The 121,896-nt window shown below is 44.0% G+C and overlaps 3 protein-coding genes, 1 long non-coding RNA gene and 1 pseudogene across 6 annotated transcripts; 3 read left to right on the forward strand and 2 right to left on the reverse strand.

Annotated features, from left to right (window-relative positions):
* The first annotated feature begins 19,930 nt into the window (after window positions 1–19,930).
* Window positions 19,931–21,968, forward strand: COMTD1 (catechol-O-methyltransferase domain containing 1). The gene is made up of 7 exons (XM_008145341.3): window positions 19,931–20,129; window positions 20,276–20,403; window positions 20,645–20,750; window positions 20,846–20,964; window positions 21,043–21,097; window positions 21,366–21,499; window positions 21,718–21,968. Exons 1-7 carry the CDS (start codon window positions 20,036–20,038, stop codon window positions 21,868–21,870), a joined length of 789 nt encoding a protein of 262 aa, XP_008143563.1. The 5' UTR covers window positions 19,931–20,035; the 3' UTR covers window positions 21,871–21,968.
* Window positions 21,969–24,415: 2,447 nt separating this feature from the next.
* Window positions 24,416–38,456, reverse strand: VDAC2 (voltage dependent anion channel 2). Its single transcript, XM_054728765.1, is given in 11 exon segments — window positions 24,416–24,906; window positions 24,908–24,972; window positions 26,258–26,315; window positions 28,862–29,012; window positions 29,753–29,980; window positions 31,136–31,188; window positions 31,284–31,436; window positions 35,705–35,754; window positions 36,516–36,584; window positions 37,857–37,911; window positions 38,326–38,456. Coding segments are annotated over 10 exon segments (981 nt in total). The 5' UTR covers window positions 37,888–37,911; window positions 38,326–38,456; the 3' UTR covers window positions 24,416–24,783.
* LOC129151996 (uncharacterized) lies at window positions 37,832–39,262 on the forward strand. The gene is made up of 2 exons (XR_008558705.1): window positions 37,832–37,943; window positions 38,256–39,262. It is a non-coding gene; the product is annotated as an uncharacterized LOC129151996 (long non-coding RNA).
* Window positions 39,263–57,742: 18,480 nt separating this feature from the next.
* Window positions 57,743–121,424, reverse strand: SAMD8 (sterile alpha motif domain containing 8). Of its 3 annotated transcripts, XM_054728758.1 has the most exons (7): window positions 120,936–120,996; window positions 111,762–111,889; window positions 81,836–82,428; window positions 69,534–69,629; window positions 67,273–67,390; window positions 62,471–62,621; window positions 57,743–62,313 (listed from the first exon to the last, which is right to left on the reverse strand). In XM_054728758.1, exons 3-7 carry the CDS (start codon window positions 82,411–82,413, stop codon window positions 62,009–62,011), a joined length of 1,248 nt encoding a protein of 415 aa, XP_054584733.1. In that variant the 5' UTR covers window positions 82,414–82,428; window positions 111,762–111,889; window positions 120,936–120,996; the 3' UTR covers window positions 57,743–62,008. The 3 variants fall into 3 exon arrangements, with proteins under 3 accessions (XP_054584733.1, XP_008143566.2, XP_028007048.2); XM_008145344.3 differs by lacking the exon at window positions 111,762–111,889 and having other exon boundaries at window positions 120,936–121,424; XM_028151247.2 differs by lacking the exons at window positions 111,762–111,889; window positions 120,936–120,996 and adding an exon at window positions 87,413–87,629.
* On the forward strand, window positions 108,220–108,533 carry LOC129151993 (non-histone chromosomal protein HMG-17-like; annotated as a pseudogene).
* Window positions 121,425–121,896: the final 472 nt, after the last annotated feature.

Below are 121,896 nucleotides of genomic sequence, written 5' to 3' on the forward strand. Positions count from 1 at the left end.
GAGCCAGTTTCAGCCCAATCCCGTTCAACGCAGGAGCTGCCCCCTGGTGGTCAGTGCACTCCCACAGGGGGAGCGTCACTCAGCCAGAAGCCGGGCTCATGGCTGGTGAGCAGAGGTGGTGGCGGGAGCCTATCCTGCCTCCATGGCAGTGCTAAGGATGTCCAACTGATGGACATCCTCCAAGGGCTCCCAGACTGCGAGAGGGTGCAGGCCGGGCTGAGGGACACCCCCACCCCCAGTGCACAAATTTCATGTACCAGGCCTCTAGTTTCATATAAATGAAATCATGTAATTTGTGGCCTTTTGTCTGGCTTCTTTTGCTTAGCATAATGTTTTCAATGTTTAACCATGTTGTAGCATATGTCAAAATTTCATCCCTTTTTATGTCAAGTAATACTCTATTGTATGGATATACCACATTTTTATTCAGTCATAAGTTAATGGTAATTTATCTTTTAATAAATTATTTCAGTCTTATTAGGGACTGAGGTATAGTCCTTAGTTGGTGTGACTTTTCAAAAACCCTTTAAAATTATTATTATTATGTCTTTTATTGTTACTACTAGTGGCCCAGTGCACGAAATTTGTGCACATTAAAAGGAGATTAATTAGAGGAAATATTTTAATATTGTTATTTACCCTTTCTCTACAATAGAAGTGTCAGAGATGAAAGAAAATTAGTAAAATGTATATGAAAATCTTCCTCCTGTCAGAATCTGGGGCACACCATGGGACCCAGAGTCAAGTCCCCACCCACCCACATGCGCTTCAAAATCACACGAGACTCAGACCCGGCCACCCCCATCCCCCATTGGGCTAGATCCAGACCCGGCCAGTCTCACCCTTGTCAAGCTCCACCGGGCGGACGGTGCAGCCTCAGGTCCCCTGGCCTGGTGCTGGGGTGGGGTGTGTGGCCTGAGGTCCCCCGTCAAGCCCCGCTGGGTGGGGGGTGCAGCCTCAGGTCCCCTGGCCTGGTGCTGGGGAGGGGGGCACGGCCTGAGGTCCCCTGTCAAGCCACGCCAGGTGGGGGGCAGGGCCCCAGGTCCCCCATCCTGGCGCCAGGGTGGGGGGTGCAGCCTGAGGTCCCCCGGCCCAGCACCAGGGCCAGGGGGCTCACCTTGAGGTCCCCCATCAAGCCCCGCCGGGCAAGGGGCGCGGCCTCAGGTCCCCTGGCCCAGTGCCGGGGCACACGGCCTCAGGTCCCCCGTCAAGCCCCACAGGGGTGGGAGGTGGGGGGTGCGTAGCCTCAGATCCCTGCTGATTGCTCATTAAGGCTCATTATGGGAACTCGGCCTCCACTGTAGGTGCAGCCATCTTGTGTTAAGGAAACCCTGCCTCTGTTGTGGGCACAGCCATCTTTGTGGTGGAGTGACGGTCAATTTGCATATTCCCTCTTTATTATATAGGATTGTAGTTAGTCTAATTTCTTATAATTGTAGAAGTTGAAAAAAACAATTTTTCTTTCTGTTACTTTTAAAATCTTCTCCTTGTCTTTGGTATTCTTCAGTTTGCATATAATGAATCTATGTATAGACTTCTTTTTATTTATCTTGTTTGGGATTCATTAGAATTCTTTTAAAAAAAATTTTTAATTACAGTTGGCATTCAATATTATATTATATTAGTTTCAGGTGTTAGTGATTAGACATTTATATAACTTACAAGGTGATCCTCCCCTCTCCCCCAGAGAAGTCTAGTACCCACCTGGCACCATACAGTTATTACAGTATTATTTACTACTAGAGGCCCAGTGCATGAAATTCATGCACTGGTGGGGGGTGTCCCTCAGCTCAACCTGCACCCTCTCCAATCTGGGACCCCTCGGGGGATGTCCGACTGCCTGTTTAAAAACAGGCAGTCAGACATCCCTTTCACAATCCGGGACTGCTGGCTCCCAACTGCTCGCCTGCCTGCCTGATTACCCCTAACCGCTTCTGCCTGCCAGCCTGATCACCCCCTAACCACTCCCCTGCCAGCCTGATCTATGCCTAACTGTTTCCCTGCCAGCCTGATCATCCCCAACTGCCCTCCCCTGAAAGCCTGGTCACCCCCAAATGCGCTCCCCTGCTCCCAGCCATGACCTGGGCAGTGGCCTGGGAGACTGTGTGCACCTCCCCCGACCCCCACGATCTGCTCCCAGCTGGGACCTGGTTCTCAACTGGGAGCAGATCATGTGGGGGTGTGTGCCATCTCCCAGGCCACTGCCCGGGTCTCAGCTGGAAGCAGATCCGCCCCGGGGTGCATGCCATATCCCAGGCCACTGTCCGGTTTGCGGCTGGGAGATCATGCGGGGGAGTGTGTGCCTTCTCCCAGGCCCCTGCCCGGGAGCAGCTTGGGAGAAGATCACGCCAGGGATGTGTGCCTTCTCCCAAGCCACTACCTGGGTCTCAGCTGGGAGCAGATCACGCCTGGGGTGCACGCCATCTCCCAGGCCACTGCCCGGGTCTTGGCTGGGAGATCATGCCAGGGGGGGTGTGCCTTCTCCCAGGCCACTGCCCTGGTCTCAGCTGGGAGCAGATCACACAGGGGGTGTGCGCTGTCTCCCAGGCCACTGCCCAGGTCGCGTCTGGGAGCAGATTGGGGGGAGGGGGGGCAGGTGCGTGCAGCCTCCCAAGCCAATGCCCCGGTGGCAGCTGGGTGCAGATTGTGCGGGCGGGGGGAGGTGGGGGGAGGTACGCGTGGCCTCCCAGGCCACTACCCAGGTCGCAGCTGGGAGAACGCGCGGGGCGGGGGTGTCCGTCTCCCAGGCCACTGCCTGGGTCTCGGCTGGGACATCGCGTGGGTAGGGGTGTCCGTCTCCCAGGCCACTGCCCTGGTCTCGGCTGGGAGATCACGCGGGGCGGGGGTGTCCGTCTCCCAGGCCACTGCCCGGGTCTTGGCTGGGAGATTGCACGGGGGAGGGGGTGTGTGCGCCGTCTCCCAGGCCACTGCCGGGGTTGCGGCTGGGAGCAGATTGGGGGGTGGGGTGGGGTGGTGCGCGCAGCCTCCCAAGCCAATGCCCTGGTCGCAGCTGGGTGCAGATTGTGTGGGGGGAGGTAGGCGTGGCCTCCCAGGCCACTACCCAGGTCGAAGATCACAGGGGGGGCGGTTCCTTCCCCCAGGCCACTGCCCGGTCCCGGCTGGGAGCAGATCACACGGGGGTTGTTCGCAGTCTCCCAGGCTACGGCCAGGTCGTGGCTGGGAGCGATGTGGGGGGGGGGGGGAGGAAGCGGCGGCAGCCCTCCAGGCCAACAGCCAGGGCCGAGGCTGGGAGCAGATCAGCCAGGGGTATTCGGGACCCTCCCAGGCCAACAGCCCAGGTCGCATGCTGCCTGCTCTCAGCAGTAGCCCTCTCTGGGACTGGGGGACTTCAGTGGGCCTGAGAGGACTGGGCGCTGCCATCTTGTGGCCATGGGCGCCACCATTTTGTCGTGGAGTGATGGTTAATTTGCATATTACTCTATTATTAGATAGATATTCCATATACTGTACTTTACATCCCCATGAAGGAATTCTCAAATTTGAAGATTCATGTTTTTTAATAATCATGGGACATTCTCAGCTACTTATTTCTTTGAATATTGTCTCTCTCCCATTATTCCCATAATCGCTTTCCAAAAATCTGATTAGAAATATGTTAGAACTTTTCATTCCATTCTCTATACCCCCTTTTCATTTTCTTTCTGTGCTGGATTTTGTGTAATTCTTTCAAATCTATCTTCCAGTTTATAAATTCCCTCTCCAGCTGTGTCTGCTCTATTTAACTGTTCCATTGAATTTCTCATTTCATAGGTGATATATTTACATTTCTAGAATCTCTGTCTGGTTCTTTTTCAAATCTGCCTGGTCATTTTTATAATGCCTTGCTTCTTTCTTTTGCCACAGAAGCTCACGTTGTGGAAGCTGTAGGCTGCCCAACGACGTGGGGGTCCTCAGGTGTGCAGTAGTTTCAGTAATCACTTACTTCCCTGGACTAGAATTTCCCGTTTGTTCCTGGCTTCCTGTAATTCACTTGTGTTCTCATAGGCTCTTCCATTAACTGCAGAGAACTTAAAAAATATTTTCTAGCATTACTATATGACTAGAGGCCTGGTGCACGAAATTCATGCACTCGGAGGGGGGGGGTCCCTCAGCCCAGACTGCACCCTCTCGTAGTCCGGCAAGCCCTCAGGGGATGTCCAACTGATGGCTTAGGCCCGTTCCCTATGGGAGCAGGCCTAAGCCATCAGTCAGACATCCTTTGCGCTGCTGCGGAGGCGGGAGAGGCTCCCACCACTGCTGCTGCGCTAGCCAGCCATGAGCCCGGCTTCTGGCTGAGCAGCACTCCCCCTGTGGGAGCACACTGACCACCAGGGGACAGCTCCTGCATTGAACATCTGCCCCCTGGTAGTCAGTGCGTGTCATAGCAACCGGTCGTTCCACTGTTAGGTCGATTTGCATATTAGCCTTTTATTATATAGGATTTTTTTAGCTGATTTATTTATAAACCTTTAGTCATATAGATTTCAAATCCCTTTTCCAACGTCCATGTTTTCAGAAAATAACTACTAACCACCTACCATATGCCAATAACTGTGCTGGGGACTTGGATGAGAACAAAAGAGAGTCTGCCCCTGCCCTCAGGGTTACTTATGGTCTCTGGAGAAGCCAGGAACCCCACAGCTAATCAGTATGCTCTGAAGGGGTAAGCGTTGGTCAGCACGTACATGCTGAGCTATGTGGAGACCAAAACCATTCTAATAATTAAGTTGATTCTCTTTTTAGGTAAATATCCAACATTTATTTAAGGGGGAAAATACCTTATAAAGCAAAAAATCCAAGCTCTTTTCCTGCATCAGAAGCATTAGGGAAGCTCTCTGTTATTTGAGCACAGGTTATAATTGCAACATACATCTTTTCAGGGAAGGACCTAACCCCCACCCCAAACCCAACCTACTTAGAAAATCAATTATTCCAACCACATACAGTAGCCTCCTGGAGGGATGTTCTGGTAAATGTTTCTAACTCCTTACATTCCCACTCATGTCTTAGCTGCTCCCCTAGCCATCCCTTAATTCCAGTGTTCTGAGTAGCTATTGCTGCATAACAAATCACTCCAAAACAGTGGCTAGAATGATAACTATATGTTTTGGGTTAAATTATGCCCCCCCCCCCCAAATGAGATGTTGAAGTCCTCACCCTCAGTACTTCAGAAGGTGAAGAGAACTAGGGCCATTGCAGATGTAATTAGTTAAGATGAGGTCATACTGGAGTAGGGTGGGCCCCTATTCAAACATGACTGGCGTCCTTATCAGAAGAAGGAAATTTGAACGCAGAGACCCAGGGAGCACACAATGCAAAGATGGAGTCAGAGATTGGAATGATGCGCCTACAAGCCAAGGCACACCGAGCATTGCTACGAGAAGCTAGGAGAGAGCACCGGCCAGGCCAGCTTCTCTCCCAGCCCTCAGAACGAGCCAGCACCTTGATGACACTGTAGCCTCCAGAACTACGAGAGAACAGGTTTGTTGTTTTGCCCAGTTTGTGGTCATTTGTTACCTAGGCCGCCCTAGGAAACTCACACCTGATCATTTCTTTTGCTCCTGATTCTAGAGGGCCTGGAGTCCCCGCAGTTCTCTCTCTGGGGCTGTCATGCATTGCAGGCCTTCGGTGGCTGGGGTTGTGCTCATCTCAAAGGCTTCCGCACCGCACGCCTGCCATCTGGTGCGCCTGGAGGAGTGGGCCCTTCGGGCATCTCGCTCCATGTGGTCTCTGCACGTGGCGGCCTCAGGGGAGATGGCCTTCCTACAGGGCGGCTGACAGCTCCCAGAGCCAGGGCCCAAGAGAATCTGGGAGGAACGATTTGGCCTTTTCTAATCAACCTCAGCAATCACAGACCATTCCTTTCACGACATTCTGTTCCCAGGGGCCCACCCAGGTTCAAGGTGAGGAGACAGAGACTCCACCTCCTGATGAGAGGAATGCTAAGAATTCATGGACATGTGCTAAAACCACCCACTAGCTGGGTCGGGGGAACACCTGGCGGGGGAGGGGGGGTGGCGGAGGCTCCCTAGAGACAGCATGTCTGCCCCGTGAACAGGGCGTATGCCAAGGAGCAGAGCCACTCCCTGCCACTCCCAGCTGAGGCTGGACACACCCCCTTCAGGCCTCACCCCCCAGGACTGCTGGGGCCCCGGGCTCACTCCCTCTGCTGAGACTCTGGGCCAGGCCCTGGAGACCCAGACTCTGCCCGAAGTCACCCCTAGGGGCTCCTCCCTGCCCATCACCCCAAAAGGGTGGAGAAGCTTTGTGTTCCTGACAGAGACCCATCTTTGCCCCCTTAGTCTGAGGCCTTTTCTGACCCTGCCTTCCCCACTAACCTGAGCAAAAAAGAGGCCCTCAGAGAAGGTTCCACAGGTCGGATAACCCCCTGAGGTTGGGGGCTCAGTCCCAGGGTCTGCAGCAGTTACTCCCCCAGCTAACCAACTCTGCCTTCTCATGAGTCTTTAGAAACCACATGGGAAACAGAGGGCAAGGGGGTGGGGAGGTAGGAGAGGGTAAAGGGGGGATAAATGGTGATGGAAGGAGACTTGACTTGGGGTGGTGAACACACAATACAATATACAGATGATGTATTATAGAACTGTACCCCTGAAACCTATATAATTTTATTAACCAGTCACCCCAATAAATTAAATTAAATTAAGATAGATAGACAGACAGACAGAATCTTCTCCTCACCCCCACCCCACCCCACCCCACCCTGTTGATAAGGAGACATGCATTTCTAGTTATGCTGAGAGTCTGGAGGCCGCTTTTCTGTCAAGGGAAATAGCCAGTGGTCTGATCGCTGGAAGTATCTAACCCAAGACACTGGGGGGCGTATACACACACACACACACACACACACACACACACACACACACACACACTGCCCGAGTCACATCACCCTTTCCTCCGGTCCCGCCTCCACCCTCAGAGCAGCAGCCAAGACCATCAGACAGGGTGTCTGTTGGTGGCAGTTCAGCACGGAGCCGTCTGCCTTGTCCTTGCAAAGGAGGCGCTCTAGTGTGCCAGGTCACACGCCGGAGGAGTGGGGGGGGGGGGGCGGGGGAGGACCAGCTTGTGTCTGAGCCGAGACTCAGTGTCAGTTTGTCTCAGCATTTCTCTCTAACACCTGAGATCCTTCTCTTCTCCCTTTCTCTCACCCTCCTGCGCCTCTATCTGCCTCGTCTTCCCCTCCTTCCCTCCATCTATCTATTTTTGTGTCTCTAAACGCTCTCTGGCTTGCACTGTAACACACACACACACACACACACACACACACACACACACACACACGGGTCTAGGGATGATTAGAGGCCAGACTTCTTGGCCTTCCCCTCTGTCTTTAGTACTGCTGGCGGCGGCGAAAATGGAGCCAGGTGTTAGACCGGTGGGGTCAGATGGGACCTGTTTCAGCAACCTCACTACTTCAGTTCTGCGAGGAAAGAATTCAGAGCCAAGACTCAAACTTAAGCAAACGTTTACTTAGCCCTGGCCAGTGTGGCTCAGTTGGTTAGAACACTGTCCTATACACCAAAAGGTGGCAGGTTGGATTCCCAGTCAGGGAACATACCTAAGTTGCGGGTTCAATCCCCAGTTGAGGCATTAACCGATAGATGTTTCTCTCTCACAGTCTCTCTCTCTCTCTCTCTCTCTCTCTCTCTCAAATCAATGGAAAAGTCCTCTAAATATAATTTTTATTTTTTAAAACTCCTCTTGGTGAGGAGTTTTAAAAAATAAAAAGTATATTTAGAAAGTCACAGAGGTAAAAGTGAGCCATAGAAGAAATGGGTTCAGGAAACAAGTCACAGAGGCAAAAGAAGGGGTCCCAGGAGCTTAGGAGACAGAGGGGTAAAGGTAACACCCCTTAAGGGGGGTGGAGGGAGATGGGAAAGGCAGGGGGCGTGCTCCCAAGAGGGAGAGTGTGCTGAGTCCTCCATCCGAGGAGCTTGTAAGGGTGGGGATTTCAGGGGAGGTCCCAGGGAAGGATCTCAATAGAATATTCATCAGCTTCCCAGGTGTGTCCATTCAGGGTCCTGGTCTCCACTGATTGGTCAGCACCAGGACAGGGGTCATTAGTCAGTGCAGCTGGCCCTGATGGCATCGCTTGTCTGGTTTTGCTGCTTTTCCGGGCTTGGCGCTGAAACACAATTGAGGCCTGGATGTTATCCCCGGGAGCTCATGCTTAAGGGTGTGGTCGTGCAAGGGCCCAGGTGGGAGTCACCTGAGGCCACTCTTCGGCCCCTTGTTCCTCCCCTAAGGGGGGCTCCCACATGACATGCCAGGGAGCAATAAAGATACTTAAGAAGGAGTAGGAGGTTGGGGTTTGGTGCAGTGATTCAGAAATGCCATTGAAAACCAGTTTCCTTCTATGTGAGTACTCACCATCCTTAGTTTGTTATTTACATGTCCTGCTGCTCCCTCGTGGTTGAGAGATAGCTGCTGCAGCTCCAGATACCATGTACCACGTTCAAAAGAAGGGCCTAGCTGGTTTGGCTCAATGGATAGAGCGTCGGCCTGCAGACCAAAGGGTTCCAGGTTCGATTCTGGTCAAGGGCACGTAACTCGGTTGCAGGCTCCTCCCCAGCCAGGCCCTGGTTGGGTGCGTGCAGGAGGCAACCAATCGATGTGTTTCTCTCACATGACGGTTTTCTCTGTCTCTCTCTCTCTCTCTGTCTTCCGCTATCCCTAAAAATCAATGGAAAAATATCCTCAGGTGAGGGTTAACAAAAGAAGAGGGGAGCCCTGGTCGGTGTGGCTCAGTGGAATAGCATCGGCCCGAGCACCAAACGGTCTCAGGTTCGATTCCCAGTCAAGGGCACCTACCTGGGTTGCAGGTTTGTTCCCCTGCCCGTGTCGGGTGCATGTGGGCGGCAACCCATCTATGTCTCTCTCCCATCAATGTTTCTCTCTCTCTCTCTCTCTCTCTCTTTCCCACTCCCTCCTTTCTCCACCCCTTCCTCCCTCCCTTCCACTTTCTGTAAAAATCAATGGGGGGAAAATCATGGAAAAAATATCCTCAGCTGAGGATTAACAACAAAAGAAAAAAGAAGGGATATATTCATAATAAACCCCCTCAGGTGGGGGATCCAAGGCTCCCACCTTGGCAGATTCTGCCCTGCGGCATGATTGCCCAACAGGACACCATTTCCACCTCAGAGGCCTTGATCAGATGCCTGTACATTTAAAAAGCCTTCACAGAACAGGTGGCGCCCCACTGGTAGGCGTCCCCGCCCCCCGCCCATGTGGGGCTGGGTAGGCAGAAGGCTTCCTGGTACCTCAGGCCACATCCTTCCAGCTCGGAAGGAACCTGAGAGAGCCTTCCCCCCACCAACGGCCTGTGGGGGACACGGAGGCCCAGGGAAGCGACGTGGTTTCCTCACAGTCCACACAGCAGGGCCGGGGCTGGGGATCCCTGGCTCTGAGCCCCGCCTAGCGCTCTGGGGGAGTCCTCAGAAAGGAGGGCTTGGACCAGGAAACACAGGTGTCTCCGGTGGGTTCCCCAGAAGCAGAGGCTGCGTTGGGGGTTCCTATTCAGATGGTGGACCGGGGAGGCTCTGAGGAAGAGGGAGGTGAGGGTGCAGGAGAGGAAAGGGGTGTGAGCTCCATCAGCATGTCGCCCCAGCGGGGGGCCAGCTGACCCACTGAGAGCAGGAGACTGCACGTGGGCTGGTGAACACACAACATCACAGACGGGTGGAGGCTTACAGACTGGCACACCTGAAACCTATATAAGTTTATTAACCAATGTCATCCCAATTGAATTTACAATTTAAATAAATCTTGGGGTGGGGGGGGAGCCCTGACCGTTTGGCTCAGTGGATAGAGCGTTGGCCTGCGGACTGAAGGGTCCCAGGTTCGATTCCGGTCAAGGGCATGTACGTTGGTTGTGGGCACATCCCCAGTAGGAGGTGTGCAGGAGGCAGCTGATCGATGATTCTCTCTCATCGATGTTTCTAACTCTCTCTCCCTTCCTCTCTGTAAAAAATCAATAAAAAAATATTTTTAAAAAAAATCTTGTGGGTGGGGGAAAAGAACCACGGAGAACAAAGTGGGGTCTCCACTCAACAGCCCTGAACACCACCAGGTGGGCAGAAGCAAGTTTCCTGGTTTGTGTACGTCCCCAGCCTGCTGAGCGGGCCCGGGGAGTCAGTATTTCTTGAAATGTAAGTACTGAGACCACAGTGGGTTGTCAGGGAATTCATTATCCCATTACACAGGCCTGAATTATTCAGCGCTCGGCGGCGCCTCAGGAATGTGCCCGAGCACAGTCGATGCGGGCATTAGTGGGATGGATGGAGTCAGGCCCCGGGCAGGGCCGGTGCCGGGATGACGGATCTGGGCCCAGAGAGGCTGCCAGGGCTTGAGGCACAGGAGGGTCCAGCTGGCAGGACCTGGGACCTCGGGGAAGGCTTGTGTACATATGCACAGACCCCCGAGCCCTCCCTCCCCCCAGGAAATCGGTAGAGTGTGTTTCTGGAGCCCACCTGCTCCAAACAGCCCAGGGACAGAGGCCCGGCCTCCACCTCCCGGCTGTGACGCCAGCAAGCCATTCGCCTCTCTGAGCCTCAGTGTCTTTATCTGTCAAGAGCAGCAACGATGCCAAGTGCGCCCCCGATCCATTCTCCCCTTGAGTCTAAGGACAGAACTGGTTTTCACTGAGCCCGTAATCCTCTGGAATCAAGACCATTTCTAGGCTGAAGCGTGCTGTGTGATTAAGTGCCAGTCAAAGGAATGCGAGGAGAAGTATCCTGTGAAACTTAGGACACGTGTCCTTAAAGGAAGGGGGTGAGTCCGATCTTCCCTCTTCCTTTTCCCTGAAAGCTGGGGTACAGGTGTGATGGCTGGAGCTCAAGCAGCCATCCTGCTCCGTGAGGAGAAGCCACAGGACCAGGACGGCAGCACAACGGGTAGAAGGCCGAGGCACCCTGTTGGCCCTGGAGCCCCCTTCCATCTCCAGGTTGTATCTACATAAAATAGAAATTACCTTCTCTCTGGGGTCAGTCTGGTCTTCTGGGGTTTTCTGTCACAGCCAAACCCTACCCGACGTGGCTGAGCAAGTCTGAGAATGAAATGCGACCTTACAGGAAAAGCGGCCGTCTCGATAGGCACTTCCTAGGATACTTCAGGGGTTAAGAACTGTAAGCCCGGAAATCAGAGGATCTGAGTTCAAATCCCAACGCTACCGTTTTATACACTGTGCGACTCCGGGCCAGTTGCTTAGTCGCTCTGTGCTTCCCCTGCCTCACCTGTAACCTGGGGATCGATATGGGGATTGAGCGAGTTCCTGTGAAGTTACAAGAAGCGGCTGGCACGCAGCACGCGTTGTGTGAGCATCCGCAGTTAGTATCCCGTTTTCACACATTTAGGGGGCGTCCCAATGTCGCTCGAGGACCTGGGTCTCCATACATCTCCCGCAGCTTCCATCCGGTTCAGCTCGGATTTTCCCCTCAGGGCGGCGATTCTGAACTTGTCAGGACGTGAACAGCTCGGCCTCGAGGGAGAGGACCCCAATCTGAACCCAGGGGAAGGGGCGGCAGAGACTGGGCTCCCGGGGTGGGGCCAGGAGGACTGCTCTCTGGGGTCCAGATGAAGTTCTGACTCAGGAAGGGAAAAGGGGAATAAAATCCCTGACCGTGCCCCGGGCTGGTATCGCTCCACGCTGGGCCTCTCCCTCGCCGGGAGTGGGTTAAATCAGAGGTTACAGCTCATGTGCCGGCAGCACAAAGACCAATGAGGAATATGAGTGAAATCTGTGGTTTGAGGCAGCAGGGAGTGGGGGGGGCTGTGGCATGAGCCCACGACCCATGTGGGGGTGGGGATGGGGGCAGGACCAAGCAGTCAGTCCTAGCAATGCAGCAAAATGGGTCCAGTTTTGTCAAATATCCCACGTTTTCAACGGAAATGGAAATCAAATCTCAATTCTTTGTGAAATTTTCCGAATGTTGAGCGTTGGCTCCAGCAAACAAACAAAACACTGATCAAGAAGAACAAAATGCGTCCCCAGGCCAGCCTGGGGCTGCGGCTGTAAACAAGCGCTGAGAGGTCCCCCTGCAGGCAGCCTGCGCCCCCAGACCTGAGTCCCAGGCTAGTTTCCTGGCGTCTTGGGGAACAGACCCGTGCTGAGGTGGGGGTGGCAGGAGAGAGAAAGGCCGGGAGCTTCTCCTTTGCCGGGAGGCAGGTGCTCCGGGCTGGACCCAGGGCCGCGGAGCCTGACCCCTCAGCTCCCTCTCCGCCTGGTTTCGCGCGGGGGCAGGGAGGTGGGTGGAGGCAGGGGCGCCTGGCAACCCCGGGCAACACTCCCGAGCATCAGGTTCTTCCTCTGAGGCTGAACTGCTTGGAAAATCTTCAGCTCCTGCATACAGCAGCTGCCCTGGCCGGCCTGCCCCTGCAGAGGCCGTGCCCGGTGGGGGATCTCTGCACCCGAGCTTTGGGGACCCCCTGGGCTGGGGTCCTCGGGATCTGTGTGTAGACTGGACTGCTGCTCCTGGCTGCGCTCCACCACCAGTCACAGGGTTCCGCGTCCATACCCTTTGCCATGCGACCTCAGGGCCTGCCCACGGGGGGTGGGGGGTGGGGGGGGCACACCCTGGCTCCGTACCTGGGGCTTGGCCAGATGGTGCGTGGCCGCTGGCTCACCGGCGCGGAGGCAGAGGCCTTAGGAGCACGTGTGGTGGGCCCCTGGCACCTGCACTGTCCGCTGGGCAAGAGCTTCCCGGTTGAAAGATCTGAACCCACCCCCTGAAGCAGCAGCACCCCAGCTGACCTCTGAACCACGAGCGAGAAAATGAGGTGCTTATTCTAGAAGCCAAACATGGGCTGTTAGCAGCACGGCCACAGCCCGGCCCCGACTCGGATGCCAGGAGGACCTGGGCTCCCCAGCCCTGTCCCCAGCAGGCTGCCCAGGAGCGCCCACCCATCTGGCCGTCCACTGTCCCCTGGCTCTGAGGCAGAGACTCCCCCGGAGTGGGGAGGGACCCCAGGCTGAGGGCCACAGACCTGGAGCCGACCCCACGTCCTGGCTGCGGGGCCTTGGAGGCGTCCCTTCCCCTGAGAGCCCCCTGCGGAGTGTGGGCGCGCCCCTCCTCATCAGGGGTGGGGCTTGATGAGGGTCCCCAGCAGGACAGGGTGGGTGCCCAGCGCCGGCATTTGGATGCGCCGGGTGGGGAGGGGCTGGCCTTCCTGAGTCTTTGGCTGGGGCACCTCCTGCGAGGAAGCCGCTCCCAGGGAAACGAAGCCTCGCTTTGGAGGGCGTGAGTCCACGCTCAGGCAGGAGTCGGTCCCTGTGGCCTGAAGAAAAGCAAGAGGTTTACCTCAGCACCAGCTCTACGCCTCCCCACGGCTCCCCACGGCTCCCCACAGCTCCCCATGCCTCCCCACGGCTCCCCACGGATCCCACGGCTCCCCACGGCTCCCCACGGCTCCCCACGGCTCCCCACAGCTCCCCACGGCACGGGCCGGGCTTGCTCGGGGCCTGTCTCAGTCAGGAACGCGTTGAGCGTCAAGTAAAACATTCTGCAGCTGATCGGGTTGCTCAGTGGTTAGAGCGTCGGCTCGAGGACCAGAAGGTCTTGGGTTCGATTCCCGGTCAAGACCACGTACCTTGGTTGCAGGTTCAATCCCTGGCCCTGGTCAGGGCAGGAGCAGGAGGCAACCAATTGATGTCGCTCTAACATGGATGTTTCTCTCTCGCTACCCCCTCCTCCCTCCCTTCCACTCTCTCTAAAAAAACAATCTATGGAAAAATGCTGAAACCAAAGGCTCCGTTCTCCATGTGACCAGCAGTCTGGAGGTAGACAGTTGCTCGTGGCTGCTCAATGGTTAGTGATGTCTTCAAGGACCAACACTCCGTCCTTCCTCTTGCCATCCTCACTTTGGGGGGCACGGTTTGGGGGGTTTGTGTGTGTTTGTTTTAATCCTCACCCGAGGGTATGCTTATTGACTTTAAAGAGAGGAGAGAGAGAAAGAGAGAGAGAGAGAAACATCGATGTGAGAGAGGACATCAACTGATTGCCTTTCGTACACCCCCCAACCAGGGATTGAACCCACAACCTTTCAGTATGGGATGACATTCCAGCTGAGCCACGCCAGCCAGGGCTGGTGTTTTAAGCCTTAACCGTGTTGCCTCGTGGCCACAGAGGGCTGCTATGGCCCCAGCCATTTCATCTTTACATAACCCCTTTCAAGGTGAGAAGCAAGAACAGGGGGTTTCTTGTTATCAGGGAGGAAAATGTCCTGAGAGGCACCCCGCCATCTCTGGCCAGAAATGAACTGCAGGAGAGGCTGAGCAGACACCTTGGAGAGAGGCCTGGTGTCTGACAGCCGGAGACGGAGCACACTTCCCCCCGGGGCTGGGCACGCAGTGGCCTGGGCAGTAAGTACCAGGCTCCGATTGGCACCGCAAGGGGAGGGAGGGGCGCTGCAGGGACAGACAGACAGCGGCAGTGCCGGTGCAGGAGGGGAAACGGGTCCCACCGGGGAGCAGTGCCAGGCAGGGCCCTTCATGGCAGACCATGGGAGCTGCTCCCTGCAAACAGCAGACGTTACTTTGTGGCAGAAATAGATCCGCCTGTTGTACGCAGCGGCCTCTGCCAGGCCCAGAGTCAGGCCGGGGCGCCGCGAGCAGGAGCTGCGCAGCTGGAGGCCCACCAACCGCATCCGACTGTCCTGGTGAGAACACAGCACCGCACAGCCCACCGCTGGCCAGAGGCCCCACCAACCTCCGCACCGGACTGTCCTGGTGAGAACACAGCACCGCACGGCCCTCCGCTGGCCAGAGGCCCCACCAACCACACCTGACTGTCCTGGTGAGAACACAGCACCGCACGGCCCTCCGCTGGCCAGAGGCCCCACCAACCACACCTGACTGTCCTGGTGAGAACACAGCACCGCACAGCCCACCGCTGGCCAGAGGCCCCACCAACCACCGCATCGGACTGTCCTGGTGAGAACACAGCACCGCACAGCCCTCCGCCGGCAGAAACGGGCGCCACGCACTCGCTGGCTTGCTGAGCACCGTCCCCACACACAGCGCTGCCCACAGCCCGCGTTCGGTTGTCCTGAGCCCCATCTGACGGCGGAGGAGGCCCGGGCCTCCCGGGAAGCACGGAGCTCGGTCTCCGGGGGAGGAAGGACTCAGCACGAGGCCAGTGTCCCCGCGGGAAGAGACGCTGCAGGGACACGTGCTGAGCCAGCTCCCAAAGGGCCGTGAAGGTGGGCCGAGGGGTCCGCCAGGAGCACCCCGGCCGCCCTGACGAGAAAGGAGAGAAACACCCCCGTTCCTCACCGGGGCCCCCCAGGAGCACCTGGGTTGAGCCGGATGAGCTGATCCCAGGCCAGTTGTTGGCGCGTGGTGGGTGCCTCCCCAAGAACTGAAGGAATGTCCAGGGGACCCGGGAGCCCTGGGCGTGGCCCAGGGGTGGAAGCCGAGCCAGAGACAAGGTCACAGCCCGGCTCTGCCGCTTACATGTCCCCTGACACCGGGGGCCTGGGTTCGAACATCTGGGAAATGGAGACAGTGCTCGCTGCTGGGAGGGGTGCATGGGGAAGGCTCTCCCCGCCCATTCTGTGGGTGCCACAGCAGGGAGTCCTAGCATTTACATATCTAACCCCGTGGTTGGGGGGGGGGGACCCGGAGCCAGGAGGGGTATCAATCCACACGACCATTCTGAGAGGTTGGAGGTTGTGCAGGCAGAACTCTGCCCTCGTCTCAGGATGTCCCCCGCCAATGTTGCTGCCAAGGGGGGACTTTGCAGGCGTAACTAAGGTTACGAACTGGTCGCCTGAAAACAGGGAGGTGACCCCGGATTGTCTGGGAGGGCCCAGTGCAACCACATGAGCTCTTACCCGCAGAGGGAAGGCAGAGCGATCTGGAGCCTCAGGAAGGCTCAGGCGCCTTTGCTGGCCTTGAACCCGGAGGAGCTCCGTGAGGACCTGAATCTGCCACAGCCAGAGAGCGGGGAAGAGGGCCCGGCGCCCCAGACCTCACCTTGACTTGAGCCTGGGGAGACCCCGAGCGGAGAACCCGGCCTCGCCTTGCCAGACTGGGGCCTACAGAACCAGGGGCCGTGAGTGGGTGTTTAAAGCCACCAAGTGTGTGGCAGCTGTTGCCCAGCCACAGGGCACCAGCACAGAAGGGTCAGCCCGTTTTCCGGTTGAGGAACTCTGCGCTCACGGAGCCACAAAGCGAGTGGCGGGACCAATGTCCATGCGAGCCCTGAGCCCTAAGCACTGTGCTGTCCCTTCCCATTCGGCCCGTCCAGATGCGGAAACCGAGGCAGCCGAGGCTGGGTATGCCTGCGCCAGCTGTGCAGCATCTCAGCACACAGGAGGGGGAGCAGGCGGTGGCCCTCCCCTCCTCTCAGGAGCCCCAGGAGCCCGCCTCTAGGTCCTTCTGCATCGGCTCAGCTCGAACCGGCGCCCTGGAGCCCTGGAGCCTTAGGCGAAAGGATGCCGTCCCCCCAGGGGGAAGGGGGGCGCAGCAGACTTCACCCAGATGTGTTCAGACTCCAGGCTACAGCCTCTCTGAGGCGGGAAGAGGCTAAAGAAGGCAAGCGCTGGGGAGAGACCCAGAGGCACCTCAGCTGCTGGGGAGGCGCCCACTGAGTGTGAGAGGGACTGAGGGCCCAGAGGTAGGAAGGGGATTCCTGGGGCAGGGACGGGGCGGGGCTGGCCACTGAGGCCCTCCTGGCCCTAAGGAACATCGCTTCCTTGTCCTAAGTTCTCACATCCAGGCTCTAAATAGGAGGAAACAGTTGTTCCATGAGTCAGATCAAAGATGTATTCAGCCCTGCCGGCGTGGTTGAGCGACCTATGAACCAGGAGGTCACGGTTTGATTCCAGGTCAGGGCACATGCCCAGGTTGCAGGCTCGATCCCCAGTGGGGGCCGTGCAGTAGGCAGCAAATCAATAATTCTCTCTCATCATTGATGTTTCTTCTCTCTCTCTCTCCCTTCAATAAAAATATATATTTTTAAAAAGATGTATTCAATTCGACTGACACAGTGCTTAAAAATTTCTCATTAAAAGCCAGATTTCCAACCTCCCCTGAGAAATCGTAAATTCTGGCCCCCCTGCGGCCGTCTTTCCACAGGGCGGCGTGGGCTGCAGCCACGTGGCCGCCATGCCTTCTGATGGGGCCTGAGCTCTGGAGCTCCACAGTCCCCACTGCTCCCTATCGCCCTCCCCACTCCCGCCTGCCTCATCCCTGAAGACATGAGTTCCAGTCCCTGAGGCAAACGTGGTCTCTGACCTTACTCTGCTGCCCCTGCTCCTCCCAGTCCCGGGGGACCTTCGGGGATGGGACCCAGCCTCTGTGAAGTCAGCAGGGCTGGGAGGAGTAAAAGTTGGGGGCATTAGGGTAGAAATTCAGGTGCCTCTTCCAGACCCATTTTTGTGGACAGCTGTTCCCAGTGATCTGGTTTGGCTAAGAGCTGGCCAGGGTCATACCCCTGACTTCCTGATATGAACCTACGGGAAGCACCCCATTTCCTCTGCCTTCATGAGCCTGTGGGCTCACTTGGCCAAAGAAGCAGCTGAGAAAGGCAGAAACGGTCCCCCTCCTCCCTGGGGCAGCTGCCCACATCCACATGGCCCTTAGGGGAGGCCCAGCTCCCCCACCTCTGGGGGCCACCTCTCAGGTAAGAAACCAAAGCCCACTTTGTCTTCAGGCCCCTGGCCTTTAGGGAAAGGCCCTGTAGCAGATTCGGAGGCGACACTCTGCTGCCCTCGCTGTGAGCTGAGCTGCCGGCGCTGCAATGGAAGAGACAGGAAAAGAGGAGTAGATGGGGGAGGGAGGTGGAAAAATTAAATTTTGCATGATCAGCAAGGTTTCAAACAATCGCTCGCCAACTGAAGTGGGTGCCACGTCTATAAGTCATTCTGTTTTATAGACCATTAGGATCTCCAGAGAGAACCTGCATGGAGACCACTGCTTTTTGTTGAAATTAAAATGTCAGGGAAAAAGAAATAGAACAAAACAGGGAATCTGCAATTAATTACCAGGCCATAAAAATTCAATAATCAGGAGGCAGCGCGGCCGCGGGCCCAGAGGTATCAGAGCCAGCGTAACAAGAATGGAATACATTAATCTTTTCAAATTAGTTTTTTAATCTGACGGGGATATATGGTGACATGCCTCCCCTCCCCGCCAGCCCCCCTGCCCCCGCCCCCGCCCCCTTCCCAGGCTCCAGACTGAGGCCAGGCCAGAGAGGGAGGTTCTGGTTTGAGAAGGGGACCTGCCACACCTGGACCCCAGACAGGGGAGAGAATGGGGTCTGCGGCCCCAGCTGAGCCCAGTGCCCGCTTGCCGGCTGGCCTGGGAGGGTCCCCGGCCGTGGTGCCAGGGAGGCTGGCTCCAGCTGAGGCCCACTGAGCCAGAGCAGCTCATCTGTGTGTCCCGGCTCTGGATGGGGGTCGGAGGGCCTGGGGAGCAAGCCTGGAGAGGTGGTCTCTGAACTTTGGTTTCCTCTTCTGGGAAATGGAACAGGGTCACAGCCTCACAGGGACGCCTGGTGCTCAATAAAAGCCCCCCCCCCCCCCCCACTGCTTCTATGCTTACTGTCTAGACTGGCATCTCAGACTGCAAGGAGCCCAAGGCACCACCAGCACACAATCCAGAGCATTTATTTAGCACCGGCTGTGTGCTCAGCTCCGGGAAAGGAGACCAGCAGCCTCAGGCCTGACCCTGGGGACAGAGGAACATTTATAGGGCCAAGCAGGATGCAGAGGGTCGATGGGGAAGCGGCTCTGAGCAGGACGCTTGACTGGTGACAGGGAACTGGGAGGAGCTGGACGGACCCACATGGGCCACCAGCACCCAGGTCCAGCCACGGAAAGCAGGTCCTCCCAGCACCTCTGGCCGGGTCTAATTGGAGCCACGCCCCAGAACTGGGCCCCTGTATGGTTCCCACCGCTATGGTCCGTCCAGCGTTCCGAGTTTGTCTCCAGCTGAGCCTGGTCTTCAGCCTCAGCCAAGTCTCTCTCACTAACTGCTCCTCTCCCCCCACAAGCCTGCCTCTGGGCCTTGCTGGTGCTGAGCCCCGCCCAGCAAGCCCCCGGGGGCGCTCTAGCCTGTGGAGTAACCCCTTTCACAGAAGAGGAAATTGTGAAGCTGGGGTGCTCACGGGTAGTGTGTGTCCTATAGTCTCCGAACCCAGCTTCACTAATACAAGCCAGGGCAGTTTCTCCCACCTCGCCCAGTTTGGCACACAGTAGGTGTTCAACCAATGCTAACTAGACAGTGTCCCTGTAGAACAGGCTGGAAAGGGGCCTCACCTGCCCTCCAACCTCTTTCCTCCCCAAGATGTCACCACTCCAACCTATAATCGCAACAGCAGCTGTCATTTATTGAGCACCTACTGTGTGACAGGCTGTGGGATCTGGTGCCATTTGCAATAAGACGGTGGTCCCTGTTTTCACAAAGGAAACTGAGACTTAGAGAGACTGATGGGCCCCAAGATCCCACACTCATGTCTCCTTGGCACCCAGGATTCTAAATAAGGACATCTCAACGCCCCATCAACCCGACCTGCCGCAGAGCTCTCCAATCGGCCTCTCGTTGTGTACCCCCAAACCCAGTCCTTCACTCCTTCAACCTGATACCCTTGGTCATCTCTCCCAAAGGCCTCCTCTGATCCTCTCAGGAGCTTTAATTTCTATCAGTTTGTACTCCTTACTATCCTGCTACACCGACGGCCCACTCACCCTCCCACATGTGCTCCAAGGGTCTCAGCGGAAACGGTAGCGATGAGGGAGAAGCGTACCAGGATTTTCCTCCCTGACCCAGGCTCCCACACCCTACAAGCAGGTCTTGCTCCCCGCCGGGCGAAGTTCCGAGCGCAGCCACCAGATGGCGACCGGCTCTCTCGGGCAGGGCTTGCAGTAAGGCTGTGCGGCCGCCAGATGGTGCTCGAGGCCGCGGTCGGCGGGCAGTGCGGGGGAACAAGGCAGAACAGGAAGGCCCGAGGGTCCGAGCGCGGCCCCGGTAGCCAGAGCACAAGTGACTTTGCCACCACCGCGCCCTGCCCGCGCCATGATCCAGCCCATGCCTCGGCTCTCTGTGCCCGCCGCGCTGGCCCTGGGATCGGCTGCTCTGGGCGCTGCCTTCGCTACCGGCCTTTTCCTGGGTGAGTAGAAACGAGCTAGCGGCTCCCTCTGCAGAGGTCCCGCGGGCGGGGCGGGAGCAAAGCCCGGAGTCCCCGGGGCTGCAGCGGCTAAGGCTCACGCCGGGCGCTCTGGAGTCCAGGCCCTGACCCAGCACCCCTCCCGGCAGGGAGACGGTGCTCTTCGCGGCGATTCCGGCGAGAGAAGCGCCTGCTGCCCCCCGAGGACAGCCCCCTATGGCAGTATCTGCTGAGCCGCTCCTTGCGGGAGCACCCAGCGCTGCGGAGCCTGCGGCTGGTCAGCGGGGCCGAGGGCGGGAACGGGCGCCCACCCCAGCCCTGCGGATCCCACGTGGTTGCGTGACCTTGGGCTGGGCGGGGACCCACTCGGCTTCCGCGCTCCTCGGCCGGTGCGCGGCGGGCGTTCCCTGGGTAGGGCGCTCCCCTGGGCGGGGCCCACAGCCACCCCCGCGGAGGGGGGGCCTCCATCTGGGGAGACTAGCAGAGCGGGTGCGACCCTCTCCCCACCACACACACAGCTGACTCTGGAGCAGCCGCGGGGAGAGTCCATGATGACCTGCGAGCAGGCCCAGCTTCTGGCCAACCTGGCGCGGCTCATTAAGGCCAAGAAGGCGCTGGACCTGGGTAGGGCGCGCGGCCGCGACCACTGGGTGTCTAAGCCACCGGCCGCCTCCCCACTGTGGCCTGAGCCTATCCATGTCCCATGTCCCCGTCCCCAGGCACTTTCACAGGCTACTCGGCCCTAGCATTGGCCCTAGCCCTGCCCCCGGCCGGGCGCGTGGTGACCTGCGAGGTGAACCCGGGGCCCCCGGAGCTGGGGCGGCCCCTATGGCGAAAGGTGAGTGTCCCTCTCAGGTCCCCGGAGCCCAGCACCGGCAGAAGGGACATGCTGGCCCTGACCCCACTCCATCCGCAGGCTGAAGAGGAACACAAGATTGACCTTCGGTTGAAGCCCGCCCTGGAAACCCTGGGTGAGCACCGGTGTGGAAAGGGCCTGGCGCCGTTTCCCAAAGGGGGCCATCGGGTGCAAGCTAGTGACCAGGTCCTCCGGACGGGCGTGGGGCGGTGACAGCCCCCGCTGCCCGGCCTCACGGTATGCGGCCACATGCAGGGTGGCATGCTGGCGTCCTCGAGGCCGGAGTCCCCGAGTGGTCACAGCAGCAGAACTGGCCGGGGCAGGGCTCTGGCCACTGGGACTGCGGACTCAGCCACATCTGCCCTCCCCTCCTCCCCCGCAAGATGAGCTCCTGGACGCGGGCGAAGCTGGCACCTTCGACATAGCCGTGGTGGACGCCGACAAGGAGAACTGCACCCTCTACTATGAGCGGTGCCTGCAGCTGCTGCGCCCGGGAGGCATCCTCGCTGTCCTCAGGGTAAGGATTAGACTCGGGAGGAGAAACACTTGGGCTGGGAGTCTCTTTCCTCTGGCCCCGCCCTGCGCCCCGCCCAGTACTCAGGTAAGCTCCTCCCTCGAGGTATTCAAGCCGAGTCCCCAGGGCTTACCAGGCTCTTCAGTCTCCAGTTCGAGCCCCGCCCCCTGTTCGGGTACCGCCCTTGGAGGCCCCGCCCCGTGATGCCCGCCCTTCCGCAGGTCCTGTGGCGGGGAGAAGTGTTGCAACCCCAACCACAAGACTTGGAAACCCAGTGCGTCCGAAACCTGAACGAGCGCATCCTGCGCGACGCCCGGGTGCACATCAGCCTCCTGCCCCTGGGCGACGGCCTCACCTTAGCCTTCAAAATCTAAGGCTGGCCCCTGGCGATGGCCTCGATGGAGGGGACCTGGGAATCCCAGCCATCCAACCGGAGTTTTAAATCTGCCAATAAAGTGGGTCCTAGACACAACCTTCTGAGCTTCCACTGAAGTGGGGTAGGAAGGGGAGCCCCAGCACAGACGGCTTCTAGAGCCAGAGGGAGCCTTCAGGTGAGAAGTTCACCCTCCCTGGCAGTCCTGCCGGCCCTGGCACCAGGCCCAGCCACAGGAGCCTCCAGCTGACGAGAGGCTGGGCGGATACAAGTTTTAATTGACCTGCCCACATGTAATTAGACAGAGGACCCAGCTCCTCAGGTCTGCCTCTACTTCCCGGCTCAGGGCTAGATGCTGGGTACAGCCACCTCGGTCTCCCTGACATCTTTCTAGGAAGGATACCTGAATGAAGTTCAGTCCCAGTGCAGCTGGGACCAGTGGGGAACCATATCTGGGCCTTGCAGGGGAGGTGAGACCAGTTCAGCCAGCCACTTGCCCATGTTTTCACATGTCAGCTCGGCCTCACCTCTGCAAACCAGGCCATTTGGCTTAGACAAGAGGACTTAAGAGGTTGACTTAAGTATATATCCTGTCCTCCCCATGAAGTCCTGAAGGTGAGGGACTGGGTGGGATCACTGGCCAGAGAGGTGTGAAGCAGACCAGCCTATATGTATGGCAACTGTTAACAAGTGCCCAGAGGAAGAGTTAGGCTTTCCAACACCAGTACCTATGAGCAAGAGGTGGCAAGGGAGCCCGGTGATTTTCTTGTTTAAACCTTCCCAAATCCTGTAGGATGTCCAGCCACAGATGAAGGTGGTCACGTTCAGCTAGTAAGTGTTCTTTTCACTAACACTGCCTCAGCCTAGAATACAATTAGGTTTTGCTACAACCTGGTTAGGCCTGGATGGTGGAAGTGCACTGGAGGAGGCTGTAAGCAAAGCCACAGGAGCCCACAGGTGGCAACTTTCATAATCCTACACGTCCTGCAATATACCTTGTGTTTCAGACTACTCTCAGCCCCCTGGCTATAAACCCATCCTCTCTCCCACTCATAAATGCACATTAAGGTGCACATAGGTGGATAGGTCTAATTTTGTCTCATTTGTGCCACACTTCACAACGTATGGTTACACCCAGTCGAGTACTGGACCAGGTGAGCAGCCTCAGCATGAGGGAGGGCCACCAGTCAGCTAAGGGGCAACAGGCCATCCAGGGGGCCGCAGGTGTTGCCAGGCCCAGGAACCCGGTTTCTCCCCGCCCACCCAAACACCACCAGCAGTTTGAGACTTTCCTGGTCTACTTCATACCTTTCTTTAAAATATATATATTTTTATTGATTTCAGAGAGGAAGGGAGAGGGAAACATCGATGAAAGAGAATCATTAATTGGCTGCCTCCTACACACCCCCTACTAAGGATCAAGTCTGCAATCTAGGCTTATGCCCTGACCAGGAATCAAACTGTAACCTCCTTGGTTCATAGGTCAACGCTCAACCAGAGCCACACTGGCCGGGCTACTTCATACTTATGTCCCAAAAGCACAAGAGGTGCTTTCAGTTTTCCTTACCTAGCAATAGGTCGTGACTCAAATAAATTGGTTCAAATTCCAGCTTTCTGCCATTAAGTCATGTGTGTCTGACTCGTGTGGGCCATTCTAGTCAATCCCTTAGGACAAACAGTGAGACCAGAAGGAGTCTTTGTGCCCCCAGCACACCTGTGAGGGGAGTTTAACTTAGGCTTCTAATTCCTCATCACATTGTTCTTAACCAGGAAATTTTCAGCAACAATCACTTTTTGGGTAATGAGTCTCAAAGCACTCTATTCTACCTTTCTTTATCTGTACTTCAGGTCTGTATAATGAATTTGTTGAACAAATCTTCCCCTTCTCTAACCTTTGTTCCCATCCTTCAAACTAATCCTCCCATCAAAAAACTTGTTTTTACCTACTTTTCCAACCAAAATTACCTATTAATTTCTATTATGCAGCCACATAGTCCAGATGAAGGCCATGGGCCACATAGACTGAAGATGTTGCCTCTGGTCACAAATTCAGGCCCAAGCTTTACAGTCAGGAAAATGAGTAATTGCCTCTCACTGAGCCTGTATACTCCTCTCTCAGTCCCTCTGGATCCGGATACTGTCTACACCTTATTTCATTTCCCTACACCTAGTCTCATCCCACCTAACTAGGGCCTAGTTCATTATCCAGAGCAATAGCGCACAGGGGTATGGTGTGAGTATAAAACTTCTAGCACTACCCTTCATCACTTACTCTCCAACATCACTTACTCTGCCCTCCTGGGGTTAACAATGATCCAATGTAATTCTGCACAAACTTACAAGCTGAAGATGTAAAGGCATATATATATCCTCTTACTTTATTGTGATCTAAAAAGCTCAGAGTTACTCTAGGGACACACAGTGTGGCACAGGTTTTGGTAAAGAGCAAAATGCTCACTGGAAAAAATTTATTATTAGCTAGATAACCAGGGAGATTTGACCCTAGCTAGCAAATTTTTAACTCTGCAAATACTTGGAGTCATTAATTACGTATAGTTATTTTATTCATAATTTGTCATGTTTTAGGATACCAAAAGTTATTCTAATAGTTTAATTTAACAAGAAAAATTTAACCTCATCTTAAATCCGCTGATCCATTTCATTCAATGGCAATATTCAATGTTAAAAGGAACATAAAAACAACATGCACACAATTGTACAGTTTTCATAAAGGTCTATTTCATTATTGGTGGGTAGCGCATTTTTAACAGTTAAATACATTAAATAATGTATAGGTGACTGCAGGACTGCCGCATTGGTAACTAGATAACCAATTCAACTAGAAACCAGCTAACAAGTAACTGTCTACATACATATTTAAAACACAGCTCTTGTTTAGCTCATCCTGTTTTGATCACCTTCTTGGAGGGAGAAAAGCCTGCTGGTCACACTGGAAATATATTAAGGCCAAATCTTCTGATATCCATTCCCAGAGGTTGCTTTCAGCTGGATTAAGCCTCCAACTCCAGGGCAAGCCCCAGTTTGTGGCCACCAGCATTAATGCTCTTCCCATCTACCAGAGCAGACAGTGTAAGCTTCACACCTGTAAACAAAAGCAGACAACCAGGATGTGCATGAAACACCTCATATGAACCTAGTCTTCTTTACTATGCCACAGCCTGCCTATCACTTTTCCTCAGCCTGTCAGATGACCTGTTAGTGCCAGCCACCAGAGGGCACTTGCGAATATCTGAGCTAGCAGAGAGAATTCTGTTGGCACCATCCCGGGTAAGGTATCAAGTCACAGAACATAAAAATGTTAATTATAAAGTACAAAGTGCTCTAGAAAATGCAATAATGTTCAACAGACTATCAGACTAAAGAAAATCATAATTGAATCCTAGAAAGGAAAAACTACAATAAAGAAACATTTTGAGAACAAGTGGGGAAATCTGAATAGACTACAGTACATACCAAATATTACTGTTAATTTTCTTAGCTGTGAGAATGGTATTGTACTTATAAAGAAAAACGTCTTACACAGGATATGCACCCTAGGGCTGACGGGTCTACATTATCTATAAAATATACATTTAAATAATTCATAAGGGCATGTGAAAAAAAGGATTATGTATACAGACATGGAAAGATAAAATAAATGTGGTGAATATGAATATGAGCATTTGGGTATTCATGGTACCATTCTTTTAGGTTTCAAAATTGTCAAAATAATGGTGAGTTGAAAGCCCTATTTGGAGGAGGCAGAAGTTCCTAATGCCTTAGAACCTTACTACCCAAATGGTGGTTCACGAACCAGGGACACTGGCATCACCTAAAAGCTTGTTAGAAAGACAGAACTCCTCATCCCAGACTGAAAGAACAGCATTTGCATTTTAATAAGATCCCCCAGGTGATTCATGCAGACACTGAAGTTTGAGAATTAATGCTTGAGAGAACACAGCAAGGCTCAAAATACTATGTAAAATATATTTGATTACAGAGACCGAACAACCAAAGCTATGAGTGAATTTGACTGAAGAAATAAAAATTACTATAAGACATTTCAGGTACAAGTGAGGAAAATGATTAGAGAATGGATATTAAATAATATGGCATCACTGATAACTGTATTGAATTATGCAAACAGGAGGATGCTCTTATTCTGAGGAGACATGCTGAAGCATTTAGGGAAGTGTCATGATAGTTGCAACTTGCAAACAGCCCAGCCAAAAAAAAAAAAAAGAAATACAAAATTTTGGCCAAAAGTAAACATGCTCATTCATTGTACTCTTGTCAATTTTGTATGATTGAAAGGTTTGTAAAATAAGAAATGAAAACTAATTTTTATAACACTATCAGAAAAACCCTACTTTATCAAGAATACTTACCAGGCCTCAGAGTCTGAGTGTAGCCCACTCCAATTAAACTAGAGTTGTTGACTTTTGCCTAAAATAAAATGCAAAAACTATTAAGAAAAGCTTCTGAAAGGATACAAATCCCGTACATGTTTCCCTATCATGCAATTATAGTATGTTCAGCCTTTTTATTCACATAATAAAATGTACTTAGTTATTAAGCCAAACAAAAACCAGGTACCACTTAATTCTTGTCTATTAAACTCAAAGTCAAATTGCCAGTCGGACACAACACTCACCACACCTACTGGAATGTGTCTACAGACCCCAAATTGTCCACATAGCACAAGAGCCTAAGCATTCTCATAAGAATCATCCTTGTTGAGTCTAATCTAGCAAAATTAAAACACATCAAAATGTGGTAAATGGAAGTCCACTGGGCTCACTAGCTATGACACACATAGTCTCAAAGTGTGGGGTGTGAAGTTTAAATTTATAACTTTAACACAGCACTTTCAAAAGTCGTCCTAAAGAATCAAAACCATCAATGTTCAAAATCTCCAAATGCTAAGTACTTCCTCTAAGATATGATTGACTAAACCCTTTACCTCACATTCTCATACCTCTCATTAACACCTGAGTCTTGGTTGTATGTAACTAGACTGTGTGAAAAGATGTACCAATGAAGCATCATTACCAATCCAGAACCCTGCCCACCTTGCACAATTCTATTATTTTAGGATTTAGTCACAGACCTTCAAGGGCTGAAAGGAACCCTGGAGAACAAGACACACTAAGAAGTAGCTGCATTCTCTCCCACTAATATCAGTAAGCCATTTCTAGGGCCTAGGAATGCTATGGTAAAAGGTAACAAACTCTGAGTTCAAAACAGATTTAGAAATGATTTGATGTCTACACTCTTTTACAAAGTGTATCATCAAAATAGCCCAATCCAAGCCCAGCTGGTGTGGCTCAGTGGTTGAGTGTTGACCTATGAACCAGGAAGTCATGGTTCAATTCCTGGTCAGGGCACAAGCCAGGGTTACAGAATCGATCCCCAGTAAGGGGCATGCAGGAGCCATCTAATCAATTATTCTCTCATCATTGATATTTCTCTCTCTCTCCCTCTCCCTTCCTCTCTGAAATCAATAAAACTAAAAAATAACACACACCCCCACCAAAAAAAACAAAACACAGCCCAATCAGGAGACAGAAATGATGTAACTATACAGGCAGAGGTCACATAAACTGCACTTATATTCTGTTGACACAACAGCCAAGTTCTCATGAGCCACCAAAAACCATGTGAGTTATCTCAGAAAGCAATGGGCCACCAGTGACCATCTTGTGCCCAACAAATGTAAGAGCCTCAGTAATTGGATCCAAGTTCCTACTACTTTATAGTCAACCATGAAACTGTGATGCAGCATTAAGCAATACCCGAAGGTGATGCCTGACTGGGGCAACAGCACTACTTAGGTGGGAAATGGTAGATACATTTCCAAATAACCCCCAGGAATCACTCAATGGCACACAGGCCCCAGATTCCCTTCCCATTTCAGACTATAGGAGAGCTGCATCTTTTGCTGGCATTAAATCTGCTGTGGTGGTGCCATAGGCATCTACCTGAAGAGAGTAAGTAACAAGGTAGCTATCACAGAGTAGTGTGCTATGTGGATCCTGCCAGAGAAGGGAAAAGAAATGAACCACTTCCTTGCCAATGGGAAAAGCATTCTGGGTCCTTCTGATTTCAACTGTGCTAAAATAAAACAAGAATGGGGCTAAAACTTAACTGCCTAAATTATCAAAACATTGTCTTCAGAAATGAAGATTATTTTATGTAACAAATAATTCTCATGAAAGGTTTAACTTTCTTTCATTCCCAGTACATTGGGTACAGGCAGTCCCTGACCTGTAAACAACTGATAGAGGAGCAGCTGCTGATCTGCCTGAAATTGGAGCCAGCCCCTCTACACCCACTCCAACCCACTATAACTGAAGGAAGAAAGGGCCTAAGGACAGGATTAGGGTGGCCATCCGACCCAGTTAACCTGGGATGAGGGGTGAGTCCTTGGGATGCAGAACTTTCAGTGATAAAGCTAGGATAGGCCCAGGCAAAGCAGGATGACCTAGCTGGTCACCCTAGACAGGAAGAAAATCAAAAGACATGCAGTCCTATCCTGGCTCTAATTCCTCCCTTCCATCCCTTCTTAGTACTGGTTTAAGTCCTTTCTTCAACTAGAAAGTGGCATATATACTACTGAACACTGAGATCAAATCTGAAGATATTTTGCAAAGCATAAAAAGATAAAGTCAAAGTATCAATTGAAGTATATACTCCCCAGCAGGAAAGAGAACTACCCAGGACCCAAAACACTGGCTTCCTTGGGCTTAGGCAACCTTGGGACTCAGGGTTACTAGTTATATGGTTTTGAGGATTACTATGGCCTAGATTATCAAATTTCTAACACTGTCTCCATAAAAAAAACAGGATGCAAAGTTCTAATCCCAATCTGTGTGTAAACTGGAGATTCTGTGAACCACAGTTCACACTGTCAACATAGTAATTCAATAGACCCAAAGATTTATTTCCATAACCAAAAAACCCATATATTCTAAGCCCATACTAATACTTACAGAAATGGAAGCAGTGGGATCCAACTGATATTTAGCTGCAATACCAAAGCGAGTGCAGTTGGTACCCGAAGTCCAAGCAAGGTTTACTGAAGTGTCAAGATCTTCACATACTTTCTGATAAATTGATCCTCCAAATTCTGTCCCATCATTGCTATAAGATATTTTAAATTAATAAATCCAGAACAGACAATGTAATGTCTAAGACACTAGGTTGATATTGTAGTAGCATTACATTTAAATAAAAGCCATTGCTCACATGGGTCTCTAGTGTTCCACTGAAAATTTTCATTTTAAAAGGTCTTTTCCCAACCTATATTCCAAAAACAAGGATTGGTCAAATAAATCCAGTGGAATTACCAGCCACTAACAATCATGTTGCAGAATACATAATGCTATCGGAACATGATCAAGCCTTTCCAGTATGTATTTTATGTATATACATATAAAAAGGTAAAACATTAACAACAAAGATTATACACCTAAATGATAGGATTATGGGAAATTTTGGTTTTCTTCTTTGTATTATTATTTACCAATGCATTATTTTGTTATAAGGGAGAAAATTCTTTTTCAGTCCTTTTGACATACACATCTAATGTGGGTTAGGTAAAAACACCATACATTTCAGACAATCCTATCAAATCAGCACCTCACACATCACGGACAAATAAGCCAAATAAATGCACTAGTAGAATCTGGCAATGTCTTAGCCTCTTCTAACATTTTTAACTATTCACTTTTGATGGGCACCCTAGAAATGCCCATATGGATGATCTCTTTATATGCTAAAAGAAATCCTTTAGGTTTGACCTAGATTAATAAGAAATGACAGAAGATATCAATGTCATCCTGAGATCTTACATCATAAAATCCCACAAAAGAAATACTCACACATTAGTGTGTAGCTGGAAGTCCCCAGTCCTATAGCCCACTGCAAAGTTATTCCTTGTAAGCTTTGATTTGGCACTGTCAAAGGTCATCTGGTATCCAGCAAGCCAGCCTTCGTAACCAAAGACAGCTGAACCATGGATTGCAGGTCCAGCAAAATCAAAGTCAACATCACATCCAAGGTTTATACATTCCCTCTTGTAAGAAGACTTGATTTTACCACTTTTCTTTCTGGAAAAAGAACAAATTGACTTAAAATGGATGCCAGTGGGAAAGATTTACATAACTTCTGCATAGAGAGGTTAAGACAGACTTAGGTAAACTGCAGTATAACTGGAGTAAAAAAGTAGCAGGATAGTCATATGAGGCAATATATATATGGTGTCTTGAAGGGTGTTTGCTGGTTTCTGTCCTGAAAGCGTTGCATTTAATACTAGTCTCTGCAGATGACACCCATCAGGATCTCCAATACTCAAATTGGTAATCATTGGAACTGGTTTAGAAGAATGATGCAGAAAGGATATTCAAGTACAATCTGCCATGTCTTTCGTGATTATTTCTGTATTATATTTTTCATTGTTCATGAGCTGATGACCACTTTATGAAAGATGCGAGGAGTCAGAGGAAATCACCACCACCCAACTAGAATTATCAAGGTTTCATTAGCAAGGATCAAATGGATGCCTTAGTAATGGAAAAACCAACGGACACCACCTTTGTATAATCTTCTATTAAAACTGGACATCCAGCCCGACCACTGTGGCTCAGTCAGTGGTTGAGCATCAACCTATGAACCAGGAGATCATGGTTCAATTCCTAGTCAGGGCACATGCCTGGGTTGCGGACTCCATCCCCAGTAGGGGGTGTGCAGGAGGCAGCCAATCCATGATTCTCTCTCATCACTGATATTTCTATCACTCTCTCCCCTCCTCTCTGAAAAAAATTAAAACACAAGAAAAAAAAAACTGGACATCTTTGGGCCTTTCTAAAGTCTCTTGAGCATTTTTTAATAAAAGCAAATTCTGCCTTTAAAAAATAATAAAATAAAAATTAAACATATATATAACTCACAAATTAAAAGACAAAGGCAAACATGGGGTAACTAGACTGCCACCAGCACAAGAAGGCTGCTTTGCATAACTGACAATCCATCACAAAAGTATATTCAAAACACATGAATTACCTAAGTTACTACCACAATGAAAACAGGCAGATAGTTGAAGGCAAGCCAATGACGGCAACCATAGTGTTCATGCTCCAAAGGCAGGAACAGAAATTTGCCACAAGGGGTCTAGATAAGCTTTCAAACAGTAAATATGCATCTTTCCTAAATATACAGAAGAGGAATACTTTTGAATTTAAAGCAGATAAAATGTCCATGCTTACCCTGTGTTTGGTGAAAAGGTGGTATCAAATGTCAGTTTCAAACCTTGACAAATCTATGTTGAAAGAAAAAGAATGTTTGCAGCTTTATTTCCTTTTTGAAATACAAAAATAAAATAATTAATACTAAAACACATTTTCAAAATGTTACCTGGTCTTCAATTGCGATTTCTGTTCCCAGGGTGTTATCAGTGTTCCATTTCTCTGTGAAAGTCAGACCATACTCACACCATTTATATTTGGTCTCCAAGGTCCCAGTAACTTTACCAGTGTCCGTATTAGATGAACCAGATGTTGAGAATTCCTATTAAGACAATAAATAACGTCATGAACTTTCTCATAAGCATTTTAAGAATCCACTGATTACCTTACTTACACACACACACACACACACACACACACACACAGAAACCACTGACACACTTAGTAGCTTCACTAATCCTTTTTTACTAGCTTGCCAAATATTCCTACCCTCTACTACTCAGTATACACAAGAGTGAAAAATCAGCCTGTAAATTACTAACTGCTACCTTACTTACAGCTGACATTTCCAACCAATTATAAGTTAACCTGTATCTAATTCTCAAATGAACAAACTGTACAACTTTCAAGGAAACTTCTACTAAGGTGTTTATTTGGGATTCAAAAATCAGTGCGGGAGGTGTGTGGGGGAGGAAAGATAATGTCTTGGCACTATATCCAATATATTTTGATATTGAATAAAACACTAAATAAGCCACTATGGTTATCATAGATCCCATCATTACAATAAAAGTTTATAGTAACAGATATTGTATTTACTACAAATTGTTTCCTGGAAGTCCTTAAAATGAAAGTATCCCACTGTAGGAATTCACACACTGAACAAATGATTTTTTTCTAAATTCTTAGTAATTCCAATATTGTTTCTGTGAGATAAAAAGGATCTTCACCAGGTTTCATGCCTTTCCAACCATCTTTCATATTCTCATTAAAAAGGGAGCCCCAGCCAGTTTAGCTCAGTGGACAGAGCGTCAGCCTACGGACTGAAAGGTCCTGGGGTTCGATTCCAGTCAAGGGCATATACCTCAGATGCAGGCTCAATCCCCTGCCCTGCTCAGGCTCGTGTGGAAGGCAACCAGTTGATATGTCTCACACCAGTTGATGTTTCTCTCTGCCTCTTCCCCTCCCTTCCACTGTCTCTAAAAGTCGATGGAAAGCCCTAGCCGGTTCGGCTCAGTGTATAGATCATCGGCTTGTGGATCGATGGGTCCTGGGTTCAATTCCGACCAAAAGCATGTACCTTGGTCACAGGCTCCTCCCCAGCCCATGCCCTGGTCAGGGAGCATGCATGAGGCAACCAATCGATGTGCTTCTCTCACACTGATATTTCTTTCTGTCTTTCCCTCTCTCTTCCACTCTCTAAAAATCAATAGAAAAATATCTTCGGGTGAGGATTAACAAAACACACACACATACACACACACACACACACACACACACACACACACACCAAAAAAAAAAAAAGGAAAAAAAACAAGCAGGGGAAAGGAATTATAGATTTGCTCTACAACTGGTTTATATCATGCATAGTATAAACTATATTATGGACAACAGATGATATCAGCTAATACAGGGATCAATTTGAAGTACATTATATAATCTTATACAGGGATCTAATACAGGGATCAATTTGAAGTACATTATATAACCTTATGTTTATAGCAAATGTAAATAACTTGCAAATCCCTAACTGCACACCAACTAAAAAGGAAGGCATAATATGGAGGAGGGTTTATCTGAGATTTTAAATCTGCCACAGATAACCCAGAAATCTAGTAATCTTTCAGAGCTCAGTATACAGGCAGGCAAGTGAAATCTTCCAAGATGAAATATTAAAAAGCCCTCTGAGGATACTGACTCACAATTTGTCTAATAATGGCTCTGGCCACTGGAAAGCCACTTCTAAAAAAGACAGCTCATCTGAACTAAGAAGAGAAGCTCAACCTGAAACTGTGATACCTGCAGGGGAAACATAAAAAACTGTGCAGTGGGAGAAAAGGCCAATCACTCTTTGTTTAGAAAACAGAACATTTGCCTAAATTGCTCGGCAATAAAACAGACTCAAAAAGCATTAGGTTTTGTACACAATCTCCTGAAATTAAATGTCTTCAGAAACAAGAATTTCAAGTCAAACCTTGGTACTCAATGTTCATACTAAAAAACACTGGTAAGTTAGGAAAGAACACTGGCTGTAAAATTAGGAGGCCCGCATGCATTTGTGTTCACTAAATGAAACACTGAGGAAGACATTTAACTTTTCTGGGACTCAGCTTCCTCAATCCTATATAATAAAGAGCTAATATGCTAATTAGACCAAACAGCCGGACGACCTTCCAGATGAAGCCGGACTGCGAGGGCGGAGCCCCTTGCACCAATTTCATGCATCAGGCCTCTAGTTACAATATAATCCTCTAGAGCAGTGGTCGGCAAACTCATTAGTCAACAGAGCCAAATATCAACAGTACAACAATTGAAATTTCTTTTGAGAGCCAAATTTTTTAAACTTAAACTTCTTCTAACACCACTTCTTCAAAATAGACTCGCCCAGGCCGTGGTATTTTGTGGAAGAGCCACACTCTGCCGACCACGGCTCTAGAGCAGTGGTTCTCAACCTTTCTAATGCCGCGACCCTTTAATACAGTTCCTCATGTTGTGGTGACCCCCAACCATAAAATTATTTTCGCTGCTACTTCATAACTGTAATTTTGCTACTGTTATGAATCGTAATGTAAATATCTGTGTTTTCCGATGGGCTTAGGCTCTACAGCAGCTCTACAGTCACGACCCACAGGTTGAGAACCACTAGCAGGGTCGCCTAAGACCATCGGAAAACACAGATATTTACATTACGATTCATAACAGTAGGCCCCACCCAATACCATCCATCAATCCATAGATTAAAAGCTCAAGACACAAAACCAAGATCACACCATGGAACCAAAACTGGGCCAGATGTGACACCACTGGCAGAGCTTAGACCCTTCTCTTCATCACCAGATATTTAGGCTTCTATGTTCTGGGGTGGCCTGGACATTTCTGCAGTTAAGGTGAGAAAACAGAACCAGCCATTAATGGGACTTGTTTGGGGCCAAGTACATAGTACAAAATCAGTACCATACTTGTTGAATTATATACAGTAAATAGAAACAAAAACATGCTACAGTATATATAATCCAGCTCCTTTACATCCTTCATGATCTTAAACCTAATTTCATAAAACTTTCCTTAACCCTGTCGACAGTAAGCCCGTCCTTTCCAACCAAGAGTTTTGTAGCTCAAACAAGCTAGTACTAGATAAACTTCTCTAATTGTTCCCAGTTTAAAGTTTATTGTCTCTTTAAAAAGCAAATAGGCTTTTTAAACACAAAGACGTCTTTACTTTTTTTTTTGAGGAGGCCTTTTGTGTCTCAACAAATACTCAGCAAGTGTTTACAGAGGTTAAGAGTGGAAACACAAGAAAATAAACCCTAAGTCATTGCTCTGAAACAGGTTATCTTAAACAAAAAGTCACTGATCCACACTGAATACTCAGGCTTCCTTTCATACCAAAGAAACCAATTGACAGACATGACAAATATAAAACTCCAGAAACTCAAGTCTAGGCATTAACAAACTACAACACAGTTCATTTGAAAACCAGTTACATGCACTAAGATAATTAATACTTACACCAAGAACTCATCAAAATGACCAATAATATTCAATATGCACACACTATACCCTATCCCCCAAACAATCTCAAAACCATTTTAGAGGGAGAAAAAAATACACAAAATTTTACCTTTCTCCTTTTGAGGGGATTTGTTGGGCAGAATCAAGACATCAAGTACCAAAATATTAACCTCTTTAAAAATATTCAAATCAAGCCTGGCCAGTGTGTTTCAGTGGGTAAACATCAAGGTCACTGTTAGATTCCCGGTCAGGGTACATGCCTGGGTTGGGGGCTGGATCTCCAGGTAGGGGGTATGCAGGAGGCAGCCGATCAATGATTCTCTCTCATCATTGATGTTTCTCTCTCTCCCTCTCCCTTACTCTCTGAAATCAATAAAAATATGCATATTTTTAAAATATTCAAATCAAGATTCTCTAAATTCACAAAATACATGTGAAAATCTCCCCAAAGGAAGGCTGCTAGAATATGACCATTATATAAATGATTAGTACACTCAATTTAAATCACTAAATACTTTTATGCCCAGAATTCTTAATGCTCTTAATAGGCATTGAAAGAAAGGGTTATGAAAATGCGTAACAGGTTCCCTGTCTTCAAGCTTGTAATCTTACTGCATAGAGTCCCACATGGTCAGTATTTACTGAATTCCTTGTGCATACAAAGTAGTATCGCAAAAGACCACACGAAAAAAGGCCAAAGTAAAAATAAATAAAGTTACATGCAAATCCCTTTAAATAAAATTAACTTCTGCCTTTCCTTTACAATAAAATGGGTAGACATTTTTGTTTTGAATATTTTATGGGTACAAAATTATATAAAGGCTCATCAGAACTTAGATTTAAATATCTAACACTCACCACGCCACTGCATGACTTTGTTTTCACGTCCAGTTTCACCAACCCAAAACCTTAAAGTAGAGAGCAAATTATAACAACAGTTGACTATACATTAAAAAAAAGAATCAAGAATTCACATATTGGGAGGGATAAAAATGTACGATGAAACACAACACTTAAGGAAAATTTTTAAATTATTCTATGTAAACTGGCATGTAAAGAACGGAACATCTCTGCATCTTTGCCTAGTGTTCTGGTGTATTATCTGGCACCAAAAGAAGCACTTTCAAACCATTTTAAAACCTAAAATGAGAATCAATTCAAATCTCATAATAGCCAATAGTTTACAATAAACATTTAGAACTTTTATCAAAAAGGGGTTATCTCTCTCTTGGGATTAATAACCTAAATAACTGGGGGAATAATCTAAAGTAGAAAGGGGGGAGGAGGGTTGTGGACCCAAATCTTTGAGAGAAAAAACACACACACAAATTCACTTAATAAATTCCCTTGAAAAAGTCCAAAACAGTAATACATAATAACAGGAATAATTCTAAGGTCTAAACTACATCTGAAAGAAATGAAAACACAGCTGTTTTTTTCTTAAAGGTAAAATCCTTGAACTACAGTTTGAGAATATTGGAGGAAATTGGGGTGGAGGGGGATGTGGACTGTTACAGAACTATTTTAACAGAAACTTTACCTAAAATGTATCCAAAGAATAATTAATGCAGCAAGATATTTACAATTTGTAGAAACTAACTTCACTAAGCAATCCAAACACACATTTTCACCTCCAATTAAAAAAAAATTTTTTTTTTTAAGTTCTTACCAAATCCTTTGTTGAAAATATCTCTGGCAGCTTTGCCAAGGTCAGCATATGATGGAGGAATACACATTGCTGGTGAAAGAAAACATTACAGTGTTAATGTTTCTGTTCTCCACTTCTGTCCAAGAACTAGATTATGACCCACTGCTATCTTCGCTATCTTTGAATTCAAACAGTCCAATCTGTTGATGTGGTGTGTTTTTTTGTTGTTTTTTTAGTAAGACGAACAGCTTTATTAAAAAATTAAGACAATGAAGTAGCTAAATAAAAAAGAGGACAGTGAAGTCTCCCTACTCCCACGATCTTAGTGGCATGGGCCTCAGGCTTGGGGCATCCGGGAGTCCAGCAGCCCGAGTGTTGATGTGTTTTTGACACCACCACAAGTTACACGAAAACTACCCGATAGCTCTATTAAAGTGTTATCTCCAACAAAGGCTTACTTCTAAAATGGATAACCACAGTAAGTGACTATACAAAGTTGGGAAATTCCTTCCAAAAGAAAAACAAGTCTTTCTATTCCTAAATTTGCAGTGCCTACAGCCTCACCTCCTAGGACAGAACTAGTACAAAGACGCACACACACAAATACATATATATCTATCCTTATAGATGTATCTTCCAAAACTCACTGCAGTGGGCTGATTTATTTAACCAAATGAGATAAAATGAAAACCTAAGGCAAGGTCCTCTCCTCCACATATCCCTTAGTATCCTCACCGAGATCAAAACATTCTGGAGAGAAAGGTACCTAATACTTTGGGAATTTAAAAACTGAACTTAAGAAATAATACAGCCATCTATGTGCCAGTCAAAAACGCCTACAACTAAATATTAAATGGCATTTTAAACGTATTAAAATGATTCTCTCCTCAGCCAATGCCATTCGATTGAAGGGCAAGCAATGTGAGCTAACACCAGCTCATTCATTCTGCGAAGTGTGCCCACGCCCCGAGGAGCACGTGTAATGACCTTGCGCTCCCGCAGCGGAGTTACTACTTCCTCTAGAAAAGTGACTGACCCAGTCCCCCCCAAAAACCGAACCCCACAACTAGTAACTTTTTGCTTTTGAGCTCGTCCAAGACACACCCAAAAACTGAAGGTGAATGCAGCCGCACACCAGCTCCCCTGGCCTAGTCCCTTTATCCGGAATCCAGCAGCCCTGCCCCTCCGCCGCAGAGCCTGGGGGTCTAGACCCGTGGAGTGGCTGCCGAAAAGGGTGACTTCCCCAGTCCCCGGAGAAACGGGGTTGGGAGAGGGGGGAGGGGGGAGTTGCGGTTATCTGGCCCACAGGCTTCGGCTCCCAGAACCCACCGCCCCAGCCCGCGGAGAGCCCGCTCTACGTACGCCGCGCGCAGCTCTGTCCGTAGGTCGCCATGGCGAGGCCGCGGGAAGAGGTGGTCTGCGGAAGGACAAGAAGCGCAGTCAGCGGGAGTAAGGAGGAGGCAGAGGGGCCGGAGGGGCTGGGGCAGAGAGGGGCGAGGGGCCGCGGGGCCGCGCGGCCATCTTAGGGAGCCGGGCCGACCCCGGCCCCGCTCGGGCCTCCCGTTTGGCCGCCGAGGCCCCCGGTCCGAGTGAGGCGGACGCCGCGATACCTAGTGATCTCCTGGGGGGGGGGCCGTCCCGCCGCTCCGCTCGCAGCTGAGGCCGCTTGGCTCGCTCGGTGTCGGGCTGCGGCTGCCGCGGTGGAGGGCGAAGTGAAGGAGACACCGTTCCGCCCGCCGCAACCCAGTCCTCCCCCTCCAGGCCCCCGCCGCCAGCCCCGGGCTGTCTGCCGCGCCTGTTCCCCACAGCGCCGCCCGCCGCCCGCTCCAACCTGCTCCGCAACGGCCACGGCCACCAACGGCACCCCCGCCCCCTAGGTGGGCCGCCTCGGTCCGTCGGCGGGGGCCGGAGAGGCAGACGCCGCGGGCCCTCCGGTCAGGCAGCTGCGCGGGCAGCCCCCGACGCGAGGGGGCGGGGAACGGCGGGTGTAACGCGGTGGGCGCCGCGCGGGGGGGGGAGGGGCGGAGGCCCCGCGCGCGCTCGTCACGGGGGGCGGGGCGCCTGGCGCGTGTGCGCGCGCGGGAGCGACTGGGCGCGGCCGCACACCCTGCGGGTCACGTACGCTCTCCGACTCCCTTTCCGGGCTGTGGCTCCCAGACCCTGCAGACCGCCCCGGGGTAGGGCATCTGCAAGGGGTCCGTGAGCGTTACTCCCATTGCCCTGAGCGAGGGCGACGTGCGCTTCTAAAGCAGCCGCTCTCTCCAGACCCGGGAGAAACGAGTGGGCACCGGGACATCCTTCCAGCCCCTGGCGCCCGCCATCCCTTCATCCGCCTCCTAAGGCGCTGTAATTGCCTGCGCCGGGCGGGACTCCGCCCGAGAGGCTCTCCGGGGCTGCCCCTCCCTGAACAAACTGGGGTGCGTCTCTGGGTGCCCCGCCCCCTTCTCGGGCTCACGCCGCTGGGCTCCTCTTCCGCCGCCGCCTCTCGGTCCAGCGATGGGACTGCCCTACACAGGGACGAAGCCAGAGCTGTCCTGGGGAGCCACGCCGGCTACCAAACAGGAATCCTGCCGACCCGGCCTGAGAACGCTGCATCGGCTGCCTGGGTGTGCAGAAGAGTGAAGGAGCCGAGGGAACGAGAACAAATGAGCCTTCTAATGAGACAGAAATGGAGTCAACTGGGCCTCCCAAGTCAATCTCCAATCTCAGCAGCTTATCCACTCCGGACCCCAGTTTTCTCATCTATAAAATGACAACTTTAAATGAGATGAAGTGGTTTTTGTTTTGTTGTTGTTGACAGTATTACAGGTGTCTCCCTTTGCCCCCGAGGTGAAGGGGTTTTTAATAGCCATTCTGCCGTGGCCCATGAAAGATTCCCCCGCCCCCATTTCCTCTGGCCCCGAAAGCCACCGCTGCTCAGATGCTGCCGGGGTCCCACCCTCCTCCTAAACCACGAAGAGGGGGGCTGGATGGGCTTCCACAATCCAAACCCGATGACAGCTGCCCTGGTGGATTCCCTCCCTGGGCGAGCCCAGCCAGCAATCTTGCCTGGTCATGGTAGGGATTGCTGTATCCAGGAAAAGGGTTAGAGCAGAGGCTGCTCCTCAGAGTTCAGGCACCAGAAGTCCTAATTCTCATTCAAGCTCAGACAGGTTGGGCTGAATCAGCCTGGCTGGGCTGGGAGCAGGTGTGCTCTGGCCTGTGTTTGATGCTATTGTGAGGCTAGTAGCAGAGATTAACATCCCATCCCAACCGCAGCATAAACACCACCACCCAGAAAAACCTAGTGTCCCCTCAGCCACCCCACCACCTGCAGGAGGACTTATTCACACTGAACTGCAGTTGTTCCCCTTATCCGCGGCTTCGCTCTCTGGGGTTTCAGTTACCCGTGGTCCAATGTGGTCCGAAAATATTAAATGGGAAGCCCCAGGAATAAACAGTTCGTGTTTTAAATTGTGTGCTGTTCTAAGTAATATGATGAAATCTGGCTCCTTTCTCACTCACTCCCACCCTGGGTGTGGGTCATCTATTCCTGCCTGTCCATGCTTAGTAGCTATCTTGGTTACCAGATAGACTGTCAGGGCATAGCAGTGCTGGTATTCAAGTCACCCTTATTTTACTTAATAATGACCCCAAAGCACAAGAGTAGTGATGCTGGCAACTCGGTTATGCCAAAGAGAAGCTGTAAAATGGGTGTCCGTATAGGATAAAACTATCGATGGGCCCAGTGCTTTCTGTGGCTTCAGGCATCCACTGGGGGCCTTGGAACATATCCCCTGTGGATACGGGGTGTGGAGGAAAAAGGGGTTCTCTGGAAAGTAACCTCACAGGGTGATCTGATCATAAATTCCCTAGGAAAAGGTTTATCTTTGCCTCGGCAAGCCTTGTCCATTGTTCTTACACATCTAGGTTACCACACCTGTGTAATACTCAGAGAAGTAACCACCTTCAAGAGATTAACTCGCCTGTAACCCAGTCCCCGCCTTACTTTCTCCCATGTTCATGTAATCTTTCTTAAATTCTATCCTTGAGTGTCACCCTGCAGACTGAAGGGTTCCAGGTTCAATTCCAGTCAAGGACACATGCCTGGATTGTGGGCCCGATCCCCAGTAGGGGGCGTGCAGGAGGCAGCCAAGCAATTATTCTCATCATTGATGTTTCTGTCTCTCCCTTCCATCTCTGAAATCAATAAAAATGTATATTTAAAAATTTATTAAATTCTCCTTAACTTCAAATCCCTAAAAGAAACTGCAAAACTGTTATTCTCCAGAGCATTTGAGGTCTTGCTTCCTAGTCATTGTCATCAGTTTTTGCTCAAATAAATTCATAAAAATTCACTACAGGTTTGGAAGTTCTTACTCAACAGGGGGGACTAGTGTATCTGTAGCATTTTGTAATATATATTTTTTATTCATTTCAGAGAGGAAGGGAGAGGAAAGAGAGATAGAAACATCAATGATGAGAGAGAATCATTGATTTACTGCCTCCTGCACAGATCGAGCCTGCAACCTGGGCATGTGCCCTGACCAGAAATCGAACCATGACCTCCTGGTTCATAGGTTGATGCTCAATCAGAGCCATGCCGGCTGGGCTATCTGTAGCATTTTTAAACCCCAGAGAAGTTCACTTTGCCGCAGAACACTGATCTGAGGCTTCACCCTCTACAAACCCAAGGAATGTACATAATTACATAATTCCTAATAATCAGGAAAAGAATCATGGCGATTTATTTCAATATCTCCAAAGCCCTTAGGCCAATGCAGCATTATCTGCATCACCCACAGGGGAAGCAAAGTCCATTCAGATGCAGTTCCTGCTCTCAAGGCACTTAGAGTGTGTAGTGTCAAGAACTTGGAAGGGCCTAAGATTTTACTCTACTTGCATGCCAGCAAGGAAGCCTGCCATGGTTTCACAGGCTCATAGATTCCGGCAGGAGACGTGAGACTGGAAGGTCAGAGACAAAGGACTGCATTACTAGTGGCACAGCAGAGAGCATAAGCTTCCTGTTCAAATCAGCTCCCCTTGTCCTCTGTGTCCCACAGGGTGATGCAGGCCAGCCTGTGACTCAGAGGGAGGCAGTCGTATATTCGTCAGGAAATAAAATCTGCCCTTTCTCCAGAAGAGACCTTGGCCCTAGCTCCTAAGACAGTTTGAGATCAAAACTGTCACAAGACCTGCAGAAACACCATGGAGAACTGTCCAACAGCAAAGGGTGAGGAATTCAGGAGTTGCCAGTGCAACGCTAAATGTAAGCACACAGAACTGTGGGCACCATCAGAATGAGGAAACACTCGCGCTGCCGTTTGAAAGTAGGACTTGTCAAAATGAAAAAGGCAATAGGTCAAGGATGGAAAGGCAACATTCTAGAAAAAGGCATGTGCAGCGCTTGAAGTGGCAAGAATCATTTGGAAACCACAAGTGATTAAGATGGAAAAACCTATAGAAAAAGTTGGGAGATTCGTCTAACGATGTTGACTGGAGTCAAATCCTGAAGGTCCTGAAAATAGCAAGTGAGGAGGAGTCTGGGATGGCTGGGAGCAACATTTTCTCTCTTGTTTTTGGTTTGTTTATTTGTTTTTCTTTCTTTTTTTTGTTTTTGTTTTTTACAACATTTTTAACTTGAGCAACTGGGAGGACAAAGGTTCCACTCATTGTGGGAAGGGCCACCAGAAGAGGAACAGGTGTGGGGGGCAAGAGGATGATTCAATTTCAGATAAGTATGAGGAGCCAGGACCAAATCTAAATGGAGTTGTCCAATAGGCAGTTACAAAGCCTAAGAGAAAGGTCTGGGTAGGAGACAGTGCCATAAAAATTTTAGTTTTAATTATGACGAATGGGTCTGATTAAAGGCGATGGAGATGGGGTAGGAAAACAATAGTAGAAGCCTTAGGAGCATTGGTGTCTTGGGGGCAAGCAGCAGAGGCGCTAATGAAGAAAACTGACGGACGGGTCCCAGGCTGAAAGAAAGCTCAGGAGGAAGTGCTTTCCTGGAAGCCAAAGGGGCAGCGCAGTGGGTGGAGGAGGGTGTCAACAGCGTCACATCCTGAGGAGCGGTCAAGTGAGGTCATGACAGTGTATTAGTCACTATTACTTAATAGCTTAAAACAACAAATATTTTATTATCTGAAAGTTCCAGTGGGTCAAAAAATTAGGGAGTGGCTTAGCTGGGTACCTCTGGCCCAGGGCCTCCCATGAGGCTGCAGTCCAGATGTTGGCCGAGGTTGTAGTCTTCTGAAGGGTCACCTGTGCTAAAGGGTCCACTTCCAAGGTGGCTCCCCCACGTGGCTCCTGGCAAGGAGCTGCAGTTCCTCACCGCGTGGCTCTCCCCAAAGGGCTGGCTGCTTGAGGGTCCTCAGGACATGGCAGCTGGCTTCTCCCAGACAGGTGACCCAGGAGAGAGACTGAAGCCATAATGTCTCCTATGTTCCAGCCTCAGAAAGCATTTCTGCCGCATTCTACAGGTAAGAAGTGAGTTGCTAAAACCAGTCCACATTCAAGAGGAGAGGAATTAGGCTCTGCCTTTTGAAAGGAGTGTCAAAGAATTTGTGGATATATTTTAAATCACCACAGTCGGTGCTCTCTAGTCACATTATTTACATTTCTCCATAAATACACTAACTCTCTCCCAAAACCTACGGCATTTATAGCATCAGCAAGAGGCTTCTCAGGTGTAGTTCCTTTAAAAAAAAAATTGATCTCAGAGATGAAGGGAGAGGGGGAGAGAGAGAAACATCAATGAGGAGAGAGAATCATCAATTGGCTGCCTCCTGCACAACATATATATAAAAGCCTAAGGACAGTAGCTATGACGCGCACTGACAACCAGGGGGCAGACGCTCAATACAAAGGTATGGAAACATGGAACAGACTGATGAATCTCAGAGGGAAGTGGGGAGGGCAGGAAGAGATTAACCAAAGATCTTATATGCATACTAGAGGCCCGGTGCACGGATTCGTGCACCAGTGGGGTCCCTTGGCCTGGTCTGCGGGGATCAGGCTGAAACCAACTCTCAGACATCCCCCAAGGGGTCCTGGATTATGAGAGGGTGCAGGCTAGGCCAAGGGACCCCACCGGTGCACGAATCCATGCACCGGCCCTCTAGTATATATATAAGAACTGCTTCAAAAGAAAAGACAGATCTTCTGTATCCAGATATGGAGAGGTGGGCATGGGCTTTGGAGTGTAGGTTCCCTTGGCCCTGCAGACTCCTCACCCTGTAGGAATAGGCATAGTCTGAGAAGAGTGGGGCCCTCCAACTCTCCTGCCCAGGTCTAAGGGCAATACTGGATCTAGGGCCTGGGAATCTTCACGCAAATGAAACAAACATTCAGATGAGATGAGAGCGAGGGGAATGTAAGCCATGGTTATGGTTAGAATGTGGGATGCTAGGATGTAAGATTTAGCAGTGGAGCATTCTGGGTGGTGAGTAACCATGGAAGGGTGGAGGTGAAGTGAAGTTCACTGGAGTTGAAATGGTCAAGGACGACAGGTGAGGCTAGGTGCTGGTGGGCTAGGCCCTGGTTGTTTCCAGGGATACTGAAGTCACTAGGATAACAGGTAGACAGGAAAACTGTGAGTCAGGTGCCAAAGTCCTCAGGGAATGGGAGTGACCAGGAAGCTAGTCATAAAGGAGGACAACAAGGAATGAGGAACCTTTTTTCTGCCAAGGGCCATTTGGATATTTATAACATCATTCGGGGGCCACACAAAATAATCAACTTAAAAATTAGCCTGCTATATGTGGTCAAACATTTAACAAATACACCCCTAATGCCTGGGCAGGCCCAGACCAAATGATTTAGTGGGCTTTATACAGCCCGTGGGCCAGACATTCCCCACCCCTGAAATAGAGGATGGTAGAACGGATGGCATGAACCTCAGAGGAAGTGATTTTCTAGGAGCATGGAGGAGTGAAGAAAGTGGCCCCCCTTCCCATCCCCAGGTCCAGCCTTGGTGTTGGGGAGGCCGTGGAGAATGACCAGTCTTCCCTGGGATCCCATAGCCACAGGAGAAGGTAGTTTTTGCTAAGGTGAGGAGAGTGGAAGAACGTTCAGTGGTGAAACTCGGGGTAGTTTGTTTACAATAGAACGAGGTTCTAGAGCAGGGGTCCTCAAACTTTTTAAACAGGGGGCCAGTTCACTGTCCCTCAGACCGTTGGAGGACCAGACTATAGTTTAAAAAACTATGAACAAATTTCTATGCACACTACACATATCTTATTTTGAACTAAAAAAAAAAAAAAACCGGCAAAAACACCCACATGTGGCCCGCGGGCCGTAGTTTGAGGACGCCTGTTCTAGAGGCACCGTAGGACGGGGTGGCAGGTAGGGCGGCAGGGAGGACAATCCAGGGAGAAAGAAGCACAGACTATATAGGGGTGAAAGCTAAGAAGTGCACAGATGAATACAGGGACTTAAAATGTATTTTGGGGAGTTAGGACCCATGGCTGGGGGTGAGAGGCATCCTAGGATTAACTGGATTCAAAAGTCAAGCCAGTACCAGGGGAAAATCCCTGAAATTATGCATAAAGGACAATGCGCCTGGCTCTGTGCATGCAACTTTGAGCTGGCGTTCTTCGGAACAGGAAGCATAAAGACCGCGGCTCTAGCCTGTCCAACCCCAGCGGGGTTTGACTAGGGAAAAGGAGGAGCATTTAAAGCTCTCCAGATCACATGCAGGGTGGACGCCGTTCTGATTTAGTATTTAATACAGGGTGTCCCCCAAAATGTATTAACACTTATTAATTCCAATGGGTTAAATCTGAAAAGGAAGAAACACCACTGGAGCGATCGGCTGTTAAAGTGTGTCTGCATTTTTGGGGGGACACCCTGTATGTGGTGATTAAAGCCTACAGTGGAGTTAGACTTTAACAGGACACAAATTACGTGCAAGCTCCATGCAGTTCCTTTCGATTGCTATTCCAGTGGAGCGATTCTGGGCTGATGCAGATTGAGATAAAGCTATTTATCATCTAGTCACCCATGACAACACTGGTGAAACGTGGTTTTGTTCCTCGAAGAAGCTCAGACCTCCCCCTATGGGAAAGCTTAGCCCAAAGTGATGGGGAGAATGCAGAGAAGCTCCTGCTCAAGAAACTTCAGTGGCTCCCATTTGCTCACAGGATAAGGTCCCTGATAAAAGGAAGATGGACCATGACCCTACTCTGCCTGCCATCTCAGCCATGTTTCCCCCGTGCCACCTGTGCTAAGTCAGCTCCCAGACTAGTCCCAAACCACAGGCAGTTAGTGTCACTGCACCCACCTAGAATGCCCCCACTCCATCGTTTTGAGCTAAGCCCTCTGAATCCTTTTAAATCCCATCTGAAAGGTACTCCCACCACAGTTAGTTCTGACTTACCAGCTACACAGTCATTCTACTGCCTCTGAACTTCTATGGCATTTGTTACTTTATGGTGTGTTTTTCATGTTTTCCCAATATTTTATTACAAAAATTTTCAAATATACAGAAAAGTTGAAAGATTTGTGTAATGAGCACTCATATACCTACTATCTAGATTCAACAATTACCATTTTGCTATATTTGCTTTATCCCATATTTATCTATGTATCCATTCATCAATCCATCTTACTTTTTTGATGCATTTCAAAGCTAGTCACAGATATCAGTACACTTCACCCATAAATACTTCAGCATGGTGATCATTAACTAAAGTTCAATATTTATCTATTTTAAAGTAAAATTTACATGCATGTCATGTTTTTGTTTCTTACTGATTTGAGAGAGGGAGAAAGAGAAACATGTTTTTAAAAAAAGCTTTCTACCTTCCCTATCAAACTTTCCTTTCTTCTCTCTTTTTTTAAAGATTTTTTTCATTGATTTTGAGAGAGAGAGAGGAAGGGAGAGGGAGAAACACCCACGTGAAAACAAAACACTGCATGCCCCCCACCAGGAATCCAGCCTGAAACCCAGGCATGTGCCCTGATGGGGCATTGAACTGGCAACCTCTCAGTGCACGGGACGATGCCCAACCAACTGAGCTACACCACAAATGCTTAATTGTGAGAACCATTTCTACCCCCATCCACCTACCCACACAGTGTCTAACAACGATGCCACTAGTAATGACAAACACAATAAAAATAACCCTGGCTAACATACACCAGGCCCTGCTCTACACGCTTCATCTGCTTTATTGAATCCTTATAACAACCCTATGAAACAGTTACTATAAAGACACCTGTTTTACCTGTTAGATAAGAAATCCGAGCCTACGAAGATTAGGTGACTGGCCCAGGATGCACAGCTAGTTCTGGGTGGAGAAAAAATTGAAACCCAGCTTTGTCTGAGCCTAGGGCCCATGCTCTTCCCCACATTCACATTGCCGCCCCATTGTCTGAGCCTTACCACTGAGGGTGACTCATCAGATTTATGGACCATTCAAAGAGCCTACTGCTTTGAACCATTCTTGTCATGGCCCATTAACAGAGAACTTCAGAACTTCTCCCGGTGAGCTTGTGGTGAGGGCCGGAGCCTCCACAATGCAGGTGAGTGAGGGGAGGGAAGCTGGCTTCTCCAGACTTGTCACCGGGTCACAGCGGAGAATGTCTCATGACGCACATCCCACGGCTGCCTGCGTCTGCTGTGTGGCCGCCCTGTCTCTGGGCTGGCGTGGGAGTCCGGGGGAGGAGGGTGCGGGAGAGTTCTGAGGCCTGGGAAATCACAAGGGCAGCTTGGCCGGCGGCCGCCTGGACACTCAGTACGGAGGGAAGCTGATGAGGAAGCCGGAGGGACAACGGGCCATTGTTTCTGGCCGTAGGAGGTTGGTCAGTTTGATACGGGGTGACCCACCGTCGCTCCCCGCAAGTTAAGTTCTCCTGGACCTTAGTTGGAAGTAAAGCAGTTGGATTTCAAATGATTCATATGCAATATCTGGAGCTTGGGGGCAATCCGAGGGGTGATTATGGCTGCAAGTAATTAGTGATTAACTTTGAGGGACACACTCTTGCTCCAATCTCCACGACGCATCACTGCCAGAGAGCACAACTCTGGGTGCATGGCTCCCCTCTTCAGCACCTCCATAAAGCAACCCCCGCCCCGGGTTAAATACAGGTTAAAGCCCCCACAATAGGGCCTAAACCCAACTTTCCAAGCACAATGTTCTACCGAATACTGATTGCACAGGGCATTAATAGAATTTACACGTATAGAAGGAGCTCTATAATCAAACGGGTCTGGGAACTGTTGGGTTAAACCCAGGCTAACCCGTTTCTTTAAGGGGAACTTCTCAGAGCTTTGAATTATTGTGAGGATTCATCTCTGAGAGGAGAATGCACTATGTCCATTTTTTTCAAGATGGCTCTTGAGACTAGTGCTCCATAGAAAGTGTGCTGGCTCAGACGTCAGTCTCAATAGGGCCACCCTGAAATTTAACCAGTCCTTCTAAGCCCATTGTGGCAGCCAGGAAAATGCAATGCTCACGTCCGCTGCTGTGCGGAGCACACCACACTCACCGCTCCGGCTGCTGCCCCTGGACCCAGGAAAGCCACAAGGGCTGCTCCCAGCAGATGCTGAGCAAGGCGGGGGGCCTCCTGCAGGCCCATCCCTGCAAAACGTGGGCTCCTTCAACAGGTGCCCTTGGCTTGAGGAAGCCCCTTCCACCTGGCTGACACTTTCTTAAACTGCATCTCATCTGAGACTCTCTGTACCCAATCTTGCCTCCTTCCTGTATCAAAATCTGAAGCTTCTCCTGCCTTTTCTCCTTTGCCCACCACAGGCATATCCTCAGTCTCTCTTGCACATTTAAGTCCATCTTGGCTTCCGCTGCTCAGAGGACGTACACACACCAGTGCCCCTATCTCAAAGCCTTTCCTGATCCAGTGCCTCTAGGAGCCGCACGTCACTTCGATGGCATCTCCTTTCTGGTCTGCACTGGGAAGCCTCCGGGTACTGTAGGGAGGCTCATGGATTCTGGAAGAATCCCAAAGCTTGAAGCCCAACTCTGTCATAGTGTATAACCCTAAGGAGGTTTCTCAACAAGCTATAAAATGGGGGATGATGCCACCATCTTGCAAGGCTTGTAAGAATTAAATGAAATAGTACGTGTAAAGCACAGAGCATGTAATAGGTGCTCAATAAACATAATGACTATGAACATTTATAGTCATTTGTGTTCTTCTACTCCCCTATCATTATACACTCTTGAGGGTGGACAGTGTCATGGCCATTTGCAGAAGGAAAGGGGCATCTCAGAGAAGAGGGGCAGAAGAGCCAATCAGGAGAGTCAGCCAGTGGTGCAGGAAGTGTAAGTATTTAAAATAGATATGCATAAAATAGAAAATGTTTATAATATATGTTATATGTGTGTGTGTGTGTGTGTGTGTGTATCCTATATAATAAAAGCCTAATATGCAAATAGACTGAACAGCAGAATAACAGGTTATATATTAACAGGTTATTATAACAGGTTATAATAAAAGCCTAATATGCAAATAGACTGAACAGCAGTGTCCTCCCAGGTAACACCCTTTCTTTCTACCAGGATGACCCTCCATGACCAGTCTGTGTTTTTCTTCATTTAAGGCCCTTATGCCACAGGAAAACTCCATGGGATATGATATGTGCGTAGAAGCGGGCTTTTTTTTTGGGGGGGGAGGGGATGTTTGGGAGGGGTGCCTGTTAAGAGTCAGGGCTGTTGCTACACACACTCCCCATCCCCCCATCCCTCACCCCAACCCTAACAAGTAGAGAGAAAGCTACTAAGCTGATGAGGTTCAAATCTAAAGGCTAAACTGCACCGGGAACACCTCCTTCCTCTCCTCCAAAACAGCATCCGTTTTCTGTGAGTTTCCAGCGCTTTTATGAGACAAGCTACAAAGACACACCATTTGAATGAATCAGTTTGCTCTCTGCACTGCCGACGACTTCGAGTTAATGCAGATGAACTAGATCCAACTGGCAAGAATTGGTTTGACCGAATCATAAAGCACATGAAAAGAAATCCAGCTTTATTACCTTCAGGAGTCTTGTGGAACTTACTAATAAATTGCTCCTCGGCAGAGGTCTTAAGGGAAATTTGCTTTAATGAGCAGATGAGAATATTTTCAAATTCAGTCCATCAGTTGGTTATATGGGAAGGGTTGCTGGTCAGGTGCTTAGTTACTTGAAATGCTTACTCTTGTTTATATCACAGTATCTTCGTTGGACAAACCCTGTATTTATAAATGGCATTAAAAACCATCCAACTTGCCATTCCTTCAGAATGAGCGAAGTCCCAACGAATGCTGCAATAGCTCTGTTAGCGTGAGATCCAGTCCCTGAACTCATCACCCAGAAGGAGCAATCAGGTTCCGCGTGGACTGTTCTTCCCGCCAGGGGCAATCCCATTCTTTCAGATTTTGTGACACACGTTGCTTCCGCTCTCACTTTCTTCAACAAATGTTTATTAAGCAGCTAGTATGTGTCAGACACTGACCTGGAGGCTAATCACTATCAACAATCGCCCTGTCTAGAAAGGGACACAAACACAAACAGGTGTCGTAAAGTGCTGTTGGTGCAAGGATTGCTAAACCAGCAAACGACGGTGGAGTTACGAGGAGTCAGTTCAACCTGAGAGCATCAGAAAGGCCTCAGAGTTCAACAGATTTTTAAAAACGGAGGAGGTGTTTGTGCAGCAGACAAGGAGGGCAAGGGCGAGGGCAGCACATAGGAAAGATGCCAGGCATCCTACAGCATGGCATGTTGAGCAAACGGCAAAGATGGCAAGAATGGAAATTACAACAGATGGATGTTAGGGGAGGAGGTAGCGGGGACAGGGTTACCCAGCAATGCCAGGCTGGAGAGGTCACCTGAGGCCAGGTCACAACCTATCACAGACTGTACCTGCTCAGGTTCTACCTCCTTGAAACTCCAAGCATGAAATGATAAACATATAGAGTCCAGGTCAAGGGGACCATGGACTGCCTGTCCTCAGTACTGGGCCCACACCTGGAGTATAGTAGGATGATGGTGGCAAACTAGGGGGCATCAATGAAGTGGATGGGGGTGAGGTAAATTTGGTCCCTATTACTTCATTTTGGCCACAGGCACAAGGATAACTTTATGATCACTTAAAAAAATTGCTCATTTTTTAAAACTGATTTTAGAGAGAGAGGAAGAGAGAGAAACATCAATTTGTTGTTCCACTTATGTATGCATTCACTGACCAGGGATTGAACCCACAACCTTGGTGTATTGGGACGACGCTCTAATCAACAGAGCCACCCAGCCAGGGCAGGTTGTGATTTCTTAACTGAAAAATGTTGAAAGCCTACGTGTTGGTCCATTTGATTTTAGGCAAAGCCAAGTGAGAATGCTCCAGTGATTCACCAGTGAGACTGCATGTAAAATACAATAACCTCAGAGCCAAGACCAGCCTCATGGAAACAGACTTCAGGACAGTATGGAGCTGGATATTAGCCAAGAAGGCTGGAAAAACACACTCTGACCTCTTAAAGAAGTACAGCCAGGCCTTTCAAGATATATAGACCAATGGGAAGGGGTTTTAGAAATAAAAATGTTAGGTATATCAGTTACCTATTGCCACCTAACAAACCACACCAAAACTTAGTGGCTTAAAACAATTTATGTCTATGATTCTGCACATTGACCGGCCAGTTCTTTTCCTGGTCTTCCTTGGGCTTCTTCACACAGCTCTATCTGCTGGTGGAGCAGCTGGGGATCGGGCTCAGCTGGGATACCTTGATCAATGAGAACAAACTATTTCATCAGGGTAGCTAGGTCTCTCTCATCTTAGGACCAATGGTCACTTAGGATTCAGAATATTGTCAATTGCTTTGTGAATTGGTGCGTTATCTAGATATTCTGGCCACCACAGAAGCAAGTGTTCAAGACGGAGTCGGGGAAGGGTAAAGCTGTCCCTATTCACAGATGATGAGATTATCTACAGCAATGTAAAAAATCCTGGGGTTGTCTACAACTATGCAGAAAATCCCAAGGAATCTACAAAAGAATTTCTAGAACTAATACATGAGTTTGGCAATGTCACAGGATAAAAGCTCGACGTCCAACTGTATTTCTGTATACTAGCTATGTACAATTGGAAACCAAAATTAAAAGATGAAATGGGGGGTATAAAAAAGCTAAGCAGGATACTTGGGTAATTATTTGTGTAAAGCTTCACTTTACAGAGTACTTCCCCAACCCCCTGCAGAAGCCAGGAGGGAACCAGGAAGCTTTCTCACTCCACCCCTTTCTGAAATGCCCTTCAGGGAGGTGCCTCAGACACGTTGAAAGGTTCTTCGGGTGGTTCTGATCACCTCCGGATAGAGAAGCAATCTGACGGGGTATCAGCATCACCCGGGAACCTGTTATAAATGAAAATTCCTCCTATCCGCAGACTCAAACGCAGGAGGTAGGGTCAGAGCTATGCTGGAACAGGCCAGGTGATGCTGATGTGCACACTATACTTTTTTCCTACAGGCAACTTGTGTAGTGCCCAAGTGCCCAAGGCGTGCGGGCTGCTGGAGGCTTATAGCACCCTCTGCTGGTGCCCATCTACAAAGGCCAACTTCGACCAAAAAAGCTCATCTATAACTCTGGATTCCCAGCCTGTAGGATTTCTTATTCAAGTGAATTAAAGTTAAGAAAAAAATCCCGTTTCCTATTACATCCACTGCTGCCTCCCTCCACCACAGCATTTCTGAGATCATGGTGTTTTCTCTTTGGCTCTGAGGCAGCTGTCATTTCCTTGTGCATCCTCCATTCCTCCAAGCTCCTAAATAAAGAACCCAGAAGAGCTTGATGAAGCGTTCAGGGATAACAGTCTCTAAGGCCAGGCCAGGTGCCCCACACAGGAGGTGAGTGGATAAGGCCTTCTCTGCCTTAGCCTAACCATAATGTTACTCTGGCTACAGTGGAGAGTCACAAAACCAAAGTCTCTCACTGGCTTCCTATGACAATTAAAGCAAAATCTCGTCCTTATCAGGACCTTTGAGGCCTGCATGATCGGAGGCTTGGCTACTTCTCTTTCACTTTCCAATCACACTTTCCCTTGCTCACTTAAGCCAAAGTGGCTTCTTGTCTGTGGAACTTGCCAAACCGGTCCCAAAGGCCCGTGCCCTTGCTATTCCCTCCATCCCTAGATATCCACATGGTTTCTCCCTCATTTCATTCAGGCTCCTGTTCAAATGTCACTTCTGCAGAAGGCCTTTTAGTATTGTCAGGTAGCAAGTGCTCCCTGTCACTCTCTATCCGTGTGTGTGTGTGTGTGTGTGTGTGAGAGAGAGAGAGAGAGAGAGAGTGAGAGAGAGAGAGAGAGAGAGAGAGAGAGAGAGAGAGAGAGAACACTTATGATTACCTAAAGCAGGCGTCCTCAAACTACGGGTGTTTTTGCCGTTTTGTTTTTTTACTTCAAAATAAGATATGTGCAGTGTGCATAGGAATTTGTTCATAGTTTTTTTTTTTTTTTAAACTATAGTCCGGCCCTCCAACGGTCTGAGGGACAGTGAACTGGCCCCCTGTTTAAAAAGTTTGAGGACCCCTGACCTAAAGAGTCAATTCCCACCAGCCAAAGATCACCAGGAGACATGGTTGCTGTGGCTCAGGTGGTTGGACATCATCCTGTGCACCAAAGGGTTGTGGTGCTATTCCAGTCAGGGCACATGCCCAGGTTGTTGGCTCAATCCCCGGTAGAGGGCATGCAGGAGGCATCAGATGGATGTTCTGCTCTCACGTTGATGTTTCTCTCTCTCTCTCCCTTCCTCTCTAAATATCAATTTTAAAAAGTATTTTTAAAAGAAACACAAAGGAGCACACAGTAAGTTTTTTAAATTAAACTTTCTGCAGCAAGGAAAACTGAACACCAAGGAGAAGAGTGGGGAATCTCAGTATGAGGGTATTAGCATGGGCTTGTATAGGTCTCGGGCTTGTGTTAGGTGATTTTTACAGAGGGTTCAAGAAAACAAAGAAGTGGGTGCTATTTTGATTGGGTGTTTTCAGAAAGCTGTGGCAATTCAGTGTCTTAGTTCCGTGTATTAATTGGTAGAGAGGGGTGTATGCTTATTTTTGTGTTGCAGTATCTGATTAGGCTGATTACACATGCAGATGGTCCCTCACAGTCATGTAGTCTTCTTCAGCTGATGTTGACATTCTAGAACAGTTTATGTTCAGTAGGGGAACACCACTGTAATGAGGTCAACTACTCGACGCCTGTAAGGAATGCTTTTCCTTTCTTATGTTTATTGTCTAGAAAGTAAGCTTTCTCAGGGCAGGGACTTTGTTTTGCTTACCACTGATGCACCAATAGTGGCCTGGCATATAGTAGGTGCTCAATCAATGTTTGCTAAACCTTCTTTCAAAACACCTTCCAACTCAAGTCCTACACGTCTACAATGGAGCCCTATATCTGCGACAGGTGAATTAGGTCCTTGCACTGTTTCAGAGGTGATGGCAGAGCCAAGAGTGCTGGTGGGCAGACCTTGCATAGAACTTTAAAAAGTGGGAGCAACTGAGTCCTCCAGACTCTCCCTTAGACTCGACAGGACTTAGCTTCCTTCAAATGCCAGGGAAGACAATTAGAAAAAAAACATAATCCACTACTCTCCTGTGGCAAGGAATGGCCAAGTTAAAGATTATGCCACAAGTCAAATGGGAGAAACATTCTTGATCTGTTAAATTATCTTCCTTTTCCCATTCGACATCTTAGTCAGATGTGTTTTTAACAAAATGTATGACATACTAGTAGTCCACTATTCAGTTAAATCTCCCGAAACATTTGCATACCAATAAAGTTGTAAATATTCCACTCACTTATATAGAAAGGGAATTAAGATACAATTTAAAAACCTATCAGATTGGTCAAAATAAGAAAATTCAGTAATACATTATTTTGACAGTGGTGTGGATTAACAGGAAAACTCATACATTACTAGTGGAAAAATAAATTGGTACAACTTCTATTGAAGTCAATCTGACAAAAAATTCTTTATTTTGTTTTAAATGTTATTGATTTGAGAGAGAGAGGGTAAGGGAGAGAAACATCAATTTGTTGTTCCACTTATTTATGCATTCTTTGGTTGATTCTTGTATGTGCCTTGACCAGGGATCGAACCCACAATTTTGGTGTATCAGGACAATGCTCTAACCAACTGAGCTATCCAGCCAGGGCTCTAACATAATTTTAAATGCACAAAGCCTTGGACCTAACAGCTTCACCTTTAACAATTTATTCTACAGATAAGCTTGCACACATACAAAGTAACATGTTATTTAATTTATTGAAGCATTGTTTGAATAGTAAACAATCTAAATGTCCAAATTTCAGGGAATGATTAACAATGGAATATCATATTGTCATTAGCAAGAATGAAGCAGCCCAACATGGCTCAGTGGTTGAGCATCAACCTATGAACCTGGAGGTCACGGTTCAATTCTGGTCAGGGTACATGCCTGGGTTGCAGGCTCAATCCCCAGAGGGGGTGTGCAGGAGGCAGCCGATGAATGATTCTCTCTTCATTGATGTTTCTATCTCTCTCTTCCTCTCTGAAATCAATAAAAAAATATTTTAAAGAAATTAACAATTTTTTAAAAAGAGTAATTATCATAGGCACCACTGTGGAATCAATAGAGAAGAAAATCCAGAATCCTGCCTGGACACTTAGGCTTATCAAATTTCTGCGTGTGAGATTTCAACCGTGTTGAAGTCCCTCAAATTTCATCACCACTGCCAGATGCTCTCCAGCTAAGCCTCCAAAATCAGTCTTTGTGGAAAAATAGAATCAAATTTCATGCACTATGACGTCTTATTGATGAAGGCTGCTGATTAGTCTGTATCAAAAAGCCATTAGGTACAGCTATTCTCCTTAGAGTGGGATCCAGGGCTCTTCAGGCTGGAAAATGAACAGGTCATGGTGGTTTGTATTTCTGGCTCTCACAGGGAGCTCTGTGAGCTGAGAGCACACAGCATTTAAATAGCACGCTACTCTAGCAGAGGCTTTCGGCTAGCATCTGGTCTTCTTCAAAATTAGAGCTGAGGGTGATAACTGAGCTCCTCTGAGGCATGATATTACCCCAACATCCTCCTCAAGTCTCCACCAGGGCCGGCTCCCACCCCACTGCATGCCTGGCAGCCCAGCACTCCAACTGGTGGGCGAGGTGCACAACCACAGAGACAGTGCTGGACACAAGGTATGCTATCTGTCCTAGATTCATGTCACATCACCCAGTAGCAGGTGGCAGCTCATTTATGTTTTGATCTTCCTTGACTCGGGGCAAAGGCCTCCTATAAGCTACTCCTAGTCCTGGTTCCTCGACCTACTAGCTTGGGGTCTCTAGTCTTCCCTTCATCTCCAGTGATCTTTTGTGTACTTTCCACTATCTTATCACTCTCTCTGACTTACGCGTCTGCCCTTTACCAATTCCTGTTTTATAGAACTGCTTATACTTGTCTCTACAATTTAGATCCTGGCAACTGGCATTCCCAATGCTTCCATTTATAATATAATCAAACACATACCCCATCAACAATTCCTTAATACATACACAAACCAAATTTTTGCATGAGAGTTAGAGCTCTCTACTCTTTTCAGTGTCCTCAGGAATTATCCTTCAGGGAGGGATCAGCTTAAGTTTCACGAGTTTAGTGAATTCTCCCTGGACCATCAGTCCTCAGTGAGCCTCCCTTACTCTCTCCAGCTACCATGAAGACAATAAATTTGTCTATTGTCTCAGTTGTTTCCAAACATTTCCTTCCCCTACCCTCAATCTCCCCCCACCCCCCCCGCCCCCACCCCAGCTCCAAAGGGAAAGCCTATTAGGAAAGACAAATATGTCAAACACCAACTCTGGAAGCTCCACTTCCCTTCCCTTACCCCTGAAGATGTTCAACCAAGGAGTTTAAAAACTACTGGTCTAGCTCTAGCTGGTTTGGCTCAGTGGATAGAGCGGCAGCCTGTGGACTGAGGGTCCCAGGTTTGATTCCTGTTAAGGGCACATGCCCAAGTAGCAGGCTCTATCCCCAGTAGGGGGCGTGCAGGAGGTAGCCAATCAATGATTCTCTGTCATCATTGATATTTCTCTCTCTCTCTCCCCCTCTCTGAAATTAATAAAAAACAAACAAACAAAAAAACTACTGGTCTATTCCACCAATGAATGGTGTTAGCTACCTTTTTATGTCATCTTCCTGGTTAGATCATTAATTCCCTGGGGGCATAGGCACTATTTTATTGACCTAAATTTAACTACGATTTCAGCAACATGCACCAGGTACTGGGCCAGCAAGGCTACATACTTTCATAATTTGGCCCTTAATACAACCTCTGAGGTAGGCATCTCCGCTCCCCACCATTCCACACATAAGGCTAAGTGAGGCTGGAAGAAATGGCCCAATTTGCTCAGTGGCAGAGATGTAACTCATACCCAGGTCCTCCTGAGTCGAAATCCAGTGCATTTTTTTGTTGTTGTTAATCCTCACCCAAGCATATTTTTCCATTGATTTTTAGAGAGAGTGGGAGGGAGGGGAAGAGACAGAGGGGAAGAAACATTGATGTGAGAGAGACACATCGATTGGTTGCCTCCTGCATGCACCCTGACCACAAAGGCATGTGCCCTTGACTGGAATCGAACTCGGGACCCTTCAGTCTGAGGGCCGATGCTCTACCCACTGAGCCAAACCGGCTAAAGACTCCAGTGCATTTTCTATTCCACCAAACAGCTTCTAGGTCTGTTCTGGACTATTCTTTTCTAGGGTTCCTGAGAGAAGACCAGCTGGGGCCAGCACCAGAGAGGCTACAGTTAGTAGTAATCATGAAGACAAGTTCAATTGTGGATTAAGCTCAGATGGTCCTGCACCTGAAACAATGCTTAGCGTTCCAACCACTCCATGATTCTGGGCACGGGGCTATCCCTAACAACTTTTCCCCTTGTCTTTCTAATGCTGACCTGAGGGGATGATGGTGTCCTCCTATACAATCTCATTTAAATCAAATACAAAACCAAAAACTTTAATGTGTCCAGGAATAAGTAGTATTTGCTTCCCTTCCCTCCCTCTCAACTTAATCTACAATTTTTCTAATACCCTTAGGATGATCACTTTTCTTTCCTAGTGTACAGAAAAGAAAGGGGAAAGGGAAAACAGCTTATCTAATGAACAACTAAGAATTAGAAAATGCCAGGGACTAGATACATTAGGATTTAAAGTTGCAGGGCCCAATCATTTGCAAAAATAAAAATTCATTGTATAAAAATATAGGCCAGCTGCATTAACAGTGCAAAGACAAATAAGAGACTGTAATCCAACTTTCAAATGTTTTATTTTTAGTGTTTTAAAACTTTTTAATAGAACAAAGATATAAAATAATATATATTAGTTATATCTGGATTTAATTTAGAATCAAGATATTTACTTATATACAATACTGTGCTTCAAGGTATGGCTACCACAGGAACTTTCACATCTTCAAGTAATACTAGTTTCTCTGTGGATAGGGTGACATTTAGGTAGAATTCTTGAAACAAAACATGCTAACTTCAATTCAAGCTAATTTTGTTCCCCCCATTATGTACCAGTTTCTACTTCCTTTTTTTCACATTAGAAATACTTTAATTGTCCTAACAATCCATAGATTCTCTGAATAAAAAATTATTAAAATTAAGCATTTTTAAAATGACATTACTGATAACATTGCTTGGTTATGTTCAGACAACTCAGTAGTTCAGCTTGAAACAGACCTGAAATAACAATGAAATTAACAGAGTCCTCCTTCTCTCTCCATATGCTTAAACATGGAGTACACGGAATAAAAAAGTCCTTTGGTTAATTTAGGGTGGAACATACTCTAACAATCAACTTTTTTGGTAGCTGAATTATGGCTTATAAATTTCACTGATATTGAACTTGATGCAAAGTAACGGCCATGTTTTAGTTACTTGAAATTAGCGGCATTTGCTGGGGGTGAGGGGTAGGCAAGAAGGGGACCAAAACCAATTTCCATAGTAATGTCAGCCATTCAAAGTCTGAAAGACAGAGAGGGGGAAAAGAATCTCAACCTCTTTCCTTTTTCATTGGTCACCTGTAGCAGCCTGACCTTGATGTTACCAACAATTCTCCTCTATAGAAGTACAGGGGAAATCTGGGCTAACCTGTGTACAACTGCAAGCTGTCTTAACTGCCAAGGAAAGATGGCATTAAAACTGGCATTCCTTGTTAGCCTTGCAGCTATCTAAATGAAACAAACACTGTTTCAGAACGCTATTGAAGTGTTCTAAAAGAGAGCTTTCATGTCTCAAATGCCTGAATACCTTAAAGAACTATTACTACAATTACCTTTGGCAAGGGATAACTTAAGTCTACAAAAAGACTATCAAAGAATTAAATTTATTAGATCAGAGTGTTTAAAACAAGAATATAGTTAATTTCCCCAAGCATGTTGGAATTAGAATCCTTAAAAAAAAGTTTACTCTGCAACTAATGATGAAACTGCCTTTTGCTGAATCCAGTCGACGCAGGTTAGTGTTATGAATATGACTTTGAATACATAAACACTTTCCAAACAGATGTTCCTAAAACAGACTGTTTCCTATCAGCTATTAAAGCATTTGGCTCCTCTGCTCTCCATTTACAAATTACAGGATTTTGGAATTCTAACAACAACCAGACAGGTACAGGGTAGAGAAGAATGCCACTTGCCGTGTTAGTTACACTACCAACAGGGCTCTTAGTCAATGGCTTCTTTCATGTGAGCAGTTCACATTTATCACCTGACTGGTTCTAAGGCTAAACTCAATGCTTTCTGGTTTAAAAGGGTACTACTAATAAACCGGCCCAGCATATGAAAGTGTTTTTCTTACCCTAGCAATTCTGGCCACAGAGAACTATGGAGAGGATAGGCATATTGAGAGTTCTGCAGCATAGCAACAAAGGTTCCTCCCAAATTATTTGGTGATAACAGTAAACTTGCCTTCTTCAAAATATCCTACTCCCTATGAACTTCAATTACCTTTTCAGTAACACTGCCCAGTATAGACTTTTAAAAAAAGAAAGGTAGATCATGCTGTCCCAGGAACATAGAAAATGCATCAAAGACTTTGCATATACCTCCAGTTTGCACCCCAAACCAAAACTTTCTTGGTTCCTTCTACACTGAGGTCTCAAGTGTTTAATGATGTAAACCTCTCACTAGTCTAAAACTGAAGAACCTAGTACAAGGTCAAAAAATATGTAGATCTAAAGCTTGTAGCTTCTCTACCTAGCCACATTCACAACTAACATGTAAATGTAAATACCACCTCAACTATAGTTTAGATTTTACCAAGAGAAAAAAAAAAAAAGACAAAAATCTGGAAATTTTTCGACAAACAAAAGTGACAAAAATATAGGTTTCATATTAAGAGGAAAACAACACGGAAAAGAATTTTGTCTCAAAGTTTTCCAAGAAAGAGAACTGGAGATGACTGATTTATGTAAACATTGCCTTGTAATAATTATAGAAATAAATTATAAGTCTAGCTTACCTTTTCCTCAAAACAGATTTGATAAACACAAGGTCTAAAGTTATTTTACAATCCTTACTGCCGTCTGCTGTTAGGCACTCTCAATGTCTAGAGCTCTGCAAATTAGTTGCAATTTATTCTTTCTATTTTGTTCTAGAATAGAATCCCTATGAAGGAAATAAGACTGATGGTAGAAAATTTACCATTAAGTAGCTGCTTAACATTCTTGACTTAAGGTTGCCACAGATTTTTTCCAAAGCCAACATCAGTCCCTCCAAAGCTAAAGAAAAAATGACACTACATCTTTTGACATGAAGGGTCAAATTCCCCTGACTGGAAAAGGACGCATCCTTCACCCTTCATAATTATGCAATTTCCTTAGATGAAGTATTGGCATTTTTGTCCCTAGCATGTAATAGAATCAACAGTTTAAGATATTATAAGACTCTCTTGTATGGGATTTAAAAGCATAATAAAATAAATTGCCTTGTGCCATTTCTCAAGTGAGAATAAAAAATAATGTTCAGAGCAGACTCAAACTGGGATCATGCAGCACTGGCTAAAACTTGTTCACTTAATATTCCTTTCCCGCCCAATCCATTTAGGATCCTCTGTAGCTTATACAATCCATTTAGGATCCTCTGTAGCTTATACAAGGTGGGAATATAACTCAAAGTGCAAAAATAAAACATTTCAACCAATAAGAACCAGGCTCCTGCTAAGTAGCCTAATTTTAGACCTCAATATGCCAGCACCTTTTCTAACTCCTTGTTTTAAAATGGAATGTAAAAACTACACAATTAATATTCTAAGTGGCTAAGCTCATCAGTTGGGGTTCAAATTCCAATCTCACAACCATCCTACTGTCATAACTACTCTATAAAATCATTAAAAGTGAAGTGACAGATGTTATTTGAGGTCAAATTATATAAGGTACTAAATTTCTAGTGTTGTAAATAGCAACTAAGTTATATCTCTTCCTAATTGCCAAATTAAGACTAAATAGAAAGAATGTATATACACAATTGTATTTAAAATATAAAAAAAACAATAAAACCTTTCATATCCAAATATGTCTGTGGCCAAGAATGAGAAATTTCAAAGCCCAAAAAGTTATACTATGCTCACAACCTGTTATAAATTTCTTTTCAGAAAGAGAAAAAATATTTTTTGCATGCATATCTCCATACTCAAGGACATAAGAACTTTATCTAATGTCTGGTAAACAATCCACTGTTTTGCTCATTAAATAACATCATTAAAAAGCATAAAACTGGACTGCCATCTTACTAACTGCTATAACACAAAGTTATTCCAGGTACCTGCATCACTAAAATTCAGCCAATTCCATTTTTATGGATGCAGCTATTTTTCCTCATGCGTTTATGGTCATACTGAACCCTCAGAACAAAACAGGAACTGCATCTTTCATAGCATCTTTGGTGAAAAATGCCTGTATTATACTGTATTCTGTCATCTCATGTATGGCCCCTTTCTCTTCTTGTTTCAGGCATCCCGGTATGTTCAATATACTTTCCTTAAAGGCAAAAATTATGTCAGTAAAACCGATTACTTTCCAGAGTTGCATTTTTAAAAAGACACAGAAATTAATTCAGAGAACAAGTACTGTTCATTTGGTAGGGGATTTTCCTTGGAAAATAATAAGAAACTTCAAAAAATATTATTTCTTGACTAGAATCCAACTTGAACTTAAAAAAATAAAATCTTTCAACCAGCAAATTGCTTAAGTTGATTTGCTTAAGTTCAAAATGCAAATACTCAACAGGTAAGGGCAACACTTTGACTTCAATCACATTACTTCTGCCTAAAGAGAAAAGGCAAAAAACATCTACTTAAGCTTTCCATTCAAACAGATATGTAAAGACTCTTAATTGTTCCTTCATGCTTTTTATAATCACAGCCTTGCTCAGAACAGGAAACTTTACTTTGTCAACATAAAAGCAAAAAAAAGCAAGGCATCCAGGAACAACCTAGGGGGAGAAAGCAAAGTTACTCACTTTCAAGAACTACTGTATATTTAATCACAAACCCATAACATAGATAGTCTTCATCCAATTAGTCTTTTCATTATTGCTGGCTTTGAAAACGGCCAACAATATTCATTAGGTACTGTACCATTAACATTACACTCAAAAAAAGAAAACATGGGAAACCAAATTCTTGCTCTCCTACTCTGCTGATATGCTCTGGTATTAGCTAGAGTATGGTAGTACAAAAAGAGTCTTGTTGTGATATAAAAGGCAATAAACACATCAATGGAATAGTGTTCATGGGCAGCCAAAATGAAGAAGATTCCAAAGAGGTTGAGAACCCAGGACAAAGTGTGCAAGAAATTCCAGCTTCTTGGTGTATCTGGGAAAAGGACAGAAAGATCATTTTAAAACCACATTCCTTCCAATGCTTCTTAGACATGTTTCTTAGGACAGTCTCCCATTCTTCATAGAACTTGACACCCTCCCCACTGCCTCCTCTGCAGTTAGTCATCTAATATGCATAACCAGATACTTACACTCAGTGACAAAGAAGTTCAGCATAGTTAGGACGACTGTGTGGCCACTGAACATGTAATCTCCACAAGTGTGAACACCGGTTAGGGTCATACCAAAGCCACTCCAAATGGCAAAGGCCCGGTGTAGTTTCTCCCATACACTGCCATATATCTATAAAGAAAACTATGAATTAGTGCTTCAAATGCTTAAGGAGGTAAGAGATCTGAACATCCATTCCCATTGAAATTCAAATGCTGCCTGGCTGGGTAACTCAGTTGGTTAGAGCGTGGTTCTGATACACCAAGGTTGCAGGTTTGATCTCCAGTCAGGGCACATACAAGAATCAACCAATGAATGCCTAATATGTGGACAATAAATCAATGTCTCTCTTTATTCCTCTCTCTTTCTAAAATCAATAAATTAAAAAAAAAAAGAAATTCAAATGCTGAATGACTTAGAAATAAGATCTAAGCAAAAGCAACCAGAAGACTCCAAGTCTAATGAACTCCAGATATCAAGAATGGGTGGTCAAAGCTTGGCAGTACTCAGAAATATTTTGGTAATTAAATAAATAAAATCAATATAATTTAAACTTTTCTACTAGGAGTTTCTTTATAAGAAAAAAGGTGATCACAATACAAAAGTTATTCTTAAATTTTTAATCCAATAATAAAGTAGTATTTATTTGGCTGTCCTTGCCAATAAGAAATAGGCTGTGACAAAGACAATGGCTACCAATCAATATCCATTCTCCCCTTCTTCACTGGTAACAAAATCTCAAATGTATTTGAAGTGGCAATGAACTCAACCGAACGAAACATTACATTTTCTAGCCTCCCTTGCAGCTAGGTTAGGCTATGTGACTAAATTCTGTAAAAAAACATTAAGAAAGTGTAAAAGGTTTCTTGGATAGCTATTCCCTCTCTCTTTGGTTGTCACATAGCTTTTAGTCAAAGATTAAGAAAATACGTTATCACTTATAGTCAAAGATTATAAAGTATGTTAGTCATGGCCTGAAGGCCTGCCTGAAAAGCAAGTTCCAGGAAAAAATGTTTAAAAGTACATTTTGCCTGAGATAATGGAAAAATGTTGCTAATTAAGCACAAAATAATGATAGCTTAAACAACAAAGGTCATGAGATGTTTAGTTTCTGCTTTTGCTCTAAAGATGTCACTGACATGCAATTTTACCAGATATTTTGCAGAATCTTGGTTCCTTAACCAGATAGATCACCCAATCACAGTGACAAAGGCACCAAATAAGATGTCAGGAACTGAATTAATCAGACTAAGGAAAACCACAAAATCTTGCACAAGAGCTAACCGATGTGCTTCATCCTCAGACCCTAACTCCCAACCTTCAATCTTTGCCTTTAAAAACTCTTGCTCAAAAGCCATCGGGGAGTTTCGGGAATAGCTTCCCATTCTCCTGCTTTGGCACCATGGCAATAAATGGCTTCAATTTCTCCACTGCAAAACTTAGTGTTCAGTGTTTGGCTTTGCTGCATGTAGAGTGAGTGGTCTGACCCCCTGGTTTGGTAACAAAACATCTTCAATAGAAATCACAATTTCATTACAAAGCTCATCTGCTGATTATACACTACCCAGCTTTCCCTGCCTTAGTTGAGGGCAAGAGAGGAAGAAGAATTTATTAATAGAGAAAATAAAAGAGAAGATACTAAAGTACAAATTTGGTTCTTCCATGACTTCTAATGAGAATAGGGTTAGAGACGTTACTCTCATGAAAGTAAAAAATCAGGCAGCCCTAACCAGTTTGGCACAGTGGATAGAGCGTCAGCCTGTGGACTCAAGGATCCCAGGTTCGATTCTGGTCATGGGCATGTACCTTGGTTGCAGGCACATCCCCAGGAGGGGGTGTGCAGGAGGCAGCTGATTGATGTTTCTCTCTCATTGATGTTTCTAACTCTCTATCCCTCTCTCTTCCTCTCTGTAAAAAATCAATAAAATATATTTTAAAAATCAGGCAGTGAAGGACTCGGAAAAAGTCTCAGCCATGGATAGAAAACAAGTAATGCCTGTCAAAAATTAAAAAAGAAAAGAAAGAAGGAAAGAAGGGAAGGAAGGAAGGAAGGAAGGAAGGAAGGAAGGAAGGAAGGAAGGAAGGAAGGAAAGAATTATTGCTCAATTACTCAAGTCTCCCTATCCTTTCCAATCTGAAATATCAGAAAAATTAAGTTGTAACATCACAATAGAATGAGTAAGATGATTTGATGAGACAAGGTGTAAAAATTTGCTTTAAGAATTCCATTGATTAATTTAAAAACAGGCATCTTCTTGGTTCTGTCCCCAAACCTCTTACTTTTGAGAATGAGATTTTAAGCAATTAATTTATTATAATGAAAATGCCCTAAAGAGTTCACTGTAAAGGATTTGATTGCTAGTTAATATCACCTTAACTTTCTATTTTTAATGACTGTTGCAAATAATATAGGTCAATAAGTAGGTTATCTTATAATTCCAAGCAATTAACAGCATTTAGGACACAATTTGAATAGAAAGCTCCATATATAACTAACTGATCATGAAAAACAGTAATTATAGACAGTAAAAGAGCTGTCTAATACTGTAGAGGGATGGGGTCTAATTTATTTTTATAGCATACTAGAGGCCCAGTGCACAAAATTCGTGCACTGGTAGGGTCCCTAGCAGGTGCCGGCTGCTGCTCCCTCCCTTCCCCTGGCTGCCTGCTGTAGCTGCCCCCTGGTCAAACTCCTGGAAGAACTCCAGTCCAGGGGACAATTTGCATACTACATTTTTATTATATAGGATGTTGCAGTCCAATGCACATATATTTAGTGGCTGATGCATAATTAAATCCTTTTGGCTACAGGAAATTATCTTTTCAGTATAATAAGTTTCCTTTAGATCTCTTTTAATCATTAGCATACTATTTGAGGAAAGTATTCTACCCCTACTTCATTACATGTACAGAAATAAGTTCAATAGATTAAAGATTTCAATATAAAACAAGACCACAAAAGTTTCAGATATCATCTTTCATTAATCAGAATGGCAGTGACTCAAAAGATTAACAACAAATGGTGCTGGCACACAGTGGTGGGAAAACTGACATGCATACATTGTTGGTAATAGTGAAAACTTGTTTTTTCTAGCAGACATTTGAACAATACATTACAATTTTTAATGTGTGTGTTCTTTGATTTTATAATTCCACTTTCAAAAACTTGTCTTAAGGAGGTGATTAAATAGTGAAAAAGCATAAACGTATATGTATGACAGCACTGATTATAAAGCATAGATTTGGAAACCACCTAAATGTGCACCACTTGGGAGACTGGTAAATCATGCAATGGAATACTCTGCAGCTATTGAAAAGATGAAGTATGGCTATTAGTATTTCTTCAGAAAAATAGTAAACATAATATTAAATAAAACATAAGGTAAAAAAACTATGCCTGTAATATAATCCTATCTTTTGTTTTTTAAAAAGTATCTATCCAGATAAACTTATTTGAATGTATAAGCATGCTTAAAAATAGCCTATGTGACTACCCATGATGGTTAATAGCATCATTTATGGTGTAGGGTGAGAGGAATTGTGCACTTTTACTTTTTAACTTGTACATTTCTATAAAATTTGAATTTTTAAAATAAAGCATTTTATTATTTTTTAAATTTTATTGATTTTAGAGAGGAAGGGAGAGAGAAAAACACAGGTTTGTTCTTCCACTTATTTATGCATTCATTGGTTGATTCTTGTACATATCCTGACTGCAGATGGAACTCGCAACCTTGGTGTATTGGGATGACGCTCTAACCAACTGAGCTACCTGGCAAGGACTAAAATTTGAATTTTTATAATAAACTTATGTCACTCTGTAATTAGAAAATATTACTCTCCCTTTCTGGGACAACAACAGCTTTTACCTTAAAAATGAGACATTTCCTTTACACTGACTCCTAACTGTCATACAACCCTTCCACCTTTCTTACTGGCCAGTCTCCTAATACCTGGAGAAAGTTTGCCACCCTTCAGCTCAGGGCTTTACTTTTAGCTCTTGATCGCCTTTGGCTGCCTAATCTTCCCTTGTCAGCATTTCAGCTATTTATATTGTAGCAGAAGAAGTCACATTTAATTTGGTTTTACACTTTACAAACATGAAAATAAAAAAGGTGTTAATATATTCATTTGAATATTTTGGAACACAACTAAAGCATGGAGGCTTAGGGTAATAAATTCTTTTGGCCAAATTTAATGAGTCACAACAGCCAATTTTGTATATAAAGTACAGGTGCTTTTCAGGATATTTTTATTTTTTAAAGCTATTCATTACCCAGGTTTTTTGTTCCCAGCTGCATAATCTCCTCTCTCTCAATTTAAGCAGAAAAGATGTCTACAGTTTACCAAAAAAGCTACGAAGTATAAAACAAAAACAAAAAATCAGCCATTATTTAGTATATCCCAGAAAGAGTAAAGTTTATAGCAGTGGGTACTATTTTAAATGGAATATAATCAAACTGCAACTTTTAAAAAAGGAGAGATAAGAACAGTGAAGGGATCGTCATGTAATATGAAGAACTAAAGATGCTGAGGATAGTGGGGAAGGGAACATGATTAATCCAAAGAAACTTTCTATAGATCGATGGATAGAAGTGACAGAGAGGCAGATTCTGGCTTAAAATTTTTACCAAATCATTTCTAGAGGTTTATTACAGATACTGGAAATACTAAAAAGCACATTTTAATAGTAAAAGCAAAGCCTTAGCCCTACTGTATAAATGGTGCCATCAACCCGCCAACAAGAGGAGGAGAAAGAATGATAAAGAAGGTAGCAGGCTACCTTTCCAGTACACTGCAGGTGCTGTCCTGGCACGGAGAGGGAGGTCACAAACATGGTAAAGCAGCGAAGCAAGAATACAGTGCCCATCAGACTACAGAGCCTTCGCAGAAGTATTGACCTGTGGACAGAGCGACCAAAAAGGGAGAAAGATCAGAAGAAAACAAACCAAAATAACCCAGACATCAAATGTTCATTTAAAGGGAAAGTAAGCAGGAATACCGCTAGACTCTTGGGAGAGGACAGAGATCTTAGAGACTATCATTGTCCAGTAGAACTTTCTGCAATGATGATAATGTTATACAACTGCACTGTTTAACATCTGAAATGTAATTAGTACAACTGAGGAACTGAATATTAATTTTATTTCATTTTCACTAATTTTAACTTAAATGGTCACACGTGGCTACCACCTGCCATGTTGGACAGTGTAGACCTAAGAGCATCATTTTATTGATAAGAAAATATGACTAAGAGAAAGCAAAAGAGTTATATAAAAGAAAAAACTAGTATCTAGCCTGACTCTTAGCTTGGTGTTAGTCCTATTACTCATATATTGCTCATAAATTATTTACTTAATGAGAGGTAAAGTTGAATATGTGGTTCTAGGGAAATTCTTTGCTCATTAATAGCATTGTAAATTTGTTAATGATAGTAGCTATCTACTAAACGTTATCTTCCCTAACTTAAACTTAGCTATCGGCTGACTCAGTGGTTGAGCATTGACCTATGAACCAGGAGATCACGGTTCAATTCCCAGTAGGGGCACATGCCTGGGTTGCGAGTTCGGTCCCCTGTGTGGGGTGTGCAGGAGGCAGCCAATAAATGATTCTCTCTCATCATTGATATTTCTATCTCTCTCTCCCTCTCCCATTCTTCTCTGAAATCAATAAAGACATATTTGAAAAAAAATACTGTATTTTTTAAATACTAAGTTTTACATATATCTCTAACAAAAAATTTAAAGTGCATTGTGACACCACTTCTACTGTTATATTACTTTTTTAAATGTCTTAAAACCAAATCAGAGTATAAGATACTTAAATTCAGGGACTATGCTGTACAAATGGTACTCCCATCCTAAAAAAAAAGCACTGAACACAAGGTTGAGTATGTTTTAAACTTCAGTGTGTACACCTGGGATGGAGCCCAGGATTCTGCATTTTACCAAGAGCTCAGGTGATTCTAGTGAAAGTGGCACAAAATCCACCTTTGAGAAACATTTTCTTTGATTTTGAAACATCAAAATTTGCATTTAACTGTCCATTGCTATGCTTTGTTAAGTCTACAAAGGTTTCTTAGAAAGAAAACTCTCTCTTGTTTTGAAGAGTTGATAAAATTAAAATCTACAGTGTCTTAGAAGACAAAGCTAAACCAGAGAGCAGTAGGGATACATATGTTTTTAAACCACCTCTGGTTTTAAGCAATATTGCTACAAACCAGGAGAAAATGAGGCACAATATGGCCTAAAAGTGTCACATAATTAGCAATCATCAACCTGTCTTTTCACCTTCAAAGCACTGAAATAATTGCTGCTTAGGAGCACTCCCCGGTGAGAAGGAGCAGACATTCAAGAAAGTGTTGCTATTCCTCTTCAGTGTCCAAAGACAATGGATAGGAGATCCACAACTTCCTGGTTCTTTAATTTTTTTCTTCACTATGCCTTATTTTTTACTTAAACCAAGTAATTTCCCCTTCTAAGGTATGATAGGGGTCTCCCTTTACCCTTCTCTTCCTTTTCTAACGAGAAAAATTTTTTTTCACTTTATATTTCTTGGTGAAAGTGCCAAAGAAGCACTTTCCCTATTCAGCAATCTCCTCTGCCATCTAAAGTAAACCACACTGACTAGGCATGCACGGTATGTGCAAAACAATCTCTTTTTCCATAGGCCTCCTCCAAACAGAGAACCATTTCTTCCACTCAAACGCCTTAGAGGAGTTTCTATCCTTCTACAGAAAGTGACATTGTTTATGTTTCCAAAGAAAGATAACGGCTAGATTGTCAATGGTTGGCCCGTGTCTGAACATCACTATTTCTGTTCTTTCCCTATAAAATACACTCAGAATATTACTAAATATGTAGGTATTGCCTCTGGCGGACTCTTTTGTTGATCAAAACCACAACATTTTCCTATGCCAATAACTATAATGTCACAATGACTAGAGAAGGAAATTAATAAGGAAACTGCAAAGGGAGAAACAGGTTTGGTGATTTTTACACAAGACAGACAGAACACTTTTGGTGTTTTAATGAAGTGAAGTACCTGTGTTTGTGAAGAAGAAGAACCAGGATCCAAATATAGCACAGAATCATGCCACATACTTCTGTCATAGCAAAGGCCCATGGGATTCTAGGAACGCTAGAACAGAAAAAATTAATTTTGGGCTGAAGTATATGCACATAAATGACACCACTCTTTTCAATAAGATACTCTTCTAATAATGACCTTAAAATTGCTTTCTATTAGTATAACTTTTATCTCTTTCAGGAGATGATATTTGGAGAACCTGGATGGGAAAATTATTTCATAAAGTACCCCACTTACCAGAATCTCTTTTTTGTCTGTGATTCCCAGGCATGTTTCCCTGTTAAGAAGTAACAACCCTGCCCTAGCTGGTTTGGCTCAGCGGATAGAGTGCTGGCCTGCGGACTGGAGGGTCCCAGGTTCGATTACCAGGCAGGGGCACATGCCCGGGTTACAGGCTCAATCCCCAGTAGGGAGCGTGCAGGGGATCTCTCCTAGAGCTCTTAACCTTCTTGTTCCATTCTAGAATGATTGCCATTTTCTAGTTCTCCTGCATAGCTTTGGTTGGAATAAAACTTAACCTTCATCTTGGGAATGCCTCTTTCCTAAGATGGATTCTCTGTTTCGTAGATCCCATGTCCTCTTCCTCCCCAGTTTACTTAGCTTTGATGGTGTGTATCCTCCAGTTGAGAAAGAGGGGCTAGAGGATAAACTTCTTTTAATGTTAGATTTATTTGAGGTTTAACTTACAAACTAAAAAACTTGCCCTTTTCAGCTCTACAGTTCAATGAGTTTTGACAAATATTCAGTCGTATAACCACCACTACAATAAAGGTATAGGACATTTCCATCAGTCTCTTGGGTAAATACCTAGGAGTGAAACTGTTAAGTGTATGTTTAACTTCTTAAGAAACTATCAGACTGTTTTCAAAGCAGTTGCATCATTTTGCATTTCTACCAGCAACGTATGACAGTATCAGTTGCTTTGAATTCTCACTAGGCCTTTTTTTTAATCAATTTTTTTTTTCATTTTAGCAATTCTAGTAGGTGTGGGGTTGGAGAGTAAATATATTGAGGCTTGCAAATTTAAAAATATCCTTGGGTCTAGACTTATATCTAATTGGTAGTTTGCCTGGACCAAGAATTCTAGGTTAGATATTATTTTCCCTCAGAATGTTAAAGGCATTGCTCCATTGTCTTCTAGTTTCTACTGTTGCTAAGAAGTTTGATGCTATTTGGATTTCCAATCTTTGCATGTGACCTGTTTTGTCTCTTAAGAAGCTTTTTAGGATCTTCTTGCTATATTCAGTATTTTGAAATTTTTCATTTCTTATATTGGGTGCTCAGTGGGCACTTTTAATCTAGAAAGTCATGTCCTTTGGCTCTGGGAAATTTCCTTGTATTATATCTCCCCCTTCACTTTTTTTTTTTTTTATATAAGAAATCCTACTTGTTCACTGTGGGGCCACCTGGATTGATCTTACTTTTTTTCCTCTACTAAAAAAATTTTTTTTGTGTTAATCATTACCTGAGGACATTTTTTTCCCCATTGATTTTTTTTTTAGAGAGTGGAAGGGAGTGGGGGAGAGAGAAAGAAACATCAATGTGAGATACATCAATTGGTTGCCTCTTGCACGTGCCCTGACCAGGGCTGGGGATTGAACCTGCAACACAGGTATGTGCCCTTCGGGAATCAAACCCAAGACCTTCGGTGCGTGGGCTAACACTCTAACCACTAAACAACACTAGCCAGGGCTCTGCTACTTTTCATCTCTGTTCTATATGCTGGGCAATTTCAGCAAATCTATGTTCCAATTATCTTGCTAGGTTTTAAATTTCTACTTTTTTTTCTTCTTTTTTATTTTTATTTTTTGGTTGATCCTCACCCAAGGATACTTTTTCCATTGATTTTTTTTTTTTTTAAGAGAGAGGAGGAGGAGGAGGGAGAGAGTCAGAGAAAGAAAAACATCAATGAGCGAGGGACACATCAACTGGTTGCCTCCTGCACATGCCCCGATGGGGCCAGGGATAGAGCCTGCAACGGAGGTATGTGCCCTTGACCAGAATAGAACTCATGACCCTTGGGTGTGTGAGCCAATGCTCTAAGCACGGAGCCAAACCAGCTAGGGCTACTTCCATTTTTTATTTTCCACAAACTTTTTATCTGAATTTTCCTTTTTTTTATAGGCTACTGTTACTATCTCATAGAATGCGACAACTCTTATCTGTGAGAACATGATTGTTTTGAAGTGTTCTTCTGTTCCCTATTTGCGTTCCCAGTTTGCTTTTTCTGTTTGCATTGGTCTGTTTTCCTCAAATAATTGGTGATTCTTGACTGACCATTTACATTTGATAGTGAAGTACTAAAAAACAACAACAAAAACCTGACGCTCTGTGTGCATGGACAGAGCTTGTCAAGCTGTAGATTTCACTGTAGAGTAATTGAGCAGAGGTCTGGTAAATGAGATAGGGGTATCTTCCTACCACCGTATCTACAGTTCTTTTCTCTCGCGTAGGTTTTCCAAGGAGAGGACTGTTCTCCTGCTTGGAGGACTGGGACTGGGTGGGAGCGGAGATGGGAAATAAGTCTGGCTACTTAAGGAAGTTAGAAGTCTCAGTGATCATTACATAGATTTACAGTTAACTCTCTTGAAAACATACTGAAAAATATGCACCTTTGTTCTCATGTGGGCCTGGTGTCTCCAAGTCCAGAGTCCCTCACATTCAACTACTCTGGAGAATACACTACCTGTCTTCTATTGTAGTAGAGCAGGTCTAAAAAATTCTTAAATTTATTTTAACGAAATCTCCCATATTTAGCTCCTATTGATATCTGGTCTTGAGATATGCTTGGTGCCTCCTATTTTGAGTTTTCCTAGAGCTCTATAGTACAAATAAATTCATCTTTTGGGCACTGCTAGTCCCAATCTCACAACAGGCACTTAACTTTTCACTTTCCAATTTTTCATTATTATCACTATTTTTGCCTTCATGGGATTAAAGAAACCTCTTTCCCTTTTTACTATAATTTTAGTGGAGTGTTGTGAGAAAATTGTCAAATATGTATTCAGTAGCTTATACTTATAATACAAAGCTTTCTAAAATGCATTATACCTGTACTAGAGGCCCAGTGCACAAAATTCGTGCATGGGGCTGGGGGGTCCCCTCAGCCAAGCCTGCACCCTCTCCAATCTGGGACCCCTTGAGGGATGTCTGACTGCCCGTTTAGGCCTGATCCCAGTGGGTTCGGGCCTAAATGGGCAGTCAGACATCCCTCTCACAATCCAGGACTGCTTGCTCCCAACTGCTCGCCTGCTTGCCTTCCTGATTGCCCCTAACCACTTCTGCCTGCCAGCCTGATCACCCCCTAACCACACCCCTGCCAGCCTGATTGATGCCTAACTGCTCCCCTGCCAGCCTGTTTGCCCCTAACTACCCTCCCCTGCAGGCCTGGTCACCCCTAACTGCCCTCCCCTGCAGGCCTGGTCCCCCCCAACTGCCCCCCCTGCAGGCCTGGTCACCCCTAACTGCCCTCCCCCGCAGGCCTGGTCCCCCCCAACTGCTCTCCCCTGCAGGCCTGGGTCCCCCCCCAACTTCCCTTCCCTGCAGGCCCGGCCGCCCCCAACTTCCCTCCTCTGCCGGCCTGGTCACCCCTAACTGCCCTCCCCTGCAGGCTTGATCGCCCACAACTGCCCTCCCTTGCAGGCCTGGTCCCTTCCAACTGCCCTCCCCTGCTGGCCTGATCGCCCACAACTGCCCTCCCTTGCAGGCCTGGTCCCTCCCAACTGCCCTCCCCTGCTGGCCATCTTGTGGTGGCCATCTTGTGTCCACATGGGGGCAGCCATCTTTGACCACATGGGGGCAGCAATCTTGTGTGTTGGAGTGATGGTCAATTTGCATATTACTCTTTTATTAGATAGGATAGAGGCCTGGTGCACAGGTGGGGGCCAGCTGGTTTGCCCTGAAGGGTGTCCCGGATCAGGGTGGGGGTTCCCTTGGGGCGTGGGGTGGCCTGGGTGAGGGGCCTGTGGTGGTTTGCAGGCCGGCCATGCCCCCTAGCGACCCAAGCGGAGGCCCTGGTATCTGGGATTTATTTATCTTCTATAATTGAAACTTTGTAGCCTGGAGCAGAGTCAAGCCTCCTGCTTGCTCCGTGGCTACCACCGTTTTTGTTGGAATTTATTTATCTTCTATAATTGAAACTTTGTAGCCTTGAGTGGAGGCCTAGGCAGGCCAGGGTGTGCGGAAAGCTTGGCTTCCTCCATTACCGGGGAAACCCAAGCCTCCTGCTCGCTCCATGGCCACAGCCATCTTGGTTGGGTTAATTTGCATACTCGTTCCTGATTGGATGGTGGGCGTGGCTTGTGGGTGTCGCAGGGGTATGGTCAATTTGCTTATTACTCTTTTATTAGATAGGATATGCCTTTTTCCTGGATAGCATTTAATTTTCTTTGGTAATACAGAGTCATCACTGTGAACACTGATTATTACCTTGAACACAATAGAACACAATAATGATTTCAAGGACTACTGAGAAATAAAGGGCAGTTAAACCCCAGATTGATTTGTTTTTTCCATTATTTATGTTTTCTTTTTATAGTGCTTCTGTGTCCTCCCTTGCTGTTATGGTTATCAGCTGGTCCTTCTCATTGTTGTAAGTGGGCCTGCCGCTAGAAGCATTCCTATCTCCTTCTAATTTTGTTTATGTTGTGCTGAAGCTCTTGGAATTGTGTCAAATAAGCTTCAGAAGCAGATTCTGAAACAAAGATCTGTGTGAAAGTGATTAGGAGTGTTCCCAAGGGAAAACCATAGCAGTAGGGAAATGAGATCAGGAAGGCAAGGAAGCAAGGCAAATATGAGACATCAAGCACAATCCCAGGCAGAACTCAGGCAAACATAACTTTGGCTCAGTCTTGTAGGGCATTTGGGAGACAGTGTAGGTCCAACCGAAAAGTTGTCCCAATCAGGCCAAAGACAAATGAAATATTTATACCCTACCTCCCCAGTCATTGGTTAAGGGCTGCTGTTGGAGAGATGTACATTTCCAAGCACTTTTGGCTCTCTTTTAAAGCAGGCAAAGTGCGCTCCAGCAGTCCAAGAGCAGCTCTCCAACAAAGACACATTTGCTGGATGTTGGGAATACCAGTGAGCAAGAAAATGGAAACCAGATCGGAGGATATAGGAAGAACACGGACAGCACCTGCTACCATTCTCCTATGAATAAAGTTTAGATACTTAAGAGCATGGAGCTTTGTAGTGGATGACACTAGAGAGTTAGGCAAAATTTGGTTTCAAATCCCCAATGTGACTTGAAAATATGTTCATACAAAAGTTTGTACACTAATGTTTATAGCAGCATTAATAGTAGGCAAAGATTAGATACATAACTCAAACATTCATCAACTGATGAATGGATAAACATGTTGTAGTATATCCATACAATGAAATATTATTCTGTAATAAAAAGAAATAAAATACCGACACATACTATTATGTGGATGAATCTTAAAAACACACCATTGCCTAGCTCAGTGCTTGAGCATTGACCTATGAACCAGAAGGTCACAGTTCACTTTCCAGTCAGGGCACGTGCCCAGGTTGTGGGCTCGATCCTCATTGTGGGGCATGCAGGAAGCAGCCGATCAATGCGTCTCTCATCATTGATGTTTCTATCTCTCTCTACCTCTCCCTTCCTCTCTGAAATCAATAAAAATATTAAGAAAACATTAAAAAACAACAACACCATTATATTAAATGAAAAGCCAAAAACACACAAAAAAGGCCACATACATGATTCTATTTATATGAAATGTTCAGAACGGGCAAATCTATGGAAACAGAAAGTGGTTGCCAGGGTCTGGAGAGAGAAAGAAATGGAGTAAGATTGATAATAGATATGAGTTTCTTTTGGGGCCAAAGACAATGTTTTGGAATTAGTGGTGAAAGGTGCACAACTTTGTACATATACTAAAAATTACTGAATTGTACACTTTAAAGTCTTCATTACTCTTCCAGACTATTTTCTCTCTTTTCTCCCATTATGCCTTGTTATAGTCATCTATAGACCACAGCATCCATTATATCATTTCCGTCATTCTCTCCAAAACTACACCTGTTATAATTTGTATTCTTCTCACTCACTTCTTTTTTAACTTCTCCTCCTATGACCTTGTCTTTTACTCTACTTCAGAGACCCACACCCAGGATTATAACATGGATCTTGTAATTACCAAGATTATTCTTTATAATCTTAACTTCAAGAATCCTATACTAACCAAAACCTCTTATCTTTCCAGCTTATTCTTTCAGACTACAACTTCAATAACTCTGAGATCTAAAGTCCATTGATCTTATAACATTTTCACTGTCCTTTATCTACTTCACATCCTCACATCCCTCCTTACCCACCTGAGTCCATGGACAGTCATTATAATCACTCCCTTGCCTTTTTTCCTTCATTGTACTGCCTAACAAAATTTCAACCCTGCTTAAATCCAGTTCTCCACCTATTCCATGCCTGTATCAGTGGTAAAACACACAATGCCAACACAACTACTAACTAAAGCTGGCCCTTAGTGCGGCTATTATATCACACAAATCTATTCACTCTCCTAGATAACTATTTTACACATCATCCTTTCTCCTCAAACCAACAACCTTCTCTCCATTTTAACTCTCTGTTTGCAGAGAAAATAAAAACAATCAAATAATGGAACATTAGGAGAATAAACAGCAATCTTCTTCCTCTGTTTCATTCTTTTCTACGTTCCCCTCTATTATGGATGAACAGTCCATGTGCCTACCACCAGCCTCTCCTATTCACTGGATCCCATCCCTTTTCAAGGACATGACTCCAAAAATAGTACCCTCTCTTTCCTCCAACATCATCCCCTACACTGAAATTGGGTCATTCCTGTAATATAGTCCATCCAAAACAAGCCCTGGTGATTCCATATCCTTTCCTCTTTCCCCCAAACTACAGCTTAATTTCTCTGCTACCCTTAAAAGAAAACTTACAAGACTCGATTGTTTCCAATTTCTTCCTTCCCATTCTCTTTCTCTCTTAACATTTATTTGCTCCAATTTTTTTTACTTTGAAAAATTCTGATCATACCAAAAGAGAAGTTGAAAGAATAGTTTATATTTTTCACTTAAATCTATCAATTGTTTATAATAATTAACATTTTTCTATATTTGCTCTATTCACTCTTTCTATAAATACCTATATAAATACACTCTTTTGGAGGAGACTGAACTCCCCCCAAAGTAAGTTGCAGACATTATGACACTTCTCCCCTAAATACTTTAACATGCATCTCCTAAAATCAAGGATATCCTTTTCATAGACCAATACACTACACGCACGAAACTGTAACACTGATTTAGTACTATACTACATCATTTAATATGAAGTTCATATTCAAGTTTTCCTAATTAACCCAAAATGCCCTTTACAGCAGTATTTTTTTTTTTCTTGACATAGGATCTAATTAAAAAGTTCATGCATTGCTCTTGGTTGTGTCTCTTCAATTTCCCTTACAATTCCCACTGCCTGGCTTTAGTCTGCCACAACACTGACATTTTTGGAGAGTCTAAGTCAACTAGTTGTCTTATAGAATGTTACATGTTCTGGATTTGTCCAATTTTCTCAGGATTAGATTTAGGATACATATTTTTGGGTGAAATTGTTACATAAGTGATTTGTGAACATCATATCCAATGCATATAATATCAGTTTGTCCCACTGTGAAGATACCTTTGGTCACTTGGTTAAAATCACACATGCCAAGATCTTAATTTGCATATTACCCTTTTATTATATAGGATTACAATAGTAATAAGATACCTTTATAATTAGGGATTATACCTATTGTACACTGTTGTTGTTGTTAATTTTTTTTTTTAACTTGGCTTCCAGGATACATAACTCTCTCTCTTCCCTGACATTCTCAATCTTCTTTGCCAGTTACTTCTCTTACCTCTAAATGTTATAGTAATGTTCTTTGGCTCAGTTTTCAAAATCATCCTTATTTTTAATTAATTAATATATACCTTTGGTATCTTATTACTATTGTAATCCTATATAATAAAAGGGTAATATGCAAATTAACCATCACTCCATCATAAAGATGGCAGCACCCATAGCCACAAAATGGCGGCACCCAGTCCTCTCAGCCCTGCTGGAGTCCCCCAGTCCCGGGGGGCGATGGCCGTCGAGAGTGGGAAGTGTGAGCGGCCTGGCGGAATTCTTGCTTCGTCGCCATGGCGATGAGGCAAGCGTTCTGCCGGTTGTGGATGGGCCTCTGGGCCGCGGGTGTGGAGCGGCCAGGACCTGCAGAGAGCTACTGGTGCACGGACTCGTGTGCAGGGCTACTAGTTAAATAATATGTGAGATGATACTTTCAGATCATGTCACTATCCTGCTCCCCAATGGCATTTTACTTAATGGATTTTAGCATCCACTAATTTTAGCATCCACTTGCCTGGATAAATGGAGGTTGCAAAATAGGCCATCCACATTTATTTGCTGGTATTATTCTTTAAGAACTTTCCCTCGCACCCCACCATTTTTTGCTTGTTTTATTTATCACTATAGATTCATAGATTCTTTTTCTTACTCAATATAGGGGTTGGCAAAAGTAAGTTTACAGTTGTGAGTAGACAAAAGTTTATTCTTATATTATTTATTAATTGTTATATTACAACTATAAACCTACTTTTCCACACTCCTGGATATTATAATTCATTACCATCACTATTCTTTTTGATGTTCCAACTGTCCTAATTTGATCAGTAGGAGCCCCTTCACTCTTATGTTCAGCTCTTATGTTCTTTTGACATGTTTCCAGTGGTTTTGTGCAGTTCCTTGCTTTATGACACAAGATCTGCTTCAGGCTCATTTTCACTTTCCTTGCCCCAGACATAAAATTGGCCATTTCTCTAAGGAATCTTGGTCTGGGGTTCCATTTAGGAGGAATTGGTAGTTAGAAACCATGATCTGAATGCTCATGGTGCTTACTGCTACTGAGTTTTTCCTGTAAATCTTTTATATTAGTTCACAGAAATCATCCTTATTTTTAATTAATTAATATATATACAGATATATTTAAAATATATTGTTATTGATTTCAGAGATGAAGGGGAGGGGGAAGAGAGAAAGAGAGAGAGAGAGAGATCAATGATGAGAGAGAATCATTGATCAGCTGCCTTCTGCATGTCCCCACCAGGGATTGAACCTGAAACCTGGGCATGTGCCCTGACTAGGAATCAAACTGTGACCTCCAGGTTCTTAGGTCGATGCTCAACCACTGAGCTACACTGGCCAGGCGCCTCATTCTTTTTTATGATTAAACAGTACTCTATTCTGTAGATGTACCCTTCAACTAGTTTTTCATGGATAAGCATTTAGATTATTTCCAATATATGTAATTATTACAAATAATGTCACAATGAATAACTTTGTGCATATGTTGTTTCATATTTGTGAAGACATACTTTTACATAAATTCCAGTAAGTCTCACATTCTCTCTTGAATCCATTAAAACCAGGCTTTTGCCCTTTTAACTTTTGTCAAGGTAACTGATGACCAACATGTTGCTAAATCCAACTGTCAATTACCCTCATCCTACTTGGCCCCTCAGCAGCACTTAACATGGCTAATTATTAATTATTCCTGCCTTCTCAAATTTTTTTTTTTTTTAACTTGGCTTCCAGGATACATAACTCTCTCTTTTCCCTGACATTCTCAATCTTCTTTGCCAGTTACTTCTCTTACCTCTAAATGTTATAGTAATGTTCTTTGGCTCAGTTTTCAATTTTATTTTCCCTCTCACTCCCTAGGAGACCTTATCTAAGCATCATAGCTTTACCTATGCTGGTAACTCTCCCGAATCAGCCTAGATCTCTCTGGATTCTAACTCATCTTTCCATCTCTTACTTGATTTGGTATAAAAGATAGCTCAAACTTGACATGTCTAATATCAGACCCTAAATCTTTTCTCCAAGTCAGCTCCTTCTACAGTCTTCCCATTTCTGTAAAGGGCAATTCCATCCTTCCAGATGCTCAAGTCAAAAATCTTGGGATAATTCTTTTTTTGTTGTTGTTAATCCTCACCTGAGGATATCTTTCCATTGATTTTTAGAGAGAATGGAAGGGAGGGTGGGAGACAGAGAGAGAGAGAGAAAGAGAGAGAGAGAGAGAGAGAGAGAGAGAGAGAGAGAGAGAGAGAGAGAGAGACATCAGTTGGTTGCCTCCCACATAGGCCCCAATCAGGGCCAGGGATTGAGCCTGCAACTGAAGTACATGTCCTTGACCAGAATCAAACCCAGAGCCCTTCAGTCCACAGGCTGATACTCTATCCACTGAGCCAAACCAGCTAGGGCTTCTCTCTTCCACTCATACTTGACATGAAATTCATCAGCAATTTCTGTTGGTTATACCTTCTATATACTGTATATTTAGAAAGAGAGAGATTGACTCTTTCACACCATCTCTACCACTACTATCTTCATCCAATCCACCTCATCTTTATCTAGATGAATTCAGTAATTTACCTAATCCCTGCTTTCTTACTCCCAGTCCCCCAGGTTATTCTTAATACAACAATTAGAAGGACCTTTTAAAATGGAAGTTAGTTCACTCTAAATACTTCTAAATACTTCCCAATGGCTTCCCTTTCACTCAAATGAAAGCTGAAGCTCTTACAACTGGTCCCTGCACAATCTGGATTCCTGTCTCCTCTTGGACCTCATCTGCAACTATTCTCCCATCTCTCACTTGCTGTTCCTTACACATGCTAAAGCCACACCACCAATTTCAGATTTTTGCATGTTGCTGTTTCCTCTGCTTAGCATACTCATTTCCAGATAGCCACATGCTTTCTTCCTTACTTCCTTGGGGGTCTTCCTTTTCAGCTGGGAAAACTGTATAGAATAGGGAAAGAGATATAGGGACCTAACAAGATTCTTGAACAGCTTCCACTCAATTCTTATTTTAGTACCCACCACTCTTTCACCTCCAATATCCAGAGCTTTGAGAAATCTGAAACATAGATTGGGTTGGTTCTTAGTTTTCTTGACTACTTGTTTCACAATTAGGTTATTTTAGGTTTGCTAGTTGCCACTCATTTGCTTTCAAACTTCCAAAAATGTATGACTGTTTTCTCCTCTTTTATCTGACCCATTCTTATGGGTGTACAACTTAAAGCAAACAAACATTAAAAACCTCTACACTATGCTTTTAGTAGGGGTTAGAGAGGGGACTAAATATAGATATATATGTCATTCTGCCATCAAAGTGGACATTTTAATACAGTTGATTAAAAAACATGAATTATTAGGCACCTTCAGAAGGGCAAAACATTTTATAAAAATAAACAAGAAAGCACTACAAACTTTTAAAATACTTTTTAAAAAATCACAAATATAGCCCTGGCTGGTGTGACTTGGTTGGGCATTGTCCTATGCACCAAAAGATTGCCGGTTCAATTCCCAATCGGGGCACATGCCTGGGTTGCGGGCTCAATCCCCAGTAGGGGGCATGCAAGAGGAAGTCTATCGATGTGTTGCTCTCACATTGATGTTTCTCTCTCTCTCTCTCTCTCTCTCTCTCTCTCTCGTCATCCTCTCTCTCTAAAAATTAATTTAAAAATCTTTAAAAACAATAAAAATAAAAATATAGATGTGTGGACCCCCTTAGTTTAAAAATAAAAATCACAAATATAAAAACCAACAGTTTTGAGGTTTGTTCTAGTCTTATTTTTCATATACACACACATATACATGTATATGTGTGTGTGTGTGTGTGTGTGTGTGTATATATACACACACACACACACACACACACACACACACACACTACATATTTTTATTTATTTGGAATTTCATAAAAACAACAGAATACTATCAATGAATCAGTTTGTACTATTTGTGATAATCCCAATTTATTTGGTGATAGAGGAGAGCTCTCCATATTTTTGGAAAAGCAGAATCCTGATCATCATTTTTTTTTAAAAAGTAACCAAATCTCATTTATTACAAACTTCTGGGAAACCCCTTTAAAATCTGAAGTGCCCAGGGATCTATAATATAGTTCCAGAAAAATAAATTAAATAGTGGTCTCTCCCACTCACCTAGGGTTAAGGTCTGGTTTACTCTAAGAGAAAAAGGCTATTTCAAAGCATATTGTTCTATATTATCAGATAAAGCAAATGAAAAGTATATATCAATCAAAAGAACAATAACAGTTATTATAAATATGTTTTTATCATTGCTGTTATAGCAATCTTCTACAAATTTGGCAACTAGAAACAAAACTTACCTATCTAAGAAAATATCTGGGAGTGGTGGGTAGGTCTGCATGTCAGGCACTCGCTCATGGACTATAACCATAATGAAAGATGTAAATCCGAATACTATAAAAACATATATACAACTCAATATGGTCTTCCAGTACTCTGGGTCCAATCTTCGAACAGAATGTTTGTTTTTACCATTCATGTATTGGTACTGATCAGAATTCAAATCAATGATGGGTCCATCACAGTCATGTGAAGGCTCCCCATTACAGAGCCACTCTGCACTCTGAAGAGCACTGATGAAAGGGGTCATGGAACTCATAGGACTGTCACTGTTGTATCCCATCTCTTCTAAAACATCAATATGTATTTTCTGCAATTTCCGGACGGAAAGCATTAATCTTTTAATGTCCCCTAAGACTTTGATTTCCAGAGGAGGAGACCGGAGATCATATTCAGTCAATGTTAGCAATGTGATTCCATCAAGTCGGTGCTTATTGCATAATATGTCCACATATTCAAAGAAGCCTTCATCCTTCAGCCAAACAGCCACATGCTTGGTTGTCCAGCGGCGAATGCAGAGTTGATTAGGACCAGCCATTTCCTCCTCAACTGTCTGTCAAGGGAAAACAGAAAAACAAAACAAAAACTTCAGTGTGCTTAGCAACTCCTTTGAAGACCAAATACACATAAACATACCAGAAACGGTAATTTACCTATACTGCCCTATTGGCTTCTAGAATGAAGAAACAAAGCCTATCTAATAAAGAGGCAATATGCTAATTGACCCTCACGCTGTCGCAAAGATGCCCACAGCCAATAAGGAGGGAATATGCTAATTGACTGTCCTGCCCTCAAAGATGGCGGCGCCCACAGCCAATAAGACAATATGTTAATTGAATGCCCCACCCTCAAAGATGGTGGTGCCCACAGCCACAAGATGGCAGCGCCCAGTCCCCTCAACCCCAACGGGGCGCCTGCCTCCGGAGTCCCCCAGTCCCCTCAGCCACCCAGCTGCCCAAGGCCGGCCTGGGGCACAGGCAAGCCTTGGATGGAGGCTGCCCAACCCGCCCAGTGCCGCTCAAGGCTCAGGTAACCAGGGCCTGCTAAAGCTTGTGTTGCTGGCAGTGGCAGCAGCAGAGGTGTGATGGGGGTGTCACCTTCCCCTGATCGCTGGGTCGCCTCCTGCCCCTGAGGACTCACGGACTATGAGAGGGGGCCGGCCGGGTTGAGGGACGCCCCCTCCAGTGCATGAATTATCATGCCCTGGGCCTCTAGTATTCAATAATGAGTGGTTTTCAATAGGTCAAAATTCTAATAATTTTATGCATATAACCTCATTAGCATAAAGGAGGCTAATGACCAAACATTTTTACAAAAACTTATTTTATAAATGGCTTTTCCACACCATAGCTGCCATAACTTAATTATATAAAGCCTACTATTGAAAGCAATGGAGAAAAATCCCATTTTAATACTTTTCATAAAATGAGATGTCAAGATTTATTATATGTAAAAAATAAATTTCAGAAATCTTCATGTTCATGGAATAAGTATTTCCCCCTCTTCCAAAAACAAACAAACAAACAAACAAACAAACAAAAAACCACACACACCACATTAAAGAAAACCCCCAGCCAGTGTGACTCAGTGGTTGAGCATCACCTATGAACCAAGAGGTCAGGGTTTGATTCCCAGTCAGGGCACATGCCCGTGTTGTAGGCTCAATCCCCAGTAGGGGGCATGCAGGAGGCAGCCAATCAATGATTCTCTCTTATCATTGATGTTTCTCTCCCTCTCTCCCTCTCCCTTCCTCTGAAATCAATAAAAATATATTTAAAAACAAAACAGAACACCACAGGAGAACCGAGATGGCAGTGTAGGTAAACACCTGCACTTGCTGCCTCCTACAACTACATTAAAATTACAACTAAAATACAGAACAACTATCATCCAGAATGCCCTGAAGGCTGGCTGAATGGAAGTCCTACAATCAGAGAAGAAAAGAAGAAAACACATTGAGACTGGTAGGAGGGGCAGAGTCGAAGACGGGGCTGGATGAGCACTCACATGTGCCACTTTTTAATCAGGAGAAAGATAATCTCTGTGGAGGCCCATGAGGAGCAAGGGGCCCAGCCCCACAGCAGACCCCCAGCCCTGGCTCCCAGTGCTACAAAAATGAGTCCCCATAACTATAGGCTGCAAAAACCAGCAGGGATTGGTGCTCAGTAATATGGAGACTGCTAGAGACCCAGCTGCTCCTCTTAAAGGGCCAGTGCACAAACTGAACTTAGAAAGCCCCGCTTCCTCTGAGCTCCAGCATCAGGGCAAGGCTCTGGGGGACACAGACACATATGAGGAGGAATTGGACTGCCTGGCATTAGTACAGCCCTCGGTAGGAGGGCTGACTGGCAGCCATTTCTGTTTACTCTGCCCTGGTGATTCCCTGAGGCCCTACCCCATCCAATTTGCAACCCCCACCCAACCTGTGTGCAGCCGCTTTTACATATGAATGACCTGTCCTTGCTCAGGCTTCAGACTTCGCTAAAATCTCTCAAACAAGCTACAGCTGGGTCAGGAAGCCCCAAATCTATCAATAAGAAGCCCAAGACCTGGCACTAGCACCAGTCTGCCTTGCTTCACAGCTGGGCCTCGCCTGGGCACTTCCAAACCAGATACAAAGAGGAGGAATCTTCAGATCTCTCTGTAGTTCCTACTGGGTGGCCCCAGGCAGTGGCTGACTTTGCATCTCCCTGGAGACCCAAAAGCCAGTGCACCCAGTGGTCAGCATCAGACCATACCAGATTACAACTCTACACATCCATAAGTGACACACTGAGGGGCCGATTCAGTAAGCACCAAAGCCCCACTGAAGCAAGTCCTGCTCCATAGGGGTGTCTCCTGCACAGCAGCTCTCCCACTGTAGTTGCAGCTGGTCCCCATAGCCAATTGGCCTGGAGGTCAATTCCTCCCAGTGATACCAATAGCAATCAAGACTCAACTGTAATAAGACTGTGCATACTGCCCACAAAAGGGTACACCTAGAGTGCTCAGCTCAGGTGAGGGAGGCTAAGCCACTGGGCCCTATAGGACACCTACTACACAAGGCCACTCTACCAAATTAAGGAGACATAGCAGCTCTACCTAATACATAGAAACAAACACAGGGAAGCAGCCAAAATGCAGACACAAAGAAACATGTCACAAATGAAAGTAATGGAAGAAAGCAAACTATTGGATATAGATTTCAAAACCACAGTTATAATGTTACTCAAGAATCTTCTTGAGACCTCGAAGGGACTTAGTGGGACTTGTCAGGATCTTAGTGAGAATGTCAAAAAATGAAAAAGGACCAGTCAGAAATTAAGCACACACTGACTGAAATAAAGAACAACATACAGGGATTCAACAGTAGAGTAGAGGATTCCAAGAATCAAATCAACTTTGATTTGATCTGTGTTTTCCAATGGTCTTAGGCTCTACAGCAGCGGCTCTCAACCTGTGGGTCACGACCCACAGGTTGAGAACCACTAGCAGGGTCGCCTAAGACACAGATATTTACATTACGATTCATAACAGTAGCAAAATTACAGTTATGAAGTAGCAACGAAAATAATTTTATGGTTGGGGGTCACCACAACATGAGGTACTGTATTAAAGGGTCGTGGCATTAGAAAGGTTGAGAACCACTGCCTTAGATTAAGCATATTTCTATGTACTATACAAATAACAATTTCTATAACAGATATATAGCTTTTAAACTAGATATAAATATTTATAAATATCTTATTAGCTCAGTTTTTTCTATACTTTCAATATTCCATTATAAAACTGAATAAGGAATTTCCTTCTTAAGCTATCGAGATTTTAGTGATAAAAATTTTAAACCAAAACTGTCATTTCAACAAATCCATAAATTTGAGGACCCAAACTTTATTTTATTTTTAAAAAAATATATTTTATTGATTTTTTACAGAGAGGAAGGGAGAGGAATAGAGAGTTAGAAACATCGATGAGAGAGAAACATCGATCAGCTGCCTCCTGCACACTTCCCACTGGGGATGTGCCCACAACCAAGGTACATGCCCTTGACCGGAATCGAACCTGGGACCTTTCAGTACGCAGGCCGACGCTCTATCTACTGGGCCAAACCAGTCAGGGCAGGACCTAAACTTTATATTGCAAATTATAAATGGTTAAGAATGTATTATTCCACAAAGTACAAATAATTTTTATTACGTTGATCCCACATAGCACTGTTTATGTTCTTTTTCCATTTTAAAACTGCCAGTAACTTGGACCAATATCAGGTTTATAAACTTTATCAGGTACACGGGAGACAAAGGCCTACCTGGGAAAAACCTATTTCCCTAAAATACTTTCTCAACTACTAAGGCCTGTGGTTTTCTGACATTTTCCAGATCTCTCAAAACCGTATTTCCTTCTGAGATGATTTTTATAAAACATATTAGGCAAACTTTAAATTACTTAATAAAGAATAAAGAATGATACAACAAACACCCATGTGCCCACTACCCAGATCCAATACAAATGTTCTGTTTCTTAATATGAGTATTAGTTTACAGATATGTTCACTTTGTGAAAATTCATCAAGCTATATATATTTATGAGCTACATTTTTCTCTACATTTTTTTTGTGTTTTTTTAAACATGTTAAATTTTATTTAAAAAGTTTGCTTTCAAACAAAACAAAATATAAATACAAGTAAATGTCCTTTCCTGATGGCATCCCCTTCCTCTACTCCCAGATGTAATAAATAATTCCTGATTTTGGTGTTTACCATTCCCTTAGAACATGCATTTTTGGCTATGAAACAGCTTCTATGCTTCCTTATGCTGAGGACAGTAAAAAGCTGCTACTGTTCTGAATTCTCTCCCTACCCACACACACTCTTGACATAATCACTTGAAAAAGGCAGATACTTAACTACATGAGCACCACTTACACCATCAAAAATATTCAGCCAACAAGAAATACTCTCATTAAATATTTACTTCTTAATTACTAAAAAGCAATCCTAGTTTTTGGAAGTCTTAAATCATATTTTGTTTCCAAACAGAGATTTTAATATTATCAATACACAATAGCTTTTCAGCCTTAGAAAATTAACAGCATATCCACCCATAAGTTATCTGCACATTTAAAAAGGCTGTCTAATTCTTATATACTGGAGAGCTACGAAATACTCTTTCTCAACTCTTTTATCTTAGCTTATAATCACCTGTTCCAAAGGCCAAAGAATTATGATTTATTCACTTTAACACATGGAATTTATACACATTGATGCATATCACTGAATACATAAATATACATAATATTCCATTAACGTATGATTTCACTATGTTTTATTTATATACATAGCCAGATGGTTTCATCCTACCCACTAAGGTACATACATATCTTTTCCCCAATCGCTCTGAATAAATTACTTCATCCTTGAAAATCCAACAAGCACATGCTACAATTTCTGCAGCAGTTACAATGCAGCAAATTTGAGAAGCTCATTCCACAAAACAAGGATTGACTTCTGTTATTTTATTTCTATTTTGCTACCTTTCCCCTCTTTCCAACAGCTTACCATCAATGGGTTCCAAGTCACTCCCATCCTTGTAGCATTATTTTTCAGTATAGTTCTGTATCATAAACTGCTCAAAATGACCTTCTTTTTCATTGTTTTTTCTTCCTTACATCACCAGTTCTTCAGACCCTCAATCAGGCTAACAGACCAAGCTTTGATGGTGGTGGTGTGTTAGCTACTAGAAAATTTGAGTTATCATACAAGGAAGCCTCCTGGAAGTCTGTGAGCCTGCTGTGGCAAAGCCCTAAAAACATGACGCATTCCACTGTTGTGCTTCATCAGGTTGGGGCATGTCCTTTAATTGTATGCTCTACATATAGTTAGGGGCCCATATTTAGCTAACACTGTGAACACCTGCATTGAAGAGGTATATTAAAAGATGATAGAAGGCTTAGGACCAATTTAATATTTATGTTGTGCTAAAAGAGCTACAGGAAACGGGAGGCTTTAAAGGAAGATATGACTGCTATAGATTTCAGACAAATCCATAAAATGAAGAAATGAGGTTAGTAAATGTTTAAGAACACTTTCAGCTTTAACCAATAATTAATACGAATCAATTATCAGTTAAAGGGATTTCTGTTTCTGACTAAGAGGGACCAGATTTAACCTCCCACCTGAAAGAACCAAAAAGCAGACAAAATATATGAGGTAGGGGAAACAGTTTCAAGACAGTGGGCGTCAGATGACAAAAGAGATCCCCAAGAGACAGGAACTAACGAGGTGATCCCTACTGCCCCAGCTTACTGCCTTGAGTGTTTTTAGACAGAGTGGCACCGGACAGAAACTGGATGAGGCCTGGCAGACTTACAAAGTTGAGGAGATAGAGCTGAGAGTCTGAAGAGATCAAGGTGGCTAGTGTTCATGGGATAGAATACTGGAGAGCAGAAAGATGCACAGAGAATTTGTTATGGACTAAATAAGTCTGTGTCCCCCCCAAAAATTCATAACCCCCAGTGGGATGGTATTAGGAGGTAATTAGGTCATAAGGGCAGAATCCTCATGAATGGAATTAGTGCCCTTGTACTAGTAAGAGATACCCCAGAGAGTTCTCTCATCCCTTCTGCCCTGTAAATACAGTTAGAAGAGGACCATTTATTAGCCAGGAAGTGGGACTTCACTAGACACAAAATCTGCTGGCACTTTGATCTTGGATTCAGCCTCCAGAGCTATGGGAAATAAATGTGTTGTTTAAGCAACCCCTGGTATTTTTGTTATAGCAGCCCAAACAGATTAAGATGGGATTCCAGAGATCTGCAGAGAGTCTCCCTTGAATGTGAAGTTGAATGCTGATCAGTGCATGTATGTGACGAAATAAAACAAGACTGAAAAAAACAACCATCCAAAACATTAGAGGGAACAGTGCCCAGTACTTACCCAATGCCAATAACAGTGCCTATTACAAACAACCAGACTGAAAAACAGTATCTCATGATTCATGGAACACTGGGTAGATTATACAGGAAGATCTTGTCAGAGTACTGAGGCAAAATTAATCCTAAAGCAGTAATTTTTAACGGAGGAGGACAGATTTTGTAAAAACATACGGCAATTTCTGGAGACATGTGGTTGTCACAACTGGGGGTCACCTAAAGAGGCTAGTTAGGGATGCTGTTAAACCTTCTGCAATGCACAGAACAGCCCCTCACAACAAAGAATTATCTGGCCCAAAATGTTATAGTGTTGATATTAAGAAACCATGCCCTGGACTCCCCACATCTCTGGTCCAGTTGAACAAATCTGAAAATCAAGACCCAAAAGGATCAAATTGTTTTTAAGTAATTAAACTATATTCCACAGCAAAGCTCAGGAATATTAGTAGAAATAGAAAAGTATTCAGGCCCGGCAGATGTGGCTCAGTGGTTGAGCATTGACCTATGAATCAAGAGGTCAGTTTGATTCCTGGTCAGGGCACGTGCCCGGGTTGCAGGCTCGATGCCCAGTAGGGAGCATGCAGGAGGCAGCCAATCAATGATTCTTTCTCATCATTGATGTTTCTATCTCTCTCTATCCCTCTCCCTACCTCTCTGAAATCAGTAAAAGTATACTGAAATTTGCCGAAACCGGTTTGGCTCAGTGGATAGAATGTCGGCCTGCGGACTGAAAGGTCCCAGGTTCGATTCCGGTCAAGGGCATGTACATTGGTTGCGGGCACATCCCCAGTAGGGGCTGTGCAGGAGGCAGCTGGTTGATGTTTCTCTCTCATCGATGTTTCTAACTCTCTATCCCTCTCCCTTCCTCTCTGTAAAAACTCAATAAAATATATTTTTAAAAAAAGTATACTGAAATTCATAATGTCTGGTATTCAATCAAAGATGATCAGGCATGTAATAAAGTAGAAAAATTTATCTATAATGAATAGAAAATCAATCAGTTGACCCAGATAACAGAGTTAGCAGACAAGGAAATTAACTGTTAGGAAAAAGTGTATTATATATATTCAAAAGGTTAAATAATGACATGGACACATAAAACGATCCAACTCAAAATTCTGCAGATTAAATGACAATATATGTAATGAAAAACACATGTAATAGGGTTAATACCTGATTAGACATTGCAAAAGATAAAAATAATAAACCTGAAGACATAACAACAGTTCAAAATGAAACACAAGAAGAAAAGAGACTAAAAAAAAAAAAGTTTGATTTTTAGAGAGGGAGAAGGAGATAGAAACATCGATGTAAGAGCCTGAAATCTGGGCATGTGCCCTTAACTAGGAATCGAACCAGCAACCTCCTGGGGCACAGGATGATGCCCACATGAGCCACACTGGCCAGTGCAAAAAGACTTTTGAAAAATGAAGATACTATTATTCTGCCTTTAAAAGGAACTTTGAAGACAGTGAGCTAATTTAAACAAGCCAGAGACTAAAAGACAAATATTGTATGATTCCACTTACATGAGATACCTAGAGCAGTCAAATTCATAGACACAGGAAGTAGAATGGTGGTTTCTAGGGACTGGGCATAGGAAACAATAAGGAGTTATTAAATAATGGGTACAGAGTTTCCATTTGGGACGATGAAAAAGTTCTAGAACAGGATGGTGGTGATAGTTGCACAACCATGTGAATGTACTTAATGCCACTGAACTTAAAAATGGTTAAAAAATGAAAAGAACATCAGTGAGAGGTGGGACAACTTCAAACAGCCTAAAGAGGTATAACTGTAGTCCCCAAAGGATAAGGAGAGGACAGAAAAATATTTGAAGTAACAATGGCCAAACATTTGCCAAATTTAAGTGAAAACCTAGTGAAAACCATAAATACACATATCTAAAAAGTTTAATAAACTCCAAACATAAATACAAAGTAAACTAATCAAGGCATATCAAAATCAAATTGCCCCAAACCAGTGACAATGAGAAAATCTTAAAGGCAAAAAAGAGAAAATAGACACATTACGTATATAGGAACAAAGACACAAATGATAGCAGATTTTTCAAAGGGAACAATGCAAGCTAGAAGACTGTGAAACAATGTCTTTAAATCACTAAAAGAAATAAAGCAGTCAATGGTTTCCTATGCCCAGTGAATATCATTCAAAAACAGAGGAAATATAAATATTTTTTTAGACACACAAAAGTCGAATCATTTCATTCTAGAAGGTTTAACAGACCTATCCTATCAGAAATGTTATAAGAAAGTCCTTCAGGCCGAACAAAAATGCTACCATGTGAAAACAGGAATATAGACAAAGCACTAAAGAACTCTAGAAATAGCAGTACTAGTAAAGACATAAGTACAATACATGTCAATAATAGTACATAAGTTGAGAGAAATGGACTATTAAAATAACCTTCTTTCAGAAAAGGAGGGAATATATCTAAATTAATTCCATGAGGCCATATTACCTTGATATCAAAACCAGACAAAGATTACAATAAAACTATAGCCTGATAGCCCCTCAAGAACATACTCAGCAAATCAAATCCAACAATATTTAAAAAGGATAATACATCATAACCAAGTGGTATTTATCTCATAAATGAAAAATTAATGTAACATTTGAAAATTACAATTCAAAAGCTAAAATTGGGAAAACACATGATCCTCTCAAAAGACACACAAAAAAGTATTTGACAAAATCAAGTATTAATTCCTGATAAAAACTCTCAGTAATCTAGGAATAGAGAAAAACTTCATCAACTTCATAAAAGTATCTTTGAAAGACTTACAGCTAACATCATACTTAGTTATGAAAGACTGAATATTTCCCCTCTAATATCAGAAATATGGTAAGATTTTCTGCTCTCACCATTTCTATAAGTGCTGGATGTTCTAGGCAGTAGAATAAAGCAAGAAGAAATAAAAGACATATAGATTAAAAAGGAAGAAGTAAAACTGTATTTGCAGACACTATGATCATTTATGAAGAACTAGAGGCCTGGTGAATGAAATTCGTGTGCTCAGGGGGAGAGGGGAGTCCCTCAGCCTAGATTGCAAGAGGGTGCAGGCCAGGCCGAGGGACCCCACCAGTGCACAATCAGAGTCGAGGAGGGATGCAGGAGATTGGCCAGCCAGGGAGGGACTGCGGGAGAGCTCCAGGGCATGTCTGGCTCATCTCACTCAGTCCTGATCGGCCAGACCCCAGCAGCAAGCTAACCTACCAGTCAGAGCGACTGCCCCCGGTGGTCAGTGAACGTCATAGTGAGCAGTTGAGTGGCCTTAGCATATCATTAGCATATTATGCTTTGATTGGTTGAATGACTGACCGGACGACTGGACACTTAGCATATTAGGCTTTTATTATAAAGGATAGTCAATGAAATCTAAACAAAAACGTTATTTGAATAAGTTAGTTTAGTAAGATTGTTTGATATAAGATCAACATATAAAAATCAACTGTATTTCTATAGTATACTAGCAATAAACAATCAAAAATTGAAATTTATAAAACAACTAGAGGCCCTGTGCAAGAAATTCGTGCACTTGGTTGGGGGGGGGTCCCTCAGCCCGGCCTGCGCCCTCTTGCAGTTCAGGAGCCCTCAGGGGATGTCCAACTCACAGGGGGAGCAGGCCTAAGCCATCAGTCGGACATCCTTAGTGCTGCTGCAGAGGCAGGAGAGGCTCCCACGACCGTTGCTGTGCTTGCCAGCCTTGAGCCCGGCTTCTGGCTGAGCGGCGCTCCCCCTGTGGGAGCACACTGACCACCAGGGGGCAGCTCCTGCATTAAGTGTCTGCCCCCTGGTGGTCAGTGCACATCATAGCAACCAGTTATTCTGCCATTTGGTCAATTTGCATATTAGCCTTTTATTATATAGAATACCATTTATAATAGTATCAAAAATATGAAATACCCAAGGATAAATCTGACCAAACATGGGAAAGACCTGTATACTAAAAACTATAAAACACAGCTAAGAGAAATTAAAGATCTATATCATGAGAGATGGGTGGGTCAAAAGAGTCAATATTGTTAAGATGTCAATTCTTCCCAAATCTGGCCTATAGATTCACTGCAAATCCAATCAAAATCCCAAAGGGCTTTTTTGTAGATATTGATAAATTTACAGTCATGTACCATTTAATGACAGGATAAATTCTGAGAAATACATCATTAAGCAATTTTGTTGTTGTGTAAACATCAGCGTGCACTTACAAAAACCCAGATGGTACAGCCTACTACACATCTATGTTATATGGTACACCCTACAGTTCCACAGCTACAATCCTGTACTGAATACTTTAGGCAACTGCAATACAATGGTATGTGTTTGTGTATCTAAACATAGAAAAGGTGTAATAAAATATGGTATAAAAGATAAAAAAGGGGACATCTGTATAGGGCACTTAATATGAATGGAGGCCAAAGGACTGGAAGTTGCTCTGGGTGAGTCAGTGAGTGAGTGAATATGAAGGCCTAGGACATTACCGTACTATACTGTAGACTTTATAAACATTGTACACTTAGGCCACATCCCACCTAATAAAAGAGTAATATGCTCATTGACTGTACCTTCGCTATGCCCACAGCCAATCAGGGCACTATGCAAATTAACCCAGTAAAGATGGCGGCCCCCACACGCTGCCCTGCCCCCCATAGCTGAGCCGCTAAGGGACCCAGGCCCGCGGGAGGCGCGGGGTGGGACTCGCTGAGCCACTCTGATTGCTGAGCCGCTGAGCCACTGAAGGACCCGGGCCGGCGGGAGATGCAGGGCCTCCCGCCGCTCCCATCGCTGAGTGGCTGACGGGAGGCACGGGGCCTCCTGCCGCTCCGATCGCTGAGCCGCTGACGGACCCAGGCCGGCGGGAGGCACGGGGCAGGTCTCGCTGAGTCCCACCCCTCGCCTCCCGCGGCTCGGATCGATGGCTGCTGACGGACCCGGGCCAGCGGGAGGCGCCCAGATCGCGGCTGGCGGCACCGCCGCCACCTCCTGGGTCCCCGGTGCCGGCGGAAAACTGGTGCAGGCGGAAAACTGGTGCAGGCAGAAAACTGGTGCAGGCAGCCAGGTAAATGAAGGTCTATTGCACGAATCTTCGTGCAACGGGCTTCTAGTTACATTTATAAAACAACATGAGATTAGCCCTGAATGGCTGGCTCAGTTGGTTGGAGCATTGTCCCATACAACAGAAGGTTGTGGGTTCAATTCCCAATCAAAGCACAAACCTAGGTTGCAGGTTCGACCCCTGGTTGGGGAGCATACTGGAGGCAACTGATCAATGTTTCTCTTTCATATTGATGTTTCTCTCTCTCTAAAATCAATGCAAAACATATCCTTGGGCGAGGTTAAAAACAAAAGAACAAGATTAAATAAAACATAAAAGAAAATGATGCAATCAGATGTAAACATGAGATATATAAGGCTGCTGCTGGTGTAGCATGGCATACTGTTTTGCAGCAAACTTTTTTTTTTAAGTATAAAGAATACACTCTAAAATAACAATTATTGTATAGCCAAGCATAGTCAATACATAAACCCAGTAATACAGCTGTTTATTATCAAGTATTAGGTACTGCACATAATCGTGTTATACTTTTTTTTTGTTAATCCTCACTGAAGGATATTTTTTTTCCATTATTATGATTTTTTGTTTTTTAGAGAGTAGAAGTAGAAGGGAGGGGGGAGAGAGGGAGAGAAGGGGAGAGAGAGAGAGAGGGAGTGAGGGAGGAAGAGAGAGAGAGAGAGGGAGAGAGAGAGGGAGAGAGAGAGAGAGAGAGAGAGAGAGAGAGAGAGAGAGAGAGAGAGAGAGATGTGAGAGATACACATCAATTGGTTGCCTCCCACATGTTCCTGACTGGGGCCAGGTATTGAACCTGCAACCCATGTACATGCCCTTGACCTGGAAGGAACCCAACCCTTCAGTTCAGGCCTGCACTCTAACTGGCCTAGACGCATGTGCTATTCTTTTGTATGACTGGCAGCAAAGTGGGCTTGCTTACATCAGCATCACAACAAACATGTGAGTAATGTGTTGCGCTACAGCGTTTTGACAGCTATAATGTCACTAGGCAATAAGAATTTTTCAGCTCCATTATAATCTTATGGGGGGTGTCCCTCAGCCTGGCCTGCACCCTCTCCAATCTGGGACCCCTTGGGGGATGCCTGACTGCCAGTTTAGGCCCGATCCCAACCGGCAGTTAGACATCCCTCTCACAATCCGGGACTGCTGGCTCCTAACCGCTGGCCTGCAACTGCCCTCCCCTGCTGGCCTGATCACCCACAACTGCCCTCCCCTGCCAGCCTGATTGCCCACAACTGCCCTCCCCTGCCAGGGCCTGATTGCCCCCAACTGCCCTCTCCTGCTGGCCTAATTGCCCACAACTGCCCTCCCCTGTCAGGGCCTGATCGCCCCCAACTGTCCTCCCCCTTCTGCGACCCGCCTCCTCTTCCCGGACCCGCCTCCACCTGGACCAGCCTCCTCCGTGCCCCACAGAGCCTCGAGACCCCCAGGCCTCACCACGCAGAGCGGCCACTAGGCCCTGCCTCCACCATGCACACAGCCATTTTGTGACGGAGTGCAGGCGTGATGCCACCTAGGCTATTATTAGCATAGATAGCACCACAGTTGCATATGTGATCTATTGTTGACCAAAACTGTCTTTTTGTGACACATGTGTGTTAAATTCCCCTTGTGCTTGGAATCTCTCCAGGAAAAGCCCAGTCCTTTCTTAGGGCTGCTTGATTAGGTCAGGCCCAGTGAGGACAACCTCCCTTTCTTAGTCAACTATGGTAGATAACATAATCTAATCACAGGAGTGACAGCTCATCACATTTATAGGCTCCTCCCATTATACAAAGGTCATTGGAGGTACTTTAGAATTCTATCACACTACCCTAATCAAGATAAAGTAGTATTGGCACAAAGATGAACAAATCAATAGAACACAATAGAGAATCTAGAAATGGACCTACATGGATATCTCATTTTCTACAAATGTGCAAAGGCAATTCAGTGGAGAAAGAATATTCTTTTCATCAAATGGTACTGGAACAAATGGATATCCATATGTTAAAAGCATCAATATATACCTCTCACCACATATAAAAACTAACTTAAAATAGATCACAGACTTAATGTAAAAACCTAAAAATAGAAAGCTTCTAGAAGAAAACATAGGGGAAAATCTTTCTGACCTTAGGTTAGGTAAAGATTTCTTACATGATACCAAAAGCAAAATCTATCAAAGAGAAAGCTGATAAATTGAATTTCATTTGTCTGCATAGGGGACTAAAGGACTTTTATGGTTTTAGTCTGCAAATTCCTGCATTGTTTAAATCTTTTAGTGTATTTCCATAATAAAAAGAAAAAATACATTGAAGCAATACATATTCATTGAAGAACATTTAAAATATTTTTAAAATCACCTCCCAGAGAACTATTGCTTGTAATTTGTTATATATACATTCTTATAGAATGTTTTAGAATTAGAAATCATACCATAAATAATCTGTGTCATTTAGCTTAACATTACTGTCTGAGTCCTATCTAATGGTATTAAATTATCCTCTGAAAAGGGCATTCCATTGTATGGCTATACAATAATAAAATTTGTCTCTCATTGTTAGCAATTATTTACAATTTTATTACTATTACAAATAGTACTGTAGTACCTTAGATTAGCTTTCTGCAAGTGGAAAACTGTATCAAAGAATCTGAGGTGTTATTTAGACAACTAAACTCCCAAGTACGTCATTAAAACTTGACACACATTTTAAAATAATGCATGCAAAGCTTGCTACCTGTCCAAAATGTTAATTGGTATGTATAAAGGAAATATTTCAATGTGAGATAAAAATTTTTAAAGTTTATTCTGAAATATAAGCAATTAAGAAATTACTTAATTATAAAAGGCCAGTACTGTATTATCAAAGCACTAAGAGAAATGTGCATTCAGGCAGAATCATTAATCAAACTTAGTTCCAAGTCATAGATAACAGATAAAGAAAAGCAGCTAATTGTTCTGTACAAAATGAAACAAAAGATATATTATCTTTTGGGTGGACCATGGTTAGAAAATTTTTAAAACGATTTTAAAAATTCAATTTTTAGCACATCAACATTTTATTTACTAATGAATTTATTTATTTTATTTCCAAATTTAGTTAATACTAATTAGAGATGTTAGCAGCCTGAGAGTAAAAGCACTCAATATATTTCTTATGATGTTCTTATCTCCATACTTAATAAAATGAAAAGAGCTTACCATAAATATAAGAATTTTAAATCTGGTATTCCTTAAAATTAGTATAACTACTCTTTCATCAATGAGCCTTTAGTGCATCCCATTAGAGTGACCCAAATCTCTTCACAATAATATAAATAACTCAAATTGTGGTCTCCCATATTAAAAGTATTAAGTACTGTATGTCAGGTTTAATAAACTAAGCACCATCAGTCCAGAATTGCAAAAGGAGATAATGACTATCAACAAACCCTTTTCCTACCCTGCCTGTTGAAGTTATTTGTTTGCTCCACCCTACCTCTGTGACTGAGCACTGGCCAGGACAGTCTGGCCACTCCTGGAATTGACAGCTTGGCTTAAGGAGCATTACCTGTGACTGCTATGAATCACCACTGACTCAGAGTGTGTGACAAATATGCATTGGCATGGAGCAGTCTTTCCAATCTCTCTCTAGTTGTTTTCTGCTACTGCAGAGATTGAAAGCTAAAAATGATTCCCCAGGATCCCTTGCAAGGAGCATTCTAAATGTGAATTGGGTTCAGCCAACTAGATTTGCTGACATGAGATGCGGAAAGTAGTAAGTGAGGTGAAGTTGTGGCCATTTTACAAAAGTTTTGGTTATCCACAAGACAGAATGTGAAAGTGCTGTGTGTGTGTGGTGGTGGTGGTGGTGGTGTGTGTGTGTGTGCGCGCACACACATGTAATTTTCCATTATAAGTCACTAATTTTTTAAATGTCAGGAATCAGTTACAGTTGTGGAGCAGTACTGGCTTCCTTATATGATGGTACGTTATTTGTACTAAACTGTATATAAGAAAGCTTACTACTTTAACTATGTTTAAGTGTACAGTTCAGTGGCATTAAGTACATTCACATTGTTTGCAACCATAACTACCCACCATCCATTACTAGGAACTTTTCATCAGCTCAAATGGAAATTCTATATTCATTAAACAGTAATTTCCCATTGTTCCCTCTCCAGCCCCTGGCAACCATTACTCTACTCTCTGTCTTTATGAATTTGACTATTCTAGATACCTCAAATAACCAGAATCATATAATATTTGTCCTTTTGTGTCTGGCTTACTTCCCTTAGCATAATATCTTCAAGGTTCATCCATGTTGTAGCACGTGTCAGAATTTCTTCCCTTTTTAAGGCTGAATAATAGTACATTTATGTATATGTCACATTTTGTTTACCCATTCATGCATCAATGGGCATTTGGGTTACTTCAAATCCTGCTTTCACTTCTTTTGGATATATTACCATAAATGATATTGCTGGGTCATTTAGGAAATCTGTTTAATTTTTTCAGGAATCACTATACCATTTTTCAAAGCAGCTGTACAATTTTATAGTCCCATCAGCAGTACACAAGTGGTCTAATTTTTCTATATCCTTGCCAAACATCCTCACCTTGTTATTTTTTCTTTAGTTTTGTTTTAATAATAGTAATAGTAATTGGTATGAAGTGGTATCTCATGGTTTTGATTTGATTTCCATAATGATAGTGATATTAATCATCTTTTCATGTGTTTATTGGACATTTGTATAGCTTCTTTAGGTAAATGTCTATTCAAGTCCTTTGCCCATTTTTTAATTGGGTTACTTTTTGCCGTTGAGATGATGTGTTCTTAGACTAATAGTTTCATGTTGGCCTTCTAACACTCTAATAATACCTTTGCAGACTATGGCGAAGTAGCACTCCTAGAGTATCTTGTCTCTTGCAAGTGAACCCTGATTGAATATACCAGTATAGGCCCTTCAAGTTGCCGTCTTTCAAAGTCAGTGAAGTACCCAAAGTAAAGGCTTCAAGCTCTCTCATAAAGTCCACATTCTGGTTCCATTCTAAGTAAGGCAAAGTAACTTGATGATGTTTCCTTGAATTTCCTGGGAAATTGATTAAGCATACTATGTTTTTTTATCCTCTGTTCTAATTAAATATATATGTTCTTGGATTACCTTTAGAATGAGTGACATGTTCTATTTCAATAAGTCATACAACTATTTTTTCTCAACCAAGCACACTGTGTCAGTGGAAAAAGGTTTTGTAAAATGTCCCATCAATAATGTAAACAAAACAAAGGATATTATCTGGCCATTGCATCTATTAAGTAGGTTCAACAATAACAAGAATTAAGAAAGTAGACAAATACCACACTACAAATGAAAAACAAGCAGGGGTGGGTGGAGGGGAGGAAAATAAGAATAGAAAAGTATCGCCCTAACTGGTTTGGCTCAGTGGATAGAGTGACAGCCTGCGGACTGAAGGGTCCCAGGTTCAATTCCAGTCAGGGGCACATGCCCAGGTTGCGGGCTCAAACCCCAGTAGGGGGCGTGCAGGAGGCAGCTGATCAATGATTCTCTCTCATCACTGATGTTTTTATTTCTCTCTCCCTCTCCCTTCCTCTCTGAAAACAATAAAAATATATTTTAAAAAAGAAAAAGAAAAAACAATGTATCTAGCACATAAGGCAGCATGAGAGCTTAGTGGGTTTTTGTTAGGTTATTTTTGTTTTATTTTTAGAGACGATAGTAGGGATTACTAAGATCACTAAGGCCTATAGGATTAGCACATAATAAGTTTTCAACAACCATTATTAAATGAATGTGAAAAAAAGAAGTAGCAACCAAAATAATTTAATATCTCAGTTTCCCAATCCCCTTCCAAACAGAATCCTTAAAACAGGAGGCTATAAAAAAGAACAGAATCTTACCATCTGTGACAGAGGGTAATGTGTTAAGTGAAAAAGTCAGAGGGAGACAAATACCATATGACTTCACTTATATGTAGAATCTGAAGAACAAAATAAATGAACAAACAAAATAGAAATAGACTCATAGATACAGAGAATAGATTGATGGTTGCCAGAAAGCGGGGGAAAAGGTTAGGAGGCTGGGTGAAAAAGGTGAAAGGATTAAGAAGTACAAGTTAGTAGTCACAAATAGTCATGGGGATGTAAAGTACAGAATAGGAAATATAGTGGGTACTTGAAATATGGAGCCACTTTGCAAAGCACATGATTGTCTAACTACTATGCTGTATACTTGAAACTAATACAAAATAATATTAAATGTAAACTGTAATTAAAAAGTAAGATAAAAAAAAAAAAAGAACAGGAGATGCAAGATGGCAGCAGAGGTAAAAGTTTCACTCACCTCCTCCCAGGACGAAATTGAAATGATAACTAAATTATAGAACAATGAACCTGAATAACCAACTAAAGAATAACTGAACTGAAGTCTTACAACTAAGTATATACACTAAGTGGCCAGATTATTATGCCACTCAGTGTGTGTGTGTGTGTGTGTGTGTGTGTGTGTGTGTGTGTGTGTATAATAGGCCCGGAGCATGAATTGGTGCATGGGTGGGTTCCGGCCAGCCTGGCCAGGGGGAGGTGACATGGGCAGTTGGCTGGCCTGCCTGCTGGTCGAACTCCTGGTCGAGGGGGCAATTTGCATATTAGCTTTTTATTATATAGGATATACATTGAGTGGCCAGATTATTATGCATTCAGAGATCATAATAATCTGGCCACTCAGTGTATACAGAAGAAGCCATAGTGAGACTGGTAGGAAGGGCAGCGATGCAAAAAGGGCTGATCCTACACCCATGCACAGTAGTTGAGAATCAGGAGGGATATCTCAGCTGCAAAGGTCCTTGAAGCAAGGGGTCTCAATCCCACACTGGATGCCCCAGCCTAGAATACCAGTGCCAGAAAGAGGAGCCTATATAACATCTGGTTGTGAAAATCAGGGGGGATACTATCTGTCAGAGTGAGATGGGAGACTACTAAAAATCCAGGCACCCTTTTAAAGAGCCAGTGTACAAACTCTTATTCACAGACACTCACCCTGGCTTCCAGCGGAGGGCTGGTGGCTCAGAGCGGACAGGAGTCATACAGAGAGAAAGTGAGTAAGGTGGCTTTGGGAAGAGGTATAGGGGGACATGCGCCACTATTCCTGTGCTGAGTCCCTCTCCCACCTTACCCACAAATGCCAGATGCCACCTTTTCTGGGGTCGAGCACTCCACTCCAATAGGTATCAGTCCATGGGCATACACTAGACCCACCCTCCAGACTCCCAGTGGCCCCACCTCTCAAAGCTCACAACCTGGGGAAGAATAAGCTGGCTGGGTCCAATCTCAGCTTGCTGCAGTCTTTCTTGGAAGGCTTTTGAGAAGGTCTGGGCTGACTCAGGAGATGTTAGAGACACGCAGGTAGAGACTGAATTGTGTGACTTTTGGGCGAGGGCCATTTTTGTTCCACATGCTCCAGCCACTGCCACTGGTTCTGTGGAAAGCCCTTCTTCCACATGTCAAATCTTAATCTGTTTTAACCTGATGGACTCTACTGGCCCCACCCTAACAACTCCCTAGAACCCCACCCCACCCCAAAGGTCCACAGGCCCCAGGTGGGTGGTAGCTGGCCATGGTATAACCTGAGACTTTTGCTGAGTAGCCTCAAACTCAGCACTGATGTAGAGTTTGAACCTATATCAATCTGGTGACCACCACTCGCCCCTATCTGGTGACTCACTCAGAACACCTCATATATCTCACATTCACTAGAGACTTATTCAGAGGCTGAGCCTAACAGGCAGCTGGCAGGTAGAGGTGGATCTTGGGGAGCCTTGGGCCCTTTGCTGTCCTGACCCAGGTTCAGTACAGGGGAAGCTGAAATTTGGTACATAGGTTGGCCCCTCCCATGTACACCTAGACCCAGCAGAGGCAGTCACCAATAGTGGATCACTTTGTAGATCCTAACACATAGCCCAGGGTCAGTCACAGGCAGCATCTGACATTGATCTGCACCGGAGTCCTTCCCAAGAGGCCCCAGAACCAATATACCCCATGGCTGGCTTCAGATTGCATCAGAGCATGACCCAATTAACTCCACAAGCCAAACATCCAAGGGAGATCTTGGCAGGCACAAGAACCTCCTGGGGTGAATTCCACTTCATGGGGTAAGCAACACGAACACTGTTTGGGGTCAATCCTCACAGTCAGCCAGCCTAAGGGTCAACCCACCCATGGACAGTCCAACAACAATTAAGACTAAACTACAGTAGGAGGACTCACATAACTCACAAAAGGAACGTTCCTGGAACACCAAGTTCAGGTGACTGGGGAGACTGCATCACTAAGCCCCACAGGCTACCTACTACATAAGGCCACCCCATCAAGACAGGGAGACATAGCAGATCTACCTAATATACAGAAACAAATACAGAGAGACAGCCAAAATGAGGAGACAAAGAAACATGCCCCAAATGAAACAGGAGAAATCCCCAGAAAAAGAATTAAATAAAATGGAGGAAAGCAAAGTAACAGATACAGAATTCAAAACAATGGTGATAAGGATATTCAAGGAACTTAAGGGAAGAATAAATGAACCCCTTGTAAATATAAACAAAGAGATAGTAAACATCAAAAAGGACATAGAAAAACATAAAAAAGAACCAGTCAGAAATGAAGAATACAATATCTGAAATGAAGAATACCCTAGAAAGAATCAATAGCAGATTAGATGAAGTGGAAAACCAAATCAGCAATTTGGAAGACAAAGTAGCAAAAAACACCCAATTGAAACAGCAAAAAGAAATTAAAAATGAGCCCAGCTGGTGTGGTTCAGCAGTTGAGTGTTGACCCATGAACAAAGAGGTCACTGGTTTGATTCCTGGTCGGGCACATGCCCAGGTTATGGGCTCAATCCTCAGTGTGGGGCATGCATGCAGGAGGTGGCCAATCAATGATGTTTCTCTCTCATTGATATTTCTAGCTCTCTATCCCTCTTCCTTTCTCTCTCTCTAAAAATAAATAAAGGGAAAAATTTTTTAAATGAGTATAGTTTAAGGAACCTCTGGGACAACATGAAAGCTAACAACATTCATACCATAGGGGTACCAGAAGAAGAAGAGAAAGGGATTGAGAACCTATTTAAAGAAATAATGACTAAAAATTTTCTACCGTGGCAAAGGAAATAGACATACAAGTCCAGAAAGTGCAGAATCCCAAACAAGATGAACCCAAAGAAGCCCACAACAAGACACATCATCATTAAAATGGCAAAGATTAAAGACAGAGAAAGAATCTTAAAAGCAGCAAGAGAAAGACAGTTAGTTACCTACAAGGGAGCTCCAATCAAACTGTCAGCTGATTTCTCAACAGAAACATTCAGGCCAGAAGGTATTGGCACAAAATATTCAAAGTGATGAAAAACAAGGACCTGTAACCAAAATTAACCTACTCAGACAGGCTATCATTTAGAATTGAAGGAGAGATAAAAAGCTTCCCAGATAAGAAAAAGCTAAAGGTGTTCATTACCACCCAACCAGTATTACAAGAAATGTTAAAGGAGCTTGTTTAAGAAGAAGAAAAAAAAAAAGATAAAAAATATAAATATTAAAATGGCAATAACTACTTAACATATCAATCATTACTTTAGATGTAAAGGGATTAAATGCTCCAATCAAAAGACATAGGGTGGCTAAATGGATAAGAAAACAAGACCTGTATATATGCTGCCTATAAAAGACCCATTTTAGAACTCTTATTATTCGCAACAGCATGGATGGGCCTGGAGAGCATTATGCTAAGCGAAATAAGACAGTCAGAGAAAGATAAACATCACATGATCTCACTCATTTGTGGACTATAATGAACATTATAAAATGATAAACAAAAATAGATACAGAGACAAAGAAGCATTGAACAAACTGTCAAACTTCAGTGGGAAGGAAGGGGAGGGGTTAGGGGTGGGAATAAGAGATCAACCAAAGGACTTGTATGCATGCATATAAGCATAACCAATGGACCATAGACACTAGGGGGGGGGGGGTGAGGGTGGCTGGGGAGAGCTCAGTGGGGGGGAAAGGAGACATATGTAATACTATATGCAATACTTTAAACAATAAAATAAAACTGAAACAAAAAAAGACCCATTTCAGATCGAAAGACACACAGACTGAAAGTAAAGGGATGGAAAAGAAATTTCATGCAAATGAAAAAAAAAAAAAAAAGCTGGGGGTAGTAATATTTTTATCAAACAAAATAGACTTTAAAACAAAGTTAACAAGAGAAAAAGAAGGACCCAGCAATTCCATTTCTAGGCATTTATTCAAAGAAACCCAAAACACTAATTTGAAAAGACATGTGAATCCTTATGTTTACTGCAGCATTATTTACAACTAGAGGCCTAATGCACGAAATTCGTGCAAGGGGCTTGGCCCTCACCAGCACCGGCTTTGTCTGGAAGGATTTCCGGCTGTCCAGTCAAATTAGCATATTAGCTTTTATTATTATAGATAGCCAAGATATGGAAGCAACCTACGTGTCTATGGATAGATGAATAGATAAAGATGTGGTACATATATACAATAGAGTATTACTAAAGATGTGGTACAATAGAGTATTACTTAGCCAGAAAAACAAGAGCAAAACCTTGCAACTTGTGACAACATGGATGGACCTAGAGGGTATTAGGCTAAGTGAAATAAGTCAGAGAGAGAAAGACAAATTACCATATGATTTCACTTATATGTAGCATCTAAAAAATAAAATAAATGAACAAACAAAACAGAAATAAACTCATAGAGAACAAACTGATGGCTACCAGGTAGGATGAGGATTAGGGGACTGGGTGAAAAAGATGAAGGGATTAAGAAGTAAAAATTGGAAGTTATAAAATAGATACAAGGATGTAAAGTATAGCATAGGGCAGTGATGGCGAACCTATGACACGCGTGTCAGCACTGACACGTGTAGCCATTTCTGATGACACGCGGCCGCTAAGGCGGCCGCTTGCCGAGGATGAAACATTTGCTGCTCCTGAGGATGAAACATTTGCGAAATAATGTTTTTTCCTCAAAGTGACACACTACCCGAGTTATGCTCAGTTTTTTGGCGAAGTTTGACACACCAAGCTCAAAAAGTTGCCCATCACTGGCATAGGGAATATATGCAATAATATTGTAATTACTATGTATGCTGTTGGAGGTACTAGACTTATTGGGGGGATCATTTCTTCTTTTTTTGTTAATCCTCACACAAGAATATTTTTTCCAATGAGATAAACACATATGTGTGAGAGATACATTGATTGGTTGCCTCCTATATGTACCCCAATCAGGGCTGGGATCAAACCTGCAACCCAGGTATGTGTCCTTGACAGGGAATCAAACCCGCAACCCTTTGGTCCATGGGCTGATGCTCTAGCCACTAAGCAAAATCAGCCAGGGAAGGATCACTTCTTAAGTTATATAAATGTCTAACCACCATGCTGTACACCTGAAGTTAATATAATATTGAATGTCAACTGTAATTAAAATTTAAAATATATTTTTATTATAATACTAGTGGCCTGGTGCATGAAATTCGTGCACTGGGGGGAGGGGGGAGAGATTGTCCCTCAGCCCGGCCTGCACCCTCTCCAATCTGGGACCCCTCGGGGGATGTCCGACTGCCGGTTTAGGCCCGATCCGTAATCCAGAACTACTGGCTCCTAACCGCTCACCTGCCTGCCTACTTGATCACCCCTAACCACTCTGCCTGCCAGCCTACTCGCCCCCAACTACCCCCCCACTGGTCTTCTTGCCCCCAACTACCCCCCCTTGCTGGCCTGATCACCCCCAACTGCTCCCCCCCGCCAGCCTGCACGCCCCCAACTGCCCCCCCTGCTGGCCTGACCACCCCCAACTGTCCCCCACCTTGCCAGCCTGATCACTCCCAACTGCCCCCCACTGCTGGCCTGCTTGCCCCTAACTTCCCCCCCTGCCGGCCTGATCACCCTCAACTGCCCTCCCCTCCTGGCCTGATCACCCCTAACCACCTCTGCCTCAGCCCCGCCACCATGGCTTTGTCCAGAAGGACATCCGGAAAGTCTCCTGGAAGGTCTCCCAGTCTAATTAGCATGTTACCCTTTTATTAGTATAGATTGAATATCAACTGTAACTAAAATTTAAAAAGTTTAAAAAATATTTTTATTGATTTTAGAGAGAGAGGAAGGGAGAGGGAGAGAAAAAAATATTGATAAGAAAAACATCAATTGGCTGTCTCCTGTATGTCCCCTACTGGGGATCGAGCGAGCCTGCAACCCAGGCATATGCCCTGACTGGTAATCAAACCATAGACTGCTTGGTGCATGGGATGACTCTCAACCAACAGAGCCACACTGGCTGGGGCAAAACAACAACAAAAAATATTTTTAAATATATTTTATTGATTTTTTACAGAGAGGAAGGGAGGGGGATAGAGAGGTAGAAACATCAACGAGAGAGAAACATCGATTAGCTGCCTCTTGCAAACTTCCTACTGGGGATGTGCCCGCAACCAAGGTACATGCCCTTGACCGGACTTGAACCTGGGACCTTTCAGTCCGCAGGCCAATGCTCTATCCACTGAGCCAAACTGGTTAGGGCGCAAAACAAAATTTTAAAGTTCCATAAACAAATCTATTAAGAGGACTGATATAGGATTGCCAACAAGGGTCAAATAGGAACATTAAAACAAGAATAAATTTGCAACTAATTTTTAAAAAATAAATACAGACTTAAGAAATGTTAAATTGTCATTTTAATTTGTTCATGAAGACAAAATAAAGGGTATATCAGGTAGGAAGAGATAACTGCACTAAATAGGAAAGTATATTCAACCAGTACTAATAAGTTTGTTATCATATTCTTCAAAGGAAAAAGACAAGAGTACATACTCTTCCTTGGTGTGAACTAGTTAATCCTTTCTAAACTAAAACATTCCAGGAGGACTTGTTTAACTTTTGTATGATAAGCACAATGAGGTGACAAGGATAATCAGCTATCTAATCAATACCTCCAGGTGTAGGAATATAGGGAACAGGATGTGCAGGTATAAGATATTTGATGTCTGCAGAGTGCTGTTCCTTTAAAATAATATATATCCTAACTCACACACTCCTTAAATTCTGAACTATGCATTTTCAGGAAATAATAACAGGTAATAATTAGATTAGCTAACACTTAAATGCCAGGAACTATTCTATGTATTTTACTTGTATGCTCAAATAATCTTACAACAACCATATAAAGTAGGTACTATTATCTTCCTCATTTTACAGATGAGATAACTGAAATAGATGGATTAAGTAACCTGCCCAAGATGAACTTGTCCTAGTAACTAGTACAGACAAGTTTTCAACCCAGGCAATCTCATTTCAAAGTCCATGTTATCCACTACACCACACCACCTCACATGAGCTAAGTACTCTTGTACTTCTGTAGGGGATGAATCTCACAAATATTACATATTTTCTAGTTATATAGCAAAGGAATTTATCAGCAAACAGTCTTCAATTATATTAAAGATTACATCAGTCAAGCTGCCTATTAATGAAGGCTTTCTGAATCATAGGTTTGCACTGTTCAGCCTCAAACATTTACTGTCTGCTATGTGCAGATGTCAGAAACTAAGACATTCCCCAGTGACTGTCTTAAGATGCCCTCAGGTTACATTTATTTACCCATTAAATATTCATTGTGCACATAATATGAGTGATATTGCACTAGACAATGTGACATTTACTTAGTGAATCTGAAATATCCTACTCATAATGATTTTACAGTCTAGAAAGAGATATTAAAGATTCCAAAAAAAGTAAAAGAAATTATAGCTGCTAGTTCTTAATATACATTAGCCTACTCAATCCTCAAAACAACACTAACAAAACTTTAGCTTTTGTAACTTGTTAAAAAACAAACTGGAAAGTTAAGGGAGTTGGAGAAAAGAGTTATTTCCAGTTGGTAAGATTAGAGAAGAGTGCTTGGAAATGACATTTGAGCTAAGTCTTACAGGAGGGGTGAAACTGTGGACAAAGATAGAGATGTAAGAATAATTGTCAGGCCCTAGCTGGTTTGGCTCAGTGGATAGAGCATCGGCCTGCAGACTGAGGGGTCCCGGGTTCGATTCCGGCCAAGGGCACATGCCTGGGTTGTGGGCTTGATCCCCAGTGTGGGGTGTGCAGGAGGCAGCTGATCAATGATTCTCTCTCATCATTGATGTTTCTATCTCTCCCTTCCTCTCTGAAATCAATAAAAACATATTTAAAAAAATAATAATAATAATTGTCAGGAGCAGTGTGAGGAGGCGAGAACAATCCCCGGACTGAGCTAAGCCCGCCCTGACTTCCCGCCACCATCACCAGCATGCCCAAGAGAAAGGCTGAAGGGGACGCTAAAGGAGATAAAGCCAAAGTGAAGGACAAACCACAGAGAAGATCTGCCAGGTTATCAGCTAAACCTGTTCCTCCAAAGCCTAAAAAGGCCCCTGGCAAAGAAGGGAGAGAAGGTACAGAAAGGGAAAAAGGAGAAAGCTGATGCTGGCAAGGACAGGAATAACCCTGCAGAAAATGGAGATGCCAAAACAGACTAGGCACAGAAAGCTGAAGGTGCTGGAGATGCCAAGTGAAGTGTGTGCATTTTTGATAACTGTGTATTTCTGGTGACTGTACAGTTTGAAATACTATGTTTTATCAAGTTTTATAAAAAGGCAGAATTTTGTTTTACTTTTTTTTTTAAACACTTCATTGTTTATTGGGAAGGACATATAGTACTAATAGAATGTCTCCAAAGCTGGACTGACATGGGGGGAAGTACCTTTCCTTTCTAGTTTTGAGAAACTTCCTCTTGGTTCCTGGGAGGAGGGATCTCTTGATGTTGACACCCATTAGCCACCTTGGCACAAACACCTTGTCATGTGGGAAAACTAAAATTCGTTTTTATGTCCTTTCCTCCCTCTCCACTTTAAGCATAGACTTTGACTCTCTTAAGCCCAGAGACCTTTTAAGACCTGACCCCCAAAAATTGGTTTCCAGTATGTTGGACAATCTGGATTTCCCAGTGTCACCACTGAGATGGCATCCTTCAAAAGAGCGGCAATTCCTTTGTAGATTGTAGATCTACAGATGGATATTCTCTGCCATTTTCATTTCATTTCCTGAAAGTCAGGGTTGGCTTGTGAAAAGTTGTTAAACAACATGCTTAATGTGAAATGTCAACCCTCACTCTAAACTTTCTCTGTTCAGAGTATCAGAGGAAGATTTCATTGGGTTTTATAGTGGCTTTCTGATTTTGGTAGTTCATTGAAGAAGGGAGTTTGAAAGTTGTTATATACTGTTAACAACTGTCTGCCCATGTCCTGCCTGAAATACCATGATTGTTTATGAAAAGTATCTCTAATAAAGCTGGATACAGCTTTTGGCTTGGGAAAAAAACAAAACAAACAACCAAAAAAAAAAAAGAATAATTATCAGAAGAGTGTACAACAGGTAGTGAAGCTTGGTGCTAGAATGAAAAGTAATGACAATGAATGAAACAGCTTCCAAAAAGGAGAGACACAGGTTGAAGGAAATACTACAGCAGATGAAAAGATGCCACTGTTTACACTCATAAACTTTCTGACAGGTACATTTAAAAAAAAAAAGCATTATGTGGACGTCTGCTTGTGGGGAAAAGGAGTAAAACTATTTTCCCTGTTACTCCCTGGCCATTATGTATAAAACAAACATACGATGACTGAAAGGTGAAGACAGAAAGGCAGTGTAGAGAGGCACTTTGAAACAGGAATTAAAAAACACAATGGTGAATTATCTGGGTGTTTTTGTTTGTTTATTTTGCCACAAGTATCACAGAGTGGATACTGGAAAAGTCAGAAATCTGGAAATGCCAATGGGTGCAGACAAAGATTCCAAAGAAAAGCCTTGTTTTCTCCAGCCAAAGGACCAGGCTGAGGTGATATCAGAGAAGGCCGAGTAGAGAGTCAGAACTAAGACCACTATCCCCTGGTGTCCAGGGGTAAGGAGGCCAAGCACAAACCCCCATCATCCCACTCCTCCCATCAAGGGGATAATAATGAGGTTCCTCCACCGCCTCTCTCAGCCACCAGACTGGAAAAGCTGAACCTCTTACCTGGCACTAAGGAAGTAGCACCTGTAGAAAACTACAATATGAGCGACTAATATCCTCCATGAATACAGATGAAAAAATTCTTAACAAAATATTAGCAAATAGAATTCAGCAATATATAAATATGTATTTATGTATATATACACCATGAGTAAGTGGACTTTATTCCAGGGTTTCAAGGGTGGTTCAATATTAAAAAATCAAACAATGTAATCCACCATGTTAACCAGCTATAAAGAAAAAGCACAAGATTATATCAGTTCATTCAGGAAAGGCACCTGGCAAAAATATGTATCAAGAACACCCATTCATGATTAAAAAAAACTTTCAGAAAAATAGAAATAGAGGGGAAATTCTCAATTTGGTAAAGAACATGTATAAAAACCTACAGCTAACATCATATTTAATGGTGAAAGCTGAATACTTTCCCCTAAGGATAGGAAAGGCAAAGATGTCTACTCTTTATATTGCTATTAAACATAGTACTCAAGTTCTAGCCAGCACAATAAGGTAAGGAAGGAAATAAAAAAGTGTACATATTGGAAATGAAGAAATAAAAATATTCCTATTTGCAGGTGATATGACAGTCTACATAGAAAAATCCAAGGAACCTACAAAAAGGAAACCCAAAACATCCTAGAACGAATAAGTGAATTAGTAAGGTTGTAGGATACAAGAACAACATACAAAATTCAATTGTATTTCTGTATGCTAGAAATGAACACATGGATAAAGAAGTTTAAAATATAATAAATACCACTTATAATCACTAAAAAGAGAGAAATACTTAAATCTAACAACATGTATAGGATCTACATATTGAATATTCTGATGAAATAAATCAAAGAAGCCCTAAATAAATGGAGATATTCCACATTCGTGAGTTAGCCGACTCAACATAATAAAGATGTCAATTCTCCTCGAATTGATATATAATTTAACACAATTCCTATGAAAATACTAGCGATCTAGACAAGATTATCCTAAAATTTATGTGGAAAGGTAAAGAAACTTGAATAGCTAAATCAATTCTGAATAAGAATATAGTGGAGGAAATAACTCTACACAATTTCAAAACTTATTATGTGGCTAAGCAATCAAGACTATATGATACTGGTAGAAGAACAGACACACTGATTAACTGAACAGAAAGGACTACTGAGAAATAGCCTTGCACAAGTATGGCCAACTGATTTTTGACAAAGTTACAAAAAAAATTCAATGGTGGGTAGTTGAAAAACAGTACTAGAGCAAATGGATATCCATGGGCCAAAAAAGAACCTTCACCAAATCTCACACCTTATGTAAAATTTCATTCAAAATGTATAATAAATTTAAATGTAAGGTAAAGTGTAGAACCACAAAACTTTTAGACAATAACATAGAAGAAAATCTTCCAGGACCTAGGGTGAAGAACTCCTAAACATGATACTCAAAAGCACAATCCAAAACAAAACAAAAAATGATAAATTAGACTTCAACAAAATTAAAACTTTAGCTATACAGAAGATCCTGTGAAGAGAAAGCAAAGACAAGCTACAGACTAGGAGAAAGTATTTGCAAACTACATACCTGAGAAACAACATATATCTAGAATATATTTTTAAAAACTCCCAAAACTCAACAGTGAAAAGCCAAAAATCCAATTAAGAAAATGGGCAAAAGACATGAAGAGGCATGCCACCAAAGATATATGAATGGCAGATACACACATGAAAAAAATGTTTCAACACCACATACTAGGGAAATGCGAATTAACACTATGCTGAAGTATCACTACTCACCTATTAGAACAGCTAAAATAAACTGTGACAATTTGAAATGGCAGCCAGGATGCAGAGAAACTGGATCTCTCACATGTTGCTGGTGGGAAAGTAAGATTGTACAGCCATGCTGGAAATAGTTTGAGTTTCTTAAAAAAAAAGAAAGAAAGAAACATGCACTTACCATACAACCTAGCAATTGTACTCCTGGGCATTTTATCCCAGAGAAATAAAAATTTATGTCCACACAAAAACCTCTACACAAATGTTCACAGCAGCATTACCTGTAATAGTGAAAAGGTGTAAAAAATCAAAATATCCCACAATATGTGAAGAGTTAAAAAAACTGTGGTACATCCACATCATGGAATACTACTCAGCAATAAAAATGAATAAACTATAGATACACACAATAACGTAGATTGGTCTCAAGGGCTTTCATGCTAAGTGAAAAAAGCCAATCTCAAAGGTCATATACAGTATGATTCCATTTATATAACATCCTCACAATAACAAATTATACAGATGGAAACAGGTTAGAGGTTGTTGTGGTAAGAGGTAGTATACGTTGGGGGGTGAGAGGGCCACAATAAAGGGGTAGACCAAGGAAGATGTTTATAGTGATAGATTAATTCTATATCTTGATTGAGGCAATGGTTACACAAATCGTCTCAAAATAAAAGGACACACAACTAGACACACATTAAACAAATGTTAATTTCCTGGTCCTGATACTGTACTATAATTATGTAAGATGTAACCATTGTGGGAAACTGGGTAAAAGGTACATGGGACCTTTCTGTTCCATCTTTGTATCTATAATTATCTATCTATATATAAAAGCCTAATATACAAATTGTCCCCTCGGGAGTTCGACTAGGAGACTGGGAGTTCGATCGCTCGCTATGTGTGCTAACCACCAGGGGACAGTGCAGAATGAAGGAAGGCCCCGGCCGGCAGCCGAGGAAGGGAGGCCCCTGCCAGCAGACAGAAGGAAGGCCCCGGCCAGCAGTCAGAAGGCCCTGATCAGCCCTGATCACCGGCCAGGCCTTGCGACGCTACCCATGCAGGAATTTTGTGCACCGGGCCTCTAGTTTCAAAATAATTGTGAAGAAAATCTTCAGGAGCTAGGCTGAAAAGCTCCTAAAAATAATACTCAAAAGCACAATCCAAAATAAACAAACCAAAAAAAGATAAATTAGACTTCAACAAAATTAAAAACTTTTACTCTACAAAATTGTGAATCTATTTCATTTATCCCTTTTTTAAAATACACTGAGTGGCCAGAATATTATGATCTCTGAACCCATAATAATCTGGCCACTCAGTGTGTGTGTGTGTGTGTGTGAGTGTGTGTGTGTGTGTATATATATATATATATATATATATATATATATATATATAATATATCTATATATATTAGAGGCCCGGTGCATGAATTCGTGCATGGGAGGGGGGTCCACCTGGCTAGGGGGAGGGGACATGGGCGGTAGGCTGGCCTGCCTGCTGGTCGAACTCCTGGTTGAGGGGACAATATGCATATTAGCCTTTTATTATTTAGGATATACACTGAGTGGCCAGATTATTATGTGTTCAGAAATCATAATAATCGGGCCACTCAGTGTATATTTTTATTGATTTCAAAGAGAGGAAGGGAGAGGGAGAGAGAATCACTGATTGGCTGACTCCTGCATACCCCCTACTGGGGATTAAGCCCCCAACCCGACCATGTGCCCCAACAGGAAATTGAACCATGACCTCCTGGTTCATGGGTTGACACTGAACCATTGAGCAACACTGGCCGGGCCTCTAATTATTTCAAAATAAAAAATTTTAAGTTTTTTTTAAGGAGAAAAATGTCATAAAAATAGTATATGTACATATCTATAATAATAAAAGTATAATATGCTAATTAGACCGGGTGTCCTTCCAGATGACCTTCCAGCCGAAGCTGGGGCTGCGAGGGAAGCCTGGGTCCCGGGTGCCAGAGGGAAGCCAGTGCCGGTAGCCAGGGGAAGGAAGGCCTACTCTTGCATGAATTTCGTGCATCAGGCCTCTAGTTTTTAAATAAAAAAATATAAAACTATTAACAGTTACTCCTCTGGTGGACTCTTTCATTCTCTAAATATTTCTACAATGAGCATAAAATGCTTAATAATCAAAAGGAAATGGCCCTTTTGAGAAAATGAAAACAGTATTTTTCACTGCTTGAAGCACATCACGCTTAAATAGAGATGGATAGAAAATTAAGAAAGTCAATTAAATTCAATTATTAACCTATGTATGAATATACATACTAAATAAAAGATAAGAAACAGTGAGGCAACTAACAAGACCAATAAATCCAAGAAAAGATCTGATTATAGATCCACTTCCCTCTCCCATAAACAGTGTGACTTTGGAAAATGACTTAACCTTTATACTTTGAGATGACAAACAGAAACTAATCAGAAACCTTAAACGCGTCTCATTTTGTAATTTAGAATGACAGAATTCTGACAATGTTAGAATTGGAAGCAAACTGGAAGGATCAGGTACAATTCCTTAATTTAGACCTGAAGAAACTAAGGCTAAAGAGTTAAATAAATTTAATTTTAGTTAAATAGCTAGACAGCTATTCCACAACAGAATCTGATATAAAATCCAGAAACCACAGTAGAGTGCTGGCTCTGGAATCAACTGCCGAGGTTCAAACTGTGGATTTATCAGTTACAGTTATGTGACCTTGCAGCAGTTACTTAACCTCACTGGGCCTCATTATTCTTGCCTGTAAAGAATACTACTTCCTATACCAGAGGCTTGTTGTAAATGTTATGTGGAATAATACATGTAATGCATTTATAATAATGCTTGGTAAATAGACTGCTCAGTAAATGTAAGCTAGTTTTGCCATCATTATCAACTCCTCTTTCTGATAGTTGCCCTAAGCCTAAAATTAAATCATTAGGAGTGTCATCTGTCAACTAGTAGTTAAACCCACTCTTAATTCTGGAAATCTTTTGGTTAATAAAAAATAAATAGGAGCATTTGAAAACAAATTTTAAATCTTATAAACGTTTTGCTTAGGGCGGAATTAATTTTCAGCAAAACAACAATGTAATCAAGTAACATTAAGAGAAACAGAATAGCAACACAATAGTGATTCCGGTTAACTAATGCAGAATTCTGCACATGAACACAAGTCTCTCATATAAAGACTTATTTAATATCAAATATAACTAAATAAAAGAATTTCAACAGGAGCATTTTTGAAAAGTATGCCATACACAATTGATTATTGTTAATACCTAAAAGTACTTTAAGAATTTGGGAAGAAATTGGGGTAATTTCCTAAAGTGACAGGATCCAATAAGTGAAAAAACACAAACTATTCTAAGGGCTTGATTATGTAAACATACGAGAGACCAATGGCTTCTAATTTATCATTAGGCAACCTTTAGAATACAGAAGATATATCAACAAAATGAAACCTTTACTCTCTTTGTATAAAGGTTTACAGAACCAATGTCCATGTTTAGATTGTGACTGTAGTGATTTAAATATTCTGGATTTTTCTTGTAGTTTCACCTGATGGTGTGTGTACATACACAAAACACTCTAAAGTTCTAGAGTATAGCTGTCTGAAACAATATAAAAACCATATACTAACTTTAAAAACCATGCATTCAAATGCCCCTAAAGGAATTTAGAACTGATGTAACTTGATTCACATATGAAAAATGTGCTGTTTTTGGAAGTTATTATTGATCTGGTATACAGTAAAGATTTTTAGTTTTTGTTTCTAAGTGACATATGAAACCTAAAGAATAATATTCATAATCCAAAGCCAGAAAAAGAGAGATTATTAATAATTATGCAAAGTCAGTGTCAATATATTCTCCTTGGGGCAATTACACATTATAGTTGCATTCACTCTAAAATAAGCTTAAAATTCACTTTTACCTAATAAAACTTAGTTAATATGCACACAATAGAGACAAATTGACTGTAACTTGTAGATCCACAAACTAGAGCATAAAAGTAATTTTTATGAAAGCAAAAAGCCTAAACTACAATCTAGGAGGATAAGATTTACTTTGGGCATTTAGCTCTACAGTTTGTAATATTTGGGTCTATCTAGCTTTTAAATCCCATTTTTAATATTTAATCCTAAATTAAAATATTTTCAGTGAGCAAACAAAAACTATTCTTTTCTCTTGATCTTTATCAAAATATGTTTACTTTTTCTTAGTAAGCACAGGGCATTTTTTCTAAAACACCTATGAAATCTGCTATAATTACAAAACAATCTCTAAGATTTTGAACCAATTCCTATCATCCATTTTTAATACTCCAGCAGTGATTTTTCTTCTGTTTTGTTGTGTCCCTCTTCTGAACAGAATTTGGGACAGTACATTTGAATAAATCAAATAGCCTCCTCAGTTATATCATCATACTGCACCTCCATTCTGGGACATTTTTTGCTGCCAGGACCATGCACTCAACATATTACAATTTAAAAAAAAGTTATCATGCATACCAATGAGCACAAACTTTTTCTGGCTCCAATCTGTCTTTAAGACTCCTGCTATCAGGTTGCACTTAAGTCTATACCAGTCTAGAACTGTCTCAACTCAATGAATAAGAATCTAATGAACAACATTGTCCAGTTTACATTCTCAGTTATGCAAACACAACAATCAAAATTTAGTGGTAAATCTGATGAAGAGCTTGACCTGACTGCATGCCAAAGCATACCAGTAAAAAAGCCAAACATGTAAAATTATAATTCTTATTCTAATCACTAAAATAATATTTGGGCAGGCTAACAGTTTGACATATTGATTGGTAAAAATCATTATTTTTAAATATGCTACACCCCCAAATCAAATCAACATAATGGAAAATGAGAAACTGGCTCAAGACTTCAAATTCCATTACAATATTATGAAAATATATTGGATTTGGACTCGAAATTTAATATATGGTTTTGGCAGTCTTTGACTTTCATCCCAACAATTTATTGATGAAACTGACATTGATTTAATTTAGTTTAATTAAAGTTTCCAAACTAAAACCAATTATACAGCATTTCCAATAACTCTGTAATACAATTTAACTTATAGGAAGACCCTAAATTAGCATAGTTCTCACCTCCTACTAGAATTTCCTACCTAGAATTTTTAGAGAACAGAAAAAGGGTCAAGATAATAGATAATAGACATATTACCACCTCTCTTGTCCTTTGCCATAATTCAAAAGCTTAACAAAAGCCCAAAATAAAAATTTAAGACAAATGCAAACATAGGTCATTGACTCCACAACACATTTTTGAGATACATATCATAAAATACTATTTTATAATTAAACTAGAGGCCCAGTGCATGGATTTGTGCACTGGTGGGGTCCCTTGGCCTGACCTGAGCCCTCTCACAATCTGGGAACCCTCAGGGAATGTTGGACTGCCGGTTTCGGCCTGATCCCTGCAGGCCAGGCCAAGGGACCCCACCGGTGCATGAATCCCTGCACTGGGCCTCTAGTATATGCAGATAAGATCTTTGGTTAATCTCTTCCTGCCCTCCCTCCCCCGCTCCCCTCTTCCTTCTGAGATTCATCTGTGTGTTCCATGTTTCCATGCCTGTGAATTGAGTGTCTGCCCCCTGGTGGTCAGTGTGTGTCATAGCTACCGGTTGAATGGTCGGATGGTCGCTTAGGCTTATATATATATATACACTATGATGAAACTATATATTACAAACTGTAGAGCTAAATGCCCAAAGTAAATCTTATATATATATATAGATACTATGATGAAACTATTATAACCAAGTTTTCCTAGTTTCTGCCATCCTATGCAAAAGCCAGGATAGACTCACTTCATGTTACATTCTGTACTGAAGTGATTACTGGGAGGGCTCAATGTGTGGTGAAGTAACACTATTTCAATATGGAAACATAAAGTCCAGGCTCAGCTTAAGATCCAGTGATGGTGCTGTGTGTACGGAAGGAGGAAGTGCAGGAATATTCACACCACAGGTCTGTCACAAATCCATAGCCACATATTCAGATGGCAAATTAACCAGAGGCAGCATGTAAACACTGAATTGTTCCCTAAGTGTGCCTGGCCCATGCTCTCCTACTTTTAATTAACTTCTTGATTTCTCAAAGCCAAGAGAACCACAAGACCTAAAGTAAGAATGACTGTCATGATTACCTTTAGTCAAGTGGTTCTTTCTGTTTTTGCCCAAATATTATCCCTCAATGTGTTTCCTCATACCCTTAGAGAAAAAAACAAACAAAACTAGATTTCAAAAGTTTTCAAAACCACATGCAAGCAAAAATTTAAAAAACACAGATACTGCCGGCATTATTGGAAAAAACGCTCATGTATGATTTTTAAAAACACAAAGATACAGCATTCTATAAATAAGAATACCTTATTTGTAAGCAAATACAAACACATGAGAGAAAAGTGAAAAAAAAATTAAGTTCCCCCAATCTGCAAAAATTAAAACATGTAATCTGGGCAGGATAGTGTAGTCCTTCCCTGTAACCTAAGTCCATGAAAAGAATTACACTCAGATCATATTGTATTTCCCCACTAATAACACAATCTTTAAAAAGAGCTTCGTCAGTAATTTAGCAGTATATAGATTTGTATTCATATCTCATATAAGTCAGTTTGATGGACAAAAAGAATCAAAACTACAGAAGCTTTAAATTTAAAAAATGATTTCAACCTTCACTAACAATATACCATCATATAATAAATGAAGACAGGAACTTTCCATCCATAAGTCAATGTGAATGAGAATCTTTGCAGAATAAAATGAGTGCTACTGAAATCAAAACTGATTTTTCTAAATATGTCTGCATGTTCTGCCATCGCAGTCATGATGGCTTCTTCTGGAGTAATATACGTTTTCTTGCCTTCGAGAAACTGCTAAGTGATTGTGAGAACTATCAAAGGGAAAAAAAATATCTATTAGGTATGCTGATATATTAATTGTACAACTCCAATTTATTTCTTTAATTTTGCGGTAACATTAAGATGTTACTTAATAGATGCTACCTAAATTTTTATATGCCAAGACCTCTTCAGAACTAAGTTTGAAGACAAGGTCTCTACAGGACCTCAGTGTGGTGAGGACAAGCTGAAACATAAACAAGAGAAATACTATGTAAACTTCTTCAACTCTATAGACCAGTTAAAGAAAAGGGAGTTAATCTTGTGACAACAGCTAAAAGCAAAGCTAAATGGCGTGGCTCAGTGGATAGTGTTGGCCTTCGGACTAAAGGGTCCTGGGTTCAATTCCGGTCAAGGGCACATGCCTGGGTTGCCAGCTTGACACCCAGTAGGGGGCGTGCAGGAGGCAGCCGATCAATGATTCTCTCTCATCATTGATGTTTCTATCTCTCTCTTCCTCTCGCTTCCTTTCTGAAATCAATAAAAATATATTAAAAATAAAAAATAAAAGCAAAGCTAAGAATTCATCTCTCCTTTGAGGAAATAATTACTAGTCCACTGAGCATTTGAAGATATGACATATATACATAAACTAACTTGAAAGCTTGTTGCAACTAGTAAATTTGAAGAATAAGCAGTTGATAAGCATTTAGAGTAGAAATACCTGATGAAAAGTTTGCTTTGAAATAGGCAACAACTTTGCAAAACTTATAATCAGATAAGAAGTTGTAAAAGTAAAACATGTGAGACTTTGCTAAAGTCAAAGATTTCATAAAGTCATGTTATAATTTAACAATTACAAAAGGAAATTAACTTATTTATACTAAAGTAAATGTAAATATTATGATCATTATTTTTCTGGCACAATTATGATTTTGGTACTATTTCTTCTATAAAAAACACCTATATGTACCCACCTATACCCGTTCTGTTAACTGCCAACTGCAAGCATCCTCTAATATTTTCCTAGATCACTATACTAAAAATATTATTTGTACAATAGCTCAAAATTGCACTAATATTGGTCCTGCAAATCTATCAAAAGTACCCCTCCAATTTTCAAAAGCAAACTCAAATCCTGGAGTTATGGGTAAAGGGAAGATCTGGTAGGCTCCTGGACTGCAGTGATTTCACATATAGTTGTATGTACCCTTTTAACCCAGACACCTGCATTGACCATATTTTTACCCTGTGGTAAATACATGTGTCAACTCAGCTGTCAAAGTGGCTCCGCTCAATACTGAGTATCTGTAAAACCTAAGTGTCCACATTTTTGTTTCAAGTTTAGTTTTTTAATTTAAAGGCAATGCATTAAATCTTTTAAAGACCTAAACGTCTCTAGTAGGTAATATAAACTTAAATTTTGAAAAGTACAAAGAAGAAAAGAAACATACTGTTAGAAGAAATCCAAATGGTATCTATTTCCAGAATCACTCCTTTCACTATACTAGTAGTTTCCTAACATCACTTCCTTTTCACTATTTCCCCCAGTCCTTTCGGCAAATCAGTGTTTAACACCGCCCCTCCCGCCCCAGATTTCAAAAGGACCCACTGTCCACAAAGCCCCATAACCCAAGTACACTACCCTAGTCATCGTCGAGGCTTTGAAAGGACACTCGTGCAAGCGCCAAAGCCCTAAATTAGATCCCCAAGGGCTCCTTTTCTTTTTTAACTCCATTTCTCTTTGTCGGGCCCTTTGGGCCAGATGACTTCCCACCCAGAGACGTCCCCTTCCAGTCGAACCTACATGCCTCCCCTGATTGCCAGCACCCCACTTCGGCCAGCTGCCTCGCCAGTCCCCGCCGGTTCCGTCTGTCCGGCCACGCGGTCCTCGGCCCAGGTCCCGCTCCTCCGATCCCTCGCCCTCGCGGCCAAATCCCAGAGCATCTCTCCTCCGCCCCAAAGCCCGCGGGGCCCTCCCCTCTCCTCTCACCACCCCGCTTTCACACCCTCAAGCCCTGGCCTCTCAAGGCTACCTCTCCCTCCGTGCCCCACTCCCTCCTGCCCCTCAGCCTCTACTTGCCCCTCAGCGCCTGGCCATCGTCATCCCCCTCGGGCCCTCGGCTCACAACCTCCATTTCCCTCAGGTTCCATTCTAGAGCTCCTCTCCGGGCTCCTCAACCGTCTCCCGGGGCCCCTCCGGACCCCTGTCCTCGGCAGCCCCCGGCTTCACAGCTCGGACACCCCGATCGCCCTTGGCTGCAGGTGCCCCCAAACTCCCCCACTCTTCACCCTCAGCCGCCGCTCACCTCTGTGGTCCGAGTCGGGCTGCCCCGACCCACCTCCGAGTCGGCGTCCGAGCCGCCGTCGGAGTCCGGGGCCCTCCGAGCCTCGCCGGAGTGCAGCGCCCCGAGCGGCGGGGGCGGAGCCCGGGGAGGGGACCCGGAGTGGAGGCGAGAGCGGTGGCGGCTGCGCGCAGGCATTGCTCCTGCCCTGGTCTCCGGATCGGGCAACTGCTCTTAAACCAAACCGGAACTGCTTCAGGAGGCGGGGCCCCGCTGACGGGAGGCGGAGCCCCACGGCTGGGGGCGGGGCCAAAACCGGAAGAGGCGCGGGGCTCAAGATGCAAGCGAGGACCGCGGCAAGAAAACCCAGGAGCGCATGCGTCAGGCCCAAAGCGAGAAGATAAGGCCAAAGGAGATAAGGCTGGTTAAGATGGGGAGGGGCCTAGAGGATTGGTAAATGGGGTTTGAGGACAAGGGGAAATTACCCTAATTCGGGAGCCAGATCCTCTCCAAGAGCCAACTCCCGTTGAGCCTTGTTACCATTTATTGCCCCTTTACTCTCCGACAGTCCCTATGCCAAATGCCATATAAATATCTCACTTAATCCTTGTGCCAACTCTACACGGCCAAGAAACTTGTCTGAATTATTGCAGCTAATATGTGCCAAAGCCAGTATTCCTACTTATGCTCTTCTCACTCCACTATACTACCCTGCCCCGTGGGAACTCCCCAACCTATGCTTAGCACTGGCATCAACCAAGTCCAAAACCATCTGTGACCTGGGCCCCAGCCCCTCCTTGGCCTTGCTTTCCCAACCAGTGAAAGACAGACTTCAGTGGCTCTGATGAGGATGGGGACAGGTTCTGGAGTGGACATGCTTACATGGGATGTCCTGGTGTGGACTTTACCCTCAAGCTGGCCTCAAGGCCAGGACAGCAGGGAGGCTGCCTACTGCCGCTGGTACTTTCCCTGCCCCATCAGGACC

The sequence above is a fragment of the Eptesicus fuscus genome, chromosome 17, assembly GCF_027574615.1.
Source record: "Eptesicus fuscus isolate TK198812 chromosome 17, DD_ASM_mEF_20220401, whole genome shotgun sequence".
In the NCBI taxonomy this organism is placed as follows: domain Eukaryota; kingdom Metazoa; phylum Chordata; class Mammalia; order Chiroptera; family Vespertilionidae; genus Eptesicus; species Eptesicus fuscus.

What these genes read in the sequence shown, in the direction of transcription:
- COMTD1 (XM_008145341.3), top strand. Translation starts at nt 20,036, where the DNA reads ATGATCCAGCCCATGCCTCGGCTCTCTGTGCCCGCCGCGCTGGCCCTG. An exon ending in CGCTGCGGAGCCTGCGGCTG is followed by an intron (nt 20,404 to 20,644) that starts GTCAGCGGGGCC and finishes CCACACACACAG; the next exon opens with CTGACTCTGGAGCAGCCGCG. An exon ending in GCATCCTCGCTGTCCTCAGG is followed by an intron (nt 21,500 to 21,717) that starts GTAAGGATTAGA and finishes GCCCTTCCGCAG; the next exon opens with GTCCTGTGGCGGGGAGAAGT.
- SAMD8 (XM_008145344.3), bottom strand. Translation starts at nt 121,109, where the DNA reads ATGCCTGCGCGCAGCCGCCACCGCTCTCGCCTCCACTCCGGGTCCCCT. An exon ending in CCAGATATTTTCTTAGATAG is followed by an intron (nt 69,630 to 81,835) that starts GTAAGTTTTGTT and finishes TTTCTGTTCTAG; the next exon opens with CGTTCCTAGAATCCCATGGG. An exon ending in CTTCTTCTTCACAAACACAG is followed by an intron (nt 67,391 to 69,533) that starts GTACTTCACTTC and finishes CTCTGTCCACAG; the next exon opens with GTCAATACTTCTGCGAAGGC.